Source organism: Hyla sarda, chromosome 3 (assembly GCF_029499605.1).
Source record: "Hyla sarda isolate aHylSar1 chromosome 3, aHylSar1.hap1, whole genome shotgun sequence".
Lineage (NCBI taxonomy): Eukaryota > Metazoa > Chordata > Amphibia > Anura > Hylidae > Hyla > Hyla sarda.
Genome location: NC_079191.1, coordinates 337,659,623 through 337,793,638, shown reverse-complemented (window position 1 = coordinate 337,793,638; position 134,016 = coordinate 337,659,623). Strand labels below are relative to the sequence as shown.

The window sequence follows — 134,016 nt, the reverse complement described above, 5'->3', positions numbered from 1 at the left end:
CAGTGCACCTTTGCAATATAAAATACTTTGCAGGAGTTCTCCTTTAAGAACAAAATATGGCAGTACAGTAGATCAGGAGGAAGAAGACTTTAAAGGGTTATCCAAAATTCTTTCAAAAACAGCCCCATACCTGTCCTCAGGTTGTGTGTGGTATTGCAGTTCAGTTCCTGAAGTGAATGAAGCCTGAGGACAAGTGTGGTGCTGTTATTGAAAGAAATTAGCTCTGTTTTTCTATTCCTGGATAACCTTTTTAATATGACTAGAAATAAAATTGTGGGACTATAGCATGCAGGACATTTCATTGATGGGTCTATAAGGTAATATAGAAGCACGATTTCAGCGCAGATAACTTTGGGGCCACTCAGTGGCTATTTTGCGGTCTAGTTAGTGCTAGTAGAGAACGTATGACAATTCACTTCATAGTAAACATTTTGTATAGACAAGACATAGCAAGACACACTCTGAGGCAAAAACAGGAAATTAAAATCCTCAAAACCTGTTCAGAGGAAAAGTTGACCAGTTGCCCATAGCAACCAGTTTGCTACTTTGATTTTGCAGAGACCTTGTGAAAAATGATAAAAGCAATCTGGTTGCCACGGGCAACTGCACCACTCCTCCCCTACACGTTTTAATCAATCTCCCCCTATAAGTTTTTATAGCATAATGCAAAAAAACAAACAGGATTGCAACAATCCACCACAATGTACTTTACTCAATGTTTCTCAACCAGTGTGCCTTCTCCTGTTTCAAAACTACAGCTCCCAGCATTCCCAGAAAGCCTTTGACTGTAAGGAACACTGGTTAGGAAACATTGCCTTATCTGCTGGAAGAAAAATAATAGAATTGCTTGTACCATGGAGCATAGACAATGCAGCTTAGGCCCCTTTCACACTGCCGTTGCTCCCCGTCAGGAACGGCCGCTAGTCTTTTTTTTTTTTTGTGACTGGGTACAATGGGCAGCAACGGGTCCCGACAGCTCCCGTTTACTATTATGGGGGGCAGTCAGGCGCCATTTTTCTTTTTTGATGGGATATAGCTGGAGAAAAAGACTGTGCAAGCAGTATTTTTTCTCCCCGACTCCCCTGACAGCTGTTACGCTGCCATGTCCTAACGACAGTGTGAAAGAAGCCTTCGCCTTATTGGTCCAGATTTATCAAACTGTGAGAGAAAAAAAAGGAATGATTTTTCCACAGCAACCAATCACAGCTCGGCTAACGAGCTGTGGTAAAGTGAAACCTTATTGGGTGTTTTTTATTTCTCTCACACAGTTTGATAAATCTGGGCCATTATCTTCTCGTGACATGATGGTAAGCACGTGATGTACGTGTGAGTTGTGTGCTTTCCATTGTTCACTTTTAATACACAACATTATTCTAGTTCAGGGGCACTTAACTACTTTTAGAATACACTCACATCTTTAGTCTGCCATTAGGTAAAAGGGGTAATACCGTGCTGACAACTTATCCCCTATCTAAAGGATAGGGGATAAGTTGCCTGATTGCGCAGGGTTCCGCCGCTGGGGACCCTGCGATCTCGCACGCAGCCACGCTCCGGGTCTGATGACTGCCGATCACGGGGCTGCAGTATCGTGACGTCACGGCTCCGCCCCATGTGAAGTCACGCTCCACCCCCTCAATGTAAGTCTATGGCAGGGGGCGAGACCGCTGTCTCGCCCCCTGCCATAGGCTTGCATTGAGGGGCGGAGCGTGATGTCACAAGGGGGCGGAGCTGTGACGTCACGATCACCGGCCCCGTCATCAGACCTGGAGCGGATGCTCGCTCTGGGGCCTGATGAGAGCGGGATGCTGCGTGCGAGATCGCGGGAGTCCCCAGCGGCTGGACCCCACGCGATCAGGCAGCTTATCCCTTATCCTTTAGATAGGGGATAAGTTGTCAGCACAGTAGTACCCCGTTAAAGTCTGAGCTGGATACCAACAGATGTTGTCTTCTTAATATAGATTTTGTAGAGGCACAGACACTTCACTTAGGGCCGGTCGGGCAAGAAGCAGCCATGGGGATAGCCTTTTATTACTATTTCTCTGAAAGACCTGAGCCTATCAGAGTAAATCATAGTGTGTTGTGATTCCACTCCCTCATACCTCCCAACTTTCCTGGATCCGGCGCAACATTCAAGATTTTGGGGTTATGTTCCGCCATCCAGAAAAGGCTCCCAAATGTCCTGCTGCTGAATTATTGGAGGAGCGGGACCCTCGCGATCTAACATCTTATCCCCTATGCTTTGGACAGGTGATGAGATGTTTCCAGTGGAGTACCCCTTTCAGGAGGCTGGGAGCAATTAGGGGTGTGGATGAGGGCGTGGCTAGTCCCTCTTTGCTCTAAGCCAGTGTTTCCCAACCAGTGTGCCTCCAGCTGTGGCAAAACTACAACTCCCAGCATGCCCGGACAGCCAAAGGCTGTCCGGGCATGCTGGGAATTGTAGTTTTGCCACAGCTGGAGGCACACTGGTTGGGAAACTGCTCTAAGCTAAAGTTGGGAGTTATGCTCCCTGCACCTGTTGAGCGATATAAAACAGGGTTCACTTTAAGTGGAAGAAGCTTGGAAAAATTTGAACTCTACTTAGTTTGGTGGGGCATCCAACCTTTATGAAATCGGGGGAGAAGGGCCTTAGTAAGAGAGATGACCAAGATCCCAATGGTCACTCTGATAGACCTCCAAAGATTCTGTGTGCAGATGGGAGAGACTTCCAGAAGGTCAACTATCACTGCAGCACTTCACCAATCTAGGCCTTATGACAGAGTTGGCAGACAGAAATCTCTCTTCAGTAAAAGACACATGAAAGTCTTGCTGAAGTTTCCAAAAAAGCACCGAAAGAACTCGCACTACCAGGCAAGCTGGGAGTTGTAGTTTTGCAACAGCTGGAGGCTCCATGGTTAAAAAAAAAAAAAAACTTTGGGCCACCCAAAACAATACTCCCTTCCTGGTCTAGGCAGCTAGCATCCATGATCCTGATTCAAACAGCCCAGTCAATGATAGGACAGGGACAGATTTTGGTGCATAAGCTGGCAAGAGCCCTACAAGCAGAATCAGCTTGTAGTGGGGGGAAGCAATGCCAGGAGCATAGAGGTAACCCAACAGCTATGCCTGCTGGGATGTCTTTTGGGCTATTTATGCATCAAACTGCCAAGATAACCTTGGATATAAATGTGTATTCTACAAGATGTAGACAAGAAAGAAATTCAATTAGAAAATCATCACAATTGAACTCTACCAAGACGAAAATTACTACTGTGACAAGAAAAATAGAATTCTGCCTACGACAATAGAGGCATACTATTCTGATAACACAATAGAATCCAGTGTTGCTCATGAGAAAAATGCCATTGTGACATCCCAATGAACATCTGCTTAGTCTAGGAGAGTATATAGTACCATTGTGAAAGCATCCAAATGTAATTGTGCCAAGAAGACAATTACAACTGCCATTGATTATAGAGACCTACTAATAATATTATTGAATACTATCTAGGATTTGATAGAAATACCATAGTGACATCATGACTGGCATTTTTCTGTGGCGATCTAAACCATTTTCACATCATGGACCACTATTGACATACCCAACATATAATATTTTGCTTAGGAGTATAGGAACATATCCATCACTGTGATATCGCTCACCTCTTCACCTCTACATGTCAATTGAACCTAGTAGTCTAGACAGGTTGCTTCTGTTTTTTTTGTGCCACATGCTGTACTCCAGTATGGCCGGTAAACCTTACCTGTCTGTGCTCTCTTCCCTCTATACAGTTTCCCTTATGGCTTATAGGCTTCTGCTTTAAATGCCATCTTCTGCTTGATTTAAAGCGCAACTGTCATGGAAATTATACCCCCCAGACTAATAACATGATCGTATAGATGATGAAATGTGTAATGCAGCTGTACTTTTGGCTGCTGTTTATCACTCTTTATCAGCAGGAAAATAGTTTTATCATGCGGTCAGCAACAGTCGGATAGGTGTGGCTGGGGATCGTAATGCCTCTGCCACGCCTATCCCCTGTAAGTGAGCACTGAACCACTGTGTGATTGACACACAGGTCCCCACCCCCCGATGTCCATGATGTGCGGTCCGGCGTGACTCCACTGAGCCTATACATATAATGTGCACCTTTATGTCACCTGATCTGTTTTAAGACTTGGTAATTGTAGAATAATGCAGCCGGCACTATCTCTGGACGTCCGTATAGCCGACTCTGGGAGCAGCAATCCTTGAGAAAACTGACCGAAGAGAAGAAGGTAACGATGATGGCACTCTCTGCAGCGGAGCTCCATGTTACCGCTCCCTTGTTGTTATGATCATGTTACCTCATCAATAAAGTTAAGATATTTCTATGCTGCAGAGAGTGCCATCATTGTTACCTTCTTCTCTTCGGTCATTAATCTGTTTTAAGTTTGTTCTTAGTGTGTTTCCTTATTGTCTTCTGGTTCAGACCTGGCCTGTTTCTGTACTGTTCCAAGTCCCTCTGGATGGCACATCTGGTCCTGTATCTACATCTGCCAACCATGTGACTACACTCCTGCTCTCATCTATTCCATGTCCACACCTACAAGTCCTGTGTCCACATCTACCAGTCATGTGTATTTCTTCTGGTCTCATTCTGTACTTGTGGTTCTACAATCTGTAAATGGGCACTAATCCTGTCTCCAGTCTTACTGCTGTGACCCTATTCCTGTTTTCCTGCACCATAGTCTATGTTTCTGTTGTTTCTGCTTCACAGTTTATGTTCCTGTTGTTTCTGCTTCACAGTCCATGTTCCTTGTGTTCCTGCTTCACAGCCCATGTTCCTCATGTTCCTGCTCCACAGTCACATGTTCCTGCTTCACGGTTCATGTTCTTGTGCCACAGTCCATGTTACTGTTGTTTCTGCTCCACAGTCCATGTTTCTGGTGTTCCTTCTTGTCCTGACCTCCTGGTTGCATTTGGTTGCCTACTGGTGGTTATTTTGAATATTTTTGCTTTTGTCATTTGTGTTTTCATGCTTCAATAAATACTTGATAATGTTCCAAAACCACTGACATCACATTGAAATTCTGTGAGATAATCAAAATGGAATACTGCCTGACAATTACACAATAGAATCCTACCTAGAACATAAGAATCCTACCTCCAGGGTGGGCCATTTATATGGATACACCTTAATAAAATGGGAATGGTTAGTGATATTAACTTCCTGTTTGTGACACATACTTTTCAAGATGGGTGGTGACCATGGCAGCCATTTTAAATCCAACTTTTGTTTTTCCAATAGGAAGAGGGTCAAGTGACACATGACCGTACTATTGGGAATTTCACAAGAAAATCAATGATGTGCTTGGTTTTAAGGTAACTTTATTCTTTCATGAGTTATTTGCAAGTTTCAGCCACTTATAAAATGTGTTCAATGTGCTGCCCATTGTGCTGGATTGTCAATACAACCCTCTTCTCCCACTCTTCACACACTGATAGCAACACCGCAGGAGAAATGCTAGCACAGGCTTTCAGTATCCGTAGTTTCAGGTGCTGCACATCTCGTATCTTCACAGCATAGACAATTGCCTTCAGATGACCCCAAAGATAGAAGTCTAAGGGGGTTAGATCGGGAGACCTTGGGGGCCATTCAACTGGCCCACGATGACCAATCCACTTTCCAGGAAACTGTTCATCTAGGAATGCTCGGACCTGACACCCATAATGTGGTGGTGCACCATCTTGCTGGAAAAACTCAGGGAACGTGCCAGCTTCAGTGCATAGAGAGGGACGAGGGAAACACATCATCATGTAGCAATTTCGCATATCCAGTGGCCTTGAGGTTTCCATTGATGAAGAATGGCCCCACTATCTTTGTACCCCATATACTACACCATACCATCAATTTTTGTGTTCCAACAGTCTTGGAGGGATTTATCCAATGTGGGTTAGTGTCAGACCAATAGCGGTGGTTTTGTTTGTTAACTTCCCCATTCACATAAAAGTTTGCCTCATCACTGAAAAAATCTTCTGCGTAAACTGAGGGTCCTGTTCCAATTTTTGTTTTGCCCATTCTGCAGCTCCTGAAACTACGGATACTGGAAGCCTGTGCTAGCATTTCTCCTGCAGTGTTGCTATCAGTGTGTGAAGAGTGGGAGAAGAGGGTTGCATTGACAATCCAACACAATGGGCAGCACATTGAACACATTTTATAAGTGGTCAGAAACTTGTAAACAACTCATGAAAGAATAAAGTTACCTTAAAACCAAGCACATCATTGTTTTTCTTGTGAAATTCCCAATAAGTTTGATGTGTCACATGACCCTCTTCCTATTGAAAAAACAAAAGTTGGATTCAAAATGGCCAACTTCAAAATGGTCGCCATGGTCACCACCCATCTTGAAAAGTTTCCCCCCTCACATATACTAATGTGCCACAAACAGGAAGTTAATATCACCAACCATTCCCATTTTATTAAGGTGTATCCATATAAATGTCCCACCCTGTAGAACATAAGAGAAATGCCATTGTGACATAATCACAATGGTATTCTGGGAAGCGAATAGAGTCACTTTTTGATGACATCATGAGAATGGAGTTTGGCCTATAACAACAGAAGAATACCACTGTAACATCAAAACAAATGGAGACTACCTGTAAAATAGAGACTTACCATTGTGACCATATTGAAATTCTGCTATTGTGACATAATGACCATGGAATAATGCCTAATCAAAATAGCATCTGTGTTGGATCTTTCAATAGAGAAATTCTATTTTTACCTGGATGGGTGCTGTTGTATGCTGCCACATTTTGACATAATTCTGAACCATTAATTTGACATTGTCAAAATGAAATTCTGGATAGAACTATAGAAAAAAAACAATGAAATGAATGAATACGTGGCAATATCATTTATTTTATTTGTAAAATGGGAAAAGGGGTTGATTTAAATCTTTATTATGGAGGATTTTTTTTTCTTAATTGTTACATTTTTTTTTTGTCTTTTTTTTGTCTTGAGGCCTAGTAAAGGTGTCAGGCTGCCGTAACAATGGGCTAGCTTCCCATGATTGCGTTGCAGGGAGCCCTCTGTACACAAGCGCAGAACATGCTGTACTACATAACTGTGCATGTGAGATTCATGTGAGATGCAGAGGCGACAACACAGCCAAGGTGGTGAAGAAGGTAACAAGTGGTGTTGCTAACAAATGGCGCCATCACCAATCACACTGGTGTCAGTCATTTAATTCATTAAAGTGGTATTTAGGTATCAGAAAATAGTATTGCTGATTCATCAATAACTCAACCACAGGGTATTAGCTTGATCACAAGGTATGATCACTTTAGATAAGATAGTCATATGACAATAACCTCATATGAGAGGTACATGATACTTCTCTAGTGCCAGGCGGTACCTGGCCCTAGTAAGTAAATATCTGATTTCAGTACTTAAGTACATCTTGGTTAAGTTTCCAAAATTAGATTTATAGAAGCTTTATAAAACCTTAGGTTAGTAATTAATGAAATATAGCCTGATTGTAGAATACCATTTTAAAGAAACAGAAACAATTTAAAGGGGTACTCTGTTGCTAGACATCCATAGGATAGGGGATAAGATGCTTATTGTGGGGGTCCCATGGAACGACCCATAGAATAAAAATAAAAAATTTACCACACAGTGAATGCCATAAAAAAAGCCAGAAATGATCAAATTTTTCCCAATATTTTGAAGTTTTTCACAAACAAATGCTGCATGAATCAACAAAGATTTAGCACTAAAATAATCTCAGAATCGTGTTGCTAAGTAAAAGCATGTCAGAAGTATACCACTTAAAGAGACACATGCCAGATTTGAAAAATTGGGCTTGGTCATTAATTAACACATTAAGGACCAAGCCCATTTTTACCATAAGAACCAGGCCAATTTTATTTTTATCAAGTTTTCGTTTTTTTCCTCCTCGTCTTCTAAAAATCTTAACTCTTTTATATTTTCATCCACAGACCAGTATGAAGGCTTGTTTTTTGCGCGACCATTTGTCAAATTTTACCATAAAATGTATGGTGCAACCAAAAAAATGCTATTTGTGTGGGGAAATGAAAAAGAAAACCGCAATTTGGCAAATTTTGGAAGGTTTCGTTTTCACGCTGTACAATTTAAGGTAAAAATGACATGTGTTCTTTATTTTGTGGGTCCATATGATTAAAGGGGTTCTCCGGTGCTTACACATCTTATCCCCTATCTATAGGATAGGGGATAAGATGCCTGATCGCGGGAGTCCCGCAGCTGGGGACGCCTGTGATCATGCACGCGGCACCCCGTTTGTAATCAGTCCCAGGAGCGTGTTCACTCCGGGTCTGATTACGGGCAACTACAGGGCCGGCGGCGTGTGACGTCACGCTCCGCCCCTCAATGCAAGCCTACGGGAGGGGGCGTGATAGCTATGATTACAAACAGGGTGCCGCGTGCATGATCATGGGCGTCCCCAGCTGCGGGACTCCAGTGATCAGGCATCTTATCCCCTATCCAAAGGATAAGATGTGTAAGGACCGGAGAACCCCTTTAAAATGATACCCAGGATTACATACTTTTCTATTATTGTTGCGCTTAAAAAAAATTGCAAACTTTTTAACCAAATTAGTACGTTTAAAATCCTTCTATTTTGACGGCCTATGACTTTTTCATTTTTCTGTATAAGCAGTATGAGGGCTAATTTTTTGCGCCATGATCTGTTCTTTTTATTGATTCCACATTTGTGTATATAAAACTTTTATAAATTTTTTTATATAAAATGTGACAAAAAAGCAGCAATTTTGTGCATAGGACATAGCAATGATCAGTGTTATCGGTCATCTTCTGTACTGTTCTGGTCTGCTCGATCAGAGGCAGGTGAGGGGACTTCTGTGCGCCGTTCTGGATGATCGGATTGCCGCGGCAGTGCTGTGGGCGATCTGATCATCCATATTTCTGACCGCACTGCTGCAGATGCAGTGATCTGTATTGATCACAGCATGAGGGGTTAATGGCAGACATCCGCTTGATCACGGATGTCGGCCATTACCAGCGAGTCCCTGGCGGTGATCAACAGCCGGGACCAGCCGCACGTTATCCAAGCATCCGATCATGTACAGGACGTAAATATACGTCCTGATGCCCTAAGTACCGCAGCAACAGGACGTAAATTTGCGTCCTTGGTCGTTAAGGGGTAAGAGGAATTCTGTCTTGTCACGAACCGGCAGGGCAGGTAGTGGATCCTCTAGACCAGAGAGGCGATGGCGCGGGTCATACTGAGGGATCGGTTCTAAGTAGTTACTGGTCTTCACCAGAGCCCGCCGCAAAGCGGGATGGATTTGCTGCGGTGGTAACTACCAGGTCGTGTCCCACAGTAACGAGTCGACCTCTCTGGCAGCTGATATGGCGTGGTACACAGGGAGCAGGCAAGAGTGTAGTCGGACGTAGCAGAGGTCAGGGCAGGCGGCAAGGGTTCAAAGGCGAGTAGTCGGTAACAACAGGTTCAGCAACAGGCAAGGCAATACAAGGGAACGCTTTCTCAGAGGCACAAGGGCACAAAGATCCGGCAAGGGCTGGAAGGGGCAGGTTACATTTATAGGGAAGGAACAGGGGTCAGTAACCAGCGCACCAATCAATGGTGCACTGGCCCCTTAAATTTACAGAAGCCGGCGCGCCCTAGAGAGCGGGGCCGCGCGCGCCGTGAGGCAGAGACCGTCGGCACAGGGAGCGAGGAGCAAGGTAAGACAGACTGGGACGCGGCGCGTGAGCGGGGACCAGCCGCCACGGCAGCTGCGTCCCGGACACAAGAGGACCCGTGCTCCCGGTCAGCGCCCGGTCAGTGACCAGAAGGCGCCGGGATCCCGAGGAGGGGGGCCGAGGATGCGGACGCTCCGGTCCGGAGGAGGGGACCGGAGCGTTCGCTGTGACAGTACCCCCCCCCTTAGATCTCCCCCTCTTTTTGGTACCCAGAAAACTGAGGATGAGGCTGCGGTCCAAGATGTTCTCCTCAGACTCCCAAGACCTCTCCTCAGGACCGCAGCCCTCCCAATCGACCCAAAAAAATCTTTTCCCCCGAGAGAACTTGGTTGCCAAGATCTCCTTGACAGAGAATATATCAGAGGTGCTAACGACCGGGGTGGGAGAAGAAAGCTTGGGAGAAAAGCGGTTAAAGACAGCAGGTTTAAGAAGGGAGACATGGAAAGAGTTATGGATTCGGAGGGAGGGAGGAAGATGGAGCTGATAAGAGACTTGATTGTTACGACTCTTGATTTTATAGGGCCCCAAGTAACGAGGGCCCAACTTGTAACTTGGGACCCTAAATCGGATGTACTTAGAGGAGAGCCACACCTTGTCACCCGGGCGGAATTCCGGAGGAGCTCTGCGTCTCTTGTCAGCTTGAACCTTCATACGGGCGGAAGCCTTGAGGAGAGCGGCGTGAGTCTCTCGCCAGATGGAGGAAAAGTCCTGTACAAGACTGTCAACGGCAGGTACAGAAGAAGGAGAGGGATATCGCGGCAGAGGTGGAAGAGGATGATGGCCAGAAAACTACAAAGGGAAGTAGATCCGCCCAATTGTCATGGCGAGAGGATACAAAGTGGCGCAGATAGTCACCCAATATTTGGTTCACCCGTTCTACTTGGCTGTTAGACTGAGGATGGTATGAAGAAGAAAAGTCCAATTTGATCCCGAGCTGACCACATAGAGCCCTCCAGAATTTGGAGACAAATTGTACCCCCCGATCCGAGACAATATGTTTGGGAAGGCCATGAAGGCGGAAGATGTGTTGGAAGAATTGTTCGGCCAGCATGGGTGCAGAGGGAAGACCGGGCAGGGGCACAAAGTGAGCCATCTTGAAGAAGCGGTCCACCACGACCCAAATAACAGACTTGCCATGGGAGGAGGGGAGATCAGTAACAAAGTCCATAGCGATGTGAGACCAGGGAACTTCCGGAACCGGTAGGGGTAAGAGGAGACCCGCTGGTCTCTGGCGAGGTGATTTATCTCGGGCGCATATCATACAGGCTTGGACGAAGTCCGAGACATCTTTCTCCAGAGAAGGCCACCAGTACCACTGGGAGATTAGTTGGAGAGATTTTTGCACCCCAGGATGACCGTCAAAAGGAGAAGCGTGGCCCCACTTGAGAATTTGCAACCGCTGACGTGGAGGTACGTAGGTTTTGCCAGGAGGAAGGAGGAGCAGGTCCACGGGAGCGACGGCAATAAGGCGTTCTGGTGGGATAATATATTGAGGAGTTAACTCGTCGCCCACCACATCAGAACGAGACAGAACATCTGCCCTAATCTTGTGGTCCGTTAAGATTTTCACTGGATGACTGGTGCCCTCGAGTAGATATCTCCATTCCTCTAGTGCTAATTTAATAGCCAGCAGTTCTCTGTCCCCAATGGAATAATTTCTCTCTGCGGGAGAGAATGTCTTCGAAAAGAAGCCACAAGTTAAAGTCTTGCCCCCGGAAGACTTCTGGGTGAGCACAGCTTCGGCTCCAACCGAGGAGGCATCCACTTCAAGAGAGAAGGGCTTGATGGAATCTGGTCTAGAGAGAACAGGTGCTGAGGCAAAGGCAGCTTTCAGGGACTGGAAGGCCTCTTCAGCTTGGGAGGGCCAGGATTTAGGGTTAGCGCCCTTTCTAGTTAAAGCCACAATAGGAGCCACCAGAGTGGAATAGTGTGGGATGAATTGCCTGTAGTAGTTAGCAAAGCCCAGAAATCTTTGTATGGCTCGGAGTCCTGAGGGGCGTGGCCAATCTAGAACTGCCGAGAGTTTGGCTGGGTCCATTTGAAGTCCTTGGGCTGAGATAATGTACCCCAGGAAAGGCAGGGAGGACCGTTCAAAAAGACATTTCTCAATCTTGGCATATAGGCGATTTCTCCTAAGACGAGTGAGAACTTGGTCCAAATTGGAGGAAAAGACAAGGATGTCATCCAAGTAAGTCCCTGAAAATATCGTTGACGAATTCCTGGAAGACGGCAGGCGCGTTACAGAGGCCGAAGGGCATCACCAGGTACTCGAAATGGCTGTCCCTTGTGTTAAAGGCGGTTTTCCACTCGTCTCCCTCACGGATACGGATCAAATTATAGGCCCCACGAAGGTCCAAATTGGTGAAGACCTTTGCCCCTCGGAGACGATCGAAAAGTTCAGGGAGTAGGGGCAGAGGGTAACGTTTCTTAATGGTAATTTTATTAAGTCCTCTGTAGTCGATGCAGGGGCGGAGGGAACCGATCTTTTTTGTCACGGAGAAGAAACCTGCCCCAGCAGGAGAAGAATACTTTCTTATGAATCCTCTCTGTAGGTTCTCTCGTATATAGTCGGACATGGCAAGAGTCTCAGGAGGTGAGAGAGGATAAATTCTGCCCCTGGGTGGAGTAGAATCGGGTATGAGGTCGATCGGACAATCATAGGGTCTGTGAGGAGGAAGGACCTCGGCTTGTTTCTTGCAGAAGACATCCGCAAAGGAGTGGTATGGCTCGGGCAGACCAGGAGGCGGGGAAACTTGCGGGTCCCATTTGACGAGAACAGACTTGAGACACCGGTCAGAACAGGAGGAACCCCAACGCAAGATCTCCCCGGTGGACCAATTCAGGACAGGAGAATGGCGTTGAAGCCACGGCCGGCCCAGGAGGAGTTCGGAAGAGCAGAAGGGAAGGACGAAGAACTCCAAAGTCTCTGTATGAAATATTCCAATGCCCATCTGCAGAGGCTGGGTGCGGTACTGCACCGTGGCAGAGAGTCTCTCACCATTAACAGTAGAGATGAAGAGCGGCTTGGGTAGACGGACTATTGGAATACGGTAGTGGAGAAAGAGGACTTGGAAGAGAGGGACAACTGCACGGGAATGATGAGGTGTGGAGAGAAAGAGTCCACACCTAGCAACGCCTCTCCCACGTTTACTAGGTGCGAGCGTTTCCCGAACGCGGTGGACGTAGAGGACAATCTCTAAGGAAGTGCTCGGTACTGGCACAGTAAAGACACAGGTTCTCGTCTCTGCGATGGCTTCGTTCTTGCGGAGTCAGGCGTGACCAATCCACCTGCATGGCTTCCACTGTGGGAGACCCAGTAACGGGTTGAGGTGGACGCAGAAAAACAGGAGCCAGACGAGGGTAGCGTCTAGGACAAGCTTTTTCCTTTTCCAGGAGGAGTTCCTCATGTCTCTCGGTGAAATGCTTGTCTATCCTAGTGGCCAGCAAGATGAGGCCACTAAGGGTGGAAGGTAGCTCACGTGCAGCCAGAACGTCCTTTATCTCGGTGTTAAGTTCCTTCTTGAAGGTGGCACAAAGGGCTTCATTGTTCCAGTTCAGTTCAGAAGCTAGGGTGCGGAACTGAATGGCATAGTCACCCACGGTAGAACCTCCTTGGGCCAAGTTTAATAAGGCAGGCTCTGCGGAGGTAACCCGGGCAGGTTCCTCGAAAACATTCCTGAACTCCTGGCAGAAGCTCTGGACGGAAGAGGTGGCTGGATCAGAGCGGTCCCATAGCAGTGTAGCCCAGGCCAGGGCCTTCCCAGACAGCAAACTGAGGATAAAGGCTACCTTGGCTCGCTCAGAAGGGAATTGGTCGGACAATAGCTCGAGGTGTAGAGAGCACTGCGACAGGAACCCACGGCACTGCTTCGGATCTCCGTCATACTTGTCAGGCAGGGACAAACGGATTCTGGAACCGGTGGTTACTGCAGGTGGAGGTGATGTAGCAGGTGCAGACGGAGGGGCTGGATGATGCTGAGAAGGCAGAAGCTTCTGCATCATAGCGGTCAGCTGAGCCAGCTGTTGACCCTGCTGGGCCACAATAGAGGTGAGGTCCGCTAGGCTTGGCAGGGGAACATCAGCGGGATCCATGGCCGGATCTTACTGTCACGAATCGGCAGGGCAGGTAGTGAATCCTCTTGACCAGAGAGGCGACGGCCTGGGTCGTACTGAGGGATCGGTTCTAAGCAGTAACTGGTCTTCACCAGAGCCCGCTGCAAAGCGGGATGGATTTGCTGCTGCGGTAACTACCAGGTCGTGTCCCCCAGTAACGACTCGACCTCTCTGGCAGCTGATATGGCGTGGTACACAGGGAGCAGGCAAGAGCGTAGTTGGACATAGCAGAGGTCAGGGCAGGCGGCAAGGGTTCAAAGGTGAGTAATCGGTAGCAACGGGTTCGGCAACAGGCAAGGCAATACAAGGCTACAGGGAACGCTTTCTCAGAGGCACAAGGGCACAAAGATCCGGCAAGGGCAGGAAGGGGCAGGTTACATTTATAGGGAAGGAACAGGGGTCAGTAACCAGCGCACCTTTAAATTTACAGAAGCGCCCTAGAGAGCGGGGCCGCGCACACCGGTAGGCAGAGACCGTCGGCGCAGGGAGCGAGGAGCAAGGTAAAACAGACTGGGACGCGGCGCGTGAGCGGGGACCAGCCGCCACGGCAGCCGCGTCCCCGACACAAGAGGACCCGTGCTCCCGGTCAGCGCATCTGAGAGGGAGGCGCCGGGATCCCAAGGAGGGGGGCCGAGGAAGCGGACGCTCCGGTCCGAAGGAGGGGACCAGAGCGCTCGCTGTGACATGTCTGTAGTATCTGTCTGTAGTATCACCTGCAGTAAACCTGTCACATAGGCTTGTATTGCGGGTGATACTGATTAAAACGGTACTCATATTGTCCAGATTTGTCCAGCCGCTCCACCGCAAATCGCGTTTTTCTATTTATGCTAATGAGGGCCTTGGGGCATGGGCAGAGCCCTGATCCAGGCTTGGGGCACCCTGACATCATCCTCACAGGGCGGCCGTTCCGCCCGGCTCATCAATATTTATAACCCCCTCCCTGCTCTTTGCCCGTGTTAGTGTACGACGCATGCGCCGCTTACTATGTACTCCTGGAAGTGGCGTCCCCCCGGCTTCTTACTTATCAAAGATGGCTGCGGCAGTGAAGCCGAGGGGAACGTCGCTTCAGGAGTACACAGTATGACGCGCATGCGCCGTACACTAACACGGGCGTAGTTACAGGGAAGGGGTTATGAATATTGATGAGCGATTTGCGGTGGAACAGCTGGGTGAATCTGGACAAAGTGAGAACCGTTTTAATCAGCATCACCTGCACTACAAGCCTGTGTGACAGGTTTAGTGTGGGTGATACTACTGACAGATTCCTTTAAGGTAAATTAGGGGTTAAAAAGTGTATAAAAATAATTGAATGTTAAAAAAAATATATAACAAAAGCTCCCCTTAATAAAAATTATATCATTTTATTAGTTACACATGGTAATACAAAAGTTCATAATATCTCGAAAATATGGGAGCATAAGAACAGAGAAAAACAGGTGGTGTCCGGGATAATGAAATACAAAACAAATATGCCTGGTCAAAGTGTATATAAACATGGGAATATATACTCCGAACCTCATAAGATATCAGGTAAAATATTACGGTATTCCACTCAGACGCTGCAAGTGTTAAATGGGTGATACAACATAAGTTGTTAAAATGCAGGTCTAACACATTGTCACCACAAGGTGGCAGTGTTTGCACATGAATTGATATAAAAGATTATACAGAAGATTACATCATAATACATACTATTAATATATGTGTATCATAAAATTAAACTTTGCAATCAATACATATAGATTTCATGTCCTGTGCATAGGGGATACGTTTTTTCCCCCCACCACTTAACCCCTTTAAACCCAGCTTTGTAAATAGAAGTATGTAAAACTATTCCTTTTTGGCAGAATGTTATATAAATTAATACCACAAAGTGGCAGCATTTTACTATTTGTTAACAAAGGGATATGTTTCCCTTTGGATTGTGAACAGAAAGACATTAGATAAAAATATGTCCAACTGCAAAGCCCACCCTGGGTAGAAATGCCTATTTGAAATGATATGGGAGCTGGTGACATTTTGTAATTTCAGCACTGAATAATTGATTTGATTTTAAACCTTTTTTAACATTAAGAAATATGAATAGTTGTAGACGAATGGAGGTTAACCCCTTAAGGACTCAGGGTTTTTCAGTTTTTGCACTTTCGTTTTTTTCCTCCTTACCTTTTAAAAATCATAACCCTTTTAATTTTCCACCTAAAATTCCATATGATGGCTTATTTTTTGCGCCACTAATTCTACTTTGCATTGACATTAGTCATTTTACCCAAAAATTCACGGCGAAACGTAAAAAAAAGTAATTGTGCGACAAAATCAAAGAAAAAACGCCATTTTGTAACTTTTGGGGGCTTCCGTTTCTACACAGTGCATACTACGGTAAAAATGACACCTTACCTTTATTCTGTAGGTTCGTACGGTTAAAATCATACCCTACTTATATAGGTTTGATTTTGTCGTACTTCTGGAAAAAATCATAACTACATGTAGGAAAATTTATACGTTTAAAAATGTCATCTTCTGACCCCTATAACTTTTTATTTTTCCACGTACAGGGGGGTATGAGGGCTCATTTTTTGCGCCGTGATCTGAAGTTTTTATCGGTCCGATTTTTGTTTTTTATCGGACTTTTTGATCACTTTTTAAATGGTATAAAAAGTGACCAAAAATACGGACTTTTTTGGACTTTGGAATTTTTTTGCGCGTGCGCCATTGACCGTGCGGTTTAATTAATTATATATTTTTAAAGTTCGGACATTTACGCACGCGGCGATACCACATATGTTTATTTTTTTTTATTTTATTTACACAGTTTTATTTTTTTTATGGGAAAAGGGGGGTGATACAAACTTTTATTAGGGAAGGGGTTAAATGACCTTTATTAACACTTTTTTTTATTTTTTTTTTGCAGTGTTATAGGTCCCATAGGGACCTATAACACTGCACACACTGATTTCTCATGCTGATCACTGGCGTGTATTAACACGCCTGTGATCAGTGTTATCGACGCTTGACTGCTCCTGCCTGGATCTCAGGCACAGAGCAGTCATTCGTCGATCGGACACCGAGGAGGCAGGTAAGGGCCCTCCCGGTGTCCTGTAAGCTGTTCGGGACGCCGCGATTTCACCGCGGCGGTTCCAAACAGCCCGACTGACTAGCCGGGATAGTTTCACTTTCACTTTAGAAGCGGTGGTCAGCTTTGACCGCCGCTTCAAAAGGGTTAATACCACACATTGCCGCGATCGGCGATGTGTGGTATTAGCTGCGGGTCCCGGCCGTTGACGAGCACCGGGACCGTCGCGATGTGATGCGGGGTCGCAGCGTGACCCTGCTTCATATCGCGGGAGCCGGCGCAGGACGTAAATATACGTCCCGCGTCGTTAAGGGGTTAAAGGGGTATTCCAGGAAAAAAATTTTTTTTATATCAACTGGCTCCCGAAAGTTAAACAGATTTGTAAATTACTTCTATAAAAAAATATTAATCCTTCCAGTAATTATCAGCTGCTGAAGTTTAGTTGTTCTTTTCTGTCTGGGAACAGTGCTCTCTGCTGACATCTCCGCTTGTCTCGGGAACTGCACAGAGTAGAAGAGGTTTGCTATGGGGATTTGCTTCTACTCTGGACAGTTTCTGAGACAGGTGTCATCAGAGATCACTTAGACAGAAAAGAGCAACTCAACTTCAGCAGCTCATAAGTACTGAAAGGATTAAGATTTTTTAATAGAAGTAATTTACAAATCTGTTTAACTTTCTGGAGCCAGTTGATATATATATATATATATATATATATATATATATATATATATATAAATAAAAAATCCTGGCTAACCCCTTTAATCTCAGAGTGCTCATTGGTTTTCATGGGAAGAATGTGGGTCAAGGTGCTCAGTATTGCTCTCAAGGTCATAAACTAGCAGAGGATAAAAGAGAAGTCAGGTGTGCAAAGGTCTGAAACCAGGAATAAGCTGGTGTATTATGATGAGGAATTCAGAGGAGAGAATGGTGTCTTTTCAGATTTATTGCAAATTGTACCACTTTGACATCATGCTTGCTTGGCATATATAATTATTCTTGCGTGTGTGTGGTTAATACATGGACATGACATGATTTGGAAAAAAGGTTTTATCAGTTGCTTAGGGCCCATAGAGAGAGGCAGGCCACACAACTGCTATGGGGCCCGTGGGACAGGGAGGGGAGGCTGGCATGGTGTGCCTCTAGCCCGCCCCCCACAAGTCCCACTGCCAGGGCCACCATCAGGACAGTACTTAATGTAATACTTTCAAAGTTGATCGCAGCGTCTAAAGTGAATCGAAAACGTTGCCGGTTAGCTCAGGGGGCTGTTTGGGATGTCCATGGCGAAACCGCAAGGTCAATGGCGTACGCGCCAAAAAATTTCCAAAGTCCAAAATAGTGAATTTTTGGTCCCTTTTTATATCATGAAAAAATGAATAATATATCCTGTGAATACAAAAATGGTACTGCTAAAAACTTCAGATCACGGCGCAAAAGATGAGCACTCATACAGCCCCATACGCGGAAAAATAAAAAAGTTATAGGGGACAGAAGATGACAATTTTAAACTTATTAATTTTCCTGCATGTAGTTATGATTTTTTCCAGAAGTGCGACAAAATCAAACCTATATAAGTAGGGTATCATTTTAATCATATGGACCTTCAGGATAAAGAGAAGGTGTTATTTTTACCGAAAAATGTACTGTGTAGAAACGGAAGCCACCAAAAATTTCAAAATGGCGTTTTTTTTTTCAATTTTGTCTCACAATGATTTTTTTTTCGTTTCGCTGTAGATATTTGGGTAAATGACTAATGTCATTACAAAGTAGAATTGGTGGTGCAAAAAATAAGCCATAATATGGATTTTTAGGTGCAAAATTGAAAGAAACAGAAAAAAGAGATTGGGGGGCTCGCACTATATGTATATATACTGAGGTACTTGTGTTGCACGTACCCTACGTGTCAAAAATAGTAGTATAGAGTAGAAAAGAGAAGACAGACCTCAAGGGCCCTTGCTTTGGACTGTATACTTATTGGTACTCAAAATTCATACATGAACACAAATGAACTGTTAAAATTATCTAAAATCATTTAAAATTACTACGCAAGTAGTTCACTATATTGATATTGTATCCGTGGTATTTAGTAGCAAAGTGATAGTTTGTAATAAGAGGCTGGTGCTATGCACCACTCACCGCACCACTTCTAATGATCTCCAGAATGAGAAACTCGCTTGTCAGGACTGGCACGGCTGTGCGGCCGGCCCGGGGATGGTGTCCGTGTGCTGGTCTGGCTTGGTATCCGGAGTGGCACAGGTTGGCGTCTGGCTGGTATTTGGAGGTGGAATGAAGGCAACACTCCGGCGGTGAGTGTGAGCAGACAGCATCTTCGTGTGTGTCCAGCACTGCAGAGTGCTCGTCTGAGCGGTGGGCTGCAAATTGGGGGGTTCCAGCAGTTGCAAGTGCTGGAAATGCTGTAGATGGTTGTTTCTTCAGGGTGGTCTGTATTGAAAAGGTGGGTAAGTATGCTAGACGCGTTTCGGGGAGACCCCTTTCTCATTAGCAATGTAATCCCCGGGCCGGCCGCACAGCCGTGCCAGTCCTGACAAGCGAGTTTCTCATCCTGGAGATCATTAGAAGTGGTGCGGTGAGTGGTGCATTGCACCAGCCTCTTATTACAAACTATCACTTTGCTACTAAATACCACGGATACAATATCAATATAGTGAACTACTTGCGGATGGCTGTATTGAGGATCTTTTACAATTTTTTTTTTTTTTCAACATATATACCTCCAGTGACTTTTAAGTAATTTTAAATGATTTTAAATTATTTTAACAGTTCATTTGTGTTCATGTATGAATTTTGAGTACCAATAAGTATACAGTCCACAGCAAGGGCCCTGCTTGGACATACTTTCAATTCTATTTCACTAATAAATTGTTTATGCATATCTAACTAGCTTTACACACTGTATTTGAGATATGTGTGAATAAATGCACTTTTTTTACTGGAGTGCTGCGCCATTGGAATTTTTTTATCTACAAGAGACCCTGATCAGGTTAGGACGCTGGCACCCGTTTTTTGTTGGAACCGAGCTGTGCTGCAAACTATTTCTTACTATATCTATATATATATATATATATATATATATATAGATATATATATATATATATACCTTGAGGTCTGTCTTCTCTTTTCTGCAAAATTTACCCCTTAAGGACCGAGGGTTTTTCCGTTTTTGCATTTTCGTTTTTCCTCCTTGCCTTTAAAAAAATCATAACTCTTTCAATTTCGCACCTAAAAATCCATATGAGGGCTTATTTTTTGTGCCACCAATTCTACTTTGTAATGACAGCAGTCCTTTTACCCAAAAATCTATGGCAAAATGGAAAAAAAATCATTGTGAGACAAAATTGAAAAAAAAACTCTGCTGTTTTGTAACTTTTGGGAGCTTCCGTTACTACGCAGTACATTTTTCGGTAAAAATGACACCTTATCTTTATTCTGTAGGTCCATACGATTATAATGATGCAGGAAAATTAATACGTTTAAAATTGTCATCTTCTGACCCCTATAACTTTTTTATTTTTCTGCATATGGGGTGGTATGAGGGCTAATTTTTGCGCCGTGATCTGAAGTTTTTAATGGTACCATTTTTGCATTGATAGGACTTATTAATTTTTTCATGATAAAAAAGTGACCAAAAATGCACTATTTTGGACTTTGGAATTTTTTTGCGTGCACGCCATTGAGCGCGCGGTTTAATTAACGATATATTTTTATAATTCGGACATTTCCGCACGCGGCAATACCATATATTTTTATTTACACTGTGTTTTTTTTTATGGGAAAAGGGGGGTGATTCAAACTTTTAATAGGGAAGGGGTTAAATGATCTTTATTCACTTTTTTTTCCACTTTGTTTTTTGCAGTGTTATAGCTCCCATAGGGACCTATAACACTGCACACACTGATCTATTACATTGATCACTGGTTTCTCATAGGAAACCAGTGATCGATGATTCTGCCGCTTGACTGATCATGCCTGGATCTCAGGCACTGAGCAGTCATTCGACGATTGGACAGCGAGGAGGCAGGCAGGGACCCTCCAGCTGTCCTGTAAGCTGTTCGGGATGCCGCGATTTCGCCGCGGCTATCCCGAAAAGCTCCCTGAGCTAACCGGCATGCTTTCACTTTCACTTTAGGCGCGGCGTTCAACTTTGAACGCCGCGTCTAAAGGGTTAATAGCATGCGGCACCGCGATCAATGCTGCGCGCTATTAGCCACGGGTCACAGCCGTTGTTAGAGGCCGTGGCCCCGCGTTATAGATCGGGAGCGGACTCATGAAGTACCGGTACGTCATGGGTCCTTAAGGAGTTAAAGAGTTATGATTTTTTAAAGGTAAGGAGGAAAAAATTAAAATGCTCCCTGCTGCACCTGGTGTTTGTTTAGAGTGTCGGGTGCAGCTCAAAAGACGCCCCCTCCCATAGACTTGTATTGAGGGTGTGTGGACATAATGTCATGAGCCTCCGCCCTGCATAGCCAGTCATCCGGCACGGAGGGAAGTTTGCTCCATGCACCGTATGCCTGGGGTGCCGCAGCCGAGACCGGATGTGGACAACAGTGGGACCCCCGCAATCGGACATCTTATCCCCTATGCTTTGGATAGGGGATAACATGACTTGGGGCGGAGTGCCCCTTTAAGGACAGGGAACAGTGCGATCGCAGTGCCCATCACTTAATGCATATGAAGTGAGCACAGCTTCTGCGCACACCTCATAGTCACTTAACACTTCCAGGCATACATTTACGCCTTGGTGTGTTAAATCCCAGAGGGCAAGGACATACATGTACGGCCAATGGCGTCTAGGGGTTGCACAAAGAAGTAGTTATCAGAAATCAACCATTTTATTTAAGGGCAGCCCTACCAATATAGGCCAGAGGCTCTCTTGTTTTTTGCTTGTTGCCATGGGATACGACCTGTAGGCAGTTTGCTCTTCTGGTCAGACAGGCTCAGTTCTCCTCACAGATAGTGACTATACAGTAGGGATGTAAGAAAAAATAGATTCTCGCGATAATCGCGATTTTTTCATTTGCCGATACTGAATCGATTCAAAATATTTTTGAATCGATTCTTTTAGGGATGTGGAATTTTTATCTCCTGACGCCTGGAACAGCATGTCCCGGGCATCAGGAGATAAAAGTTCCACATTTGTGGAGCCGGGCAGGCCGGATATGACACGGCGTCACTCTGGGTGTATGGAGCGGGCTCCGACTCGTGCCCGCTCCGTACTATGCGACCCCCGGCTGATTTCAGTAGCCGGGGGCCGCCGCTAATAGCCAGCATGCGGCGATCGCCGCGGCTGGCTATTAAAGGAGTACTCCGGTGCACACTTTTCTCATGTTATGCAAAATAAAAGAAAACGCACTTTATCTTACCTGCCAACGAGCCCGCGGAGCTCCGGTACAGGTGTTCGGTCCCTGGGCTGTATTCTTCTTACTTCCTGTTAGCCCGGCACGTCACATGGAGCTGCAGCCTAACAGGAAGTAAGAAGAATACAGCCCGGGGACCGAACGCCTGTACCGGAGCTCCGCGGGCTCGTTGGCAGGTAAGATAAAGTGCGTTTTCTTTTATTTTGCAGCCCGGACGGGATAAAATGAGAAAAGTAAGCACCGGAGTACTAGATCGCCGCTGTCAAAGCTGACAGCGGCGTCTATTGGGATCTATGAATGCTCCCAGGTGGGCGATGTATCGGGATATATCGCGATGTATCGTCACCTAGACGGTATCGCGATATATCGGGATATATCGAATCGCCACACTGGTATCGCGATTCGAATCGAATCGCCAAATTCTTGGCGATTCACACCCCTACTATACAGTATACAGCTGCTACACTGGCCTGTCAGAACCTTCTAGAAGTACATCAGTCACTGCACAATATGGAAAGTGAACAAATGAAGAAACTATCAAGGCGTTTCTGGCTGTTAACCCTTAGTGATGATGTGTGGTTTAAATACACAAACCATTACACCTGCTGCATAATTAAGAAATCACAGGACAAGTTAAAACAACATATTGTGCAGAAAGCAATACAGGAGACTCACCTCTCATCTCTCATCGTGGTGGGGGCCATATTAAATCTTCAGGAATCTACTGGATTCACCATCTGGGCATTTTATTACCAAATATGTCTGATTTTAGTTTTCATTAGACTATAATATAATAACTTTAACTTAATATACGTTTTTTTTTCTTTGCATTTTTAAAGAAGCCTTAATATCCATTAATAGGTATGGTTGTTTTTCATTAACTGACCATTATATGTACTGTGGTCCCTCAAGTTACAATATTAATTGGTTCCAGGACGACCATTGTATGTTGAGACCAGAACTCTATGGAAACCTGGTAATTGGTTCTAAAACCAATGTCATCCAAAAAATAGGAAAAAGTGAGGATTAAAGACAAAAATAAGTAGATAACTAATATATATATATAAAGCAAATCCTTACATATAAAAGTAAGAAAGATCTGCTGGGAGCTGTAAATCACTGTCTATGTCAGTGTTTTCCAAGCAGGGAGCCTCCAGCTGTTGCAAAACTACAACTCCCAGCATGCCCGGACAGCCTTTGGCTGTCCTGGCATGCTGGGAGTTGTAGTTTTGCAACAGCTGGGGGCACCCTGCTTGGGAAACACTTTTCTATGTAGAGGACAGGAGCTTCTTTGGAGTCCTGTACAGTATACACATTGGGGGAGATTTATCAAAACCTGTGCAGAGGAAGAGTGGTGCAGTTGCCCATAGCAACCAATCAGAATGCTTCTTTCATTTTCCACAGGCCTCTAAAGAGGCCTGTGGAAAATGAAAGAAGCAATCTGATTGGTTACTATGGGCAACCACACCACTCTTCCTCTGCTCAGGTTTTGATAAATCTCCCCAATTGTCCTAAAAAAGTTAAATGGAGTCGCCCTTACCTGGTGTCCAAATTAGCAGGTAACCCTGGCACAGGTAAAGTGTACAGAACATGTAATACCTCCCTGTACTGTAGGGGGCGCTACCAGACACCAGTCAGTGCATGCACTTCAGTAATACCGGGGTTTTACCAGTAAATTGCCCTATTTAATCGGTCAGTTCTTCCGGCCATTGACAAGTTTCACAGATCTGGACTGGCCGTAGCATTATATGTTGAGTCTGGTTTCAACTTACAATGGTCCAGAAAAGACCATTGTATATTGAAACTATTGTATGTTGAGGCCATTGTAAGTTGAGGGATCACTGTACAGGAGTGCTGGCACCTTATAACACACAGTTAGTATTACACACTTTATAGATCTATTGCTTTAGCTGTGACCTGTTTACTACATGGTGTGCTTCCATGGTGCGGTTAACTTAGTCTGGCACGCTAACAGTTAACCCAGGCTCTCTCAGTTACGTCACCAGCAGGATTCCCAGTGACAGGCAGCGGTGTCACTGAAGACACTACCCAGCACATGCGCAGAGGACGCCAGGGCCCTCTCTAGGCTATGCTTCAGGACACATAGCTCCTGTGACAGTGTGCTTGATGTAAGCTGCCGGCTCTCTGCCTGTCCTTTTATATTCCACCAGTGTCTGTACAATCTGTATTCCATGGATAGATAAATATAGTCTATGTATATAGAGGGATATTTTGCTGTATGCAGTACAAGTGAGTGCTTCTTTTTTTCTCTGTTTATAAACAATTTATGAGATTGTAATTCCTACTTTATTATGTCCTAGTAACAGACCTATTCTTCATTCCCTTATAGTATTTCTTTGTTACTCCACTATATAGTCATAGGAGCTGAGGTAGCCATACCATGGGCTAGCCACTAGAGATTAACGAATTTAAAGTAAATTCAATTCGTCACGAACTTCTCGGCTCGGAAGTTGATGACTTTTCCTGCATAAACTAGTTCAGCTTTTAGGTGCTCCCGTGGGCTGGAAAAGGTGGATACAGTCCTAGGAGACTCTTTCCTAGGACTGTATCCACCTTTTCCAGCCCACTGGAGCACCTGAAGGGGTTAACTAATTTACGCAGGATGAGTCATCAACTGCCGAGCCGAGAAGTTTGTGACGAATCGAATTTACTGTAAGTTCGCTCATCTCTACTAGCCACAATTGTGATGGGGTAGCACATTATACGCATTGTTATACTAATTCTATCACGCGCTAATTGGACTGCATTTGATATGGAGTCAGATGACTCAAGCGGCAGCGCACCTGATACACCGGACAGTGCAATTGGTGCCAGACGAAAGGACGCGAGCTCTTTTTTCACACAATGCACCTGTTTCCAGCATTCTGGCCGCGTACCTGTCTGAAGCATAGCACCATACCTTTGCACTGAATAAACTCGTCCACAAAGCTTTCCAAAGTGGTGAGTGCATCCATTCCTTCTCTTTTTCATGTGATGTTTATGACCTTCCGTAGATACATGCACCTCCGCTACCGCACACAGCTTGGCATCAAGTGTTTCTTATTACCGCTCTGCGCGCATCAGCGCTCACATAGGGATGCTCATAGGTAGAAGTGCCAACTCCTCTTTCTACTTTGTGTTGCTAATTCTATCAATACTTAAATTTTTACATTCTACGTTGGCAAAGGTTTTTAAAGGGGTACTCCACTGGAAAAACATTTTTATTTTTTATTAACTGGTGCCAGAAAGTTAAACAGATTTGTAAATTACTTCTATTAAAGAATCGTAACCCTTCCAGTACTTATCAGCTGCTGTATGCTCCACAGGAAGTTCTTTCTTCTTTTTGAATTTCCTTTCTGTCTGACCACAGTGTTCTCTGCAGACACCTCTGTCCATTTTAGGAACTGTGCATGGTAGGAGCAAATCCCCATGGCGAACCTTTCCTGCTCCTAAAATGTACAGAGGTGTCAGCAGAGAGCACTGTGGTCAGACATAAAGGAAATTCAAAAAGAAAATAACTTCATGTGGAGCATACAGCAGCTGATAAGTACTGGAGGGGTTACGATTTTTAAATTGAAGTAAATTACAAATCTTTTTAACTTTCTGGCACCGGTTGATTTAAAAAAATAAATAATAATAATAATAATGATAATAATAATGTTTTCCAGGGGAGTACCCCTTTAACCCCTTAAGGACTCAGGGTTTTTCCATTTTTCCACTTTCGTTTTTTCCTCCTTACCTTTTAAAAATCATAACGCTTTAAATTTTCCACCTAAAAATCCATATTATGGCTTATTTTTTGCGTCACCAATTCTACTTTGCAGTGACATTAGTCATTTTACCCAAAAATTCACGGCGAAACGGGAAAAAAATCATTGTGCGACAAAATCGAAGAAAAAACGCCATTTTGTAACTTTTGGGGGCTTCCGTTTCTACGCAGTGCATATTTCGGTAAAAATGACACCTTATCATTATTCTGTAGATCCATACGATTATAATGATAACCTACTTATATAGGTTTGATTTTGTCGGACTTCTGGAAAAAATCATAACTACATGTAGGAAAATGTATACGTTTAAAAATGTCATCTTCTGACCCCTATAACTTTTTTTTATTTTTCCACGTACGGGGCGGTATGAGGACTCATTTTTTTTGCGCCGTGATCTGAAGTTTTTATCGGTACGATTTTTGTTTTGATCGAACTTTTTGATCACTTTTTATTAATTTTTTAATGGTATAAAAAGTGACCAAAAATAAGCTTTTTTGGACTTTGGAATTATTTTGTACATACACCATTGACCGTGCGGTTTAATTAATGATATATTTTTATAGTTCGGACATTTACGCACGCAGCGATACCGCATATGTTTATTTTTTTTTTATTTACACTGTTTTATTAATTTTTTTTGGGGGAAAAGGGGGGTGATTCAAACTTTTATTAGGGAAGGGGTTAAATGACCTTTATTAAAGGGGTACTCCGCCCCTGGCATCTTATCACCTATCCAAAGGATAGGGGATAAGATGTTAGATCGCCGCGGTCCCGCTGCTGGGGACCCCGGGGATCGCCACTGCGGCACCTCGCCATCATTACTGCACAGAGAGTTCGCTCTGTGCGTAATGACGGGCGATACAGGGGCCGGAGCAGCGTGATGTCATGGCTCCGCCCCTCATGACATCACGGCCCATCCCTTTAATGCAAGTCTATGGCAGGGGGCGTCGCTCTGCGCAGTAATGATAGCGGGGTGCTGCAGCAGCGATCCCCGGGGTCCCCAGCAGCGGGACCCCGGCGATCTGACATCTTATCCCCTATCCTTTTGGATAGGGGATAAGATGTCTAGGGGCGGAGTACCCCTTTAACACTTTTTTTGAAACTTTTTTTGAAACTTTTTTTTTTTGCAGTGTTATAGGTCCCATAGGGACCTATAACACGGCACACACTGATCTTTTACACAGATCACAGGCGTGTATTAACACGCCTGTGATCAGTGTTATCGGCGCTTGACTGCTCCTGTCTGGATCTCAGGCACGGAGCATTCATTCGTCGATCAGACACTGAGGAGGCAGGTAATGGCCCTCACGGTGTCCTGTAAGCTGTTCGGGACGGTGCGGTGAAATCGCGGCGGTCCCGAACAGCCCGACTGAGCAGCTGGGATACTTTCACTTTCACTTTAGAAGCGGCGGTCAGCTTTGACCGCCGCTTCTAAAGGGTTAATACCGCACATTGCCGCGATCGGCGATGTGTGGTATTAGCCGCGGGTCCCAGCTGCTGATGAGCGCCGGGACCGACGCGATGTGATGTGGGAGCCGGCGCAGGACGTAAATATACGTCCTGCGTCGTTAAGGGGTTAAGGCTAAGTTTCTACTTGTGTTTTTTTATTTATTTATTTTTTATTTAATTTTTAAGAAAAACGCCAATTCTGCGGCATGGCGTCATTTTCGGCCAAAAAACGCTGTGTCCAGATATTAGCTGTAAATCAATGAGAAATCGCAAAATTCTTATTCCACTTGGCGTTTTTTTTTAAATCCTTTTGGCGTGTTTTTTCACTCTTTTTTGGAGTTTTTCAGCTCCTTGGCGGTTGTCCAAAATCGCAGCATGTTGAGCCACTGGCGATTTGTTTAGTCAAAATCGTGGCGTTTTTCTCCCATAGAAGTCTATGGGAGTGAAAAAACACCAAGAAAAATTATATGCGGGTTTTAACTTTGGTGTTTTTTCAGGCGGTTTTTATTCTTTTGGAGTTTAGCGATCCAGAAAAGTGATGGAGATACATTTTTTTTATAAAATTTCGTAGGGTACCATTAAAAAAAATTAATAAAAAAGATACAGTAGTGAAGGAATAAAAAATGTATCTAACAAAATTTTTCTTTTTTATAACAACATTTTTATACATTTTTAAACAGGGATCAATTTATGTGGGCCGGCGGGGACCTAAAAATGTAGCCGACAATAATAAAAATGTAGTGTGTATGTTTTTCACCTTTTTTTTCTTTTTTTTTTTAGGTAGTACTACTACTCCCAGCATGGAGCACACTCTGCTCCATGCTGGGAGATGTAGTACCTGCATTAATAGACAGATCACAACAGGTGTCAGCAGTTACACTCGCTGCAATCTGTCTATTAATGCAGGTACTACAGCTCCCAGCATGGAGTAGAATGTGCTCCATGTTGGGAGTAGTAGTACCTGCAGGTAAGAACAGATCACAGCGGGTATCATTTTCTTCTGCCGTCGCCCAGGTCCCGTACGGTAGGTCACAATGTCCAATCATGTTACAGCGCACACTCACTGTGCGCTGTGCTGTGGCCCCGGCCGGGTCGGTGATCCTGCCAGGGCCTCTGTGTCTGCAGGCTGCTCTGCACTGCAGCACTGCTATACACATCGGGGGTATGTGCAGAATAGACTGCAGACAGAGCAGTGCATCCTAGTGTCTTCTACAGACCTTAGGGAGCAATGCTCTGCAGTCTGCACATACCCTCCCATGTGCATAGCAGTGTGTGTGTACATTCCTATACAGGTGGGGTATGTGCAGAGCATTGCACCCTAGTCTGTAATACAGACAAGGGTGCAATGCTCTGCACATACCCCCACCTGTATAGGAATGTACACACCAACACACTGCTATACACATAGGGGGTATGTGCAAACTGCAGAGCATTGCACTCTCTTCCGCAGACCCTAGGGTGCAATGCTCTGCAGTCTGCACATACCCTATTGAAGCTATAACAAAAAGTGTAAAAAAATAAAATAAAAAAATAATTAACCCCTTCCCTCATAAAAGCTTGAATTTCACCCCCTTTTTAACAAAAATAATGTAACAAAAAAGTGTTATCGCCGCTTGCATAAATATCTGAACTATTAAAAAATAATGTTAATTAAATTGCACGTTCGATGGCGTACACGTAAAAAAAGACAAAAATTCCGCATTTTTGGTCACTTCGTATGACCCCCAAAAAAGTGATCAATAATTCCCATTAGAACAAAAAATAGTACCAACAAAAACTACAGCCCACGGCGCTAAAAATGAACCCTAATACATCTCCGTAGGCCAGGTATGTGCAGAGCATTGCATTAGTCAGTGACCCAGGGCCTCTGAGTCTGCACAGTCACTGCTATTCACATCTGCACGTACACTAGAGTGCAGTGCTCTGCACATACCCCCATGTATAGCAGTGTGTACTATATGGGCAGTATGTGCAGAGCATTGCACCCTAGTGTCTGTACATTCCTATGTTAGCAGGAGGGGGCGGGAGTGGAGCAAACACCCTATGGAAGTGGGCGGGATTGGTCAAAAAAATCATCGGGAGTCGGATTATAAAACCAGTCCCGCGCAGGGCTCTGGTTGGGGTCACTGAGACATGGTTAGACTCCTCACATGACTAGGTTGTCAATCTGCAGGGGTTTACACTGTTTTGCGAGGATCGGGGAGCAGGAAAGGTGGAGAAGTATGTCTGTTAGTGCTGGGCGGTATGACCAAAATTGCATATCACAGTATTTTTGTAAGTGATTGCGGTTTTGACAGTATTTAACGGTGTCCCCCCCCCCACGCCAGGGAGCTAATCATATGTGACCCGCGGCCGCTGCCCTGCTTCTCTAACCCCCCCCCCAATGAATTATCAGCCACAGCGCTGCACTGTCCCCCACATCGGGGAACTAATCATGTGACCCGATGGCACTGCTTTAACCCCTTAAGGACCAGGCCATTTTACACCTTAGGACCAGAGCGTTTTTTGCACATCTGACCACTGTCATTTTAAACATTAATAACTCTGGAATGCTTTTAGTTATCAATCTGATTCCGAGATTGTTTTTTCGTGACATATTCTACTTTAACATAGTGGTAAAATTTTGTGGTAACTTGCATCCTTTCTTGGTGAAAAATCCCAAAATTTGATGAAAAATTTGAAAATTTAGCATTTTTCTAACTTTGAAGCTTTCTGCTTGTAAGGAAAATGGATATTCAAAATATTTTTTTTTTATTCACATTTCCAATATGTCTACTTTATGTTTGCATCATAAAATTGACATGTTTTTACTTTTGGAAGACATCAGAGGGCTTCAAAGTTCAGCAGCACTTTTCCAATTTTTCACAAAATTTTGAACCTTGCTTTTTTTCAGAGACCAGTTCAGGTTTGAAGTGGATTTGAAGGGTCTTCCCATTAGAAATACCCCACAAATGACCCCATTATAAAAACTACACCCCCCAAAGTATTCAAAATGACAATCAGTAAGTGTTTTAACCCTTTAGGTGTTTCACAGGAATAGCAGCAAAGTGAAGGAGAAAATTCACAATCTTTATTTTTTACACTCGCATGTTCTTGTAAACCCAATTTTTGAATTTTTACAAGGGGTAAAAGGAGAAAATGTATACTTATATTTGTAGCCCAATTTCTCTCGAGTAAGCACATACCTCATATGTCTATGTAAAGTGTTCGGCGGGCGCAGTAGAGGGCTCAGAAGCGAAGGAGCGACAAGGGGATTTTGGAGAGTACGTTTTTCAGAAATGGTTTTTGGGGGCATGTTGCATTTAGGAAGCCCCTATGGTGCCAGAACAGCAAAAATAACCCACATGGCATACCATTTTGGAAACTAGACCCCTTGGGGAACGTAACAAGGAATAATGTGCCTTAATGAGCCTTAATACCCCACAGGTGTTTCATGACTTTTTTTTTTTCACTAAAATGTGTGTCCCCCCAAATTTCACATTTTTGCAAGGGTTAATAGCAGAAAATACCCCCCAAAATTTGTAACCCCATCTCTTCTGAGTATGGAGGCACCCCATAAGTTGGCATGAAGTGCATTACGGGCGAACTACAATGCTCCGAAGAGAAGGAGTGATATTTGACTTTTCGAGAGCAAATTTTGCTCGGGGGGCATGTCGCATTTAGGAAGCCCCTATGGTGCCAGAACAGCAAAAAAAAAAAAAACACATGGCATACCATTTTGGAAACTAGACCCCCTGAGGAATGTAACAAGGAATAAAGTGAGCCTTAATACCCCACACGGGTTTCACGACTTTTGCATATGTAAAAAAAAATATATATTTTTTTTCACTAAAATGTGTTTCCCCCCAAATTTCACATTTTTGCAAGGGTTAATAGCAGAAAATACCCCCCAAAATTTGTAACCCCATCTCTTCTGAGTATGGAGGTACCCCATAAGTGGACCTGAAGTGCACTACGGGCGAACTACAATGCTCAGAAGAGGAGGAGCACCATTGAGCTTTTGGAAAGAGAATTTGTTTGGAATGGTAGTCAGGGGCTATGTGCATTTACAAAGCCCCCCGTGGTGCCAGAACAGTGGACCCCCCCCACATGTGACCCCATTTTGGAAACTACACCCCTTACAGAATTTAGTAAGTGGTGCAGTGAGCATTTACACCCCACTGGCGTTTGACAGATCTTTGGAACAGTGAGCTGTGCAAATGGAAAATTAAATTTTTCATTTTCACGGATCACTGTTCCAAAAATCTGTCAGACACCTGTGGGGTGTAAATGCTCACTGTACCCCTTATTACATTACATGAGGGGTGTAGTTTCCAAAATGGGGTCACATATGGGGGGGGGTCCATTGTTCTGGTACCATGGGGGCTTTGTAAACACAAGTGGCCTTCAATTCCGGCCAAATTTTCTCTTCAAAATCCCAATGGTGCTCCTTCTCTTCTGAGCATTGTAGTGCACCCATAGAGCACTTTACATCCACATATGGGGTATGTTCTTACTCAGAGGAAATGGGGTTACAAATTTTGGGGGGCTTTTTTTTATTTTCCCTTGTGAAAATGAAAAATTTAGGGTGACACCAGCATTTTAGTGAAAAAAATTTTTTTTTTCATTTTCCCATCCAACTTTAATGAAAATTTGTCAAACACCTGTGGGGTGTTCAGGCTCACTATACCCCTTGTTACGTTCCATGAGGGGTGTCGTTTCCAAAATGGGGTCACATGTGGGTATTTATTGTTTTGTGTTTATGTCAGAACCGCTGTAAAATCAGCCACCCCTGTGCAAATCACCAATTTAGGCCTCAAATGTACATGGTGCGCTCTCACTCCTGAGCCTTGTTGTGCGTCCGCAGAGCATTTTACGTCCACATCTGGGGTATCTCCGTACTCAGGAGAAATTGCGTTACAAATTTTGGGGTTCTTTTTTTCCTTTTACCTCCCATGAAAATAAAAAGTAAAGGACAACACCAGCATGTTAGTGTAAAAAAAATTTTTTTTTTTACACTAACTGGCTGGTGTAGACCCCAACTTTTTCTTTTTCATAAGGGGTAAAAGGAAAAAAAGCCCCCATATGTGGCACTAAACTGTTTCCTTGAAATAAGACGGGGCTCTGAAGTGAGAGAGCGCCATGCGCATTTGAGGACTGATTTAGGGATTGCACAGGGGTGGACATAGGGGTATTCTACGCCAGTGATTCCCAAATAGGGTGCCTCCAGCTGTTGCTAAACTCCCAGCATGCCTGGACCGTTAGTGGCTGTCCGGAAATGCTGGGAGTTGTTGTTCTGCAACAGCTGGAGCCTCTGTTTTGGAAACACTGCCGCACAATACGTTTTTTATTTTTTATTAGGGGGACAGTGTAAGAAGGTGTATTTGTAGTGTTTTACTCTTTATTATGTGTAAGTGTAGTGTTTTTAGGGTACATTCACACTGGCGGGTTTACAGTGAATTTACCGCTAGGAGTTTGCGCTGCGGTGAAAAATTTGCCACAGCCCAAACTTGAAGCAGAAAACTTACTGTAAACCCGCCAGTGTGAATGTACCCTGTACGTTCACATGGGGGGCAAACCTCCAGCTGTTTCAAAACTACAACTCCCAGCATGTACTGACAGACCGTGCATGCTGGGAGTTGTACTTTTGCAACAGCTGGAGGCACACTGGTTGGAAAACCTTCAGTTAGGTTCTGTTACCTAACTCAGTATTTTCCAACCAGTGTGCCTCCAGCCGTTGCAAAACTTCAACTCCCAGCATGTATTGATCGCCGAAAGGCATGCTGGGAGATGTAGTTATGCAACAGCTGGAGGGATCGCAACTACAACTCCCAGCATGCAGAGACAGCTGTTTGCTGTTTAGGCTTGCTGGGAGTTGCAGTTTTGCAACATCTGGAGAGCTATAGTTTAGAGACCCCTGCACAGTGGTCTTCAAACTGTGGACCTCCAGATGTTGCAAAACTACAACTCCCAGCATGCCCAGACAGCAAACTGCTGTCTGGGCATGCTGGGAGTTGTAGTTTTGCAAGATCTGGAGGTGCACAGTATAGAGATCACTTTGCAGTGGTCTCAAACTGTAGACCTCGAGCTGTTGCAAAACTGCAACTCCCAGCAAGCCTAAACAGCTCTCTGGGCATGCTGGGAGTTGTAGTTTTGCAACATCTGGAGGGTTACAGTTTAGAGACCACTATAGTGGTCTCAGACTGTAGCCCTCCAGATGTTGCTAAGTAACTCACCGGCTTACGTTGGATCCAGGAAGCTGCGTCGCGGTCTTCTTCTTACGCCGATCGCCGCCCGCTGCCGCCGCTGATCGTCGCCCGCTGCCGTCGCCGATGGGTAAGTGGATCTTCGGCGCCGGTCCCTGTCGGTTTCCCCGATAGTAAACCCCTGTCGGGAAACCGATAGTAAACCCCTCCGCCCCCGATCTGCTATTGGTGGTCGCGTCTAGACCACCAATAGCCGAGATAGGAGGGGTGGCAACCCTGCCACCTCACTCCTATCGCTACAGGGGGATCGTGGGTGTCTAGGTCATCATAGACCCGTATGACCCGGAATCGGCGCAACTTGCAAGTGTGAATTCACTTGCGATTTGCACCGATCGCCGACATGGGGGGGTCTAATGACTAGTCACCCCTTCGCGATCCCCGCCCGGCGCGCGGCGGGGACCGAAATTCCCACGGACGTACAGGTACGCCCTTGGTCCTTAAGTACCAGGGAACAAAGGCGTACCTGTACGCCCTTGGTCCTTAAGGGGTTAAATTAATGAGTTGCGTGCCGCTGGAAATGATTAATAAAGGACATCTGTATTGATTAATTTTACATATTGCAAAAATAAACTTTGACTCACCTTCCTACGTTCCCCCGTTGCTCCGGTATTGGCCTCACTGTTCTCCGCTGCAATCTTCATGCTGCTTCCTGGGGACGGAAACGTCACAGAGACTTTAGTGTATCATTGGCCGCAGCGATGTCCCACCTCGGTCGGTGATAGGCTGAGCGCATTGTCGTGTAAGGAGCCGGCCAGCTTCTTACATGACAGTGCGCTCAGCCTATCATCTCTGTGGGAGATTATTATCCAGAAATAGAAAAACAGACTAATATCTTCCAAAAACAACACAACACCTGTCTTTAGGTTGTGTATGATATTACAACTTGGTTCTATTCACTTTAATGGAACTGAGCGGCAATACCACACGCAACCTAAGGACAAATGTGTTGCTGTTTTTTGAAGAAATCAGCTTTTGTAATGCTTGATAACCCCTTTAACTATCCAGATATTTATTGGGGCCAGGGTTCGTCTAAAACTGCAAAGGAAGACAATTTCTAAATTTATTGCAGGATAGTTAATAGGCCAGTTTGTAGAGGACCAAAACTGAACAGAAATAGCAATTGAGTGATATAGGGGACGTAAAAAAAAAAGAAGAAAAAATGTTAAAGGGGTACTCTGTTCCCTTGCTTTCGGAGCTCCGAAAGCAAGGGAACGGAGTACCCCTTTAAGTCTTTAAAAATTGACATAAACCCCTTGACATAATTCCATTTTACAAAAAATGTGGTAAAAAACAAAATAAATATATTTGGTTATTTCAATACAGCTTCATTCTCTTCAGGGACATTAGAAAGGGAGTTTTGCTGTCCACAAATCGTTAAGGAGATATTCCTATGTTGGATATTTGTGGTATATTTGCAGGATATGTCTTGATATGGAGAATAAAGAGATTGGAGATATGACTCCCATATGTTAGGGCAGTGATTTCCAAGAACAGTCCTCAAGTACCCCCAACAGGTCATTATTGGAGCATATCCCATATAGCGAACACTTGTGATGATGCTTGATGCATTGACCATAATTATATAACCTGTGAAAGACTACACTGCTCAAAATAAATAAATAAAGGGAGCACTTAAACAACACAATGTAACTCCAAGTCAATCACACGTCTGTGAAATCACATTGTCCACTCAGGAAGCAACACTGAAAATCAATACACATGCTCTTGTCCAAATGGAACAGACAACAGGTGGAAATAATAAGCAATTAGCAAGACACCCCCCCCCCCAATAAAGGAGTGGTTCTGCAGGTGGTGACCACAGACCACTTCTCAATTCCTATGCTTCCTGGCTGATGTTTTGGGCACTTTTAAATGCTGGCGGTGCTTTCACTCTAGTGGTAGCATGAGACGGAGTCTACAACCCACAGAAGTGGCTCAGGTACTGCAGCTCATCCGGGATGGCACATCAATGCGAGCTGTGGCAAGAAGGTTTGCTGTGTCTGTCAGCATAGTGTTCAGAGCTACCGGGAGACAGGGCAGTACATCAGGAGACGTGGAGGAGGCTGTAGGAGGGCAACAACCCAGCAGCAGGAACTCCGCCTTTGTGCAAGGAGGAGCACTGCCAGAGCCCTGCAAATTGACCTTTAGCAGGCCACAAATGTGCATGTGTCCACTCAAAGGGTCAGAAACAGACTCCATGAGGGTGGCATGAGGGCCGGATATCCACAGGTGGGGGTTGTGCTTACAACCTGTTTGGCATTTGCCAGATACCACCAAGATTGGCAAATTTGCCACTGGCGTCCTGTGCTCTTCACAGAAGATAGCAGGTTCACACTGAGCACATATGACAGACGTGACAGAGTCTGGAGATGCCGTTGATAATGTACTGCTGCCTGCAACATCCTCCAGCATGACCGGTTTGGCGGTGGGTCAGTAATGGTGTGGGTGGCATTTTTTCTCATGTGGCTGGAGTGTGTCAGCAGTTCCTGCAAGAGGAAGGCATTGATGCTATGGACTGGTCCTCCCATTCCCCAGACCTGAATCTGATTAAGCACATCTGGGACATCATGTCTCGCTCCATCCACAAACAGACTGTCCACACACACTACTGAGCCTCATTTTGACTTGTTTTAAGGACATTACATCAAAGTTGGATCAGCCTGTAGTGTGGTTTTCCACTGTGATTTTGAGTGTGACTCCATATCCAGAACTCCATGGGCTGATAAATTGGATTTCCATTGATCATTTTGTGTGATTTTGTTGTCAGCACATTCAACTATGTAAATACGAAAGTATTTCATACGATTAGTTCATTCAGATCTAGGATTTATTATCTTAGTGTTCCCTCTATTTTTTTGAGCAGTGTATATGTATGTGTGTGTGTATATATATATATATATATATATATATATATATATATATAAAATACAGGGGTCAAGTCGTGGGGAAAAAAGTGTGGGAACTCACCCAAGATTTTGTCTCAAAAGCTGCCACTGCAGGGCTCCAGCTTATGAGAAAGGTGTCCCTGCTGTGGAAAAAGTGCATGAACTCAGTTCCCACGCGTTCCTGTAGGACTTGAGCCCTGTATATACATACATATATATATATATATATATATATATATATAATATGTACAGGGGTCCTGGGAAAAAAAAGTGTGGGAACTCACCCAAGATTTCAACTAGAGATGAGCGAACTTACAGTAAATTAGATTCGTCGGCAATTGATGACTTTTCCTGCATAAATTAGTTCAGCTTTCCGGTGGGCTGGAAAAGGTGGATACAGTCCTAGGAGACTCTTTCCTTGGACTGTATCCACCTTTTCCAGCCCACCGGAGCACCTGAAGGCTGAACTAATTTACGAAGGAAAAGTCATCAACTGCCGAGCCGAGAAGTTCGTGACAAATCGAATTTACTGTAAGTTCGCTCATCTCTAATTTCAACTCGAGGGCTGGTGTGGAAAAAGTGCAGGAACTCAGTTACCAGGCATTCCTGCAGGATTTGAGCCCTGTATGTGTGTGTGCGTGTATGTATATGTATATGTATATATATATATATATATATATATATATATAGTGTGTCTAATAAAAGCCATTTTTTTATGTGAAAACTGTTAAAATCAATGATTTATTCTTTTGTAGTGACCATGAAGCTGATGTTATTCAGATTTGGTGTAGTCATCACCCTCAGTCACACAGACACCGAACTCTTGGTGCTTGGATCAAGAGCAGAGATGGGAGCCTGGGACCCTCAATTTGCCATACTGATGAAGCCTACGCGCTGTCCTCTATCCACTATTGAGCCATCTCTCTGGGTGGGAGAAGTACTTTTGGAAGAGCCATACACTAACAAATTTTGGTTTAAGTTTATCAAAAAAGAAGCTGGAGTGTTAATTTGGGAAGGTACTGAGTGAAACTAACCGATATTGTTGTTCTATACTAATATCTATTGTACATGTTCAAAATATGTATCAAAAAGTAAGTTTTTTGTAGACTCTATACCCTTGCACATCCCATTTGATATTGAATGTGGATATGCTGCAGATAAGTAATAGGTGTTTCTAAGCTTTAACACAACTTTTGACATTTAATAGAGACATGTCAGAAATTGTGGTGGGCAGGGATCCCTCACTGATCACTAGAACGTAGAGGCAGAAACACTCGCCTGAGTGGTGTGCCCTTTCATTTCTGTTCAGCTTTATCCGGCAAGTCGAGCATGTGGAGTAATGATGCAGTGAAGTCTATGAGACTTACCTTTTAAATGGATGCATACAGCTTTCAGACAGTAGTAGAGTGCATACAGAATCTAAAATTGGCGTGCTTAGAAATATGGGCTTATATGGTGCAGAAAAATATTAAAATGCTAGTAATAAGATAATGCGCGATAAGTAGTAAATACAGTTCAAATAAATCATGCCATACAGAATCCAGAATAATAGTACAAAATGGCAACCAAATAAATTACTAAAATGTCCAGATCAATACTGTCATACATCGCCAAGAGAAATGGGCACTTCATTGCATTCTAGCCAAAAACACGATTGCTGGTGCCCATTGACTGATTCTTGTATATTTAAATTTGTATTTAATTATGCAGTTATTTGAGGGACCACATTTTTGTTTTTAGCCACAACTAAATTCTGTCTCTCATCAAGCTTTGACTTTAATCCACAGCTATTTCTGACTGATGATGTTTTGACTGTCTTTGCATACTGAGATGGGATCAAGGAAACAGGAGACCTTGGCACACTCAGTAAGTCATGGACACTCACGTTAGGCAAGAAATCTGTCAGATCTGACCTATTGTGCTGCTAAAACAAATATTTAAAACAGCACAAGTAATAAATTGTATTAATAGCGATATAAGCTATGTGACTGAGAAAAATAGGTTCCTTACCAGCATACGTGTCAGGATGAGTTCAACTTGAGATATAAAATGGGGGTGTTCTAGTTATTTTGTCCAACCCTTGTATATGTGTAAGCTGATGTGCATACATATTCTTACTTACCTTTTCATTGACTCTAAATATCCTTAGGTGTTTGGCGCAAGATGTCTGACATAAAAAAAAAAATAACCATGAGGATGTGATACTGTGAAATATATGCTATTGCAATACATGTCTATGTGTGAAGGGTTTGAGAGTTTTGCAAGCATGTTGCTGTAATATATTGAGTCTGTATCTTAAAAGGGTACTCTGCTGCCCCAGCGTTCGGAAAACATTTTTTTCCGAACGATTAGAGCAGACGGCGGGGGGTCGTGACTTCACAGCCATGCCCCCTCAATGCAAGTCAATGGGAGGGGGGCGTGATGGCCACCAGCTCCCATATACTTTCATTGAGGGGGCATGGCAGTGACGTCATAACCCCGCCCATGCTGCACAGAGATTGTGGGGGTCCCAGCAGTGGGACCCCCACAATCAGACATCTTATCCCCTAACCTTTTGATAGGGGATAAGATCTCTAGGGGCGGATTACCCTTTTAAACTAAAATAGTTGAAAACTGTCTCCAACCTCTCTAAAAAAAACAACTATATTTACGACTCACTCAGTGCCCATAGCCTTCGGTATAGCTGCTCCTGGTCTCTTCATGTCTCAATATTTATTTATTTTTTTTGCTTTTTTTTCTGCAGCATGGGCATGTTTTTAAAAAACAAACAACATTTTTTCGCTGGATAACCTGTTTAACAAAATCATGCAAAGGGAAGGGAATACACATCTCAAAATCTATAATCTGTTGTGTTTATGGAAGTAATCCTATATATTGAATGTATACCTCCAATGTTACCTTATACCACAAGATGTACAATAGGCTATAAAAGGAGCTGAGGCCCAGAAAGTGAGTAAAACTGTGGCTGAGACCATAAGAGTGAGAGAAGTCCTCTGTGTTATAAAACAAAGACCTAGACTGCAAGCATAATGCAGTACCTATAAATAGGGACTGACAGTAGGGAAACCTTAGGAGCAGCTGCAGTAAGAGATGAAGCTGAAGAGATAGGTGATATTGGTGGAACTAGTACAGCTCTGTTTAGCTTGTTTCTGTAAGATGTGTCTGTGGAGATTGAGAATATGGGGCAAGAGGGCAGCAGACATTGAAGCTGCTTTGCATATACCTGTTCAGAGTGTGTATGAGCATATAGACTAGGAGTAGGTGAACCATTGTTTCAGCCTATTCCTGTTTTTGTAAGTGACACAAAGAACAGTGTTCCTGGAGGCCTTCCTGCAGAAGGAAGATGTGTCATTATCTAGTAGGAAATAAATGCATACACCATCCAAATAGCATATACAGTGATCCCTCAACTTACAATGGCCTCAACATACAATAGTTTCAACATACGATGGTCTTTTCTGGACCATTGTAACTTGAAACCAGACTCGACATACAATACTACGGACAGTCCAGATCTGTGAAACATGCCAATGGCTGGGAGAACTGACCAATCAGAATGGATATTTCACTGGTAAAACCCCCTGTATTCCTAAAGTGCACTGACCGGTGTCTGGTAGCACCCCCTACAGTACAGGGAGGTATTACATGTTCTGTACTCTTTACCTGTGCCAGGGTTACCTGCTCCTTTGGATATCAGGTGAGGGCGGTTCCATTTTCCTTTTTTTAGGACATTGCATGTTCTGTACAGGACCCTGAAGAAGCTCCTGCTTTCTACATAGACCAGTATTTCCCAAAGAGGGTGCCTCCAGCTGTTGCAAAACTACAACTCCCAGCATGCCCGGACAGCCAACGGGCATGCTGGGAGTTGTAGTTTTGCAACAGCTGGAGGCACCCTAGTTAGAAAACACTGAAATAGACAGTGATTTACAGCTCCCAGCAGGTCTTTCTTACTTTTATATGTAAGGACTTGCTTTATCTGTATTAGTTATCTACTTATTTATCTTTAATCCTCACTTTTTTCTGTTTTTTGATGACATTTTGGTGGCTTCAGAACCAAGTACCAGGTTTCCATAGAGTTATGGTCTCAACATACAATGGTTTCAACATACAATGGTCGTCCTGGAACCAATTAATATTGTAACTTGAGGGACCACTGTACAGCATAAAAAAAAAATATCCATGATGACTTAGGAATAATAGCGTAATGGGGCAGCCAGAGTAAAATGTTTTTAGATATCTGTTGTAATGTAGAATCCGGATAATTGTTTCACACAGTGACCTAATAAAACTGTTGTATGGTTGAGTATTGCAACCAAAAAAATTATGCATGCAACCAGATAAATGTTGCATATAGCACCCAAATACAGTATATAGTGGTCCACAGCTTCTAAATGACTGGTGCAAATTACAGACAATACCACATTCTGATAAGTGCTTAATAGAAGAAAGCTGGTTGACTATTTCTTCATGTGTATATTTTTTATTTGCTAAACTCCTCTATGCTTTTCCTCTATAGCAGCAAGTATAGCTTAAAGCGTACCTGTCATAGTGCAAAAAGAAAAAAAGTGATATGTTACTCAGGACCCAACCCTGATCATGTGCATATAAATTTTATGTGTCTCGGACCTATATATCCAGAGATATAAGCATTTATCTGCTGGTGAGTTACTTTTTCATTGTGCAGGCTGGAGGGGGCGTGTCAGTCTGTCTCCCTCACAGGAGCAAGCCTGTGCAGTCAGCCAATCAGTACTCTCTACTCTGTAACCCTTTCCTGTCTGGTTTTATGCTGTGTCATAGGAAGATACTTGGAGCTTGCCTGCAGTAATCAGAAGACATTATGGTGAATTCATAACAGGATAAAATGTATAAATATAAGAATAGATCTTTATAAAATTAGTGCAATGATTTTTTAGATAAAAGTACAGAATTTTTATGAATACATGTTCTATCTGTTTTATCTTCTCCTAGTAAAGCTGGATGCTAATCAGCATAGCTGTCACTATATGTGTTCATTCATCTTTCACATACTCCTGAATGGCTGATAAACTTCTTTGTCATTCAGGAGTCCGAGAAAGCTTTGACTATTTGCATGCTGGGAGTTGTAGTTTAGTAACAACTGAAGCTGCAATGTTTGTAAATAACTGTGTTAGAGCAGTGTTGCCTCCAGCTGTTGTAAAACTACAGCTCCCAGCATGTCCACACATCCTTTATCTGTAGTTTTGCATACACAATAGAAATCTCCTATACTGGATACCGGTATGCTTTATGGCCGGTATCCAGTATGCTGTAAGATCTAGACTAGTCTAGTCTGGCTAAAAAACAGGTGACCCCTAGTGGTGGCTATTTTGAGCTTGAATTTCAGGTGAAAATGTAAAAAAAAAATTTAACAGGTGTATATTGTGAAATGTCATATTATAATGAGTCCTGCAATATATGAAATGTTTTTAACAATGACAGTGCCTCTTTAACAAATGGCAGGTTCATTTATTAGCGCCCTAGCTTCCCTTTGCTCTCATTCTAATTTGCCCTTGATTGGCTGTATATAACGTTGAACCCATATGAAATGTCACTAAAGGGCATGAAGAAAAGCTGTGCCTGAGTATTTTGGTTTTGTTTGCAGATATAGTTCTGCAAACTAGAAAGTGGTTTATTCTGTCAGGGTCTCATTGCTCATAATCTCCAATCACTTTTTCCAATAGCTGCAAGTAGATTTATAGTGATGAGAACAAAAACATCTCATACACAGAGGATAATTTTATATTCTAGTTGTGTTTGCAGAAATTCAATACAAGCTTTTTCATTTTTTCAGTGTGATTCATCTATTTGTATGATTTCTTCATTTTCTTTGACTTAAATAAGTGCTTAAATATCATGTTTAATATATCCCCTCTTGATCTTTATTGCGTATTACATCAGTTGTTCTGTACGTTTAATGAATCATAGTGCTGTATTATTTTGGGATGCTGGCTCCCAGAGGCTCTTAAAATGTTAACATGAAACAACAAGGGCCAAACAAATGAACCGCACACAGGAAAAATATGGTAACAACATTAAAACAAATGACACAAACTATGAATTAACTGACACCAATGAATTAACTGACACAGAAAAATATAGTAAACAACATTTAAAAACACACAAACTATGGATTAAAAAGTACCTGTCACCAAATAAACTTTTCTAATCTAACTCAGGCTATGTTCCCTAACTACTCCTAACACTCCTCCCACCCTTACCTTAAAAAAATTATCAGAGCTTTAAAAAGCTCTGTATCATACTTTTATTCTTGCTCGCATAGATGCAATTTCCCAGCAGGAGAAAGTGGGTGTTTCCCAGCACGCATGACATCACTGAAGCCTGCTGGGGACCACTTCCGCCCTCACATGGTTGCAGCGCTGTGATGAATAGAAGACCTCAAGCTCTGTGCATCTTCAAGTGAGGCTCCTCCCAGCTTTCAATGTGCACCTTTAAGTAAACCTCTGTGCAGGTTTCAGTGAGGCTCTTTGCAGCTTTCACCGAGGCTCTGTGCAGCTGTCAGCTCAGTGCAGAGAAGCACTTCCTTAGTTTTGTCTGCCAGCCGGGAGGAGACCAAACTCACTTTATTAATTGTGGCAGGGAACAGAACAGAGCCACCTAGTGGTTGTTTTTTCTATTACATTTTAAACATATTTATGTTGATAATTTTAAAAGCAAGTGAATGGGAAAGTGTCTGCTAATTACACAAGGAACACTATATTAAAAGTTTTATTTGGGGACATGTTCTCTTTAAATGACCACAGTGTTTTTACAGGGTTATACAAATTAAAATTGGGTTCACACTGTGCATTTTTTTTACATGCATTTTTTGTTGGGATTGGTGAACTCGCATTGAGACATGGGAGTTCATCAATCAAAACAAAGCACTTGTTTACCCCTTAAGGACGAAGGGTTTTTCCGTTTTTGCACTTTCGTTTTTTCCTCCTTACCTTTCAAAAACCATAACCCTTTCAATTTTCCACCTAAAAATCCATATTATGGCTTATTTTTTGCATCACCAATTCTACTTTACATTCACATTAGTCAATTTATCCAAAAATTCACGGCAAAACGGAAAAAAAAAATCCTCGTGCGACAAAATCGAAGAAAAAACGCCATTTTGTAACTTTTGGGGGCTTCCGTTTCTATGCAGTGCATATTTCGGTACAAATGACACCTTATCATTATTCTGTAGGTCCATACGGTTAAAATGATACCCTACTTATATAGGTTTGATTTTGTTGTACTTCTGTAAAAAATCATAACTACATGCAGGAAAATTTATATGTTTAAAAATGTCCTCTTCTGACCCCCATAACTTTATTATTTTTCCACGTACAGGGCGGTATGATCACTTTCTATTCATTTTTTAATGGTATAAAAGTGACCAAAAATAAGCTTTTTTGGACATTGGAATTTTTTTACATGTACGCCATTGACCGTGCGGTTTAATTGACGATATATTTTTACAGTTCGGACATTTTTATTTACACTGGTTTATTTTTTTTTATGGGAAAAGGGGGGTGATTCAAACTTTTATTAGGGAAGGGGTTAAATGACCTTTATTAACACTTTTTTTTTTTTACTTTTTTTTTTTGAAGTGTTATAGGTCCCATAGGGACTTATAACACTGCACACACTGATCTCTCATGCTGATCACTGGCGTGTATTAATACGCCTGCGATCAGTGTTATCGGCGCTGGATCTCAGGCACAGAGCAGTCATTCGTCGATCGGACACCGAGGAGGCAGGTAAGGGCCCTCCCGGTGTCCTGTAAGCTTTTCGGGATGCCGCGATTTTACCGTGGCGGTCCCGAACAGCCCGACTGAGCAGCCGGGTTACTTTCACTTTCACTTTAGACGCTGCGGTCAGCTTTGATCGCCGCGTCTGAAGGGTTAATACAGGGCATCACCGCGATCGGTGATGTCCTGTATTAGCCGCGGGTCCCGGCCATTGATAGCTGCCGGGACCGACCTGATATGCCACGGGGACACCGTGTGACCCCGCGGCATATCGCTGGAGCCGGCGGAGGACGTAAATATACGTCTTTCGTCGTTAAGGGGTTAAAAAGACAACAACAATGTATGTTGTCAGACAGACCTCAAAAGTCAAGATGTGTAAGCAGATGAGGCCTTCCAAACAAACAAACAAAAAAAAAAAAACGCTTTCTGAAAATATTCTTTAAAAAAAAAATCTCTCTTAACTTCATTCATATCTTGCCTTATTTCCAGGAAATGCAACATGCATACATCAGTACTTGGAAGGGAAGGTCTTTTAAAAACTAACAACTTTAGAGCAAATCATAGCAAAACTAGGAACAGCCCTAAATAGTCACGAGAAGAAGAAAGCACGCATACCTTTGTTCTCAGTGATGCATTATGCATGACCAAAAAAACTGTGCTTTAATGTCCCGACTGAAGCTATCGATAAGTCCAAGAGGCTGGATCTTCTCCAAGGCTCCCTGTAATGTGTCACCTCTCACCCATGATTGACAGCTCAAGCATCCAGTCAGAAAACTGCTAGAGTGTCAATCTTTAGGGAGGACAGGAGAAGAGCCTCTTAGCAGCTGCGGCTGGGATATTAAAGCGCCATTTTCACAGTCATACTAAGTGCATGACCAAGACCAAAGGAATGTGCACTCGACCCTTCCTGGTTGCTATTTAGGGCTGTTTAAGGCTTTAAATATATGCTTTAACCCCTCAAGGGCGCAGGATTTTTCCGTTTTTGCACTTTTGTTTTTTCCTCATCACCTTCTAAAAATCATAACATTTTCAATTTTGCACCTACAGACCCATATGAGGGCTTATCTTTTGCGCCGTCAATTTTAATTTGTAATGAGATCAATCATTTCAACTCAATTTTTACAGCGAAACCAGAAAAAAAATTGGGGAAAAAACGCCATTTTGTAACTTTAGTGGCTTCCGATTCTATGCAGTACACTTTATTCTGTAGGTTCATACGGTTGCAAGGATACATAATTTATATAGGCTTTATTTTATTTTACTACTTTAAAAAAATGTATAACTACATGCACCAAAATTAATATGTGTAAAATTGTCCTCTTCTGACCACTATAACTTTTTTTATTTTTGCATATACAGGGGTGTATGGGGGCTCTTTTTTTTTTGTGCCGTGATCTGCTGTTTTTATCGGTACGATTTTTGTTTTGTTGGAACTTTTTGATTGCTTTTTATACATTTTGTATACAAAGTGACCAAAAATACGCAATTTTGGCATTTTTTTTTTTTTACGTGTATGCCATTGACCGTGCGGTTCAACGAACGAACGCGGCGATACCACATACAGTGGGGCAAAAAAGTATTTAGTCAGCCACCAATTGTGCAAGTTCTCCCACTTAAAAAGATGAAAGAGGCCTGTCATTGTCTGATTTTTAAAGAACGTATTTGCAAATTATGGTGGAAAATAAGTATTTGGTCACCTACAAACAAGCAAGATTTCTGGCTCTCACAGACCTGTAACTTCTTCTTTAAGAGTCTCCTCTGTCCTCCACTCATTACCTGTATTAATGGCACCTGTTTGAACTTGAACTGGTATCAATATAAAAGACACCTGTCCACAACCTCAAACAGTCACACTCCAAACTCTACTATGGCCAAGACCAAAGAGCTGTCGAAGGACACCAGAAACAAAATTGTAGACCAACACCAGGCTGGGAAGACTGAATCTGCAAGAGGCAAACATCTTGGTGTGAAGAAATCAACTGTGGGAGCAATTATTAGAAAATGGAAGACATTCAAGATCACTGATAATCTCTCTCGATCTGGGGCTCCACGCAATATCTCACCCCGTGGTGTCAAAATTATCACAACAACGGTGAGCAAAAATCCAAGAATCACATGGGGGAACCTAGTGAATGACCTACAGAGAGCTGGGACCAAAGTAACAAAGGCTACCATCAGTAACACACTACACCGCCAGGGACTCAAATAATGCAGTGCCAGATGTGTCCCCCTGCTTAAGCCAGTTCATGTCCAGGCCCGTCTGAAGTTTGCTAGAGAGCTGATGGCTGATCCATGTAAAGGAAAGAATGAATGGGGACATGTATTGTGAGATTTTGAGTGAAAACCTCCTTCCATCAGCAAGGGCATTGAAGATGAAATGTGGCTGGGTCTTTCAGCATGACAATGATCCCAAACACACCACCCAGCAACGAAGAAGTGGCTTCGCCTAGCCAGTCTCCAGATCTCAACCCCATAGAAAACCTTTGGAGGGAGTTGAAAGTCCGTGTTGCCCAGCGACAGCCCCAATACATCACTGCTCTAGAGGAGATCTGCATGGAGGAATGGGCCAAAATACCAACAACAGTGTGTGAAAACCTTGTGAAGACTTACAGAAAACGTTTGACCTCTGTCGTTGCCAACAAAGGGTATATCACAAAGTATTGAGATGAATTTTTGGTATTGACCAAATACTTATTTTCCACCATAATTTGCAAATAAATTCTTTAAAAATCAGACAATGTGATTTTATGGATTTTTTTTCTCATTATGTCTCTCATAGTTGAGGTATACCTATGATAAAAAATTTGAGGCCTTTCTCATCTTTTTAAGTGGGAGAACTTGCACAATTAGTGGCTGACTAAATACTTTTTTTCACCACTGCATGTTTTTTTATTTTTGTTTACATATTACATTTTTTAAATGGGGACTATTACATGCAATCCTTGGATTGCATACACTATGGCATATCATTGATTAGTGTTATCAGTGCTCTGCTGCTCCAGCCTGGATCTCAGCCATGGAGAAGCAGCATGACGATCAGACGGCGGGAAGACAAAGTCAGGTAAGAAGCCTCCCGTTGTTCGGGACGCCGTGATTTCACCATGGTGGTCCCAAACAGCCCACTGAGCTAACCGGCAACAGTTTTCAACTTTGATCGCGGCACTTTGAGGGTTAATACCGGACATCAGCCTGATCGGCGATGCCCGGTTTTAGCCGAGGGTCCTGGCTGCTGAGCGCGCTTCACATAACGGGAGCCGGCGCAGGATGTAAATATATGTCCTGCATCGTTAAGGGGTTAAAAGGGTTAGATGGGGAATTAAAAAAAAAAGTACTTGTGGCGTGGAATGTACTTATGTAGCACCCCCTGGCTTGTTTCTGCCATCATTCATTGATCCATTCTCCTATGCCCACCTCTTTGTGTTCTCTCTGCTCCTTCCTCCTGCACCCTGTTAAAACAACATTTCTCAGCTGTCCTCGCTACCCCAGTGAGGCTGTTGAGAACCCCTACTCTGTCTAAACAGTAAAAAGGGTTGTGGCTTGTTGATGTAATGCTAGAAAAGGGAATAGCTCGCCAATGTGCCATTTGGAAGGTGTGGCTTACAAGGAGAGGGCACAGCATGTCAGACTCCCTAGCCAGGACAAAGTGTCATGTGATCTCCATCTCAGGTGGGGGGGGGGGAGGAAGGGGGGAGAGGAGATGTTTTCTTCACTTCCTGCCTGTCACAGCATAATACAGCTGGGAAAATGGTAATAAGTGTATATTTGAATACAGTTGGTCTGGCCGTGAGGGGACAAACAATGAATAATTTTTTCTATACGGAATACCCCTTTTACTCTTTCAAACCCCTCACACAGTCTTACTAATTCAGTAAATGCTAAAGCAATCAGCATTTGATTTTAGTTTTTTTTATCGTAAACCTTAGCTCCAAATTCAAAGTGGTACTCTGCCCCTAAACATGTTATCCACCATCCAAAGGACTTGGGACCCCCCGCAATCTCCGTGTTGGCACTGCGGCGTTGCACCACGCCCCCTCCATTCATGTCTATGGGAGGGGGAGTGACGGCTAGTACACAGCTACCACGCCTCCTCCCATAGACATGGATGGAGAGGGCATGGCAGCTGTGATCGCCAGTCATCTGACACGGAGCAGAGGTCGCTCAGTGCAAGGGATGACTGGGGTGCCGCAGGAGAGATCCCCAGTGGCCGGACCCCCACGATTTTAAATGATAAAAAAACACATATACAAACACCATATCCGGTAAGACACAATCAGTAACAGTAATCTTTTCTTAAAAACCCACTTTTTTAAGATTTAATTTCAATCACATCATTTTGATTTATAATAATATTTGCTCACAATGTATTAGGTTTTCCACCCTCACAAAAATAATATCCCTTTTAGAAAGTTTTTATTCTTCTTTCTTATTTTTCCCTGTGCATCCTTTACCTTATTTGTTACATTATCATTTGAGGGATCTTCTGACAATAAGGGCCTATTTACAATATGGATTTTCCAAGCCTAACTAAAATCTGGATTTCTGCTTGGAAATTCCAGTGCAGCAGTCTCCTATTGGGGGAGATTTATCAAAACCTTTGTAAAAGAAAAGTGGTGCGGTTGCCCATAGCAACTAATCAGATTGCTTCTTTAATTTTGTATAGGCCTTTTTAAAATTGAAAGAAGTGATCTGCTATAGGCAACTGCACCACTTTTACTCTGCACAGGTTTAGATAAATCTCCCCCATTATTTTTAATGGGACTCTGCTACAACATTTACTCTGGATTCCAGACTCCAACATGTTCATTCTTTTGTTGGAATCCTTCAGAAATGCATTGCTGTCTATGGAGAGCACATTTCCAAAAGGTCCTAGTGCCAGCATGTTTTGTCCATACCTTCTGCCCACAGAATCACGCCTGGCGCTATAATAAGGCCAGCCAAGCAACTACCTTAGGGTGCTGAGACGACAGAGCTGAGCGGGGGCGGGAAAATTAACTTTTTTTTTTCTATGAAAATCCCTTGCGGCTTGCCACCACCCGCCAGGCTGGGGCGCTGTGGGCTACGTGACAGAGACTGATGTGAGAGATGACAGGGACTCATGTGAGGAGTGATGGGGAATTATGTGAGGGGTGGCGGAGACTGATGTGAGGTATGACGGGGACTGATGTGAGGGATGACAGAGACCGCTGTGGGAGATAATAAGGACTGATGTGGGAGATAACAGGAACTGATTTGAGGGATGACAGGGACCGATGTGAGGGATGACAGAAACTGATGTGAGGGGTGACAGAGACTGATGTGAGAGATGACAGGGACTCGTGAGGAGTGACGGGAACTCATGTGAGGGGTGATGGGGACTCATGTGAGGGGTGATGGGGATTCATGTGAGGGGTGACGGGGACTGATGTGAGGTATAACGAGGACTGTTGTGAGGGATGACAGAGACCAATGTGGGAGATAACAGGGACTGATGTAAGGGGTGACAGGGACTGATTTGAGGGATGACAGGGACCGATGTGAGGAATGACAGAAACTGATGTGAGCGGTGACAGAGACTGATGTGAGAGATGACATGGACTCGTGAGGAATGACAGGGACTCGTGAGGATTGAGAGGGACTCATGTGAGGGGTGACGGGGACTGATGTGAGGCATGACGGGGACTGATGTGAGGGATGACAGGGACTGATGTGAGAGATGACATGGACCGATGTGAGAGATGACATGGACCGATGTGAGGGATGACATGGACCGATGTGAGGGATGACAGGGACCGAAGTGAGGGATGACAGGGACTGATGTGAGGGGTGACAGGGAGTGATGTGAGGGGTGACAGGGACTGATGTGAGGGGTGACAGGGACTGATGTGAGGGGTGACAGGGACTGATGTGAGGGGTGACAGGGACCGATGTAAGGGGTGACAGGGACTGATGTGATGTATGACGGGGACGGATGTGATGTATGACGGGGACCGATGTGGGAGATAACAGGGACTGATGTGAGGGATGACATGGACCGATGTGAGGGATGACAGAGACTGATGTGAGGGGTGACGGGGACTCGTGAGGTGTGACGGGTACTGATGTGAGGGGTGACGGGGACTCATGTGAGGTGTGACGGGGACTCATGTGAGGTGTGACGGGGACTCATGTGAGGTGTGACGGGGACTGATGTCAGGGGTGACGGGGACTGATGTGAGAGATGACATGGACCGATGTGAGGGATGACATGGACCGATGTGAGGGATGACAGGGACCGATGTGAGGGATGACATGGACCGATGGGAAGGATGACAGGGACCGATGTGAGAGATGACAGGGACCAATGGGAGGGGTGATATAGACTGATGTGAGAGGTGACAGGGACCGATGTGAGGGATGACATGAACCAATGTGAGGGGTGACAGGGACTGATGTGAGGAGTAACAGGGATTTAGAGGAGGAAGCATTCATGGATATCTGCTGCCCCACTATTAAAAATCTGATTTACCAGACCACCTTCTTCCATTGCTTCACAGTCCAGCTTTGATGCTCTCTTGCCCATTGAACAGGGATCAACAGAAGCCAGTGCTTGACAAATTGCCATTGTGACTAAGAAATTGGTATTGGCACCCAGATTTTTATCAGCGCTTTCCAATAATGTTTGACCATGTTTAGAAAAAAAAATGAACAGGGACTGATGTGAGGGGTGACAGGGACTTATATGAGGGTGACTGAAGAGTGATGGTCTCTGCACAGTGCTGCAGAATATGATGGTGTAAATAAAAAAAGAACCTGGATGCCTTGTGTATGATGTATGTGTGTGTGTTTATGTATGTAATGTATGATGTGGGGGGTGGTGGTGGTGGTGGTGGTTGTATGTATGCTGTGTATGTATGATGTGTGTGTATGTATGAAATGTTTGATGTGGGGGTGGTTACAGGTGTATGTATGATGTGTATATATAAGTATGATGTGTGTGTAGGATGTGTATATATGATGTATGTGTATAAGCTAGACACATGTATGGTGTGTGTAAGCTAGACGGATGTATGGTGTGTGTGTGTATGTATTATGTGTGTAGGATGTGTGTATGTATGATAGATGTGTTTATGTATGATAGTTGTGTGTAAGCTTGATGGATATATGTATAATGTGTATGTATGATTGTGTCTGTACTAGGTGTCTATGTATGTATGTATGATGTGTGTATGTATGATGGGTGTTTGATAGATTTTGTTTATGTGTGTACCTAAAAGGCGCTGCTGCTACTACTACCTACCTACCTAAAGTGGGTTGCTACTTCAACTACCTAAAGGGAGCTGCTACTACTACCTAAAGGAGGCTTCTACTACTACTACTCGCTTCTACTACTATATATGGGCGGGCTGCAACTATATACTGGGGACTGCAACTTAATAAAGGGGGGCTGTCATCTACAATGGGACCTACCTACAGTAAGTAACTCTTACTTATAAGAGCCTGCCACAGCCTACACGGGGCTTATAGATGGCCGCTCACCTTGAGATCTATGCAAAAAAGCATATCACCCACGATATAATCTGGGTACTGTAGTACGAGTCGCTGCTATGCCGATGGGTTGCAGGAGGAAACAAGTCGTCCTGGGAGTCAATATTAGAAGTAGAGCAGGAAAAAACCCTCAGGTATGGCGCTGCAGACTCTTGTAGACAGATGAGGCAGATGCCAAAGGTAATAGGAAAGTCCTCAGCAGGACATTTTATTAAAAAAACAATAAAATGGACAAGATTACGCGTTTCGGGAGGATCCCTCCCTTCCTCAGATCAGGATAGGGAGGAAGGGAGGGATCCTCCCGAAACGCGTAATCTTGTCCATTTTATTGTTTTTTTAATAAAATGTCCTGCTGAGGACTTTCCTATTACCTTTGGCATCTGCCTCATCTGTCTACAAGAGTCTGCAGCGCCATACCTGAGGGTTTTTTCCTGTTCTACTTCTAATACAGGGAGTTAATACCTACAGGTATCTACACATGAACCTACCTACTGGTGACACTTACCTACTCGGGGTGCACTCATGGTGAGCGGCAATGCATACACTATATGCATTACCATTCTCTTACATTCACAGGCCAGCGGCGGGAGGCACAATAATCTGCGGTGCCTGGGTTCTTCCAACCCACGATAATTCAGTGATTGGGGGGGGGGGGGGGCAGCACCAAAATGCTTCTTCGCTTGTGTAGACAAAAATCCTTGCAACGGCCTTGCACAGAATCCCATAGTGTGAATGGGACCTTAATCTTACAATCTTTTCACCTCATCCCTCAAGAATTTTCCATTTAGATTATGCTTTTTAATTATTATTATTTTTTATTTTTTTTTAGAAGTAATTCCCTTTAAAAAGGATACTTATTACAGAAGCTTTAAAGTGTACCTGTTGCTTGTCCTAGAGACATTTCCTAGAGACATATGAGGTCTAAGGCCATGTTCACATGTCCGGAATCTCTGTGCAGAATTCCGCATTGGAAGTCTGCAGCATTGGAAGTCTGGAGCAGCAGAGTCCCATTGATTTCAACGGGATTCTGCTGTGCTGTGCACATGTCCAGAATTCCATTAACCTTATCCACAGAAAGAATGGAGGTGTTATTTTTCTTTCTGCGTACACCGCACGAAATGCATAGCTGTCTTTGAGACAGCGCTTTCCTGTGCGGTCCTAGCACTCTCCGGAATGTCCGTGTGAACATAGCCTAAGTGTTCAGACCTTGACCAATTGTTAGAACTAGCTGGGAGAAAATTGCAACTGACTGAGACAATCCCATAGACTTAGATTGTAAGTTTGTATTGCTTGGCTCGCTCTTCTCCCAGATAGTTCTAGCTTTCATTCGCTGTCTGAACCCTCAGACTCTGACTGATCAAAACGTTTATCAAAAGTTATTTAAAGTGATAGTGCCCATTTGAGAATATTACATAGAAAGTAGATATCTGTAGACCCTTTATTATCATTTATTATAATAATTCATTTCTATAGCGCCCTTGGTTACAGGGTGCTATACATATGTTAAGAGGTTACAATATTTAACACAGACAAAAGTACAGTGACACTGTACAGACTGATACAGAGGGAGAGAGGGCCCCACCACAACATTTGATTTTTCTTGCTATTGCCTTATAGACAACTGCTTCAGGGTTGTTGGACTTTATCAGCACAGTCCAGGTTTTACCCGGTTCACAGTGGAGCACATGCCTTTTCCACATGCCTTTTTGCTCTCCTTAAAGGGTACCTCTCATCATATAAACTTTTGATATATTTTAGATTAATGAATGTTGAATAACTTTCCAATAGCATGTTAATGAAAAATATGCTTCTTTCTATTGTATTTTTCCCGATCAGTCCTGTCAGCAAGCATTTCTGACTCATGCTGGAGTCCTAAACACTCAGAGCTGCCAGCCTGCTTTGTTCACAGCCAAACAGGCTGTGAACAAAGCAGGCTGGCAGCTCTGAGTGTTCTCCTTTGTGAACAAAGCAGACTGGCAGCTCATAGTGTTTAGGACTCCAGCATGAGTCTGAAATGCTTGCTGCCAGGACTGGTAGGGAGACCCCTAGTGGTCATTTCTTCAAAGTGGAAAATTAAATAGAAAGAAGCATATTTTTTTTAATAACATGCAATTGTAAAGTTATTCTGCATACTTTAATCTATAAAATATCAAAAGTTTTTTTGATGAGAGGTACCCTTTAAGGAGAAACAGTACCCCATTTACACATGATGCAGGCTTTTCTGCCACTGCAGCACACCACCTGCAATGGTCTGTATGCAACCCCAGTGTTTTATTGGTCACAGTCCTAAAGAGGCCTTATTGTGGCTTTATCAAGGAAGATACAAGCAGACTTTGATTGTATCTTCCTTGATAAAGCCACTCTACATGGCCAAACATGTAGGTGGTAACATGATCTTGGTTTTTTGTTAGCAGCGTTTTTGGTTAACTGAAGTCAGAACACTATGGGGGAAATTCATCAAAACCTGTGTTGAGGAAAAGTTGACCAGTTGCCCATAGCAACCAATCAGATTGCATCTTTCATTTTTCAGAGGCCTTTTAAAAAAAATGAAAGAAGCGATCTGATTGGTTGCTATGGGCAACTGGTCAACTTTTCCTCTGCAAAAGTTTTGATGAATCTCCCCCTGTATAGAAATTGACAGGAACTTGATAACAAGACTAAACACAACAAACTGAATACAGATCAAAATATAGTTTCATGGTACAAAGACTAAATATAGGAAAAACCAGACTCCAGGCCAGGAGCAAAGCAACAAGCTAAGGATCAGTACTAGAGATGAGCGAACTTACAGTAAATTCGATTCATCACGGACTTCTCGGCTCGGCAGTTGATGACTTATCCTGCATAAATTAGTTCAGCTTTCAGGTGCTCCCGTGGGCTGGAAAAGGTGGATACAGTCCTAGGAGACTCTTTCCTAGGACTGTATCCACCTTTTCCAGCCCACCGGAGCACCTGAAAGCTGAACTCCTTTATGCAGGCTAAAGTTAGAAAACGCTGAGCCGAGAAGTTCGTGACGAATCGAATTTACTGTAAGTTCGCTCATCTCTAATCAGTACCCAACCATGGAGGAAAATGCAAATACAAACAGGTCTAAATACAGTTTCACATAACAGATAAAAACTAGAGAGGACCACACTGACCAGTACAGACAGATATCATCAAAAAAACAGAACTAGACAAGAGGCTAAACAAACAAGTCAAAACTACAAAGGCCATGGCTAAAACAAAGTAACAATTATGAAAAGACTCAAACAGAAGTGACATTAAACTGAAGTGAGCTAGAAGGCTGAGTAGGATACAAATACCCGTCCTCAGCTGCTGATTGGCCCGGGCCTGTAACTATTACCTGACCAGAAACCAACATGCACAACCTGGCCAGCTGCGATTGTTACACTATGCCTATATTACCTTTATAAGTTGGAGACTAAGAGTACATGTTTATTTTCCCAAACTCCTCATTTACATACTTGGTTTAATACAATAGTAAGTGATCATATAAGTTTTCATACTACCTAGTGCACTGGAATAAAGAGCTATATCCCTAGGGTACCTGTAATCTAGTGTAAGCACCTCCACACTGGTATTTTTCTTGATGATATTGACAAGTATTTACCTACTGCAGCTGTGATTTTAATCTTTACTTATATTCACTTTTATTGGTAAATAAATAATTGAAAATTATATTTTATTGAGCAAGGGGGAGAAGGGTATTAGTGTCTAATAGGCATTTGTGTTGTTATATTTATGTGGCACCCTTCCTTTGCCTTTGGGCAAAATTCGTGTTTTTGTTAGGTCTCCTCATTAAATGACACATGAAAGCCACTTGAAGTTTGCAACAAAAGTACCTATAGGTCGCTGCGAGAAACAAGATTCTCTTGTCTGATTAAACAAAATTTTGGCCTCAATTCTTAGGGTCATGTCTGGAGGAAACTAGGTACATTTCAAACTGCAATTTTGGACACAGATTAGTTAAGATTAATCTGCCAGGTTCATCTAGGTCCTACATCTCTGATGCTCACTGTAGAGCGATATGCCCGGAATCGGTGACATGTCACTCTATCAGGTGTAATTGAAATGTGCTCACACAAAAATAAATAGCTCAATTCAAAGGGTGAGCTGTGGTGCATATTCTTGTTAAAACAATGGGCATGCATCGCACAAATTTTGGGGGATTTAAGGGATGTTGTGGTTTCAGCAATGAGAAGCAAAAAAAAAAAATATTACATTTGCAATTAACTTTTTTTTTTTTTTTTTAGCAAAATCTCTGCCTGTATTTATTCAAACTTTCATTATTAACTTCTACTTGATTAAAAAAAATTGTCATGTTGACAGGGCTGTATTTGCCACTAGGCACTCATTGTTGAGTGCCCAGGGTAACAGCAATAAAATCTAATTGAAAAAAATGTATATTTTTTTTAAACACAGCTGTCCACCACCCATCAGCATGGAGGAGGGCAGTCAGCATGAGGGAGGAGTGCAATCAGCATGGAGGAGGACAGTCGCCAAGAGGGAGGAGGGCATTCAGCATGAAGAAGGCAGTCAGCATGAGGGAGGAGGGCAGTCAGCATGAGGGAAGAAGGCAGCCAACATGAGGGAGAAGTGCAGTCAGCATGAGGAAGGATGAGGACAGTCAGCATGAAGGAAGGCAGTCAGCAAGGCTGTATCTCTCTGCGGGGGCTGGCATCGTCTAGCCAACAAAATCACTAGGTTCCCTTTAAAACTGGGGAATTTGGGGGGGGGGGGGCTAGTAAATGGGCACAAGGCCCTCATTATTATTGGGGGTGGGAAAGTTGTATAGGTGGTGAACCCCCTATTGAGACTGTTGAGGGCCTGGTGGCCATCAGTATGAATTGCCACTTGGACTTACCACAGATGTTTCATGTGCATTTTGATGTCCATATTGGCTTCTCTCAAGTCTGAAGACCCGAGACTTGTGTCCATAATATAGATGCCAAACCACATGAAATACGCTTGTCTGTAGGAAGCCTTGTGGTACATGAACTTGTGTGAAAGTCACTGCTTACTCAGATTTAACCTACTTTACATGGGCCGGGAGTAAAGTGCCAGGCTCACGGTATAAGGAGTAAAGTGGTTACCTTACCCTCGCCAATCAAACAGTAAGTAGCAATGCATAGTGCACCATAAAGCACTGTATAGGAGCTCGGAATTAAATGACAGGGGTCTCTGCTCTGAATGGGATTTCCTGCACCTCCTGTGCTGGGTCCATGGCTATATAGCTGTAGGCCCAGCCAGGAAGGACTTAACTCTTTTGGGGCTAGACACTAAGCAACGATCTGTAGTTTACTGCTTACTGTCCCCCAAAACAATGAGATAAGTGAACTGTGATAAGTGGTAATGCTATGCACTCGACTTATGGAGTGTAGAACCCGCAGGTTTTCTGCAAGTTAGCAGTAAATTTCACACAGGTAAATTCTCTGTATACTTGTTAAATGGGGAATGAAGGGGGAAGTCAGCACTTAAAGTGCCTAAGGCAGCACAAACTCTAAATACACTTATTTGTGAGCTTGCAGTGACTAGCAATGCGTGTACTATATGTATTGCAACTTACATACTTTACACAGGAGTAGACATGGCATCTGCATAAGTAATATCCTGTTAGTGCACTGGGCTAACATGATACAGCACGCAAGGCATATCGCATGCTATCTGTAAACAAAGGTTCCTATTGATAGCCTGAAAACAGACATCTTGTTAGAGAATATAATATTGATGTGTTCATCCTGCTATACACCATTTGTTCTTAGCTTAATTTTTTTCAAGGCCTATGTTAAACTAACGTTTTCAGATGTACTATACACCCTGTTCCAAATTATTATGAAAATTCTATTTAAGTGTGACAAAGATTAAATATTTAGTTTTTTAGTTTAAGTCATGGGTGACATTGTGTCTCAGGTCTCTTTTGATCACTGAAAACAATCTCGGACACCTGTGATAATTAGATTGCCAGGTGAGCCCATTTTAAGGAAAAACTACTAAATGTGGGTGTTCCACATTATTAAGCAGATCACCATTTTCAAGCTATATGGGGAAGAAAAAGGATCTCTCTGCTGCTAAAAAGAATGAAATAGTTCAATGCCTTGGATGAGGTATGAAAACATCAGATATTTCACGAAATCTCAATCGTGATCATCGCACTATTAAGAGATTTGTGGCTGATTCAGAGCACAGAAGGGTTCATGCTGATAAAGGCACATTGAGGAAGATTTCAGCCAGATCCATGCATCGGATCAAGAGCGCAGCTGCTAAAATACCATTACATAGCAGCAAATAGATATTTGAAGCTGCTGGTGCCTCTGGAGTCCCACAGACATCAAGGTGTAGAGTCCTCCAGTCTTGCAACTGTGCATAAACCTTCTATTGGGCCACCATTAACCAATGCTTATAAGCAGAAATGGCTGCATTGGGTAAATACATGAAGACTAATTTTCAAACAGTCCTGTTCACTGATGAGTGCCGTGCAACCCTGGATGGTCCAGATGAATGGAGTAGTGAATGGTTGGTGGATGGCCACCCTGTTACAACAAGGCTGCGACATCATCAAGGCAGTGGTGGAGTCATGTTTTGGGCCAGAATCATGGGAAGAGAGCTGGTCGGTCTCTTTAGGGTCCCCTAAGGTGTAAATTTGACCTCTGCAAAGTATGTGGACTTTCTGAGTGACCACTTTCTTCCCTGGTACATAAAACCATCTTCATGCATGACAATTCACCATCTCATGCTGCAAAGAATACCTCTGCATCAAGGGCTGCTATGGGGTTAAAAGGAGAGAAAGTCATGGTGTGGCCTCCATCCTCCCCTGACCTCAATCCTATTGAGAACCTTTGGAGCATCCTCAAGATCTACGAGGGGAGGAGGCAGTTTACATCCAAACAGCAGCTCTGGGAGGCTATTCTCACATCTTGCAAGCAAATTCAAGCAGAAACTGTCCAAAAACTCACAAGTTCAAATAAAGGGTCCTATGTTAAAATGTAATGTGACCTGTTAAAATGTTTAAAAAGTTAAAATGTTGTTAAAAGTTTTATTGAAATAGCTTTTGATTTCAGTAAATATGCTGCAAACACAACCAATGACAATTTTAAGTTCTTTACAACCTATAAGTGTTTTGAAACTTACTGTGCATAATAATTTGGAACAGTGCATTGTAAGCTTTTTATGTTTAAAAAAAAAATACTGTTATCATTAGGAGGATTGTTCAATGAAATTTCAATTGAACTCTTAATAAAAATATAATTTGCATAATAATTTGGAACAGGGTGTATACTCGTGAACTCCGAAAATGCTCTAAACTGACATTAGATCTAATTTGTACAATTGTTTTAAATCTCTTTTACCAATTTGAATTCAGAAATGTATGATGTATGTACCTGTATCCTTTGGGTCTGCCACTGGTCCTTCCTATAAAAATATTTTAATAAAGTTAAATTCAATCTTGGTTTAAACAAGATTGCAGTATTACATGCTTGGAAGGATGATGTATGAAAAATAACCATTAGGTGTCACCATTTACCTTTTTATAGTGTTTTAGATACTGCTAGTAGCCCTGTAGAAATTCCTAACAAAAAAAAATCTATACTTTAGAATTAAAGACAAATCTGTTTCATTTAGGAGGTTTTGGCTACTTGAACATGTGAATTGATTTTTTTTTTACCAGTATTACATGTTTTTTTCTTTCTGTTATATGGAGCTCATTGTAATCTTATGTGCCCAAGACTGTACCGTGTTATAAATGTCAAAAATAAATTACCTTTATTTTATAAAAATAAATATACATCACACTTTGGCTCAATTCACATTATGTTTTCAGAGCTCTATGAGGAAGAAGGTGAACATCCTGTCAAAAAAGGAATTCAAATGTTGTTGCTGGCAGGCATATAGTCTTCAGTGGGTCAAGTGTAGTCTTCGTGACTAGAGATGAGCAAAAATTCGATTTGGGCGATCCGTCGAATTTTCGGAAAAAATTTGGTTCAGTCCGAATTTATTTGCAGCAAATTGCTATTAAAACCAGCTATTTCTGGCCTACAGAGCCTCGATAGGGGTGTAGAACACTTTGCCTTGCTATAACACGCATAGGGTGTGTGTTGCGTTACTGACCTAATACTGTTATTCAGTATGACATGCAGATCAGAGGTGTCGCTATCAGAATCACAGGAATCGCTATCCCTTTCGGGTCGGGCCCGGCCTCTAACAACCCGCGGCTAATAGAGCGCAGCACTGATCGTGGTGCCATGCACTATTAACCCTATGGGAGCTATAACATTGCAAAAAAAAAGGGAAAAAAAAGTGAATAAAGATTATTTAACTAATTACCTAACCCCAAGGCCGTAGCCCCTCCCCTAATAAAAGTTTGAATTACCCCCCTTTTCCCATTTAAAAAAAGCAAACAGTGTAAATAAAAATAAACATGTGGTATCGCCGCGTGTGGAAATGTCAAAATTATAAAAATATATCATTAATTAAACCGCACGGTCAATTGCGTACGCGCAAAAAAATTCCAAAGTCCAAAATAGTGTATTTTTGGTCACTTTATATATCCTGAAAAAATGAATAAAAACCGATCAATAAGTCCGATCAATACAAAAATGGTACCGCTAAAAACTTCAGATCACGCCGCAAAAAATGAGCCCTCATACAGCCCCATACGCGGAAAAATAAAAAAGTTATAGGGGTCAGAACATGACAATTTTAAACGTATGAATTTTCCTGCATGTAGTTATGATTTTTTTCAGAAGTACGACAAAATCAAACCTATATAAGTAGGGTATCATTTTAATCATATGGACCTACAGAATAATGATAAAGTGTCATTTTTACCAAAAAATTTACGGCGTAGAAAAAAAAGCCTGATGACTGATGTCATTGCAAAGTAGAATTGGTGGCGCAAAAAATAAGCAATCGTATGGATTTTTAGGTGCAAAATTGAAAGAGTTATGATTTTTTTTTTTAAAGGTAAGGAGGAAAAAATGAAAGTGTAAAAACGGAAAAAACACCGGTCCTTAACCCCTTACGGATGCAGGGTTTTTACCGTTTTTGCATTTTCATTTTTTCCTCATCACCTTCTAAAAATCATAACGCTTTCAATTTAGCGCATAAAATTTCATATGATGGCTTATTTTTTGCGCCACCAATTCTACTTTGCAGTGACATTAGTAATTTTACCCAAAAATCCATGGCGGAACGGAAAAAAAATTCATTGTGCGACAAAATTGAAGAAAAAAATTTCATTTTGTAACTTTTGGGGGCTTCCGTTTCTACGCAGTGCATTTTTCGGTAAAAATAACAACTTATCTTTATTCTGTAGGTCCATACACTTAAAATGATACCCTACTTATATAGGTTGAATATTGTCGTACTTTGGAAAAAAATCATAACTACATGCAGGAAAATGTATATGTTAAAAATTCTCATCTTGTAACCCCTATAACTTTTTAATTTTTCCGCGTATGGGCCGATATGAGGACTCATTTTTTGCAACGTGTTCTGAAGTTTTAGCGGTACCATTCATTGATCGGACTTTTTGATCGCTTTTTATTCATTTTTTGGAATTTTTTTACGCGTACACCATTGACCGTGCAATTTAATTAACGATATATATATTTTTATAGTTCGGACATTTCCGCACGCGGCAATACCACATGTTTATTTTTATTTACACAGTTTTTTTTTTTTTTTATGGGAAAAGGGGGGTGATTCAAACTTTTATTAGGGAAGGGGTTAAATGACCATTGTTAACTTTTTTTTTTCACTTTTTTTTTTTGCAGTGCTATAGCTCCCATAGGGGGCCAGAACACTGCACACACTGATCTCTTATGCTGATCCCTGCAAAGCCATAGCTTTGCATGGATCAGCGAGATAGGGGCTCGAATGCTCAAGCCTGTAGCTCAGGCTTGGAGCAATCAAACCCAGATCGGACGCGGCGGAGACAGGTAAGGGGACCTCCACTCGCGTCCTAGCTGATCCGGACATCGCGATTTTATCGCGATGTCCCGATCAGCCCGACTGAACTGCCGGGAAGCATTTACTTTCACTTTCAGACGCGGCGGTCAACTTTGATCGCCGCGTCTGAAGGGATAATAGCGCGCGGCACAATGATCGCTGCCGCGCGCTATTAGCCCAGGGTCCCGGCTATGAATAGCAGCCGGGACCGACCCGGTGTGATGCAGTGTGACCCCGTTTTAAACACCGGGACCGGGTGCAGGGCGTACAGGTACGCCCTACGTCCTTAAGAGGTTAAGGGGTTAATAACATGCTTAGGATAAAATATATGGACCCCAAATTATTATTTTGTAAATCAAGCAAAAGAAAAGTTTGCAAAAAACACCATGTGCTACCTACACAACCAAGTACTTATGTGATGCAAAGACCTCTAAAAGGTGGAAGGGAACAATGTATGGTCCATTGTAACTGGTGGGGGTAAAAACTTCCCCTGTAAGGCCCTACTCTCATCCTATTAAAGGGGTGCTCCGCACCCCTAGACATCTTATCCCCTATCCAAAGGATAGGGGATAAGATGTCAGACCGCCGGGGTCCCGCTGCTTGGGACCCTGGGATCTCGGCTGCAGCACCCACCTGGACTGCTTCCACCTCACACCGGGAACGCTGGAGGCTTCGGATCCCGACCACAATGGCGGATGAGCGTGACGTCACGACTCCGCCCCGTGTCACGTCACGCCCCGCCCTCTCAATGCAAGTCTATGGGAGGTCTGTCACGCCCCCTCCCATAGACTTGCATTGAGGGGGTGGGGGTGGGGCCCAGCAGCGGGACCTCGGCGATCTGACATCTAATCCCCCATCCTTCAGATAAGATGTCTAGGGGTGTGGAGTACCCCTTTAATTCCCTTCTTGGCAAGAGTTACTCACCCTAAAAAGGGTGCCACACACAGGAAACTATTTCCACCTGAAAACCCTGGGAGTTGGCAGTGTTTGTAGGGGGAAATAGGTAGAGGTTCCTGTGTGGGGCCGCCCTTTTTAGGGCGAGTAACACTTGCCAAGAAGCGAATTAATAATGCGAGAGTAGGACCTTACAGGTTACATTTTTACCCCCACTGGTTACAATGGACCATGCGTTGTTCCCTTCTACCTTTTAGAGGTCTTTGCATCACATAAATACTTGGTGGTGTAGGTGGCACATGGTGTTTTTTGCACACCTTTCCTTTGATTTAAAAAACATTTTGGGTACATATATTTTATCCTAAGAAAAGTTAAGTTTTAGCTAATGCATATCCTCAATACTTGTGGTCTGATGCAGAGGAATGTCTTTAAATGGCGAGCAGCACCTTAAATATGTTTAGCACTATCCATATTTGTGCAGTGTTGGTGTGGCACCATGGTCAATCTGCTCTGATGGATCAGGCATTGGTGGGTGGAAATCCTGGCTGATCCATGCCTGATTCATCTTCACAAAGGTCAGTCTCTCCACATTTTTCGTGGACAGACAAGTTCTCCTTGGAGTTACTATGGCCCCCGCCGCACTAAACATCCGCTGTGATGGCACACTAATGGCCGGGCAGGACAGCTTTTCCAGGGCATACTCTGCTAGTTGCGGCCACAAATCAAGTTTGGCTGCCCAGAAGTCCAGCGGATCTCCAAGGTGTGTTGGCATGGTCATGTCAAGGTATACCACCACCTGCTGGTTCAGGTCCTGCTCCAGGTCTACCTGCTGCTGATGAGTTGCTTCACTATGCGGGTGAATAAAGCTACTCATCAGTGACTGTGGACTCAGGCTGCTGCTGATGGAGCTGGTACTGCTCCTGCCACCCCACCCCTCCCCTCCCCAGAAGCCATGGCAGTGGTAGGTGAGTGCAGAGGGCCCCCCGAGTCAGACCTGAAAGAGGATGGACGATGGCGCAGATAGGCATCTGCCAACTGACTAAGTAAGATGTCTCATTAGTAGGTCAGTTTGTCCTCTCTCTCAGTGGGTGTAAAAAAAAAAAAGGCCCCCGTTTTGTGCCGGTAGCGAGGGTCCAATAAGGTGGAGATCCGGAAGTCATGCCACTGCCGAATGGTGATAATTCGGCGGTCACTACGCAAGTGAGCATGCATCGTGCCATTTTTGCAAGTGACTCGAGGGACTCCCTGCCTCCATCTCCACTGCATACTGCCATGGTGTGTCAGGGTCCTCTGTCTCGCCTTCCTCATAACCCTCTAACTCCTCTAGCTGCTCCTGCTCCTCCTCTCCTGTCAGATGACTAGAAAAACTGCCCATCTTGCGAAACCTACACTGTGCGCTACTGTGCCAATCCCCCTCCTCCTCCAGTTCAGGCCCCACAGGGCTCATGTGGCCGTGAGATGTAGGCACCACGTCTCCAGTGCCCTGACCAGCCATTGTTTCCAACACGTGTTGTAGTAGATGAAGCATTGGAATAACGTTGTTCATCCCGTAATCCTGGTGACTGTGGCTACCTCAAAGGGCCTGAGCAAACGGCAGGTGTCACGTATGAACTGCCACTGGTTGACATTGAAGTTATATAGGGGAGTCCCCCTATCCGCTTGGATCATCAAGAAATTGGTGATGGCTTTTCTCTGTTCGTATAGTCGGTCCAACATATGGAGGGTGGAACTCCAATGTGTGGAAACATCGCAAATCAGACTGTTGGGGGATGCCGTTTTGACGCTGCAGCTCAAGGAGAATGTGCTTTGCAGTGTACGAGTGTCTGAAGTGCATGCAATGTTTCCTTCCCATTGTTAGGATGTCTTACAGTTGGGGGGAACACTTATGGAACTGCTTGACAACCAGATTGAACACATGTGCCATGCATTGCGCATGTCTCAGGCAACCTTGTCGCAGTGTAGACAAGATTTTCTTCCCTTTGTCTGTCACCATGGTTTCCATTTCTACTTTTTGTGGAGTAAGCCATGATTCGATTTCTTGATGAATGACTTTTAGTAGTTCCTCCCCTGTGTGATTTCATTCGCCAAAGCTAACCATGTGAAGAACAGCATGACACCGCCATGCCCTGCACACATGGTATGCTGGAGGGGCACTGAGACTTGTCTGTGCAGTGGAGGACACGGTGGAGGATAAGGAGGGGGAGTTTCACACTGTCACAGGACCAACGGCCTGAGAGCATGGAGGCAGAAGCGGCGTGAACTGTCCAAGTTGCTGTTGTGGCTGTGCAGGAAACACATTCACCCAGTGGGCCGTAAAGGGCATATTTTGTCCCTGAATGTAGTTACAGCTCCACATTTTGGCACTACCGTACACTTTGGCACACCAACAGGCTCAAGGACTGGCCCACCTTCTGTTCCACAAAATTGTGCAGGGCTGGAACTGCCTTTTTCGCAATGAAATGACAGTTTGGGACTCTCCATCTCGGCTCAGCACAAGCCATCAGTTTTCTGAAAGGTGCAGAGTCTACCACTTGAAAAGGGATGGACTGCAGCACCAGCAACTTGGACAGGAACATATTCAGCTTCTGCGCCGTTGGATGAGTGGGTGCATACTGCTGTTTCTTGCACATGGCTTCGTCGATGGATTGCTGGTGGAATGACTGACTTGAAGTAGGAGTAACAGGAGCATCTGAAGCAACAGAAAATGGGTATGACACACAGCTCCCTTTGGCTGAGGTGGTGGAGCCTTGGCTGGCTAAAACAGTGCCACTGGCTGGACCACCACATCGGAGCCATGGTTCTCCCAGGCCACTTTATGGTGATGCAGCATATGTTGATGTAGGGCCGTGGTGCCAACATTGGGACCCCGGCCATGCTTCACCTTCTGCCGACACATATTACATGTGGCCAGGTTAACATCCTCTGGATGCTTGATGAAAAACTGCCACACGGCCGAGTATCTTATTTTCCCACCAACAGTCCGCACTGATTAACTGCTACTGCCGCCAACTCAAGGAACCCCTGTTCCATTACCTCCCGGGAAGGTAGGCTGCGGCGAAGCAGGTGGTCTACCCTGGGCACGTTTGGCTCCAGACTTTACACTTCTGCCACCATGCTGACTGTCAACCATGCTACCACCTTGCTGGTTCAGCTGCTGCTTCACGGACAACCTGCAACCCTCTTTTCCTGATGATGATGATGAAGCCCCTTCTGCACCCGGCTCCCGTGGTGTGAGTGTGATTGCCTTTTTCATCATTAAGTTGTGTCTGCATGTCACTGATGTCCTCCTCAGGTTCCTCATAAGTGTCTGCTTCAGGAACCTGAACGCTCGCAACACCACCTCCCAAGTCACTCTCCTCATCACTACTTGTCCACCTAGCAGAGGAAGCGGTGGATGTCTCCTCCACTTCTTGGCTGTGCAGTAGCTGCTGACTGTCCTCTAGTAGATCGTCCTCACTAAATAGTGGAGCTGAACCCACAGCATAAGATACTTCTGTGGGGAGGGAACAACAAAGGACAGGAACTGCTCCAGGGCCATGCCAACTGAGGGTTGTGTCTGAGGAACCCACTGACTGTTGACTGGGGTTGTCAGATGTCACTTGTGATGAAGTGGATGACCGTGTTTGCCAATCGATGACTGCAGATGGGTTGCTGGTCGAGACATGACCACTAGCTGATACAGTTTGCTTAGGCCTCTTGCTGCAACTCCTGCTGCCCCTTGCCCCTAGTCTGCTGCAATGTCTGCCTGATAAATTTAGACCTCTGCCTCTCTGCATGTCCTGGCACTTCTCTGCCTGACATACTTAGTGCATATATGAGGGAAGGACAATGCGCTCCACTATGCTTAAAACAGTATTTGTGTACAACACCAACAGGTGTGTACTTTTGCCTTGCCTTTCACAGTATCTAGGGCCTTAAGACTTTAACAGGAACAAAATAGTACACCACTTAGATGTATGTATGTGGTATGCACTTATGAGGGGAGGACAATGTGCTCCAGTATGCTTAAAACAGTATGTGTACAACGCCAGTAGTACCCACCAGTGCTGAATCACACAGTCGCTGTGTACTACAACCAAAATTGAACTTTCTCTCTCAATCTCACTCCCTCCCCTATCAGTGCTTCTAGGCTGGATTTGGGCTTGAGGTGAATCGCTGCTGTAAAAAAGCTTTTCTGTGCAACACACTGCTCTCTGTCTCTCTCTGTAATAGAACGCTGATGTGACTGGGAGGTGAATCGCTGCTGTAAAACTGCTTCTCTGTGCAACACACAGCGCTGTCTGTCCTCCCCCCCCCTCTCTCTCTATCTCTCTGCAATAAAAGACTGAAGTGACTGGACGCAAGATGGCTGCCAATTACATAGGGCTGTGACATCACAGGGGTGGCTGACTGCTGATAGGCTGCATGTGATTCAGGGTCATCCCGCCAACCCTAGTTCCCGCCTTCCCAGGATTCCTTGCCCCATGTCCTCACATGTGGATCTGCCATGTTAGATGCCCTGGATCCTTGACAACACTAAATGGAGTTTAATGAAGCGATTCGCGTGATCAAATTGCGGCGATATTCGTATTTGTTGCAAATCTAATTTTTCCTGAAATTCGTAACAAATTCAGATTCGGCAGATTCGATTCGCTCATCCCTATTTGTGACAATTCTTTTCACAAACATATATACTATATGTACACTAGCCAAAAACATGGGCAACCATGTTTTTGTTTACTACACACACACACACACGCGCGCGCGCGCGCGCGCGCACACACACACACACACACACACACACAGTGTATACATTTTGGAAATGAATACATTTAGACTTCATTCAGCCCACTGAAGTCTATAGGCCTGTTGGAAACCTGTCGGCATGCCTTTTATATAGAATTACAACATAGAGCCAGATTGAACCCTAAGAATGTTATGTGAATGGGATCTTATGCAGACAAGGAATTAACATTTCCAAATGCTTGCACTAATTGACATCAAACAATGTATTTGGATGCCTGTTTTCCCCCACCCATACCTTTTCCCTTCCCCTTTTATTTTCTGTCTTTCTTGTGCCCTTTTTGATGTTTCTATATTGTTGCTTTTGCTTGATTGAATTTATTGAAAACCAATAAAACTTTGAATTAGGAAAACAATTCAAAATCTGCACAAGAGGACAAAACACCAACCTCAGATGCAGTCAAAGCATGAATTTGTCATATACATGCAGGTTTCATGATAACAAAATAAAAAATGAAAAAAACTAATGCAGTAAAAATTTGAAAAAATTGTATTCTCATATAAAAAAAAACTGTCCATGCATAACATAGTACCAAAAAAGTATACAAAAAAGTAAAAAAATAAATAAAAAAAAGTGTGATCATAAAAACCTGCCTATACAGAGAGCAGTGAGAACAACATTAGCTTGCTGCATCCTTGACCCCTGATGAAGCCGTGCTAGCGTTGAAACATGTGTGGAACTTTCTCCTACCGTGTTTCTCCGAAAATAAGACCTGGTCTTATATTAATTTTAGTCACAAAAAACGCACTAGGGCTTATTTTCAGTATGTACCTTTACTTTTATTTACGGTATGTACCTTGAACAACATGGGGGGCTGTAGCAGTGTGGAGGATGGAGGGGCTGTAGCAGTGTGGAGGATGCCGCACCCCCCCCATCTTCCACACTGCTACAACCCCCCCATCCTCCCACAGCCCCCCATCCTCCACACTCCCGCAGCTCCCCATCCTCCACACTCCTGCAGCTCCCCATCCTCCACACTCCTGCAGCCCCCCATCCTCCACACTGCTAGAGCCCCCCATGCTCCCCTTCCCCCTTCGTCCTCCACACTCCTACAGTGTCCCCCACCCCTCTGCCATAATAAACTATGGTACACATTTCATCCCCAGCGGAGACCAGCACTTCCCCACCTTCATAAGGTAACGTCCGCAACTTGTACTGTACGGAAGCTGCAGCAGGATCTCCTTCTGTTGCTTAGCAGCCGGGGGCAGGGACACGTCCGTGACGTCGGCCGTGCATACGCGCGGACGTTTTAAAGCGACAGCATCCCTGCCCCGGCTCAATTACGGTAACTTGCCGCGGGACCAGCCAAATGGGGGGGGGGGGGGGGGCGGTTGGGAAGTCTGCGGGCATTACTGGCGGCCGCGGTCCGAATCTGGACCGCGGTCTGCCAGTTGATTACCCTTGGCCTAGGTCTTATTTTCGGGGTAGGGCTTATATTGCAGCCCACTCTGATAATCCTGCTAGGGCTTACTTTCGGGGTAGGGTTTATTTTCGGGGAAACAGGGTACTAGTTCTGCCTGGACAGAGAAAGAAAGAGAAATCATTTTGACTGGTTTATTACATTTGAAGGTGATTTTGCATTAGACTATTAACCTTTTATAAAGATCCAAATAGCTTTGTGATGAGTTCTGCAGCAGGATGGAAAAAAGGTTTAATGGAAAAAGAAAACACAGAAAATGTACGTTATAACAGTTTCAATAGTTAAAAAAATATTACTATAGTCTAGAACCAGCCAAATAAAAATACAAAAAAACGTCAACCTTTGGCAGCAGTGCTGGAGTGGTGACAATTTTAAAGATGAGTAAATGTAGATGAGTATGTATCCTATAAAAGTGGCCCTCGTGTATATGTATGAGTTGAAATTTCACTAACTAAAACAAACTGTTTTTTTTTCTTGTCTGAGAACAATAGTTTCATTGAAGACTGTGTGTAGTTTAGTGATAATGCTTTGTTTTACATGGGACCAGTTTTCATGATGATCATGAGAGACCAGTTAATGCCCCAAATTGAAAGGCTAGACGAAGGACTCCCTTTGTGGTTCCAACAGGATGGTTTCCCTTCTATTACACCATGGTAGTACGAGATTGGCTGAATACAAATGTTCCTAACTGGATTGTAAGATGTGGGTATGTGGAACTGTTGGCTTTTTTTCTGGGGTGTGCTAAAGAAGAATGAAAATGACAGAAATGAATCGCCTGAAGGAACGCAGCAAGAATCATCAGGTTCATGTGGTTCTTGCAAACGCACAGAACTCTGCATCACAAATGGTATCAAATGTGCCCATACTTTAGGGACACCGGGGGAGATTTATCAAAACCTGTCCAGAGGAAAAGTTGCCCAGTTGCCCATAGCAACCAGTCAGCTTGCTTCTTTAATTTTTAACAAGGCCTCTGCAAAATGAAAGAAGTGACTTTTCCTTTGCACAGGTTTTGATAAATCTCCCCCACCCTGTATAAAATAAATGAAAAGAAAAAATTTGAGATGGGTGCTACCTTTATGCATCATCTGCTGGGTAAATTAGTATACCGTATTTTTCGTCCTATAGGACGCACCGGCGTATAAGACACACCCAATTTTTAGGGGCAAAATCTGAAAAAATAAAGATTTTGAACCCAATAGTGGTCTTCAACCTGCGGACGTCCAGATGTTGCAAAACTACAACTCCCAGCATGCCCGGACAGCCGTTGGCTGTCCGGGCATGCTGGGAGTTGTAGTTTTGCAACATCTGGAGGTCCGCAGATTGAAGACCACTGGTATAGGAGGTAATACTCACGTGTCCCCGCCGCTCCGGACCCGTCACCGCTGCCCTGGATGTCGCTCCATCGCTGTCGCCGTGTCCCCGTTGCTCTGGAACGTCTCTGCTGCCGGCCGGGTATCCTCGCTCTCCGTCGTCGCCATCACGTCGTTACGCACGCCGACGCACGTACGCGACGACGTGATGACGAGGAAGGAGAGCGCCGGCCATACAGGGGATGCCTGAACGGAGAAGACACCGAGGAGGCAGGTAAGGTCCCCCCCGGTGTCCTGTAAGCACTAACCCGGCTATTCAGTCGGGCTGTTCTGGACCGCCGCGTTGAGATCGCGGCGGTCCCGAACAGCCCGACTGAACAGCCGGGTTAGTGTCACTTTCCCTTCAGACGCGGCGGTCAGCTTTGATCGCCGCATCTGAAGGGTTAATACAGGGCATCACCGCGATCGGTGATGTCCTGTATTAGCCGCGGGTCCCGGCCGTTGATGGCCGCAGGGACCGCCGCGATAGGGGTGTATTCGCCGACTTTTCCCCCCCCAGTTTTGGGGAAGAAAAAGTGCGTCTTATACGGCGAAAAATACGGTAATTTTTTGGAGAAGGTTAGTGAGGCAAGTATGAAAGCTGAATGAATGCTATGTTTCATCTGTGATGAATGTAGCTACTAAGCTTTAAATATCTTTAAAGGAGCCAAACAGATAATTAATAGTCAGTAAATGACTATAACGCATAAAAAGAACAGATGAAACAATGTGATAGGGCTTTGCTGGGTCTAAATGACATGACATTTATGCTGCAGTTTGCTTAGTTTGTAGTAGGTTAGCAATGTGAATTATTGCCTGCGCATATAGAGGCAGGAGCTACTGAAGCTTAAAAGTGTTGCCAGCCACAGGGATAACTCATCTCCCTATGCACCATATCTCCTATACCTTGCCAGCTGTATGGGTGTTTGGCTTTTAACAGAAATAAGAAATAATCCATGGATGCCAGACTCTCACCTCCTTAGGCAAAGGTGAAAAATTGATCCTTTTACTGTAGCCAACAGCTTAGCTTTATGAGTTCGGCTTTTTACCCATTTCTTGCTAAGAAACGATATTATTCTGAATAAGTAATGGTAAGGCTCTTTACTATTTATAACAGCAACCAACCTACAATGGGGTCAGTGTGAGCTCCACTGAGGGTCCTGTTGTTTTGACAGCAAGATTGGTTCTCCGTGCATTGTTATTCTTGCCGTTCAAAGTGACAAATACCTAAGGGAGCCTTTTAGGAGCCTCCAAAACAACAATGTAAACATAGCCCCAAAATAATTTTCTATTTTTTAATGAATACCAGTAAGACTCCTGCTGCTTGTATTTATTTACTGTATCTACCATCCGTCTATGATCTGATGAGAAGCTGCTGAACTTTTTAGCACCTGATACTTATTTTACATATTTTAAGCAAACTAAATTTATGAAACTTTTATTCCAAGCACTGGAGCCAAAGTGTTGACCTTTTTTATAGTCAATAAAATGCCAACCATCTGCATATATTTTACAATTATATTTTTATCTCATTAAGTGTTATTAATGACAGCATATACTGAACAAAAATGTATATGTGCTTGGATAAAAAATTTAAAAACTGCTATATAATTCATTTTTACGTTGGCCAAATTGAAATAACTCTGCTGTGTTCTGTCATTCGTATATCCAGTAAGGGAATAGCATTGAAGGTTGCATTATCAGCATCTTGCATACCAAGCATCTTCTATGTTTTTTACGTCCTTTGGGTACTTTTTCCAAAAGTTTTTAATGCTGACACAATTGCAAATTATCAAAAGGTTAAATATGATGCCCATCATTTATATAGTTTACATAAAGAAACACATTAATTACACTTAAAGGGGTATTCCAGGAAAAAACTTTTTTTTCATATCAACTGGCTCCAGAAAGTTAAACAGATTTGTAAATTACTTCTCTTAAAAAAATCTTAATCCTTTCAATAATTAGCAGCTGCTGAAGTTGAGTTGTTGTTTTCTGTCTGGCAACAGTGCTCTCTGCTGACATCTCTGCTTGTCTCGGGAACTGTACAGAGTAGAATAGGTTTGCTATGGGGATTTGCTTCTAAACTGGGCATTTCCCGAGACACGTGTCATCAGAGAGCACTTAGACAGAAAAGAACAACTCAACTTCAGAAGTTCATAAGTACTGAAAGGATTAAAAAATTTTAATAGAAGTAATTTACAAATCTGTTTAACTTTCTGGAGCCAGTTGATATATAAAACAAAGGTTTTTCCTGGATATCCCCTTTAATATTACTCCCTATTTCTAATCACAGATAGTCATGGCCCTTTTCCAACCACAATTGCCATAATACACTTAGTGGTAGAAGACCAATAAAGTTAGAACAACCCTTCCTAAAACCAGTTGAACAATTTGTCATAAAAAATTGTAAAACGTGGAAAACATTATTTCAAACAGGAATTACATTTTAACAGATGTTTGAGTTATCAAAGTTCCTTTTCTCAGTGACCTAATGTCTGTTGGGGGAAGGGGAGGTTAGGATCCTGCTGATCAGTATAATGCTAGCGTTGCAAAGAAGGAAGGCTAGCACTACCACTGAATCTGAATATCAATGAAGTACTAAAAAAACGAAAAAAAATACGAGGATGTAAAATGATGGTGGTAAATGCACCAAGCTGCACAGTTTAAGAAGTACTAAAAAATTAAATGGTTACTTGTGTCCAAAAAAATACTGGAGGAGAAATACTTCCAAATGTAAGTAGGGTTGTATTATCAAAGGTCAGATTTGACATGGATTTTGGCATGGATTGCTGAAATCTGCATCAGATAGGATGCCAACGATGCCATACGATGTTGTTTCTTTCACAAGGTTTGTATTAGGGGTCGACCGATATCGTTTTTTTAGGGCCGATACCGATAATCGGTGGAGGTTAGGGCCGATAGCCGATAACTTATACCGATATTCCGGTATAAGCTATCGGCTATTTATCCCCCCGCGACACCGCTGCAGATATGAAAGAAAATGATAGGGGTTATTTACCTGTCACACAGTGCAGTTAGAGGGGAAACTAGGTGACTGATGTCTACAGAAGTAAGGGCAAGTAATCACCCAGTGTCTCGTGGGAAAGGCTAACTAGTATATTTGTGGCTGCTTTGTAAAGTGTGAGAGTGAAGCTAGTCTATGTATTTTTGAGAAGCCTGCCTGTAGTTTGCACTTGTAGTGTAAATTGCCTTTGTGCCAAATATATAACAGCCTTAGGTACAGCATTGATTTTACTTAGTCATATGACATACATTATAAATACAGTAACACTGAAATGTTGCACATGCTTCTGCACAGCTTTATGATTTTTTTACTTTTATAATCTTCTGCTTTCTTATTTCACTTGAGGGGCATCAGATCAATATCTAGTGTTCAGTGGGACTTGTTTTGGGAAACATCCTCAGCACTGTCTACCAATATTTCTTATTTGTCAAACTAAATAATATCTGATTTATAACCAAAATTTTATATTTAACAAAGAGACCAATTGAATGCATAAGCTTTAAACTTATTACTGCATTAGGTATGGAACAGTTATTTAACATCCATATCAACATGGGAAATATTTAATTGGCCCTTATGGGGAATGTCCCATGTCCCATGTCCCATATAGATCAGAAATAATTAACAATGTTTTCCATCTACACGCTGCTAAAAGAAATGCTCCACTGAAGAGTTATGACATTTCTACTGCTGTAGTATAAAACAACCTGGGGCTCAGAGTATATAGCAATGAGCATGTCCACCTAATGTGCTGAGTGCTGGTGAACAGGGTGCAGAGAGATGAAAGGTGTGTGGTCAGGTAGCCAAGGAAACTTTACGAAAGCCAGGTCTCTTCCCACCCAACATGTTCCATGCAAATGCCCATTTCTAATTAATAGAACTCTTACACAGAATATGTTGGGTATTGTAAAGGTTCCTCAGCAACCCAACCACTCAGTTAGAACCAGCATCTCTCCATAGCGATCATAAGAATGTGTGGGAGTTCAACTTTGCCGTTATCCTTTATTCCAAATTCTACTGGCTTCAGCGTGTTTTTGGGTGATTTACCCCTGACAGGAAGTTATGTAGTTCTTTCATTTTTCATATGGTGGTGTCTCCAGCTTCCCCGTTCCTCTCTCTCTCCTAAGACAACATATCATCCTGTGCTGTTTTAGGAGGCGTGACTGGATCTTGTCTCTGAGCCCTAGCCCTGCCCCCTGAGTGATGTAATCACCTCTGACCAGCTCCTACAGCCTACACCACCATCTCCCTGTCATATACACGTATACATATATATCTTTTATCGGGAAATTTAGGGAATAATGAGATGGGGTTACAGCATGCTGTTTTGTGCAGTTACCTCACTGGTTGGACGATAGTCTGCTCTGAAATGAGATGTTGTGCAACAGCCCTTGGTTGGGAACTGGCAAGAGTGCTGCGAAATAGAAGTATGCAGCAGGGGGTAGGACTGTTAAGAAGAGCCAAGGGAAAGCAATGCATTGTGGTACTGAGTAATTGCTTAAAGGGGTACTCTAGTACTTCAGTGTTCAAAACATTTTGTTCCAAACGCAGAGTGCGGGCACTGGGGCTTGTGATGTCACGGCCACACACCCTCAATGCAAGTCCTTCCAGTACTTATTAGCTGCTGGTGCCAGAAAGTTAAACAGATTTGTAAATTACTTCTAGTAAAAAATCTTAATCCTTCCAGTACTTATTAGCTACTGAAAACTACAGAGGAAATTCTTTTCTTTTTGGAACACAGTGCTCTCTGCTGACATCACGAGCACAGTGCTCTCTGCTGACATATCTGTCCATTTTAGGAACTGTCCAGAGCAGCATATGTTTGCTATGGGGATTTTCTTCTACTCTGGACAGTTCTTAAAATGGACAGAGATGTCAGCAGAGAGCACTGTGCTCGTGATTCAGCAGAGAGCTCTGTGTTCCAAAAAGAAAATAATTTCCTCTGTAGTATTCAGTAGCTAATAAGTACTGGAAGGATTAAGATTTTTTAATAGAAGTAATTTACAAATCTGTTTAACTTTCTGGCACCAGTTGATTAAAAAAAAAAAAAAAAAAGTTTTCCACCGGAGTACCCCTTTAAGGCAATAGAAAAGGGATCTAGGACATTAAATAAGAAGTTAAATGAAGCTGTGTTTAGTAATAGCAAATAATTATTCTCAAGGCTTACAAAGAGTGCAGTAGACGAAACAAAGCAGATATCTGTATTTCATATGGACTCTCCAGTATCCGGGTCAAATCTGACAACAACACGGGAACACTGATAATGGAGTTGCCTGATAATCTTTACAATAAAGAACACAAAACTGTTCTTTTAGAATTTTTGCCGTAAAATCTACTTTGATCACCTGTGAAAACAGCTGTGAGCAAAGCTTCTTTTATGAACCATTTACACTTATACAAATCAAAAAACATTCTGTAGCATGCTGCACCCTGTACACATTCTTATTCCAACACCAACAATAACATCAGCGCCATTTCTCAGGACTCATTTTTATTTTTCATAAGAAAATATGTTGGCAGCCCTGTGGTGAATGATCTCCCTCCCACCCAGCGATTGCTCCACCCATTGAAGCACTGCCATGCTACCTTTCAACACATGACTATGATGTTATGTATTGGGCTGCACTGCAATCCTGGAAAGGCCCAAAAAAAAAAACATTTTGTATGCTGCTAAAAATGAACATCTGGGGCAAAGATCACATAAGATTTGAGAGACCAGCCACCAACCACCCCGTAGCACAGTTAAATAATAATAAAAAAAAAAACGGAATACCCCTTTAACATACAAAATTGAGGGGCTCGTTCTAAAGCTGTAAAGGACTAAAGGTATTACAGAGAGCACATCAATCAGTCCTGTACCTCTCAGACTATAATAATGTACCACAATTTGAGGCTGTATGGCTTTTAGTAATTCTTATATGTTTGTAGATAAAATAAATGACAACAGCTTGATGTAAAAGGCAATATAAGATAGAGTAAAATTTTTTAAAAAAGATAAGAAAAACCCCTATACAATTATCATAAAAGTTAATTGCATGTTATAGTTACAGTCATGCAGCATCGAATAGATATGAAATAACTCTTTTCCATAGGGCCCTTGCGTTACAGTATGTTAATAAAACAATACTGTATGCTTAAACCATTAAAGGAGTTCTCCAACTGAAATCTTTTATCCCCCGCTGTGCATGGGCTGTAAAACTATACATAATAAACTTTCACTTACCTGCCTACGATCCCCCGTTGTTCCGATATCGCCGCCCCTGCTCCGGTCCCTATCAGCTTCCTCTTCTGGCGGGTGGGTGACTTCACTCTGCGCTCAGCCTATCAGCGGCCGCGACGGGACATTGCTGAGGCCGCTGATAGGCTGAGCGCAGAGTGAAGTCACCGACCCGCAGGAAGTGGAAGAGACCGGGACTGGAGACCCGGACGGCGATATCGGAACAACGGGGGATCGTAGGCAGGTAAGTGAAAGTTTATTATTTATAGTTTTACAGCCCAGGCACAGCTGGGGTTAAAAGTTTTAGCTTAGAGAACTCCTTTAAACTAGAAACTGCAACAAATATGTTTGTATAATAACTTGATAATGAATATTGCAACAATGCTAAGAGAAATGTAGGCGCAATATATATTATAGACAAGTATAAGTCCATTAAAGCATAAATATACATCAGTAATATGAATGTATCATTGCTGTGGACTGGCATAATAAATGAATAAAGCAGTTCAGAGAGATGGAGTTAATAGCACCCAAAAACAGTTGAGCAACTAAGGGTTAATCATTGATACATGTTGTTGGTTGGTTATAGATAATCCCTCAATAGTCCCTCAGTGGTATTGTTTGCAGATGGTAAATATGACAGTACAGACTTGACAACAAAAACACTGCTGTTATTCACGATGAGATGACCTCTCTGGCATAAATCCAACGCTTAGTACCTTCGGCATCAGTCTATGAAGCAGACAAAGAGTGTACCTGGGTACTAAGCTCGAAAGACGCCAGCTCCATGTGTGATATAAGTATTTCACAATGCAGCTACTGCATAACATACAGTTTACTTTGATCATCATTTTATCCTTTTATTACCTTTTATATTGTTGTTGTTTTTTTTCTAACCTTTTATCTTTCATTGAGTGATAAAAGTCTGTTAAATAAAAGTGTTGCTATTTATTTATTTTATTCTTTCTATTTTGTATACAACAAATCTTTATCAATTCCTAATATCTAATTACATATAGGTGCTGCTCTCCTGGGATATTTGTAATTACATATAGGGATACCTGAGAGCCATAAAGTCTATTGCATAATAATAGGTACACTACATTGCAATATGTAAGTATTGCATTATATTATGTCATTGATAAAACAATTGCAAGTTCAAGACCCATAGATTTTGGTAGGGACATTTCTATATATGAATGAGAATTGAAGCATAAAGCCTGTAGAAGACCTGGAAGGGCTGATGAACTCTACTTCACAGACTTTATGAAGTAGGATGGGCAGCTGCTCCTTTTTGTTTTTAAAGATAAATGCGCATGTGTGGAGGGTATTGGGTTTGAGGTAAATGCGGAGTATCTATTATCTAAATAAAAATATTAGGGATTGGTGGGTAAAATTAGGGGACTAAATAAGTAAATGTTAATTTTTGACAGCATGGTAGGGGTAATGGCATTCTAAACCTTCTGCATTGTGCACCAACATTTTAACACAACATATTAAACACTGCTATTAAATTGATTTAAATGGCCCTCAAAATATGTTCATTGACTTATGTTTAAGGCATAGCATTAGTGTTTTATTCTATTTCGTGCCCAAACAAGACAACCCCTGTTCTTGTTCACATTCTCTAGGAACGTGCCCACTCAGCCAATCAGTGGCCGAGAGGGCAGGTCCTGTGCGCTTGGGGTGACACATAACATGGAAAAAACAAAGAGTAGTAACTTTGATGACACAACTATAGATGACAGATGTGGGGAAGTATATCATTTAAAAAAAAAAAAAATTTTTTCACACCATGACCAGACGTGTAGAACATTTTTACTTTCCCAGCACAACCATATCACAGTCTGATAATCATACAATCATGCATCTATGAGATACTTCAGTCCGTATTTAGTGATGAGCGGCAATGCCCATATTCGAATTCGCGATATTTCACGAATATATATATAGACGAATATTCATCCTATATTAGCGTTTTCGTATTTTGCGTATTCATTATATTCGAATATGCGAATATTCGCGTATTCGAGGAAGAAAACAGTGAGGAGGTGGGCAACATTACTATTGGTTGCTAGGGATGTTGTTGATAACCTCTGACAAGTGTATTTGCATCATTCTAATTGGCCCACAAGTGAAAAGAAGGAATATGCGAATATTCACATATGCGAATATGCGCACATGCGAATATTCGCATGTGCGCAGATGCGCATATGCGGAAAAAAGTGAATATTCGCATGTGCCAATATGCGCAGATGCGAAAAAAAGCGAATATTCGCAATTTCAATTATATAGCGAATATATTCGCAAATTTGGGATATTCGCGAAAAAAATTGAAATGCGAATATTCGCGCCCAACACTATCCGTATTTTCCTCTCTGCATTAATAACTACAGAAATGTCTAGAGACAACACTGTTACTGGTGTCTTTTTTTGAAGGCTGAACACGATAGTCATTTTATGTTGAAAGCCTATTATTCACTTTAGTGTCTGAAGCTGTAGTTCAGGTATAGTAGGAGTATGCTGTGTTCTTGGCAATTAATTCAGAAGGTAGGTTAATGACACTTTGGGTTAATGTAAGTTAATTATGCCTTGGCATCTCTCGGTGTAAATTACTTTATCAGATTGCATTGGTTATCAGGTGAGCTTTTGAATAATGAACCATGAGCTCCGATTTTCCATTGGAGACTTTTTCGAAAGAGCGTTTATATCTGGATCACCTTGAGTGACTTCTGGTGCTGGAGGCAAGAAAACATTATTGACCTTGCTCTATGTTTCTACTATTCCAAAGTGAACTTCCATCAAACCCATCAGTAAGTTTTATGATGATTTTTTTCTTATATATATTTCACTTTCTGTGTAAATGTTGAATGTTTGTAGCAGGAAAAAAATGATTTCAGGCAAAATGTCCACGTATGGTGCAGTCAGACACTTTTTAGTTTATGATTTGTGCTTAGATTTTTTTCTAAAGCGGCAGATTTTTGCAATAAAGAATAAAGATAAAGCTAACAACATTTTTTTTTATTGGGTCATATCCGTTTACTTTTGCTCTACTAAGCTATTGCAGTTAGGTAGTTATCCTGTGGTTATTTCACTGACAATATTGGTTTAAACCTTGAAAATGATGCCCCTGCTTCCTACATGTTTTCAAAGGCATCATGATGAAAAATGCTAAATAATCAGAAAGTGTTAAACTGTGGGTGCATTTTGGAAAACCATAATACATGTTTTGCTCATTGGAAAACCAAGTACACAATCTGTCAAAAAATCAAAAATAGTATAAATTTCGAAAAACAAAAACAAGCCCACTCACCAGACACAGTCCCATAGCTGCTTACCTTGCTTCCCCCAGTCTGCTGGCAGGGAGCACATGGTAAGGTGAACTTAGTGATCTGTTCACACCGGTGTGGAGCTGTGTTGCAGTCATTGTTACTGTAGCACTTTGTGAGGTAGCATGGCCTTGAGCCGGGGCGAGATCTGGCAGTAGTGGGGCTGCGCCACTGGGTCACTCCTTCTATGGGCACTGATATTTTGGCGGCCCAGCACCATGCAATTGTAAGTTAGAAACCTACTTGAATCAAGTGGCCATGAAGTGGTGTGAGGTCTTGTACAGTTTGATCAAAATGTATACAAACTATCTAGTTTTTTTGAAATTGCAATAGAAGCAATAAATCAACGTGCAACATGTGGATGTGTGGCCATCTCTTTTAAAAAAAAAAAAAATTTTTATATGAATTTGTGAAACCAAAATAGTACATTAACACAATAGTCAAGAAAAAGCATTAATGTAGTCACATGAATGACTATATAAAATGTTAGATTGCAGGGGTCCCGCCGCTGGGGACCCCCACGATCTCCGCGGTGGCACCCCTGTCATTCGGTGCACGGATGCAAGCTGCCACGTTCCCTCCATTCACGTCTATGGGAGGAGGCCCCCATTGACATGGGACCCCTGCAATCTAACATCTTATCCCCTAAGATGTTTCCAACGGAGTACCCCTTTAAACATTTAACATGTCAAAATGAACATTGAATACACCAATAAGGAATGGGCTGGCACTCACGACACTTGTAACATTATTATAAAGAGTCTGAGGTAGTAGAAGAAAGAATAAGATGGCACTACTGTAAGTTCTAATGTGCAAATCTTGTCGGGAGTATCCCATGCAAGGAGAGGTAATGTCCGGTGTACAGGGGTGCGAAATGTTTAAAGAGGAGAAGGCATCTGTATGGAATCCAAGTAGAATAATCACATCTGCACTCTGCAGATGTGCACCACATCTGGTGGGGTCGGGAATGGAGCGCAACAGCCGAAGCTGTGCGGGTGGCAGCAAACAGCTAGTTTCGCGGCAAAAACCACTTTCTCTGGCCTTCAGGCCTTCAGGCCAGAGGAAGCGGTTTTTGCTGCGAAACCAGCTGTTTGCCACCACCTGCACAGCTTTGGCTGTTGCGGTCCATTCCCGTCCCCACCAAGGCCGGCTTCTATCTACTTGTGATGATGCAATAAAGGATATATTTTACAGGTGAGTGCAGATGTGATTATTCTACTTGGATTCCATCATAAAGAGTCTGTTTTAAAAATTTAGCGGAAGTCAGGAAAGTTCCATCTGCATGTACCAGAAGCCACAGTCTGCCTCCCGATGACACAGGTTAAGAGAAAATGCGCATGGGCACAGAGGAGATTATCCATCTAAAATCATTCATTGTATATCTATGTGATTTGCTAGAAATAAATGGCAGATAGAAGCCCCACTTCTGGGAACCTCTGTGAGTCTGCATGACATGTCAAAAGTTTTTATAAATAACAGTAATGCTTTAAGTTAGTAATACTCCATAAGGGTAGGGTCACATATTGTATATACACAGTATTTCATGCTGTGCTAAATGCGCTGCACAGCAAGAAAGATGTTGCATATTCTTATATGATCAGACACACAGGGCTACCCGCTGTAGCCCTCACTGTTGTCAGGATTCGGGAGGCTGGAGGTGGATCCTCTGTGTCAGAGAGGGATTGGCGTGGACCGTGTCGGTGGACCGGTTCTAAGTTGCTACTGGTTTTCACCAGAGCCCGCCGCAAAGCGGGATGGTCTTGCAGCGGCGGTAGCAACCAGGTCGTATCCACCGGCAACGGTTCAACCTCTCTGACTGCTGAGATAGGCGCGGTACAAGGGATGAGACAAGAGCAAGGTCGGACGTAGCAGAAGGTCAGGGCAGGCAGCAAGGATCGTAGTCAGGGGCAACAGCAAGAGGTCTGGAACACTGGCTAGGGATACACAAGGAATGCTTTCACTGGCACAATGGCAACAAGATCCGGCAAGGAAGTGCAGGGGAAGTGAGGTAATATAGGGAAGTGCACAGGTGAACACACTAATTAAAAACCATGCGCACCGGCCCTTTAAATCGCAAAGAACCGGCGCGCGCGTGCACTAGGGAGCGGGGCCGAGCGCGCCGGGACAGCACAGACGGGGAGCGAGTCTGGTAGGCGGGTCGGGATGCGCACCGCGAGCGGGCGCGTCCCGCATCGCGAATCGCATCCTGGCTAGGGACATTATCGCAGCGCACCCGGTCAGCGGGTCTGACCGGGGCGCTGCGAACAGGAGAACGCTGTGAGCGCTCCGGGGAGGAGCGGGGACCCGGAGCGCTCGGCGTAACAGTACCCCGCCCTTGGGTCTCCCCCTCTTTTAAGAACCTGAAAATTTGTAGATAAGGTCCTTGTCAAGGATGTTGTCCTCGGGTTCCCATGACCTCTCCTCCGGACCGCAATTCTCCCAATCTACAAGAATTTTTTTTTTACCTCTGACCGTCTTGGATGCCAGAATTTCTTTAACTGAGAAGATGTCAGAGGACCCGGAGACAGGAGTAGGAGCAACAACTTAGGAGAGAAGCGGTTAAGGATAAGTGGTTTAAGGAGAGAGACATGAAAAACATTGGGAATACGGAGAGAAGGAGGAAGAAGGAGTTTGTAGGAGACAGGGTTGATTTGGCATTTGATTTTAAAAGGTCCAAGATAACGTGGTCCCAGTTTATAATTGGGGACACGGAAGCGGATATACTTGGCGGAGAGCCACACTTTGTCTCCAGGAGAAAAGACAGGAGGAGTCCTTCTTTTTTTGTCGGCATGTGTCTTCATCCGGGATGAGGCCTGTATGAGAGATTTTTGAGTCTCTTTCCAGATGGTGGAGAAGTCCTGAGTCACCTCATCAACAGCGGGCAAACCAGAAGGCGTGGGAGTGGGGAGGGGGGGAAGAGGGTGACAGCCGTACACCACAAAGAATGGGGATTTAGCGGAGGACTCAGAGACTTTGAAATTGTACGAGAATTCGGCCCATGGTAGGAGATCGGCCCAGTCATCCTGGTGGGAGGAAACAAAATGTCGCAAATAGTCCCCAAGAACCTGATTAACTCTCTCCACTTGCCCATTGGATTGGGGATGATAGGAAGACGAGAAGTTTAATTTGATTTTAAGCTGATTACAGAGGGCCCTCCAGAATTTTGACACAAATTGAACGCCTCTATCCGAGACGATATGCGTAGGAAGCCCGTGAAGGCGAAAAATGTGCACAAAAAATTGTTTCGCCAACTGTGGCGCAGAAGGAAGACCTGGAAGAGGAATAAAATGGGCCATCTTGGAGAAACGATCAACGACCACCCAAATAACTGTGTTGCCATGGGATAAAGGTAAGACTGTAATAAAGTCCATAGCAATCTGAGACCATGGTAGCTCAGGAACAGGCAGAGGATGAAGGAGACCGGCAGGCTTCTGTCGAGGAGTCTTGTCCTGGGAACAGACTGTACAAGCCCAAACAAAATCAGCAACATCTGCTTCCAGGGTAGGCCACCAATAAAAACGAGAGATGAGCTGGACGGATTTTTTGATGCCAGCATGGCCGGCGAGATGTGAAGAGTGTCCCCACCTGAGAATCCTGAGGCGCTGGCGTGGAGGGACGAAGGTCTTTCCAGGAGGAGTTTGTCTGATGGAAGCTGGGGAAGCAGAGATCAGACAGTCAGGAGGAATAATGTGTTACAGGGAGGCTTCCCTTTCAGAGGCATCTGAGTAACGAGAGAGGGCGTCAGCCCTAATGTTCTTGTCAGCAGGGCGAAAATGAATCTCAAAGTTAAAACGGGCAAAGAACAACGACCACCTAGCCTGGCGAGGGTTCAGCCGTTGGGCAGACTGAAGATAGGAGAGATTCTTGTGATCAGTGTATATAATAACTGGGTATTTGGACCCCTCCAGCAGGTGCCTCCATTCCTCGAGGGCCAGTTTTATGGCCAGTAGTTCTCGATCACCAAAGGAGTAGTTTTTCTCCGCCGGAGAGAAGGTCCTAGAAAAGAAACCACAAGTAACACCATGTCCGGAATAATTTTTCTGTAGGAGTACAGCTCCAGCTCCCACCGAGGAGGCGTCTACCTTCAGTGAGAAGGGTTTAGATGGATCAGGTCTGGAGAGTACGGGAGCAGAAGAAAAGGCAGTTTTGAGACGGTTGAACGCCTCTTCCGCTTGAGGAGGCCAGGACTTAGGGTTGGCGTTTTTCTTGGTTAGGGCCACAATTGGAGCCACAATGGTGGAAAAATGTGGAATAAATTGTCTGTAGTAATTGGCAAACCCCAAGAAACGTTGGATAGCTCGGAGTCCGGAGGGGCGTGGCCAATCCAACACGGCTGATAGTTTGTCCGGGTCCATTTGGAGTCCCTGGCCAGAGAGTAAATATCCTAGGAAGGGAAGAGATTGGCATTCAAAGAGACATTTCTCCATCTTGGCATATAACTGATTGTCCCGGAGTCTCTGAAGAACCATGCGGACATGCCGGCGGTGTTCTTCTAGGTTGAAAGAAAAAATCAAAATATCGTCCAGGTAGACCACAACACAGGTATATAATAAATCACGAAAAATTTCATTTACAAAGTCCTGGAAGACGGCAGGGGCGTTGCAAAGCCCAAAGGGCATAACCAGAGATTCAAAGTTTCCATCTCTGGTGTTAAACGCGGTCTTCCACTCGTCCCCTTCCCTGATGCAGATGAGATTATATGCACCTCTTAAATCCAATTTGGTAAAGATGTTGGCGCCACGTAGGCGGTCAAAGAGTTCCGAGAAAAGAGGCAGGGGATAGTGGTTTTTTATAGTGATTTTATTAAGACCGCGGTAATCAATGCATGGTCATAAGGAACCGTCTTTTTTGGAGACAAAGAAGAACCCTGCTTCGGCAGGGGAGGAAGACTTGCGGATAAATCCCCTTTTTAAATTTTCTTGGATGTACTCCGTCATGGCTTGTGTTTCCGGAGCAGAGAGAGGATAGATTCTGCCCCGGGGTGGAGTAGTACCAGGGAGGAGATCAATAGGACAGTCTTAAGGCCTGTGAGGAGGCAAAGTCTCTGCTTGTTTTTTGCAAAAAACATCAGCGTAGTCCAGATAGGCCTTGGGGAGACCTGGTATCAGAGGAGCCATAGGGTTTTGACTGGCAGGACTGGGAGCAGACATAAGGCATTTTTTGTGGCAAGAAGTACCCCAGTTCTTGATTTCCCCGGTGGTCCAGTCAAGGGTAGGGGAATGGCGTTGCAGCCAAGGTAGTCCAAGAAGAATTTCAGAGGTGCAGTTAGAAAGTACCAGAAATTCAATTTTTTCGTGATGGGGTCCAATGCACATTAAGAGGGGTTCTGTGCGGTAGCGCACAGTACAGTCCAATCTTTCACCATTAACAGAGGCGATGTAGAGGGGTCTGGCGAGACAGGTCACTGGGATGTTGAACCTGTTAACGAAGGAGGCCAAAATAAAATTTCCTGCAGATCCGGAATCCAAGAAGGCCACAGCTGAGAAGGAGAAGTTAGAAGAAGAAATCCGCACAGGCACAGTAAGACGTGGAGAAGCAGAGTTCACATCTAGAGTTGTCTCACCTTTGTGTGGAATCGGAGTGTGTCTTTCCTGACGTGGAGGTCGGATAGGACAATCCTTCAAGAAGTGTTCGTACTGGCACAGTACAGGCATAGGTTCTCATTGCGGCGGCGTGTCCTCTCTTGAGGTGTCAGGCGAGACCGGTCTACTTGCATAGCCTCCACGGCGGAAGGCACAGGAACAGATTGCAGCGGACCAGAGAAGAGAGGAGCCGGGGAGAGAAACCGCCTCATGCGAACAAAGTCCTTATCCTGGCGGAGCTCCTGACGTCTTTCGGAAGAACGCATGTCAATGCGGGTGGCAAGATGAATAAGTTCATGCAGGTTAGCAGGGATTTCCCGTGCGGCCAGCACATCTTTGATGTTACTGGATAGGCCTTTTTTGAAGGTCGCGCAGAGGGCCTCGTTATTCCAGGACAATTCGGTGGCGAGAGAACGGAATTGGATGGCGTACTCGCCTACTGAAGAATTACCCTGGACCAGGTTCAGCAGGGCAGTCTCGGCAGAAGAGGCTCGAGCTGGTTCCTCGAAGACACTTTGAATCTCCGCGAAGAAAGAGTGTACAGAGGCAGTGACAGGATCATTGCGGTCCCAGAGCGGTGTGGCCCATGACAGGGCTTTCCCAGTCAGAAGACTGACCACGAAAGCCACCTTTGACCTTTCAGTTGGAAATTGGTCCGACATCATCTCCAAATGCAGGGAACATTGCGAGAGAAAACCACGGCAAATTTTAGAGTCCCCATCAAACTTGTCCGGCAATGATAAACGGAGGCTGGATGCGGCAACTCGCTGCGGAGGAGGTGCTGGAGCTGGCAGAGGACATGGATGCTGAAGCTGTGGTAGAAGCTGCTGTAGCATCACAGTCAGTTGAGACAGCTGGTGGCCTTGTTGCGCTATCTGTTGCGACTGCTGGGCGACCACCGTGGTAAGGTCAGCGACAACTGGCAGCGGGACCTCACCGGGATCATTGGCCGGATCTACTGTCAGGATTCGGCAGGCTGGAGGTGGATCCTCTGTGTCAGAGAGGGATTGGCGTGGACCGTGTCGGTGGACCGGTTCTAAGTTGCTACTGGTTTTCACCAGAGCCCGCCGCAAAGCGGGATGGTCTTGCAGCGGCGGTAGCAACCAGGTCGTATCCACCGGCAATGGCTCAACCTCTCTGACTGCTGAGATAGGCGCGGTACAAGGGATGAGACAAGAGTAAGGTCGGACGTAGCAGAAGGTCAGGGCAGGCAGCAAGGATCGTAGTCAGGGGCAACGGTAAGAGGTCTGGAACACTGGCTAGGGATACACAAGGAACGCTTTCACTGGCACAATCGCAACAAGATCCGGCAAGGAAGTGCAGGGGAAGTGAGGTAATATAGGGAAGTGCACAGGTGAACACACTAATTAAAAACCATGCGCACCGGCCCTTTAAATCGCAAAGAACCGGCGCGCGCGTGCACTAGGGAGCGGGGCCGAGCGCGCCGGGACAGCACAGACGGGGAGCGAGTCTGGTAGGCGGGTCGGGATGCGCACCGCGAGCGGGCGCGTCCCGCATCGCGAATCGCATCCCGGCTAGGGACATTATCGCAGCGCACCCGGTCAGCGGGTCTGACCGGGGCGCTGCAAACAGGAGAACGCTGTAAGCGCTCCGGGGAGGAGCGGGGACCCGGAGCGCTCGGCGTAACAACTGTAGAGTGCCAAGGTAAAGCCCTGTGTGTCTGATCATAGAAGAATACGCAGCATACTTCTCGATTTGGAGCAGATTTTGCACAGCCTGAAATACGCTGCGTATACACAATGTGTAACCCTACCCTGAATTGAAAAAAAAAGCATGGCTATCAAGCCTACTGTTAAAACAACATGGTGGATTTGTTGCACCTGCGAATGATAGTCATGCACTCAATGCATGTTACTCCATTGTCATCCGTGTTTTTTATTTGTCCTTTAGCACTTATTGTTTGCTTTATTCTGTAATTGTAACTTCTTTTAGAAACCATTATAGAAATAAAGTTGTCATCAGGCTTTTATTATAGACAGGAGGCAATGCCAAAGCAAGAGTACTCAAAATCATTCCCCACTTGTTTTAAGCAAGCTGTCAAGCAGCATTGAGAAATGTCTTTATGTTTAACACAAAATGCCTGTGGCGAGATTTTCTTGTCTCTTTGCCCAGTTATTTTGTCAGCAATTAATGTTCATTGTCTCCTATTTCCTAATCACTTTCGCAATAAATGAAAGGCTTACAGTGTGATAAACCCAGATGAATCTTTACACACCTTCGATGACTATTTGTTGTTAATGCTGCCATTGTATATTTTACTTAAACTTATGTTTTATTTTTCTGGGACCATGGTATCTTTTATATACAATTACCAGTCTTGGACTTCACTTCTTCAGCTTTGTAAATATTCAGGCTTGAAAGCCATTAGCGTCACTGCCTCAGAGCAGATGATAGATGGTCAATTAACTGGAGATCAGTAGTTGAAGAATAATTCTTATTCTTCTGGCAGAACCTTTAGAAACGAATTGAGTGAAACTGTAATGTAAGCTTTCAAATTACTTTTTTCTATGTAATATCAAAATGCTAAAGTATTTTACTCTGAAGTATGACTATTGTGGCTCAAAAGGGATGATTCTTATCAATTAAATAATTAGCTAAAAACATAACCATGTAGAAAGACGTTATCAATGCTCAAGGAGCCCAGTAGGCTCTCCCCTGCACTCCCATTAAAGGGGATATCTGGTTGGATAACATTTTAATAAAAAGGGTAGACTGGTGTAACAAACAAATAAGTATTATTTGCCTCTCCCATCCCCCGCTACTGCTGTTTCTGTGATTTCTGGTCTGGACACCCAAGAAATGACTGGCCCCAACAGTGATCCACCCCAGCCATTTCTTGCGTGTTGATATGGTACCAGAAATTAGAGATAAGTGGGTACCCAGTGAGCATTGGAACGGCAGCAGACAGTTTGTGAAGTGAATAATCTATTTTTTTTAACCTTTTAAAACAATATTATCATGCTGGACAATAGGAAGCAAAAGATTATATATTCTACAAGAGAGTAAAGAAAAATAGGTTGGCACTACTCTTTTAAGGTGAAACCAGTACATAAATTATAAAGTGTAATAAAACAATAAATACCAGCGCTATGATAATATGAATATTTATTAAATAGATAAAAATGGAAAAGTAGGATAAAATAAGATGTCACTTAAAAGATGAGGATATCCTTAAAGCTCAATGGCGTTCCAACAGGAAAAGGGCGGATGAGGAAACTCCAAATAAAAACGTAATAGATATATAAAAAAAATAATTTTAGGGTGCGGAATTCAAGTATATATAGATAATACCAGCGTGCTTCACATACCTATTTTAAACTTGTCGCTGTAAAAAGTTCAAAGCTGTCCCTAGTGAAGGGGCTGAATGCAGAAAAAAATGCGACCGTATGAGCCTGTATAAGTGAACAATCAATGAATTAATTACTTATGCTTTACTGTATATACACAAAAAATATAAGGCTTTAGTTACTTATTCCGTACCTACTTGCTGTCAAGAATACGCGACAACAAGGAGATGCGGGTTGGTTGCAGTTGAGGTGGATATGTCCAATATGCACTTTCGCATCCATAGTGACTTCTCTTATCGTGTAGCAAGAAGGAGATCTGGTAGAGACGCCACCGGCCGGAGCGGTCTCCTAGACCGTTCAGGATACTGTGACGAAGGACACCGGGACACCATAAAAAACTGAGGACATTCCAGGATTTGCTATAAGGTACCCCTTGCTCATATAGAACTTTTTCAGAGGGAACCCCCGGCAAATACACAAAGCAGGGATTCTACTCTCCCCGGCAGCACAAGCGCAACTGCAGATTATTGCACTTGCGCTCCTGCATCCTGCTTTAAGCAGTCTACTTCCTTTAATTCAAACATAAGGTAATACTAAGTAGCCGTCATCTAACAGCAAAGGATCGTGAACCACAAGCGCTCCTGCTCATAGCGCATAGTGGAGTCACAATACAGGATCTGTATATACATCAGCAGAGCATTGCACCCATTGATATATCTCCAATTTAACAGCTCTCTGCTTCTGACTATATCACTCAAGCTCAACTAACTATTATTTAGTGATGAACAACGGAACACTAAACCCATTATATGGAACTTTCAGCTCCTATGGTAGTATAAGTAGCGAGCCGATCATACGGCACAAGTCTCTGCTCTATTAACATAGGAAAGAAAAATCCCCTTACAGATTTATCATCGGTTTGCCTTTTTATGTATTTTTTATATATTTTTTTATATTTTTGTATTTTTTCCATAAGGATTACTGATTGTAAACGGGACATCTACTACATGGTGTACACCGCTAATGAAATAACAGGACATATATGAAAAGCAAAATTTCTTTATCTACTGTCAACCTAATATTGGACAAAAAGGATATCTATAACATACTCAGTGGGGGATATTTATCAAAGCTGTCTATGTCCCGCATCAATTTGGACCAAACTACAGAGGGTTAGGCAGGTCTATTGTGCGCCTAATTTATCAAATGGCGCACGTCTCTTGATAAATTCTGTGCAGACTTCGGGATCTATTCTTTAGTCTATATTTAAACCTGCTCCAACATGGTCTGACATTTCGGCGTACTTTCAGCCGATGCGACTTGTCGCTGAAAAGTCACTTTTGATAAATTCAGCACCAATGCATTTTCCAATGCATTTCCGTCTAAAATAGACTAGAATGCATCATGTTCTAAAAATCCTCTAGAACAAAAGTCGCACATATTTAGACTGCGACTTTCTGTGTGACAAATTTAGACAGGAAAAACCAGTCTAAATCCCTTAATAAATATCCGCCAGTGTCTTTTTCCTTTTTCTTGTAAAACTTATAGTTATCCTTCAATATTGAAAATATTATTAATCATCAATTTTTTATATCAAATATAGATCAGCCATATTGGACATATCCACCTCAACTGTAACCAACCCGCATTTCTTCGTTGTCGCGTATTCTTGACAGCAAGTAGGTACAGAATAAGTAACTAAATCCTTATATTTTTTTCTACATTATCTGTCTACACTATACACTACACTACACTATTAATTCTACACTATCTGATTGTTCACTTATACAGGCTCGCACGGCCGCATTTTTTTCTGCATTCAGCCCCTTCACTAGGGACAGCTTTGAACTTTTTACAGCGACACGTCTAAAATAGGTATGTGAAGCACACTGGTATTATCTACTTGAATTCTGCACCCAAAAATAATTTTTTAAATATACCTATTACGTTTTTATTTGTAGTTTCCTTGCCCCCCCTTTTCCTGTTTGAATGCCATTGAGCTCTAAGGATATCATCATCTTTTAAGTGACATCTTATTTTATGCTGCTTTTCCATTTTTATCTATTTAATAAATATTGATATTATCATAGCACTGGTATTTATTGTTTTATTATTTCTAGCATTGAAATCTTTTTATGGTATACAGGGATCCATAAATAATACCTGGCAGCTTTGTTTTTAGTTATTATTGGAAGCGCTGGTATAAATACATATATCCTTAAATTATAAAATGTGCTTAGTGATCAAAGGTTTACCAGTTCAGAAGAGAAGAAAGAAGAATTACAGCAATCACCAAAACAAATTATATAAGTTTTATTTTAGTTTCGTGCAGATACAATTCATGGGAACATAGACATGAGGAGCACCAGACCTGCAGTTGTTTCGCATGACATCTCTCAAGGCCTCTAAAAGAGCATCATGTGGTCTGGCATTTCTCGTGTCTATGTTCTCATGAATTGTATCTGCAAAAAACGAAAATAAAGCTTGGATAAAATACTTTTTTGGTGAGTGCTGTGAAACTTCTTTTGTCTCTTCTAAACTGGAAAACATTAGTTATGGCAGTAATATTGGCTCTCCCTTTACTGAGTTTTATACACTGCTTAGGAGTAAAAAAGTGGTAACTTTTTTGCCCCATTTTTTCTTGGGAAGCACCAAAGTGTCTAAAGCGTGTCTTGTGCAAGTCATGTAAGCCAGTTTGTTGCCAAGATTTTTGGCCCAGGTCATTTTGATTATCTCTCCCTCTGTGTATCTCATGCAAATTAGCTTAGTTTGCCTTCATTAGTTTTTATTCAGGTACTTTCTGTGTATGATTTTATTTAATCCTACAAATGTATTTTTACATTATTAGGTAATGGACCTCACCATGACCGCTGTTGCATTTATGAAGAAGGTAACATAGTAGACGGTGTCTACTGTTGTCCAATAGGGCATTGGATTGAAACAACTGGACATACTGATGAAATGAAGCACACCACAGACTTCTACTTTCACATTGCAGATAATCAGGCCATACATTTCTCCAGGTACAGTACAGAATGTTCACTTACTAGGAGAAAATGAAATGTAGATACATTGTCTGAGAGTTTGCCAGATTTAACACAGGGGCTCATGCTGTTTGGTAAACTTAGTGCATCTATGAAAAGTTCTTGCTGACTTTATACCATCTATTAGTTGGCTTTATTTGCATCAGTATTTTGCACTCAAATTTTGCACAATATTGTGCACATTTTTACATTTTAAGTCACGCCCTATTGACGGACAAGGTGCAAAAAGTATGTCTACATTCTGTAGATTTGTGTAAAAACAAGACTTACAAGATTTTCACTTTCTTTCATTTTTTTTTTGTAGAAATCAATATTCCTTCTAGATTATAAAAAAAAAATAACAATTTTGTCAAAAGAGGAAAGTGGCAATAACATAAAAATACATATATATATATATATATATATATATATATATATATATATATAAAGTCATCTTAAACAGCTGTCGTTATCTACATGTGGAGTATACAAATAATTTGCATGGTATGTAAGTTTTTGGTTTGCAGGTTTTTTCTTTCTGTTGATACATATATGCCTTTTGTTTCTTAAAATTAGAATACTGCCTAATATCTATCTTGGGAGTTGCCCCCGACAGCTGGAACACATTACCATAAAGATGAAACATGAATTAAAAGTGACTGCTGTCCTAAACTTCCAGACTGAGTGGGATGTTACCCAGAATTCCAAAGGCTGCAATAAGTATCCTGAGCCCATGAGCCCAGACACCATGTTCAGGATATATAATGAAGCTGGACTGACTTATATATGGATCCCTACACCTGATATGAGTACAGAAGGTATGGAATACATTTTAGACATAATATACAATGTCACATTACAATGCCATTATTTTGTATAGTGCTCGTCCAGTTTATGATAACATTTTTAGGCAGACACATTTTATTTGTGGCTTTAAAGGAAAACTGTCAGCTTTCACCCCCCGCACTAACCGGCGGTACTGACTGGTAGTGCGGGGGGACGCTGATCAGTTTGATCCTTACCGTGCCCGGATCCGCCGTGCCGTTCGTCCGAAATCTTCTATTTTCGGAATATGCAAATGAGGTGCTAACTGGCACTGGCCGGGCTTACTGGCACCCTGACATCAGTGCCGCTGGCTGCAGCGCCGCCCAGCTCATCAATATTCCTCCCCTCTCTCTTCATTACCGAGCGGGGAGAAGAGGGAGAGGCGGAGGGAGAGGAGGAATATTGATGAGCTGGGCGGCGCTACTGCCTGCGGCACTGTCGTCAGAGTGCCAGTTAGCTCGGCCGGTGCCAGTTAGCACCTCATTTGCACAAACCGAAAATACAAGATTACGGCCGAAAAGTGTGGCGGCTCCAGGCACGGTAAGGATCAAACTGATCAGCGCCCCCCGCACTACCAGCCAGTACAGCTGGTTAGTGCGAGGGGAGAAAGCTGACAGATTTCCTTATACTTTATTTACATTGTTGTAACTTTTGTGTAAAAGAAAAGACGAACAAACAATCCAGCAATCACTCCAAATAATAGGTGCTCCTGTATTGGCACTGTCTACCTGTTTAAAAGAAGCCTTAAAGCAAATCTGTCATCAGTATCACCCGCACTAACCTATTGGTACAGACTTGTAGTGCAGATGACACTGATAAAAATGATACTTCAGGATCCCCGACCCATGCCTCTGTTCTGGCAATATTTTCTTTTTCTTGATATTCTAGCTTGACGTTTCCTAAACCCCTGAGCCCCCGTGCACGGTGACGTTCTTCATAATTTTTCATAGGAAGTACTTCCTACCGTTGTGCTGCAGCTCCAATGCTGCAGAATTAAGCTCCACTCTGCAGCTCAACACCTCTAGTGCACTGTAAAATATCTTGCAAGAGAGATTTCACATCATACCAGCTGCGCATGTAAAGATGTTGTGCTGCATAGTGAAGCTCCATTTTTCAGCATAGAAGCCTCAGCACAGGGAGGGGAAGCCCTTCCTATGAATATTAAAGGGGTTATTCACCATAAGTTGATTTTAGTACGTACCTGGCAGACAGTAATGGACATACTTAGGAAGGATCTGCGCTTGTCTTGGGGCTAAATATCTATGTTGTGAGATTACCATAACATTGTGGCTAGCTTTTTGTGAACTGGTATTTCCTGTTTGTTTTCTTCTTTTGCCTACAAATCCCATGATTCCATTTTCCTCCCTCCCACACATAAGCAACCCCACCCATTGAAACATAAATAAGCTTCACCCATTCAAAAGACCTGTGGTTTTCAATCAGGGTGCCTACAGCTGTTGCATTAGTTGCAGATTGATCTCTCTCCCACCAAGCGATCCCTCCACCCATTGAAGCAGACCTGTCATCAGCTGACTAATGAGTCAGTTCTCGGCTGCATTGCAACCTGAGAAAAATCTGAGACAACAGTCATCTTGTATGCTGTTGAAAATAAATATTGGGGTGAAAATCACATAAGAATCATGAGAAAACCGTCACACACAGGTACAGACACTATATTATGAACTACACTAACTTTACAGCCCCTGTAGCATAGTCAAATAAATAAATAAATATTCCTGGAATACCCCTTTAATGACCGACGTCACAGTGCACCAAGCTCTTATTAGCATATACTTTTTTTTTTTTTTTTTAAAGATATCACCGGAGCAGAGGCACATATCAGAAAACACTAAGAATCCTCTTCATAATGAACAGTGCAGGCGTGCTGGCTCTGAAGCTCTAATTGACTTTAATGGGAGCTTCAGAACTGAACTGCACAGAAAAGTAATTACCTCAAAAAGCTAAAATATTTTAAAACTAGTAGTAATAGAAAATATATACATTGGGCATCCTTGTATTCGTACCAACCTGAAGAATCAACGTAACATGTCAGTTTGACTGTACAGTGAACGATGTAAAAAAAAAAAAAAAAAAAGCTAAATTACATTGTTTTTGCAAATTAAAGGATATATGCAGTGGTATTTAAATTATCCCCTATCTGCAGTATAAGGGATAAGTGTTTGATCGCAGGGGTCTGACTGCAGGGACCCCCAAGATCTCCTATATGGGGCCCTGGTTCCGCGGTTCTCACCAAACAGGAGGTGTGTGGGCCACAGCATGACGACCCTCCATTTATTTTTATGGGAGAGGTGGAGATGCAGCATTCGTGCATCCCTGCCTCTCCCGTAGAGATGAATGGAGGGGGCATGTCTGTCGACCTCAGTGAGTGCAGATTCGCGGCAGTGCCGGGTCACCATATGGGACATCGCGGGGGCACCAGGGGTCAGACACCCCGTAATCAAACATTTATCCTCTATCCTGCGGATAGGGGATACGTTTTATACTGCTGCAGATCTCCTTTAATCTTGCAGATACTTTGTTTTGCTTTTGTAATATGTTTTATGGAAAAATTAAGGGTGTTATCATTACAAAGTACAATTAGCCACGCCAAAAAAGCTCACGTATGGGTTTGTAGATCAATAAGTGTTTTGGCTATTAGATGACAGGGAGGTAAAAATGAAAACACACAAATTTTATTTGGCGCAGTCCTGAGAAGTTAAAAGACCTTGTACAGCACATCTTGAAAATTCCCATTGACATGGGAGAGACTTTGCTGAGGCACTATAACTACCTTGTGTCTTGTTGCTGTGCTCATGGTGTGAGACTGGTGAAATGAAACTATCTTCCACAGCCTGACCTTTGAATGAGTTTGGATGATCTTAAAGCCTCCTACACAGCTGTTTATGTGTCAGTTAATGACAGGCTTTTAACCTCTATATAAAAATGTATCAGGACTGGGCAGGGAAGGAGTGCACACTATTCTAGCCCACTTCCTACTTGCGTACCTGTCCTAAATAACAGGTACACAACCACGGAGACAGTCCCTTCCTAAATAAGTGAGGGACAATCAAAAAGTCAAAACAATAAACTACAATAATACAGACTCAAGTCAAGGAACAGTAGGAAACAGACAGACTAACAAAGCGAAACTAACACACTCGCACAACAAGTCAAATGTCTACTATCCGTGTCAAGCCATGAGTTGTCAGTGTACAAAATCACTAATACCAGAGAGAATAGTCAGAGAGCGGAGCCAAAGGGTCAAAAAGCCAGATATAACAGATTCAGTATAATGCTAGCTAGAGTACAAACTGAGCCCTTTAGCAGGCAGAGACTGGGAGTAGACTACCAGCTTATATGGAGCCAGAGTAGGTGCTCCAATCAAGGTCAGCTGACCATTCCAGATATGCGTAACCAAAGCAACAAGACCAAACAAAAGCTCTCAAGTTAACCCTTCGGTTGAATATTATGACTTGTTTGGTATAATTGGTTAACCCCTTAAGGACCTAGGGCGTATGGATATGCCCTGACTTTCTGTTACTTAACCTCCTGAGCGGTAATCCCGAGCGTGACTCGGGGTTAATTTTCCCTGCCAGGATCGGTAACCCCGAGTCACGCTCGGGGTAGAATTGCAGAGTTCCCGGCCGGGCTGCACGATATATCGCAAAAGCAATGCGATATAGCGATGCGGCCCCCCGGGAAAACATGCGATGCGGCCCCCCGGGAAGCCAAAGGCTGTCCGGGCATGCTGGGAGTAGTAGTTTCACAACAGTTGGAGGCCCCCTGGTAGAAAAACACTGAGCTAAGTGTAAAAGGAAGAAGTAGTAAAATAAAAAAACCTTTTGCTCACCTAGTCCCGGTCCCTGCAGATGCCGTTCCCCTCCGTGCGCTCTGGTCCCTGCTCTATTCATCTTACAGGACCTTTCACTTTTCAGCCAATCAATGGCCGCAGTGGTGTAAAGCCTGTGATTGGCTGAAGGGGAAAGGACTTGTTCTGCAGCAAATACACTAGGTTTGAAATCTGCCCGGCAAACCTAGTGTATTTGCTGCAGGACAAGAAGGTGACAAGGGGGGGGGGGGGGGGGGGGATAGGAAGAATGTGACAAAGGGGGGAATGTGACAGGGGGGGAATGTGACAGGGGGGGAATGTGACAGGGGGGGAATGTGACAGGGGGGGAATGTGACTGGGGGGGAATGTGACTGGGGGGGAATGTGACTGGGGGGGAATGTGACAAGGGGGGAATGTGACAAGGGGGGGAATGTGACTGGGGGGGGAATGGGACAGGGGGGGATGTGACAGGGGGGGAGGGGAATGTGACATGAAGGGGGGATGTGACGGGGGGAGGGGAATGTGACATGAAGGGGGGATGTGACAAGGGGGGGGGCATGTGACAGGGGGAGGGGAATGTAACATGAAGGGGGAGAATGTGACAAGGGGGGGAATGTGACAAGGGGGGGAGAATGTGACAAGGAGGGGGGAGAATGTGACAAGGAGGGGGGAGAATGTGACGGGGGATGTGACAAGGGAGAGGGGAATGTGACGGGGGAGATGTGAAATGGGCGGAGGGAGATGTGAAATTCAGTTAAAAAAAATTGTACCGCTTTTGGTACACATTTCCAGACAGAATCATACCGCCAGGGAGGTTAAGGACCCAGGACGTATCCATATGCCCGTGGGATTTTCGGTCCCTGCCGCGCGCCGGGCGGGGACCGGACCGGGATTCCTGCTGATATCGTTCAGCAGGCATCCCGTGCAAATGCCAAGGGGGGTCATCAGACCCCCCCGTGTCGGCGATCGCGGCAGATCGTTAGTGAATTCACACTAACGATCTCCCGGGATTCGGGTCATACGGGTCATGTGTGAGCCGATGACCCAGAGATACAAAGTGATCGGGAATGTACAAAACACCCCCTATCACCCACTGTATCTATGGGGAGGTGGCGATTTCGTCACCCCCCCAGGAGCGCTGCTATTGGCTTGACAATCGTCCAGCCAATAGCAGCCGGCAGGGGAGGGGTTAACTGCATCTTCTTGCAGCTCTGCCCGTTAACTGAGTTCAGTAAGCGGGCAAAGCTGCTTGAAGGTGCCAGGGACCCCCCCCTCTGTGCGATCAGAGCCTCCTCAAGGAAGGACATCTGCAGGGACAGAGCAGGGAAAGAATACACTCCAGGGCGAGGTAGGAGTGAGTGTGAAACAGTAAAAAAAAAGTAAAAAAATAAAATAAAATATCCCCCCCCCCGACCCCCTAATAGGTCCCCAAGGGTCGACCATAAATTTTTCAGTGTGACCCAGGCCCTATTAGGGTTCAGGGCGCTGCATTTGCCCCCCCCCCCCCCCCCATTTTTTTTTTTTTGTCCGCAATTTTTTTCCCTCCCTTATATAACGGTGTGTGATTTCTAATCACACACTGTTATATCTAATAGTTACACCAAGCACTCACTACATATATCATACATTCTTTTTTGGCCCTGTCCAATGAATGGTACGCTGTCTGTCCGGCCGAAATGAGGACATTTTGGGGCCTAGTGCTGCACATGGGCCTGGTCAAAAAGCCAAGTGTCAGGCAGTACTGGAGCAGTGACGTCCTATACCAGACCCCGCTGTACAGTATGGCCATGGCACGGAAGCGGTTCGAGGCCATTCGGAAATGCCTTCATTATGCAGATAATGAGGCATGTCCACCCAGAGGTGATCCTGCCTATGACCGGCTTTACAAAGTGAGGCCGGTCATCGATCACTTTGGGGCCAAATTTTTGGAGGCCTACGTACCACTTAGGGAGCTCTCTGTAGATGAGTCTCTCATCAATTTTAAGGGGAGACTCATATTCCGCCAGTATATTCCCTCGAAGCGGGCGGGGTATGGCATGAAGCTTTATAAACTTTGTGAGAGTACCTCCGGGTACACTTACAAGTTTAGGGTGTTTGAGGTACGAGATTCCCGTATTGAACCCCCAGATTGTTCCCCCACTCTGGGTGTTAGCAGGAAAATCGTTTGGGACCTTATGCACCCATTGCTGGAAAAGGGTTACCACGTGTACGTGGACAACTTTTATACCAGCATCCCTCTCTTCACATCCCTTGCCACCAGATCCACGTCCGCTTGTGGGACCATGCGGAAGAATCAGAGAGGCCTCTCTTTAAATTTTCTGCAGACACCTATGCCCAAGGGTGAATTCCGTGCCCTTGCCCATGAAAACCTGTTGCTGGTCAGGTATAAGGATAAGAGTGATGTCCTTATGCTTACCACAATTCATGGCAACGGCAGCTCACCTGTCCCTGTGCGAGGTACCACAACAACGGTCCTCAAGCCCGATTGTATTCTGGACTACAATCGGTATATGGGGGAAGTTGATCTTTCTGATCAAATCCTGAAGCCATATAACGCCAAGCGGAAAACACAGGTATGGTACAAGAAAGTTGCGGTCTACTTGGTACAGGTTGCCATGTACAACTCTTTTGTACTGTACCAGAACGCTGGCAGCACAGGGACATTCCTCCAGTTCCAAGAAGAAGTCCTAAAGGCCCTGATCTTTGCTGACCGGGAAAGAGCAGGCCGGAGTTCAGAAGGAACTGAAGTAATAGGTGCCAGGATCGTCCCAGGCCAACACTTTCCAGATGAGATCCCCCACACTGGAAAGAAGGTACGAACCCAGAAAAAATGCAGAGTGTGTCACAGGAGGGGGATACGGAAGGACACAACCTATCAATGTGACACTTGCCCCGATCATCTGGGCCTCTGCATTAAAAACTGCTTCAGGGAGTATCACACTTCCATGCGGTACTAAATTTTCCCTTTTCATTAGAATTTTCCATAATTTGACCCCAATGTACCAAGTCCAGAGTACATTCCAAATTTTTACCCCATAAAACCACTAAATTGCCCCAAAGAAATTTGCAGCAAAAAAAATAAATAAATAAACTGATAAGACCTCTGGGGGTATTTTTTCAAAAAAACGGGTCATGGGTCACTGAGTCACTATCATCGGGACTTTTTATGTTCCCTCAAATGCGCAGCGCTCTCTCTCCACCTGAGCGGGGTAACAGGTTAGGGACAACAGGTTTGAGGCAACAGGTTAGGGACGGCCACACACATCACATTCCCAGAATGATGATTCAGAGCATAGGGTTTGGGGTGGGCATATTCTTTAGTTTTGGCTATGCTCTGGGTCATCATTCTGGGAACATAACCTGTTTTATAATTTTATGTCACACTGTACCCCATTTTAGTAACTTACCATGTAACCTTTATTAATTACCCCATGTAATGCCCCTTGAGGGGGGGTCCCACTGCTCTGGCTCCACAGGCAGCGATTTCGAAGCTCAAGGCCCCTGACTGCACTCCTGTTCTCCTGTGACCGGTCCAGATATGAGGTATGTCCTTATTCCAAAGAAATGTATTTACAAATGTAAAATTTTTTTGCTGTCCTGGCACTAAATGCGACAGACATGCCCCCCCCATTTCAGCAAAATTTGCAAATGTGACTCCTTCTCTTCTGAGCATTGTAGTGCGCCGCAGTGCACTTGACGTCCACACATGGGGTATTACCATACTCAGAAGAGATGGGTTTACACATTTTGGGGGGCATTACCCCTTCTAAAAATTTAAAATTTGGGGAAAAATCTGCATTTTAGTAAAAAAAAAAAAAAAAAAATCATTTACACATCCAAAGTAGTCAAACACCTGTGGGGTGGTAAGGCTCACTGGACCCCTTGTTACGTTCCTTGAGGGGTGTAGTTTCCAAAATAGTATGCCATGTGTTTGTTTTTTTTTTTTTACTGTTCTGGCACCATAGGGGCTTCCTAAATGCGACATGCCCGCCAAAAACCATTTCTGCAAAATGTGCTTTCCAAAAACCAAATGTGACTCCTTCTCTTCTGAGCATTGTAGTGCACCCACAGTGCACTTGACGTCCACACATGGGGTATCACCATACTCAGAAGAGATGGGTTACAAATTTTGGGGGGCATTTTCTCCTATTACCCCTTGTAAAAATGTAAAATTTTGGGGAAAACTAGCATTTTAGTGAAACATTTTTTTTTTCATTTACACATGCAAATTTAACGAAAAGTCGTCAAACACCTGTGGGGTGTTAAGGCTCACTGTACCCCTTGTTACGTTCCTTGAGGGGTGTAGTTTCAAAATAGTATGCCATGTGTTTTTTTTTTACTGTTCTGGCACCATAGGGGCTTCCTAAATGCGACATGCCCTGGAAAACCATTTCTGCAAAATGTGCTTCCCAAAAGCCAAATGTGACTCCTTCTCTTCTGAGCATTGTAGTGCGCCCGCAGTGCACTTGACGTCCACACATGGGGTATTACCATACTCAGAAGAGATGGGGTTACAAATTTTGGGGGGCATTTTCTCCTATTACTCCTTGCAAAAAGAAAAATTTTTGGGGAAAACTAGCATTTTAGTGAAAAAAATTATTTATTAACACATCCAACTTTGACATAAAGTCATGAAACACCTGTGGGGTGTGAAGGCTCACTGTACCCCTTGTTACGTTCCTTGAGGGGTGTAGTTTCCAAAATAGTATGCCATGTGTTTTTGTTTTTCTGTTCTAGCACCATAGGGGCTTCTTAAATGTGACATGCCCCCCAAAAACAATTTCAGAAAAACTCACTCTCCAAAATCCCATTGTCGCTCCTTCCCTTCTGAGCCCTCTACTGCGCTTGCCGAACACTTGACATACACATATGAGGTATTTCCTTACTCAAGAGAAATTGGGTTACACATTTTAGCAAGATTTCTCTCCTTTTACCCCTTGTAAAAATTCAAAAACTGGGTTTCCAAGAACATGTGAATGTAAAAAATGAAGATTTTGAATTTTCTCCTTCACTTTGCTGCTATTCCTGTGAAACACCTAAAGGGTTAACACACTTACTGAATGTCATTTTGGATACTTTGAGGGGTGCAGTTTTTATAATTGGGTCATTTGTGGGGTATTTCTAATATGAAGGCTCTTCAAATCCACTTTAAAACTGAACTGGTCCCTGCAAAATTCCGATTTTGAAAATTTTGTGAAAAATTGGAAAATTGCTGCTGAACTTTGAAGCCCTCTGATGTCTTCCAAAAGTAAAAACATGTCAACTTTATGATGCAAACATAAAGTAGTCATATTGTGTATGTGGATCAATGTATAATTTATTTGGAATGTCTATTTTCCTTATACGCAGAGAGCTTCAAAGTAAAAAAAATGCAAAAGAATTTTCGGCCTCAAAATAATTATTTTCTTGCTATGTAATACATTTAATGGTAAAATAAAGGCAGGGCCGGTGCCACCCATTGGCAGAGTAGGCTCTTGCCTAGAGTTCCTTCTTGAAGAGGGCACCGCCACAGCCACAGTTTTTTTTTTTGTGAATCTGTCAGGAGCGCAGCGCTGTACTGTGTATGTGATGTGAAAATGCTGCCCTCCTGACAGCCAGCAGCAAAGCCAGATAGAGGAGTGCAGAACTTCCCCTCCTCAGCATGATCATTTATCACACAGACTCACAGTGCTGTGCTCCTGACAGCAGGCAGCCAGGTAGAGGAGCGCAGAACATTGACACGACCATATGATTTTCACACTAAGTTACCGCTGACGCCACAGCCAGACTGACAGGTCTGATGACTGGGATCGAGAGGTGGAGTTACTGCAGTGCAAGGACAGCAGCGTCTTGTGCCTCTATTGATGGGGTGGTAAGTGCTGCAAGAGACTGGAGCCCACTCTGGAGCACAAAGAGTAGGTAGAGAAACGGAAATGGATCACCCCTATAGTGTGAGCTTGTAACCTGCTCCTGTGTTTTCTGTTTATTCATTCATTGGAAGTATGTTGTCATTGTAGAGCACTGATCTCAAACCTCTGGCTCTCCAGGTGGTTGCAAAACTACAACTCCCAGCATGTCAAAGCATGCTGGAACTTGTAGTTTTGTTATAAATGGAGAGCTTACTGACTTTTAGTTTAAGTTCAGTGCAGAACTACATATCCCTGTATGCCTTGGTAGCTTGGTAATTTTGCAATGTATGGAGAGCGTAAAAGGGGCATGTCAAAGGGGCGTGTAAATAGGAGGAGTCAATGAGTGGCGACAAAATTAGCTTTTGCCTAGGGTGGTAAAAATCCTTATAGAATTAGAAGGGATCTTGTAGACATAGAGGTTAGGTCACAGATTATACACTGGATATCATCGATATTGCCCTGTTTGTTCATAGCCATCATTAAGACTCCTCTAGGTCAGGACATAGCAGTATTAGACTTTAAGATATTATTTTCCGGTTAAGTAGTGCTTCTAATAGAGGAAACTAATGTAATATTTTTTTCAGAATGATAATTATTGTATTTTTCTACCTAATATTTTTGTTACTTAGATGCCATGAGGCAGAACCACCTAGTGTCACAGTAAATTATAACATTTTTCTCTGTTATATTTATAAAGAACAGCAGGGACATTTCTGTCATTTTCTAAATTGGAAAGGTTATTGTGACTAATAGTGTCCATTTCCTCTACTAAATAAGCTATCAGGATTCCTAAAGATTCCTAGGAGTGTCCCATATTTCATATTGTAGATCCATAAAAATTATATATTTGGAAAGTTCCAGAGGTTGCCAGTAGATCATTTGTTTTACTTAGAGTCTTTCTTTGGCATTGTGACTTACAGACAAAGCTGTCATTTTCATTGGATCTTGGCAAACAAGACTTTACGTACTGTAAGAGAACAAAATAGCGATAGAATGAGGCAGTCCTTTATATCATCTATGCATTAGCTTTATAATGAAGCTGGAACTTGTGGTGACTAGGACATGAAAACATATTGGCTTTCTTCAACCCTTCCTAATGAGCATATAAAAAAGGAATCAATGCAAACATCCATCATCCTAAAACATTTTGTCTCATTGGTATGTGCCATTCCACATAAAAAAATAAATGACTTTTATTTAGGGCAATTTACTTCATTTCCCAGGATATAGAAACATGACTTTTAAAATTATAACAAGATAATATATCAGAGCAAGGAAGAAGAACGCTATGCTGTTTATGAAGACCAATTTTACCTCTGCGTCTGTATAACAAAGATAATGTTTCTTCCAAATGAATGTTAAAGTACTTCCCAATTACCTGCACAGATGTTTCTACACAACATTCTATACAGTGGAAAGATTTAATAATACCTGCATGCCTTCTCTTGGGTAGCCCCGCTGTATTTTGCTGTACAGCCTGTGCCACATCCCTCATCATTGTGTATAACTGTGGGGAAATAAAGCGCACACTATAAGAAATGTAAGCATTGTCAAAATCTATCATAACTGCTCCTTAAGATGGAAACTTGGGGGACCCAAGGCTGTTCTGGGATTGTTATTTGATTCAACTTTCACACAGACTTGTCAAAAGTTTAGATTGGTCAGGGTCTTAGTGCTGAGACCCCCTCGGATCATTTGTTGTAGCTGGAAGAAGGGTTCAGCAGCGTACTTCACTCCCTAGCTCGGCTCTCAATCCAAATGATTGTCAGAGGTGGGCTCCATTATAGTCTGTAAAGTAATCTCCTGTAATTAGTGGGACTGCGCACCGAGCTAGGGAGTGAAGAGCAGTGCTGAGCCCTTCTACCGGCTATAACTTACAACCAATCTGAAATTTTGTTATATATGTGAGGCATGTCAAAAGTTGGATGAAATAACAGTTGTGTTTATAATCACAATAATGTAAAGGTATAAAAATTGAAATGTGTCGTTAGAAAATGACTCTTTGTTTAATTTTTTTGACATATTTTGGTTAAAAAAAATAATAATCTTTTTCAAACTTTCTGTCTACCGTATATACTCGAGTATAAGCCGAGTTTTTCAGCACCATTTATCGTGCCAAAAACGTCCCCCTCGGCTCATACTCGAGTGATGGGGAAAAAAAAATAATTTGCAGGCATACCGGTGGGGGTGGCGAGGGGATGGGCCCGGCCGTCCATCGTTGCCCATCTATGTTGCAGGGACTGTCCGACTTCCAGTGGGGGGGGTGAGCCGGTCTGGGCTGTCCATCTTGACCAGGAGGCCCTCTTCTCCGCTCCGGGATGGCCCTGGACTAGTGACGCTGCATTGACGCCATGCAGGGGCATCCCTATGTGACGGCGTCAATGCAGCGTCACTAGTCCGGGGCCAGCCCACTGCGGAGAAGAGGGCCTCTCGGTCAAGATTGTTGGCCTAACCGGCTTACCCTCCCCACTAGAAGTCGGACGTTCCCTGCAGCGACGTTGGACGGCTGCTAGGGAAGGACCCACAGAGCTGCAACTGGGGAGGTGAGTAGACAACAAGAGAGGGGTGTCTGGATGATGACAGGGGGGATATGAGGGGGATCTGGATAATGATATGGAAGGCAAGGGGGATCTTTATGATGGAGGGGATGAGTGGGGTCTGGATGATGACGTGGGATATGAGGGGGATCTGGATAATGATATGGGGGCAACGGGGATCTGTATGATCTGGGGATCAGGGGGGTCTGAATGATGACAGGAGGGATGGGGGGGGCGTCTGGATGATGACAGTGGGAGTCAGCATGATGACAGAGGAGGGCGGGATGATGACCGGGGGGTGGGGAATGATGATGGGGTGGATGATGTATTTCCCACCCTAGGCTTATACTCGAATCAATAGGTTTTCCTGGGTTTTTGGGGGGAAATTAGGGGCCTCGGCTTATATTCGGAACAGCTAATACTCGAGTTTATACGGTATTCCATATTTTTACTTTCTATATTATGAAAAATCCTAAAATCTTGCAGTTATTATTCTGGCCACTAAGCATCTGCACAGAGCATACCTAGAAAACTTTTCCCATAGAAGTCAGTTGGATCGCCTCCAGTCTATTGTTCTAAAAGGAATGTTAAAGTGTCCCCTGGGCACCCAATTCCCTATACAATATCCATCAGCTTTTTCAAAAGTTTCCTACATACCTGGTCCTGGTTAGCAACCCTTGTATCTTCTTTAGACAGAGGAATCATGATTGTTAATATTTGATACTGTTGTTTGATGTAATAGCCTAAAGGGAAACTTACACCCACATTAAAGAGTAGCTATCACTAACTTAAATTTCCCTGATCCCCCTCCCCATCTGTCCCTGACACTTAACTACATCTATCCCTGTATTTATTTTTTCAAAATCCCCATAAAAATACCTTTTTTAGATCAGCTTCAGTAGCTCAGAGTTGAGCTCTCTGTGGAGGGCAGGAAGCGGACGGCCCCGGCAGGTGCATCGTCATCTGAAGCCTGGTCGGGGCTCGCTTCTGCCCGTCTCCTCTCTCTCCTGCCACTTGCGCGCTGCAATGAATGAGGTGAGGGATATTTAAATTTTGCGCACGCACGAGCTCTCTGCTCGCTCTCTGCCTGTATAGGAAACAGACAGAGAGCGAGCAAAGTGCTCGTGCACGCACGGTGCGCAAAAATTTTAATATCCCCGTCCCTTGCATCTCCCTCTCCTCATTCATGTGAATGTGCATTCCGGACCACGCTGTGCCCCGCTGCCCGGCCAGCGTTGGTCCAAACGTGATCAACGTCAGGGGAGGAAAAGTAATCCTGAGCCATATAGGGTGACACCTAGTGGCCAGGTTTTCAAATGTAAAAAAAAAACATGTATAACATGATTTTTTTTAAAATAAAATATACTACAAACATTTTTCTTTTTACATAATCTATTTAATAATTTTTTTTATTTTTTATGAGAGTACCCATTTAAACTCAATATACTGGGTTATAGTGCAGGTGAACAGCAATAAATAGAATCATACTTACTTTATTAAGTACAGTATTGCCAGAGTTATGTCACTTTAACCTCCACTTGCTATTGCGCTGCTATGCGCAATGAAGGTGAAGAGCCAATTCACTTCCCTCCTCCTCCGCTCTGCCCACCTCTGCCATGAATATGCTAATGTCACTGCCAGCATGTGAGCGCTGTGCTCTTGTAGCAGAACAAAGGCGCCGCTGCCTCTCTTCACCCGACTTTTTGGATTATTTTTGCTTCAAAAGTACAAACGTTCCAGATGATTTTATCAGACTATTTTTGCTCCAAAAGTACAGACAATTTCTAAGCCATAAAATACACAGACAAGAAAATGTAATATCCATATAGCCTGAAATGTCAAAAGGGTGTAAAATAATATGTGCCCTTCAAGGACACAGCCCACGAATAGAAAATCATAGAGCAGGTTTAATAATTTTAATTGTGCAATGAATCTATATTTGTATAGAATGGTGAAATTGCCACAATAATTAGATAGGAATAAAAGATTGAAATGAAGAATTGTAAAAGAAGACTGTAAAAGATTATAGACTTTTATTCTATAAAAACATGAGTCAATGATTTTGAAAGGTGATTTTCTTTTTGAATGAAGAAGAAATATGAAGATTATAGCTAGCATAGAGTTACCGACTCACCTATTCATAATTAAACTGATTGGCTATAAAGGATATATTGATTTCTATTCAGAACAGACCAATACTTTGTAGTGGGATTCCAACAGAGCTAGCAGAGCTAAGACTCTATTCATAAATTATAACCTGATATGGACAGTTAAAGGGGTACTCCGGGCTTAGACATCTTATCCCCTATCCAAAGGATAGGGGATAAGATGCCTGATCGGGGGAGTCCCGCCGCTGGGGACCCCCGGGATCTTGCACGCGGCACCCCGTTTGTAATCAGTCCCCGGAGCGTGTTCGCTCCGGGTCTGATTAACGGCAACCACGCGGCCAGCGGCGTGTGATGTCACGCCTCCGCCCCCGTGTGACCTCACGCTCTGCCCCTCAATGTAAGCCTATGGGAGGGGGCGTGATAGCTGTCATGCCCCCTCCCCTAGGCTTGCATTGAGGGGCGGAGCGTGATGTCACACGGGGGCGGAGGCGTGACGTCACGCCGCCGGCCGTGTGGTCGCCGGTAATCAGACCCGGAGCGAACGCGCTCCGGGGACTGATTACAAACAGGGTGCCGCGTGCAAGATCCCGGGGGTCCCCAGCGGCGGGACTCCCGCGATCAGGCATCTTATCCTGGTGCGTTAAGTACCACCGCACCAGGACGTACATTTACGTCCTGCGTCCTTAAGGGGTTAAAGGGGTTCTCCGGTGCTTTTTATTAAAAGTTTTTTATTTGCAAATGTGGTATCAAAAAAAAGTACAGATCATGGCGCAAAAAATGAGCCCTCATACCGCCGCTTATACGGAAAAATAAAAAGTTATAGGTCATCAAAATAAAGGGATTATAAACGTACTAATTTGGTTAAAAAGTTTGTGATTTTTTTTAAGCACAACAATAATATAAAAGTATGTAATAATGAGTATCATTTTAATCGTATTGACCCTCAGAATAAAGAACACACATAATTTTTACCGTAAATTGTGCGGCGTGAAAACGAAACCTTCCAAAATTAGCAAAATTGTGTTTTTCTTTTTAATTTCCCCACAAAAATAGTGTTTTTTGGTTGCGCCATACATTTTATGGTATAATGAGTTATGTCATTACAAAGGACAACTGGTCATGCAAAAAACAAGCCCTCATACTAGTCTGTGGATGAAAATATAAAAGAGTTATGATTTTTAGAAGGCGAGGAGGAAAAAATGAAAACGTAAAAATTAAATTGTCTGAGTCCTTAAGGCCAAAATGCGCTGAGTCCTTAAGGGGTTAACTGCAGTGTGCCAAATGTCAAAGGGATAAAAGGAAACAATAGCTTAAAAATATACATAAAATTATTGTCCCGGATATCCACTACTAATTTCTGGACTATTATCAGGGCTAGATAAAAAAAAAAAAAAAAAAAAATAATAATAATAATAATAATAATAATATATATATATATATATATATATATATATATATATATATATGTTACAAATCAAACACAAGTTTACAGTATTTGGTTAGGAAAGTGTTACGCCGAGTGCTCCGGGTTCCCACTCCTCCCCGGAGCGCTCGCAGCGTTCTCCTGTTCGCAGCGCCCCAGTCAGACCCGCTGACCAGGAGCGCTGCGATAATGTCCCTAGCCGTGATGCGATCCGCGATGCGGGACGCGCCCGCTCGCGATTCGCATCCTGGCTCGCTTACCAGACTCGTTCCCCGTCTGTGCTGTCCCGGCGCGTGCGGCCCCGCTCCCTAGAGCGCGCGCGCCGGCTCTTTAAGATTTATAGGGCCAGTGCACCAATGATTGGTGCCTGGCCCAATCTGTCTAATTAGTCTCCACCTGCTCCCTGTCTATTTAACCTCACTTCCCCCTCACTTCCTTGCCGGATCTTGTTGCCATTGTGCCTTGAGAAAGCGTTCCTTGTGTATCCCAAGCCAGTGTTCCTGACCTCTTGCTGTTGCCCCTGACTACGATCCTTGCTGCCTGCCCTGACCTTCTGCTACGTCCGACCTTGCTCTGGCCTAATCCCTTGTACCACGCCTATCTCAGCAGTCAGAGAGGTTGAGCCGTTGCCGGTGGATACGACCTGGTTGCTACCGCCGCTGAAAGACCATCCCGCTTTGCGGTGGGCTCTGGTGAATACCAGTAGCAACTTAGAACCGGTCTGCCGGCACGGTCCACGCCAATCCCTTGCTGACACAGAGGATCCACATCCAGCCTGCCGAATCCTAACAGTAGATCCGGCCATGGATCCTGCTGAGGTGCCGCTGCTAAGTCACGCTGACATATTCACGGTGGTCGCCCAGCAATCCCAACTGATCGCCCAACAAGGTCACGAGCTGTCGCAATTGACCGCCATGCTACAGCAACTTCAGTCACAGCTAGAGCAACAACCATCTCCTCCGCCGGCTCCTGCACCTCCTCGGCAGCGAGTGGCCGCTCCTAACCTCCGCTTGTCCCTGCCGGACAAATTTGATGGGGACTCTAGACTATGCCGTGGTCTCCTGTCTGGGAAGGCCCTGTCATGGGCCACACCACTCTGGGCACCTCTCTCACAGTATCCTTTGCAATCTACCCCTGTGCCTCCCGCCGAGGAGGCTATGCAAGTGGATCAGTCTCGCCTGACCCATGAGGAGAGGACTCGCCGCAGAGATAAAAATTTATGTCTGTACTGCGCTAGTACCGAACATTTCTTGGTGGATTGCCCTATTCGTCCTCCCCGTCTGGGAAACGCACGCACCCAGCTCACGTGGGAGTGGCGTCTCTTGGTCTGAAGTCTTCTTCTCCACGTCTCACTTTGCCCGTACGGATTTCTCCTTCTGCCAACTCCTCCTTCTCAGCTCTGGCCTTCTTGGACTCTGGTTCTGCGGGAAATTTTATTTTGGCCTCTTTTGTTAATAAGTTCAACATCCCTGTGACCCGTCTCGCCAAGCCGCTCTACATTTCCTCGGTCAACGGAGTAATTTTGGACTGCACTGTGCGTTACCATACAGAACCCCTGCTCATGAACAATGGACTGCATCACAAAAAAATTGAACTTTTTGTTTTGCCCAACTGCACCTCTGAAGTCCTCCTCGGTCTGCCATGGCTCCAACGCCACTCTCCTACCCTTGACTGGACCACCGGGGAGATCAAGAGCTGGGGTGCTACTTGCCACAAAAAATGCCTCACGTCTGCTCCCAGTCCCGTCTGTCAAACCTCAGTGTCTCCTCCTTTACCTGGTCTACCCAAGGCCTATCAGGACTATGCTGTGTCTCCTCCTCATAGCCCCCGTCCTGGTAACACTCTGCCCCGTGCCAAGCTTCACCCTCTTCCCCCCCCTCCCCACTCCCGCGCCTTCTGGTTTGCCCGCTGTTGATGAGGTTTCCCGGGACTTCTCCACCATCTGGAAAGAGACTCAAAAATCCCTCATACAGGCCTCATCCCGGATGAAGAAACATGCCGACAAAAAAAGAACTCCTCCTGTCTCTTCCTTGAGACAAAGTGTGGCTCTCCGCCAAGTATATTCGCTTCCGTGTCCCCAGTTATAAACTGGGATCACGTTATCTTGGACCCTTTAAAATCAAGTGCCAAATCAATCCTAAATCCTACAAACTCCTTCTTCCCCCTTCTCTCCATATTTCTAACGCTTTTCATGTCTCTCTCCTTAAACCGCTTATCCTTATCCGCTTCTCTCCTAAGGTTGTTGCTCCTACTCCTGTCTCCGGATCCTCAAATGTCTTCTCGGTTAAAGAAATTTTCGCGTCTAAGACGCTCAGAGGTAAAAAAAAAAAATTCTTGTAGATTGGGAGAATTGCGGCCCTGAGGAGAGGTCATGGGTACCCGAGGATAACATTCTCGACAAGGACCTAATTCACAAATTTTCAAGTTCCAAAAAGAGGGGGAGACCCAAGGGGGGGGGGGTACTGTTACGCCGAGCGCTCCGGGTTCCCGCTCCTCCCCGGAGCGCTCGCAGCGTTCTCCTGTTCGCAGCGCCCCGGTCAGACCCGCTGACCGGGAGCGCTGCGATAATGTCCCTAGCCGTGATGCGATCCGCGATGAGGGACGCGCCCGCTCGCGATTCGCATCCCGGCTTGCTTACCAAACTCGTTCCCTGTCTGTGCTGTCCCGGCGCGCGGCCCCGTTCACTAGGGCGCGCGCGCGCCGGCTCTTTAACCCCTTAAGGACCAGGCCATTTTACACCTTAAGGACCGGAGCGTTTTTTTGCAATTCTGACCACTGTCACTTTAAACATTAATAACTCTGGAATGCTTTTAGTTATCATTCTGATTCTGAGATTGTTTTTTCGTGACATATTCTACGTTAACTTAGTTGTAAAATTTTATGGTAACTTGCATCCTTTCTTGGTGAAAAATTCCCAAATTTGGTGAAATTTTTTTTGCATTTTTCTAACTTTGAAGCTCTCTGCTTGTAAGGAAAATGGATATTCAAAATATATTTTTTTTGTGTTCACATATACAATATGTCTACTTTATGTTTGCATCATAACATTTATGAGTTTTTACTTTTGGAAGACACCAGAGGGCTTCAAAGTTCAGCAGCAATTTTGAAATTTTTCACAAAATTTTCAAACTCACTATTTTTCAGGGACCAGTTCAGTTTTGAAGTGGATTTGAAGGGTCTTCATATTAGAAATACCCCATAAAAACCCCATTATAAAAACTACACCCCCCAAAGTATTCAAAATGACATTCAGTAAGTGTATTAACCCTTTAGGTGTTTCACAGGAATAGCAGCAAAGTGAAGGAGAAAATTCAAAATCTTCATTTTTTACACTCGCATGTTCTTGTAGACCCAATTTTTGAATTTTTGCAAGGGGTAAAAAGGAGAATATTTTTACTTGTATTTGAAACCCAATTTCTCTCGAGTAAGCACATACCTCATATGTCTATGTTAATTGTTCGGCGGGCGCAGTAGAGGGCTCAGAAGGGAAGGAGCGTCAAATGGTTTTTGGGGGGCATGTCACCTTTAGGAAGCCCCTATGGTGCAAAAAAAAACCACATGGCATACCATTTTGGAAACTAGACCCCTCAGGGAACGTAACAAGACGTAAAGTGAACCTTAATACCCCACAGAAGATTCACGACTTTTGCATATGTTAAAAAAATATATAATTTTTTACTTAAAATGCTTGGTTTCCCAAAAATTTTACATTTTTAAAAAGGGTAATAGCAGAAAATACCCCCCAAAATTTGAAGCCCAATTTCTCCCGATTCAGAAAACACCCCATATGGGGGTGAAAAGTGCTCTGCTGGCGCACTACAGGTCTCAGAAGAGAAGGAGTCACATTTGGCTTTTTGAAAGCAAATTTTGCTCTGGAGGCATGCCGCATTTAGGAAGCCCTTTTGGTGCCAGAACAGCAAAAAAAAACCACATGGCATACTATTTTGGAAACTAGACCCCTCAGGGAACACAACAAGGGGTAATGTGAACCTTAATACCCTACAGGTGTTTCACGACTTTTGCATATGTAAAAAAAATATATATTTTTTTTACCTAAAATGCTTGGTTTCCCAAAATTTTTACAATTTTAAAAAGGGTAATAGCAGAAAATACCCCCCAAAATTTGAAGCCCAATTTCTCCCGATTCAGAAAACACCCCATATGGGGATGAAAAGTGCTCTGCTGGCGCACTACAGGTCACAGAAAGAAGAAGTCACATTTAGCTTTTTGAAAGCAAATTTTGCTCTGGGGGCATGCCGCATTTAGGAAGCCCCTATGGTGCCAGAACAGCAAAAAAAAAAACACATGGCATGCCATTTTGGAAACTAGACCCCTCGGGGAACGTAACAAGGGGTAATGTGAACCTTAGTACCCTACAGGTGTTTCACGACTTTTGCATATGTAAAAAAATATATATATTTTTTTACCTAAAATGCTTGGTTTCCCGAAATTTTTACAATTTTAAAAATGATAAAAGCAGAAAATACCCCCCAAAATTTGAAGCCCAATTTCTCCCAATTAAGAAAACACCCCATATGGGGGTGAAAAGGGCTCTGCTGGCGCACTACAGGTCTCAGAAGAGAAGGAGTCACATTTGGCTTTTTGAAAGCAAATTTTGCTCTGGGGGCATGCCGCATTTAAGAAAGCCCCTATGGTGCCAGAACAGGAAAAAAAAAACACATGGCATACCATTTTGGAAACTAGACCCCTTGGGGAACGTAACAAGGGGTAATTGTAACCTAAGGGTAATAGCAGAAAATACCCCCCCAAAATTTGTAACACAATTTCTCCCGAGTACGGCGATACCCCATATGTGGCCCTAAACTGTTGCCTTGAAATACGACAGGGCTCCAAAGTGAGAGCGCCATGCGCATTTGAGGCCTGAATTAGGGACTTGCATAGGGGTGGACATAGGGGTATTCTACGCCAGTGATTCCCAAACAGGGTGCCTCCAGCTGTTGTAAAACTCCCAGCATGCCTGGACAGTCAACGGCTATCTGGCAATACTGGGAGTAGTTGTTTTGCAACAGCTGGAGGCTCCGTTTTGGAAACAGTGGCGTACCAGACGTTTTTCATTTTTATTGGGGAGGGGAGGGGGGTTGTATAGGGGTATGTGTATATGTAGTGTTTTTTACTTTTTATTTTATTTTGTGATAGTGTAGTGTAGTGTTTTTAGGGTACAGTCACACGGGCGGGGGTTCACAGTAGTTTCTCGCTGGCAGTTTGAGCTGCGGCAGAAAATTTGACGCAGCTCAAACTTGCAGCCGGATACTTACTGTAATCCTCCGCCCATGTGAGTGTACCCTGTACATTCACATTGGGGGGGGGGGGGGGGCATCCAGCTGATGCAAAACTACAACTCCCAGCATGTACGGTCTATCAGTGCATGCTGGGAGTTGTAGTTTTGCAACAGCTGGAGGCACACTGGTTGTGAAACACCGAGTTTGGTTGCAAAACACTGAGTTTGTTAGCAGTGTGCCTTCAGCTGTTGCAAAAGCTACAACCCCCAGCATGTACGGACAGCGGAAGGGCATGCTGGGTCTTGTAGTTATGCAACAGCTGGAGGCATACTACTTTGGCTGGGGATGCTGGGGATTGTAGTTATGCAACAGTTGGAGACACACTGGTTTGCTACTTAACTCAGTGTGCCTTCAGCTGTTGCAAAACTACAACTCTCAGCAGTCAGACAGCCAACGGGCATGCTGGGAGTTGTAGTTATGCAACCACCAGATGCACCACTACAACTCCCAGCATGCACTTTAGCTGTTTGTGCAAGCTGGGAGTTGTAGTTATACAACAGCTGAAGGTGCACTTTTCCATAGAAAGAATGTGCCTCCAGCTGTTGCAAAACTACAAGTCCCAGCATGCCCATAAGGGCATGCTGGGAGTTGTGGTGGTCTGCCTCCTGCTGTTGCATAACTACAGCTCCCAGCATGCCCTTTTTGCATGCTGGGAGCTGTTGCTAAGCAACAGCAGGAGGCTGTCACTCACCTCCAACGATCCATCCGCATCAGGTCAGTCCCTCGTTGTCGCCACCGCCGCTGCCGCTGCTCCTGGGACCCCGATCCCAACATTAACTCCGGGGATCGGGGTCCCCAGCACCCGGGGTGCACGTCCCGCACCCGCTCACATCCTCCGGAAGAGGGGCGGAGCGGGTTGCGGGAGTGACACCCGCAGCAGGCGCCCTGATTCGTCGGCCGGTAATCCGGCCGACGAATCAGGGCGATCGTGAGGTGGCACCAGTGCCACCTCACCCCTGCAGGCTCTGGCTGTTCACTCCAGGCTCTGTCACTGGAGACCCGATTGACCCGGAATCCGCCGCAGATCGCTGGCCATCGCCGACATGGGGGGTCATCATGACCCACCCTGGGCAATATGCCCCGATGCCTGCTGAACGATTTCAGCAGGCATCGGGCACCGGCTCCGCTCTAGATGGTTGCGGGGGGCCGGTAAAACACATGACGTTCTCATACATCATGTGTCCTTAAGGACTCGGAAATGGAGACGTATGAGAACGTCATGTGTCCTTAAGGGGTTAAGATTTAAAGGGCCAGTGCACCAATGATTGGTGCATGGCCCAATCTGTCTAATTAGCCTCCACCTGCTCCCTGTCTATTTAACCTCACTTCCCCCTCACTTCCTTGCCAGATCTTGTTGCCATTGTGCCTTGAGAAAGCGTTCCTTGTGTATCCCAAGCCAGTGTTCCTGACCTCTTGCCGTTGCCCCTGACTACGATTCTTGCTGCCTGCCCTGACCTTCTGCTACGTCCGACCTTGCTCTTGCCTAATCCCTTGTACCACGCCTATCTCAGCAGTCAGAGAGGTTGAGCCGTTGCCGGTGGATACGACCTGGTTGCTACCTCCGCTGCAAGACCATCCCGCTTTGCTGCGGGCTCTGGTGAATACCAGTAGCAACTTAGAACCGGTCTGCCGGCACGGTCCACGCCAATCCCTCGCTGACACAGAGGATCCACATCCAGCCTGCCGAATCCTAACAGAAAGAATAGAAATTCCCAATGCTAAAGGTCATTTGACATAAAAGAAAGAGGATTAAAGGGATATTCCAGGCAAAACCCTTTTTTATATATATCAACTGGCTCAGGAAAGTTAAACAGATTTGTAAATTACTTCTATTAAAAAATCTTAATCCTTCCAATAGTTATTAGCTTCTGAAGTTTTCTGTCTAACTGCTCAATGATGATATCACGTCCTGGGAGCTGTGCATGATGGGAGAATATCCCCATAGGAACTGCACAGCTCCCAGGACGTAAGTCATCAGAGAGCAGTTAGACAGAAAACAACAACTCAACTTCAGAAGCTAATAACTATTGGAAGGATTAAGATTTTTTAATAGAAGTAATTTACAAATCTGTTTAACTTTCCGGAGCCAGTTGATATATAAAAAAAAGTTTTGGCCTGGAATACCTCTTTAACTAATGGATGAGGACTTGGTATAGTTTAGTCAATCTTCAGCATGCAGTTTGTAGACCATTGACCAAGTACATCTTAGAGAAAGAATCAATCGGGAAGAGCTTCAAACATTATATACCTAAAACAAAGAAAAAGTTAAAAAAAAGAATATCAAGGAAGGTTACAAATCACTTTCATCAGAACATGACTAGTGGTGATGGTCAAAAATTCAACAGAACAATGTTATGGTTAGAGATGATAAAAAGTTCTATCAACATTTAAATGTTATCCATACCAGCCCTAGAAGTATATCTATCACCAAATGTTGGCGTGTAATCTATATCATCTTGATATATCCCATTGTAGACATTTAGCTAAATATATCTCTTTTTTAAGTGTCTCTTTATTCTATTTTCAGTTTATCATGTCAGTGTAATAAGTCTAAAGGGATATCTTGTGTTGAATGAGATTAAAGGCTATAGCTTCAGTGAGGGCTCTGACCTATCAGATTTAGCATAGTATATCAGGTGACATGATTTGCGAATCAACGGCTTAAAAGGAGCACTGAATATTCAACATCAGCTATATACAGAGAGATTCCAAAATTGTGTTCTACTTACAAAAAAAAGCATCCACCTAGATAGCTGTCCCTATCTGAATATGTCCTATCTCAGCACCTTATAGCTATTAAAGGATAAACAATATTTAAAAATGTCTTAAAAAAGTACAGAAAAATACTGTACTTAAAATTCATTCATAAGATAAAATCGGATAATGGTAATAATGGCATTTGGGTATATAACAGATAGATAATAATGACAGAAGGCCAAAGTACTTCTAGGCTGATGTTAAAGGTGTATTCCAGTTATGAAAAACGTATTTCTTATACACAGGAAAGGGGATAAGTGTCTGATCACAGGGCGTCTGACAACTGGGACCCTCTCAATCTCCAGAACAGGGCTCGATTCTCCCCATTGAGTGCTAGAGCCCCCACCTTTTAAGATGAACTGGACTTGAGCCTCATTCTGGAGATTGCTGGGAGTCCCAGAGGTAGAGTTTGGGAAGAGGTGAAGGGGATTCCTTATTAGAGGTCAAAAAGAAGGGAGGGAAGAAAGAAATGGAAGTGGTCCCTCTAAATTTACATTATAAAATAAAAAATAAAATAAAAAAAAGGGCCTGTGCTGAAATTGGATGACACATTAAGCCCTATCTTTCCAGCAGAACCAAGGGTATTCTACAAAAGAGCTTGAACGATTAAAGGGGTCGTCGGGAGACCAGAAAAAGTGTTGCCTGCAAGACTGGCAACATCATGCGGCTATTGGCCAGAGCCCTATGACCTGAAAAAAGTTTTTTTTAATTATAATAATACTTTAAGTTTCTGAAAGAAAATCACAGTCATATAGGGCAGAAATGTTGTATCATATGATTTTATGACGACTTGTGCAAAAAAATAGAAAAGGAGCTTTTTGATGACATCCTTAGATGGCTACAGTGCAGCTCTACTTGGAAACATGATAGGTAGGTTACCCAATTGAAATATTGCCATCAGATTCCCCTTTTTGGAACAGTATCCAAATTCAAGTATTTATTTGTATAACAATATAAAACATAATGGCTCTGATTTACTAAGAGTGTTGGGTTTTAATTACTGTAAAATGTTTCTGACATGCAGGATTCCTCAAAATTTTCTATAGGAATTCCCAGGTTCACAGGTCGGGAAAGTTTTCTAACCAGATTTTTCTTGGTGGAAAGTTACAACCATTTATTTAGGATTTTCTGTGAATTCAATACTAAATAGGCTGGGTGGTGAGGCCACGCTCCCTTTTCATCTTTTCACAATGCAATGTCGGCTTCATCGGATTTTCATGGACAGTTCCTAAAATGGACAGCAGAGGTCAGCAGAGAGCACTGTGGTCATGACATCAGAGAAATCGAAAAAAGTAAAGAAGTCATTTACAAATCTGTTTAACTTTCTGGCACCAGTTGATTTAAAAAAAAAGTTTTCCACGGGAGTACCCCTTTAAGTCAATCACACAGGAAGCAACACTGATTGACAATCAATTTCACATGCTGTTGTGCAAATGGAACAAACAACAGGTGGAAATTATTGGCAATTAGCAAGAGACCTCCAGTAAAGGAGTAGTTCTGCAGGTGGTGACCACAGACCACTTCTCAGTTCCTATGCTTCCTGGCTGATGTTTTGGTCACTTTTGAATGCTGGTAGTGCTTTTACTCTAGTGGTAGCATGAGACTGAGTCTACAACCTACACAAGTGGCTCAGGTAGTGCAGCTCATCCAGGATGGCACATCAATGAGAGCTGTAGGCAAGAAGGTTTACTGTGTCTGTCAGCATAGTGTCCAGAACATGGAAGCGCTACCAGGAGACAGGACAATACATCAGAAGACGTGGAGGAAGCCGTAGGAGGGAAACAACTCAGCAGCAGGACTGCTACCTCTGTCTTTGTGCAAGGAGGAGCAGGAGTAGAACTGTCAGAGCCCTGCAAAATTACCTCCAGCAGGCCACAAATGTGCATGTGTCCACTCAAACGGTCAGCAACAGACTCCGTGAGGGTGGTATGAGGGCCCGATGTCCACGGGTGGGGTTTGTGCTTACAGCCCAACACCGTGCAGAACGTTTGGCATTTGCCAGAGAACACCAAGATTGGCAAATTTGCCACTGGTGCCCTGTACTCTTCACAGATGAAAGCAGGTTCACACTGAGCACATGTGATAGATGTGACAGAGTCTGGAGATGCCGTGGAGAATGTTCTGCTGCCTGCAACATCCTCCAGCAGGACCGATTTGGCGGTAATGGTGTGGGGTGGCATTTCTTTGGGGGGGTAGCACAGCCCTCCATGTGCTTGCCAGAGGTAGCCTGACTGCCATTAGGTACCGAGATGAGATCCTTAGACCCCTTGTGAGACCATATGCTGGTGCGGTTGGCCCTGGGTTCCTCCTAATGCAAGACAATGCTAGACCTCATGTGGCTGGAGTGTGTCAGCAGTTCCTGCAAGTCGAAGGCATTGATGCTATGGACTGGCCCACCCGTTCCCCAGACCTGAATCCGATTGAGCACATCTGGGATGTCATGTCTTGCTCCATCCACCAATGGCACTGTAACGCCAAGCGCTCCGGTCCCCGCTCCTGGACCGGAGCGCTTACGTCGTGTGTCCCCAGGCAACGCTCCGGCGTCTCAACGTGTGCGCCCCCGTTCTCCAGGGCGCGTGCGCACCGTGACTCTTAGATCTAAAGGGCCAGTGCACCGGTGATTGGTGCCTGGTCCAAAGTGGTTAATTAAGGGCTAAGGTTTGTGAGAGGCATTGCTGTTTGGACTTAATTAGGCCTCACCTGTGCACTGCCTATAAGTACCATCTCCTCCCACAGCCTCCTGCCTGATCTTTGTTGCCTTGAGCCTGAGTGAAAGCGTTCTTTGTTCCTGTGTTCCCTGCCTGTTGCCGTACCCGTTGCTACTGACTACCGCCTGTGAACTGTTGCTGCCTGCCCTGACCATTTGCTTCATCCGACTACGCCTTTGCCTGATCCTCTTTTACCTCTTGCCCTTTCTCAGCAGCCAGAGAGGTTGAGTCGCTACTGGGTGGAACAACCTGGGTGTTACCTGCCGCAGCAAGTCCATCCTGCTTTGCGGCGGGCTCTGGTAAAGACCAGTTACTCCTTAGACTCCGTTCCCCTGGTACGGCCAACGTCATCACCTCTCTGGCTCAGCGGATCCACCACCAGCCTCCGCTACCAGCTACCAGCCCAGATCCTGACAGCCACGTTGCACCACAGACTGTCCAGGAGTTGGCAGATGCTTTAGTCCAGGTCCGCCACCTCTTCAGGACCATCCGCCACCTCATCAGGAGCATGCCCAGGCGTTGTAGGGAGGTCATACAGGCACTTGGAGGCCACACACACTACTGAGCCTCATTTATACTTGTGTTAAGGATATTATATCAAAGTTGGATCAGCCTGTAGTGTGTTTTTCCACTTTGATTTTGAATGTGACTCCATATCCAGACTTCCATGGGTTGATAAATTTGATTTCCATTGATAATTTTTGTGTGATTTTGTTGTCAGCAGCTTTGGCTATGTAAAGATGAAAGTATTTCATACGATTAGTTCATTTATTCAGATCTAGGATGTGTTATCTTAGTGTTCCCTTAATTTTTTTGAGCAGTGCATCTTCTATTTGGTGTTTTTCCCCTACGTTTTTCCTTTTTTTTTTTTTTTTTTCTTCAGTTTTCCAGAGCTCTAATCCACCATATTATATGTGGGAACATTAGTAAATTTTGTATGTTTCTTTCAAAAATGTTTTTTGGGGGGAGACATGCCCCTTTTCCCTTTTTGGGGAAATTCTGTCTCATGACACATGTGACACAAAAACCCTATACAAGCTACTTGGAAAAGCCTTAGTAAATGAGGCCAACTATGTGTCAAAATAGCTTTGGAATAACCCAACAAAAACTAACTGCTTTTAGCTCAATAAATCTGGGCCATTCATTTCAAGTTAAAGAATTCGTCACTGTTTATCAGTCTGTTTAAGCCTTTACACTTTTGTAATAATATGCTGTTTTTCTGTTTTTTCTTTTTTTCAATAGGTAGAGTTCGGATGCTGCCACAAGCTGTATATCTCTTGTTTGGACTTTTAGAAAATGGCCACACAGTTTATGTTCACTGCAATGCTGGTGTTGGTAGATCTACAGCTGCAGTTTGTGGTTTTCTCATGTATGTGATAGGTTGGAGTCTACGAAAAGTGCAATACTTCCTGGCTTCTAGAAGACCGGCCGTGTACATTGATGAGGAAGCAATGATACGTGCTGAAGGAGATTTTCATCAGAAGTTTGGTCAGCTCCGTTCTACTGTGTGTAGGATTTAGTTCAGATAGGTTATTGCATTGATTCTAGGATTGATTCTTTATATATTTGATGCAGTTTTATTGATGAAAATCCTAGCATTTCTTGTGAGTTAGTAAAATTTACAAATGTATCCAAACTTTCTATTATAGCCTGGTCTGAGTGTGCTATATCATGGTAGCTTTGCTTTTAATCATTAAGCAATTGAGTGAGCTAACTTATTCTGAAATTGCTCAACAGATTGGAAGCAATTGACTGTACTAACTATATGGTGAAATTGCTTTGACATACATCAGTAATTACCTGAAAAACTCTGAACAAATTCTGTTGGAATATTGTAAGCAATTGGCTGTGCTAACTGATGTGGAAATTTGTCTTTCAAATAGTAATCGATTACCCCAAAAACAATCTCAACAAATATTGCATTAACAAGTAATAAACTGAAGTTAGCCTATGAATCGATTCTAAAAAAAAGTGATTAACTGATCTAACTTATGAATGAATTGCTTTCACATATTTCATGATTGTAATCAATTTACTGTGCTAACTTATTCCGAAATTGTATTCGCATATTGAGCAATTACCTTCAAAACTTTAACAAATGTAAGTACTACGTGATTGAACAGGTTAACTTGTAGTAGAATTGCTGTAGTAGAATTGCTGCTAAGTGGTTGACTGTGCTAACATTATTTCCAAAAGCTGAGCAACCATCATTAAAACATTAAACAAATATTGCTGAAGTATTGTATTTTTATTGTAAAACTGTTCTGCTTTTTTATGGGGACATTACTCTCAAACATAGATTAAAACATAATCTATGTTGATTTTACTGTTGATTTCACTGCTCTTGTTTTTGGTATAAAGCCACTGAGAGTCCTCTCCATGGTTTATTACTATTTATTTATGAACCATGAAGGGGACTCTTTGCTTTATTGTATTCTCGACATTTCATGATCAGAGTTTGGCTGTTTGCCAGCAGTACTCCTTTCCCTTACTTCTCTGGCCAATCACAGGACAGCACCTATTCACAAGCCCTTTTCCTCTCTGCTATGCCAAACCATAACTTATTTAGTGCTGGAGCAAATGCACTGCTTACATTGAACTGGCTGAAAAGGGTACTGGGGATGCTTTACAGTGCAGCACTAAAGGCATGTATGGCAGAGATTCACTTGGCTTGTAAAGTGCTATATGAGGAGAAATTAAACAAACTGTAACAGGATTACAGCAAGGAAGAAGATACATCACAGAAGCAGCCCTGGTCAAAGCCATAATCTGCAAATAATGATGATAACATTTGCTCAGCCCTGCTGCTAGAGACAGAACCAGAGAAAAAACGCAACAAAGATAATTGGTCCTGCATAGAACCACACTTACGCATAACTATCACCCAGCATCAGGTACTAAATAATAAAGAACAACTAAAAAAGTACTCTCGGTGTGCCTAAAATTTAATTTTTAATTTGTCCACTAAAATGTCCTATAATAATGTGCCTGTGCAACCAATACCAGATAAAATCACATAATTGATCTATTATGTGGACTATTATTATATAACAACAAATGGTGCAGGTTGGGCTCTGCTGGGCCCTGTCAGTCTAACCACGCCAAATGAGTCAACAAAGAAACACAAAGGGAACCGCCGACGCGTTTCTACCACTTATTTAGAAATGGCGTCATCAGGGAGGTGCAAATAATGGCTTCATATAACAATATAAATTGACCATAAAGATAAATAGTCATGGCTAATAGCAGTAATATGGCAACATGTCCTGTTAGGGAAGAAATGTATACATACAGTCATGGCCGTAAATGTTGGCACCCCTGAAATTTTTCAAGAAAATAAAGTATTTCTCAAAGAAAAGGATTGCAGTAAAACATGTTTTGCTATACACATGTTTATTCCCTTTGTGTTTATTGGAACTAAACCAAAAAGGGAGGAAAAAAGCAAATTGGACATAATGTCACACCAAACTCCAAAAATGGTCTGGACAAAATTATTGGCACCCTTTCAAAATTGTGGAAAAATAAGATTGTTTCAAGCATGTGATACTCCTTTAAACTCACCTGGGCAAGTAACAGATGTGGACAATATAAAAATCACACCTGAAAGGAGATAAAAAGGAGAGAAGTTCACTTAGTCTTTGCATTGTTGACTTGAGAACCAAAATTGTGGAAAATATCAACAATCTCAAGGTTACAAGTCCATCTTCAGAGATCTAGATTTGCCTTTGTCCACAGTGCGCAACATTATCACAAAGTTTGCAACCCATGGCACTGTAGCTAATCTCCCTGGGCGTGGACGGAAGAGAAAAATTTATGAAAGGTGTCCACACAGGATTGTCTGGATGGTGTATAAGCAGCCCCAAACCAGTTCCAACAGTTCCTGCAGTCTCAGGGAGCATCAGTGTCAGCGCAAACTATCCGTCGACATTTAAATGAAATGAAACTCTATAGCAGGAGATGCAGGAGGACCCCATTGCTGACACAGAGACATAAAAAAAGCAAGACTACATTTTGCCAAAATGAACTTGCGTTAACTAACATCCTTCTGGGAAAATGTCTTGTGGACAGATGAGACCAAGATAGAGCTTTTTGGTAAAGCACATCATTCTACTGTTTACCGAAAATGGAATGAGGCCTACAAAGAAAAGAACACAGTACCTAGAGTGAAATATGGTGGAGGTTCAATGATGTTTTGGGGTTGTTTTGCTGCCTTTGGCACTGGGTGCCTTTAATGTGTGCAAGGCATCATGAAATCTGAGGATTACCAATGTATTTTGGGTCGCACTGTACAGCCCAGTGTCAGAAAGCTGAGTTTGAGTCAGAGATCTTAGATCTTCCAGCAGGACAATGACCCCAAACATATGTCAAAAAACACCCATAAATGGATGGCAACAAAGCGCTGGAGAGTTCTGAAGTGGCCAGCAATGAGTCCAGATCTAAATCCATTGAACACCTGTGGAGAGATCTTAAAGTTGCTGTTGGGAAAAGGCGCCCTTCCAATAAGAGAGACCTGGAGCAGTTTGCAAAGGAAGAATGGTCCAACATTCCGGCTTAGAGGTGTAAGAAGCTTACAGTAATTAGATTGGAGATACAGAATTCTGTGAAAACTGCTTTAAATTCTGCTCCCGCTCCTGCTCCTACTTCGGCTCCTACTCCTCACAACCCTATAGCCACAGTTGTACAGCCAACGGGGTCAGATGAGGAAGGAATTGCTGTAGAAACAGCTGAATCTGATGAGTATTCCTCTTCAGTCAAGGACGCTACTTCAGGGAGACCTTTCTTCCAAGCAGAGGATACTGATAATTTGATTAAACATGTTCGGTTAGCCATGAATATTGAGGACCCTAGGGAAGAAAAATCTACTCAATACATCGTGTTTGAAGGAATAGAACAGAGAAACGTAGAGCCTTTCCCGTTCATCTTTATCTTAATTAAAAAGGAATGTGAAAATCCTGAAAAAAGTTTTTTCTTCCCAGGGCTTTAAAAAGAAAATATCCATTTGACAATACTGAGTTAACCGAGTGGGAAAAAGTTCCAAAAATATAGATATCTATTTCCAAAGTCTCCAGGAAAGGTGCCCTGCATTTGTAAGACTTGGGAGTTCTACGTGACCCCATGGACAAAAAATTGGAGACTTTTTTTGCGTAGAACCTGAGAGGCCGCCACTGCCTCCTTAAAGCCTAACGTTGTGTCTTCTTGGGTTGCCAGGTCTTTAATTCTTTGGCTGGATCAGTTATCCTCAGATATTCAAAATCAGGTCCCTCATGAAGAGTTACTAAAAGCTATACCTCTTATTAAGAAATCGGCGGCATTTCTGGCAGATGCATCTTCGGATGCTCTTAGATTATTGGCCAGAACTGCCGCACTTTTTAACTCGGCCCGCAGGGCTTTGTGGCTTAAAACCTAGTCTGGCAATACAACCTCAAAAAAACAACTTCGTGCCCTTCCTTGTAAAGGAAAGTTGTTATTTGGGCCTGTGTTAGCTGGCATTCTAGAAAAATTTTTCCCTTTTCCCCTTACAAGTCCAGATGTTATTCCCCCAATAGTAAATTCAGGGGGCAAGGGCATAGATCCGAAGATTCTCAGAAGTGGCATTTTCCCCAAAAATCTAAAGGATATATCTTCATTCAAGCCTCCACAAGTTCTAAAAGAATCTAGTCAGCAATGACAATCTGGGGAGAGTTGGTGGCAGACTGAGAGACTTTGTGGCGAAATGGGAAAAGATATCAAACAGCTCTTGGGTGTTAAGCACCTTAAAAGAAGGTCTTCACTTGGAGTTTCTCAGTCTCCCTCCGACTCGCCTAAGAGTGACTCAGGACCCTCAGGGTTAGTAGCGCTTCAAAAAGAAGTCCTATCCCTGCTAGAAAAACAGGTTCTTGTACCCATACCTCTGGAAGAAGTAGGGCTGCATTTTTATTCTACCCTTTTTTTGGTTAAAAAAAAAAAAAAAAAAAACTACAATATTTACCATACAATTATAAACTTAAAACCTCTAAATCAGTATTTTATGCGCAAAAGATTCAAAATGGAGACAATAAAATCAACAGTAAATCTGTTAACAAAATACTGCTCTATGGACTCTATAGACCCAAAAGATGCATTCCTACACACCCCTATACATCCAGACCATCAAAAATACTTATGCATAGCTGTAAAATTAGACTTAATATTGACTCACCTCCAGTTCAGAGCCTTGCCTTTTGGAATAGACGTTGCCCCCAGAGTTTTTACCAAAATAATATCCGAGATGGCAGCACACATCTGAGAAGGGTTAGGCTTGTTCGTCCCATACTTAGACAATTTCCTTCTGGTAGGGCAGTCAGAGAAACAGGTCACAGAATTTTTAAGTCACACTATTGCCATCTTAAAAATGTTAGGTTGGATTGTAAATTGTGGGAAGTCATTCCTTGTTCCAGAAAACAAGAAACTCTTTCTAGGTATAATCCTAGACTCTCAACAACAAGTCTTTTCTTCCAGAACAGAAAATCCAAAAGACCCAAAGCACAGTGAGGGAAGTATTGTCTTGTCAGTCAATTTCCATAAGAAAAGGGATGTCGTTGTTGGGTCTATTCACGGCAGCCATCCAAGCGGTGCCCTGGGCTTAATTCCACTCAAGGGCCCTACAGAAAAATGTTGGAATGGGACAGTAGAAAGCCTGGACGTAATGTTTCCCCTGTTTCACAAAACAAAGGATTAGCTTCTCTGGTGGCCAGTAGAAAGCAAACTAAGCAAAGGACTAGATTGGGTTCTAGAAAGGCCAAAAGTTCTCACCACAGACTTAAGGAATTAAGTTTTCAGGGTCGCTGGGATCCTCAAGGGTCCTCCCTTTCCTCAAACGCAAAGGACCTTCTGGCAGTCTACTATACTCTAAGAGAAGCAAAACATCACCTATACCAAAAAAAATCATAAGAAATTTTCAGACAATACAACTACAGTATCAGTCATAAACCGACAAAAGACTACAAGAAGCAAATCACTTATGCAAATTGGAGAAATAATTTTTCACTTTGTTGAACCATGTCTACATTCTTTAACCACCGTGCATTTAAAGAGATCTCTAAATTCAAAAGCAGATTACCTAAGTCGCCAACAGCTACATCAAGGCAAATGGAGGTTAAACCCAGAAATTTTCAAACAGATATGTGATCTTTGGGGATGGCCAGAAATAGATCTATTTGCCACAAAAAGCAACAGACAAGTATGGAGATTTTGCTCCTTAAACCCAAAGGACAGGCCTTGGGTAGTGGACGCTCTAACTCAGCAATGGAAATGGAAGTTAGTTTACATATGCCCTCCACTTTAATTGCTCCCCAGGGTTATCAAGAAGATAAGAATGGAGAAATCCTGTGTAATCCTGTTAGCTCCCTTATTGCCCCGCCGAGCTTGGTTTTCAGCTCTCAGAGAGCTATCACTTTCGGATCCCTGTGTTCTTCAAGAATTGCCAGACCTCCTAACCCAGGGTACGGTGTCTCATCCGCATGTGAGAAGTCTCCACCTGATGGCATGGCATTTGAGAGGATGATACTCAGGGGTCAAGGTTTTTCAGATACTGTGCTAACCACCTTACAAGCCAGCAGAAAAGCAATAACTAATAAGATATATTTCAGAGTTTGGAAGACTTTTTTGAATTTTCTTAACCAACCTTTTTCTGCAAATTCTGTCCCAGGTATTCCTAAAATTTTAGATTTTTTACAATCGAATCGAGATAAGGGTTTAAGGGTTGCCACTTTAAAGGTTCAAGTGTCGGCCCTAGGTGCCTTGTATAACACCAAAATTGCGGAACACCCCTAGGTAATAAGATTTTTTTAAGGCACTCAAAAGGCTTTCTATTACTAGGGACCCAAAAGTACCTTGGGATCTTTTCTGTCAGATCCGTTTGAACCCTTAGATGACATTTCTCAAAAAAAAAAACTTAGTCCTAAAAACTGTACTTTTGGTAGCAGTTATCACCGCTAATAGGGTAGGGGACCTTTCAGCTTTATCCAGTGGAGAACACTATACAAACATCCTGGAAGATAGCATCCTGCTTATCTTCCTAAAGTAGTGTCCACTTTCCATGTATCACAAAAAATTGTACTCCCGTCATTTTGTTCCAATCCTTCTAATGACAGAGAAAGGTCCTTTAGCGCCTTAGATGAAGGAAGGTGTGTCCTTAAATATCTAGACAGAACTAAAGATTTCAGGAAGTGTAATGCCCTTTTTATTCAGTTTGCAGGAAAGAATAAGGGCAAGAGAGCTAGTAGAAATTCCCGGTCTAGGTGGATTAGACAGGCTATTAGTTTAACCTATTCTGTATCAGGTTTACCTGCCCCAGTTGGTCTTAGAGCTCACTCATTTCGAGCTGTAGATGCCTCTTGGGCGGAAAGAAGGGGCGCTTCTATAGATCAGATTAGCAGGGCAGCTACCTGGTCTTCACCTCAATCTTTTTTTCATCACTACCGGGTGAACGTTGGGAGTTCTTCCCTTTTGTTTTGGTCGCAAGGTCTTGCAGTCAGTTTTCCCACCCTAATGGGTTCTTCTCTGATATTCTCTCAGGTGGTGCTGTCATGGTGACCAGGAAAGCCGGTATATTACTCACCGGTAATTCTGTTTGGCCGAGCCATGACAGCACCAGGGCATTCCCACCCTATATTTTCAGGTGTTATTTCCACACGTGGTGGGGGTTCACTTCCTTTTTTGTTTTTTTTCTTTCAATAATGATATGTTATGTTTACTAATTAAGAAGGCTCTTCTGGTGTCTGAAACTCACTGAGGCCGAGGAGGAGAGTTCTTCTATTTATCCTCAGGTTTCCTGTCCCTATGGGTGGAGTCCCTCCCTCAGGTGGCTCGGGGAAACAGAATTACTGGTGAGTAATAACCAGCTTCTTCACATCAGGGGCACAAACAATTTCTTAGAGATCCGGGGACCATGCAGTATTCTAAGGCTAAGGCTAAGTTTTCACTGAAAAAACGCCTGTGCAATTTCCTGCGTCTGACATTTTTTCAGTTTTTTTTCTGGCTTTTTGCATTTGAGTGGAAATTGCATTTTGGCCCTTTGGCATTTTCTTCAAAACTTGTTGGGTACAAAAAAAAATGTATTTAACATTTTTTACAACAACATTTTTATACATTTTTAATAAAGTGTGTGTGTTTCACTTTTTCTCTCTCTATTTTTGTACACTTTTTAGGTAGTACTACTACTCCCATGATGGGAGTAGTAGTACCTGTACTAATAGACATATCACCCCGGTTTCACTCCTGACACTCGATGTGATCGTCCATGCGCTATACAGCGCTCCATCTCTGCACTATTCTCCAGGAGTGACACCCGTGACACCCGCTGTGATCTGTCCTTAACTGCAGATACTACTATACCCAACATGGTGCACACTCTGCTCCATGCTGGGAGCTGTAGTACCTGCATTAATAGACAGATTGCAATGAGTGTAACTTCTGACACCTGTTGCAATCTGTCTATTAATGCAGGTACTACAGCTCCCAGCATGGAGCAGAGTGTGCTCCATGTTGGGAGCAGTAGTATTTGCAGTTAAGGGAAGATCACTGCGCATGTAACTCCTGACATCCTCCTGTATAATGTATGGATGCGGGCGTCCGGCCGCTCTTCTATGGTCCCCTGCACTAAAGTATATATACACCTATTTATATTTCCCACAGAGTTGTGATTGGCTGGAACCATCCAGCCAATCACAGCTCTCTGCGGGAAATATGAATATGTGTATGTATACGGCAGTGCAGGGGACCATAGAAAAGCGTCCGGCCGCATCTATACATTATACAGGAGGATCACAACGGACCCGGGGCGATCTGTCAATTAGTACAGGTACTACTACTCCCATCATGGAACAGTGTGTTCCATGCTGGGAGTATGGTGTACAAGAAAGATATAGTGGAGCTGGAGAGGGTTCAAAGATGGGCAACCAGAGTAATACGGGGAATGGGAGGACTACAGTACCCAGAAAGATTATCAGAATTGGGGTTATAATTAGTTTAGAAAAAGAAGGCTTAGGGGAGACCTAATAACTATGTATAAATATATCAGGGGACAGTACAGAGATCTCTCCCATGATCTATTCATATCCAGGACTGTATCTATAACAAGGGGGCATCCTCTACGTTTAGAGAAAAGAAGGTTTCTACACAAGCACAGACGGGGGTTCTTTACTGTAAGAGCAGTGAGACTGTGGAACTCTCTTCCGGAGGAGGTGGTCATGCTAAAAGAGTTCAAAAGGGGTCTGGATGCAGTTTTGGAGAATAATAACATTAATGGTTATGCATACTAGATATTTAGGGACAGCATGTTGATCCAGAGATTTATTCTGACTGCCATATTGGGAGTCGGGAAGGAATTTTTACCTCTAGTATGAGGTTTTTTTTGCCTTCCCCTGGATCAAGTAGGGACTCATTAGGGATATAGGTTGAACTAGATGGACTGTGGTATTTTTTCAACCTTATGAACTATGTTACTATGTTACTAGTAGTAGTACTACCTAAAAAATTTAAAAATAAAGAAAAAAGTGAAAAACACACACACTACATTTTTATTATTGTCAGCTGCATTTTTAGTGCCCTACCCGCCCACATTAATTGATCCCTGTTTAAAAAGTCTAAAAATGTAATTATAAAAAATATTAATTTCGTTAAATACAATTTTTTCCATCACTACTGTATCTTTTTTATTATTTTTAATGGTACCCTACGAAATGTTATTAAAAAGGGTATATCTATCACTTTTTTGTATCGCTAAAGTCCAAAAAAGAATAAAAACCGCCTGCAAAAATGCCAAAGTTAAGAAGCCACATTGCATTTTCTTGGCGTTTTTTTAATCTTATAGACTTCTATGGGAGAAAAATGTCACAATGTCAGTAAAAAAAAACGCCATAGGAGCTGAAAAACTTGAAAAAAGAGTGAAAAAACACCAAAAGGATTAAAGAAAGACAAAACTGAAAAATGCAAAGCGGAAAAATAATTTTGCGTTTTTTTCATTGATTTATAGCTAACATCTGGCCGCAGTGTGTGGGGGCAGTTTTGGCGTTTTATGGGCAAAATGCCCCCCCCCCAAAAAAATAAAATAAAATAAAAAATAAAACAAGTGGAAACTTAGCCTAAGGCTAGGTTCACACTGTGGAATTTCTGGGCAGAATTTCTGCCGGAGATCGAGCCGGCGGCACTTGAACCGCGCGGACTACATTGCCGTCCCCATAGATGGCGATGCATTTCCGAGCAGATCTCTCTAAAAATCCACACAGAAATGCATTGCAGTCTATGGGGGCAGCAATGCAGTTTGCTCGGTCCTAATGCCACCGGCTCGATCTCCGGGAGAAATTATGCCCAGAAATTCTGCAGTGCGAACCTAGTCTAAGAGGCTAGGTTGACTTTTGCCTTTCATCTGTCCTACTGTACAGTGCTGCTGTCCGCTACTCCCTTTCATAGTCTGCTATGCCTAGGTGTTTTAAGCTGGGTTGTACCAGTCACTTGGTATTGATCTGTTTACCAATGGCTTAATCTGCAAGCTAGCAGCCAAGAGACACCTCCTGGTGCCTAATGAATCTGACACGATATATTTGGAGATTTATTTACTTAACCTCTTTATAATAGGATGACTTGTTTTATATTTCTTTGTTTTGTATGAAAAACTACTTAGAAAATATAATAAAATTATGTAAAAGAAATTTTCATTTCTACATAATATACCTTTCTGTCTAGAAATATGTTGTCCACCATATATAGTATAGAGCCTAGCATATCTCTTGTTTCTGCTCTTGTTTCTGCAAGTCTGTGTATGAATGCATTTTTCACAGCTCTTATCAAAACTGGTCCATGCGATAAGGGTAAGCTGTATGTAACAACAAATTAATTTCATAAGTCATCTTGTATATCGTATATCAAACCCCTATGCAAAGATTAATATAACCAGTTATACCACCAAACAGTGAGACATACTGGTCAGATAGCAGTTCTATATAGTTCTGCACTGACAGATGTATCATCCTGACAGTGCCAGGACTCTTGATAGGACAAGAGTTAATGCTGGACAGTGCCAGGCTGACTTTTGGCGGAGGCCCATTCTCAGCAGTTCTCAGTAGTGTGTATTAGAGATGAGGGAACTTTAGAAAAATTTGATTCGGCCGATTCGGCAAATTTTTCGTAAAAATTTGGTTCGATCCAAATTTATTTGTGGCCAATCTATATTAAAAATGGCTATTTCTGGCCTACAGAGAGCCTCAATAGGGGTGTAGAACACTTTGCTGTGTACTAACACGCATATGGAGTGTGCTGGGGGTTGTGAAATTTTACTGTTATTCAGTATGACATGAAGATTACAGGCATCTCCTTTAGAATCACAGCCGCAGAGCGGCACAATGACAGAGCCTGGAGGTGGCATCAGTATGAGGAGACCATATAGTGGCTGAATGAAACAGTGTGGAGGTGTTGGCAGCATGAGGAGACAATATAGTGGCTAAATAACACAGCTTGGAGGTGTTGGCAGCATGAGGAAACCATATAGTGGCTGAATGACACAGCGTGGATGTGGCTGAAGCATGGGGAGACCATATAGTGGCTGGATGACACAGCGTGGAGGTGTTGGCAGCATGAGGAAACCATATAGTGGCTGAATGACACAGCTTGGATGTGGATGAAGCATGAGGAGACTATAAAGTTGCTGAATGACACAGCGCGGAGGTGTTGGCAGCATGAGGAGACTACATAGTGGCTGAATGACACAGCTTGGATGTGGCTGAAGCATGAGGAGACCATATAGTGGCTGAATTACACAGCTTGGAGGTGTTGGCAGCATGAGGAGACCATATAGTGGCTGAATGACACAGTGTGGTATTGGCAGCATGAGGAGAACATATAGTGGCTGAATGACACAGTGTGGAGGTGTTGGAATCATGAGGAGACCATATAGTGGCTGGATGACACAGCGTGGAGGTGTTGGCAGCATGAGGAAACCATATAGTGGCTAAATTACACAGCGTGGAGGTGTTGGCAGCATGAGGAGACCATATAGTGGCTGAATGACACAGTGTGGTATTGGCAGCATGAGGAGAACATATAGTGGCTGAATGACACAGTGTGGAGGTGTTGGAATCATGAGGAGACCATATAGTGGCTGGATGACACAGCGTGGAGGTGTTGGCAGCATGAGGAAACCATATAGTGGCTAAATTACACAGCGTGGAGGTGTTGGCAGCATGAGGAGACCATATAGTGGCTGAATGACACAGCCTGTAGAGTAGACACTAGGGCTTCACAATCCGTAAGATTAAAAGATGAATTTAGAAATTTAACCCCTTAAGGACGCAGGGTTTTTCCATTTTTGCATTTTCATTTTTTCCTCATCATCTTCTAAATATCCTAACGCTTTCAATTTTGCACATAAAATTCCATATGATGGCTTATTTTTTGCGCCACCAATTTTACTTTGCAGTGACCTTAGTCATTTTACCAAAAAATCCACGGCGAAACGGAAAAAAAATTAATTTTGTAATTTTGGGGGCTTCCGTTTTTACGCAGTTCATTTTTCGGTAAAAATGACATCTTATCTTTATTCTGTAGGTCCATACAGTTAAAATTATACCCTACTCATATAGGTTTGATTTTGTCGTACTTCTGAAAAAAATCATAACTACATGCAGGAAAATTTATACGTTAAAAATTCTCATCTTCTAACCCCTATAACTTTTTTATTTTTCCGCTTATGGGCCGGTATGAGAGCTTTTTTTTTTGCACCTGAAGTTTTTATTGGTACCATTTTTGTATTGTTCAGACTCTTTGATCGCTTTTTATTCATTTTTTCGTGATATAAAAAGTGACCAAAAAGAACTTTTTTGCGCATATGCTCTTGACCGTGCGGTTTAAATAACTAATAGCTAGTGCTAACATAAAAAGTTTTTAGGCCCAGCAGCATCAGTAAACCATATATTGGCTGAATGACACAGCCTGGAGTTGGCTGAAGCATGAGGAGACCATATAGTGTCTGAATGGCACAGCCTGGAGTTGGCAGAAGCATGAGGAGACCATTGAAATTTTTGATTTTTACATTTAAATTTAAGATTTTAAATTGAAATTGAGCGTTTTGAAATTGAACTTTTAACTCCAAAGTTTTAGTGTCCCGGGCCCCAGAGTGTGGGTACAAAGGACCAAATCTAACAAGGAGTCACATGTCACATGGCAGCAAAATGACAGAGCCTGGAGGTGGCATCAGTAAGAGGAGACCAAATATTGTCTGCATGGCACAGCCTGGAATTGGCGGCAGATGAGGAGACAATAGGGCCTCACAATCTCTAAAAATAAAAGATGAATTTTGAAATTTCAAGATGTATGGTACCTAGTGCTGCCATAAACATATATAGGTAATGTCCTAGGCCCACCAGCATCACTAAACCATGTAGTTTTATGAATGACACAGACTGGAGCTGGCTGAAGCATCAGTAAACCATATATTGGAAGAATGGCACAGCCTGGAGGTGGCTGAAGCATGAGGAGAGACCATATAGTGGCTGAATGAGACAGCTTGGAGGTGGCAGCAGAAGCATCAGGAGTCCTGAAAGTGACCCGGTGACAGAGGGGTGTGGTGGGTGGCAATACCAGTACCCGGTGATGAAGGTGGGTGAAAAAAAGTCTGATGCGGAGGAATGTTTGTAACTGGGGAGCAGCACCTTAAATCTGTTTGGCACTATCCATATTTGTGAAGTGTTGGTGTGGCACCACGGTCCATCTACTCTCATGCATCAGGTATTGGTGGTTGGAAATAATGGCTGATCAATGCCTGATTCATCTTCACAAAGGTCAGTCTCTCCTTGGGGTGACTATGGCCCCAGCCACACTAAACACCTGCACTGATGGCACACTACTGGC

General features: G+C 43.4%; 1 protein-coding gene across 5 annotated transcripts; it reads left to right on the top strand.

Annotated features, from left to right (window-relative positions):
• Window positions 1-23,043: 23,043 nt before the first annotated feature.
• On the top strand, window positions 23,044-121,391 carry EPM2A (EPM2A glucan phosphatase, laforin). Of its 5 annotated transcripts, XM_056567394.1 has the most exons (6): window positions 37,518-37,651; window positions 90,360-90,435; window positions 90,548-90,631; window positions 91,605-91,779; window positions 92,356-92,597; window positions 120,397-121,391. In XM_056567394.1, exons 4-6 carry the CDS (start codon window positions 91,718-91,720, stop codon window positions 120,672-120,674), a joined length of 582 nt encoding a protein of 193 aa, XP_056423369.1. In that variant the 5' UTR covers window positions 37,518-37,651; window positions 90,360-90,435; window positions 90,548-90,631; window positions 91,605-91,717; the 3' UTR covers window positions 120,675-121,391. The 5 variants fall into 5 exon arrangements, with proteins under 5 accessions (XP_056423368.1, XP_056423367.1, XP_056423366.1 ...); XM_056567393.1 differs by lacking the exons at window positions 90,360-90,435; window positions 90,548-90,631 and adding an exon at window positions 23,044-23,147 and having other exon boundaries at window positions 37,391-37,651; XM_056567392.1 differs by lacking the exons at window positions 90,360-90,435; window positions 90,548-90,631 and adding an exon at window positions 23,741-23,845 and having other exon boundaries at window positions 37,391-37,651.
• Window positions 121,392-134,016: the final 12,625 nt, after the last annotated feature.

Excerpts from the sequence above, each read along its gene's own strand:
- EPM2A (XM_056567390.1), top strand. The coding sequence starts at position 24,500 with ATGTATATAGAGGGATATTTTGCTGTATGCAGTACAA. Across the intron at positions 37,652-91,604 it reads TGGAGTGTTAATTTGGGAAG|GTAATGGACCTCACCATGAC; the intron begins GTACTGAGTGAA and ends TTACATTATTAG. Across the intron at positions 91,780-92,355 it reads CAGGCCATACATTTCTCCAG|AATACTGCCTAATATCTATC; the intron begins GTACAGTACAGA and ends TCTTAAAATTAG.